General features: G+C 38.6%; 1 protein-coding gene across 1 annotated transcript; it reads left to right on the top strand.

Annotated features, from left to right (window-relative positions):
• Positions 1-27,534: 27,534 nt before the first annotated feature.
• RFX6 (regulatory factor X6) lies at positions 27,535-114,940 on the top strand. The gene is made up of 19 exons (XM_060190565.1): positions 27,535-27,789; positions 28,087-28,243; positions 30,988-31,111; positions 32,983-33,044; positions 47,473-47,550; positions 49,374-49,401; positions 77,755-77,862; positions 85,089-85,166; positions 85,273-85,386; positions 88,600-88,649; positions 95,917-96,076; positions 96,886-97,030; positions 99,015-99,124; positions 100,090-100,207; positions 101,639-101,761; positions 102,692-102,898; positions 105,252-105,764; positions 107,323-107,535; positions 113,542-114,940. The coding sequence occupies exons 1-19, from the start codon at positions 27,567-27,569 to the stop codon at positions 113,715-113,717; spliced, it is 2,787 nt and encodes a 928-aa protein (XP_060046548.1). The 5' UTR covers positions 27,535-27,566; the 3' UTR covers positions 113,718-114,940.
• The last annotated feature ends 29,239 nt before the right edge of the window (positions 114,941-144,179 follow it).

Raw genomic sequence — 144,179 nt, 5'->3', positions numbered from 1 at the left:
TTCACGGGCGGGTAACAGAGACGACCAGAGACATACGGCTGGGCAGAGAAGCTGTATTTCTTTATTTAGGAACAATGATTTATAAACTAAGACAAACTACTCACCAAACAGAACTCTGCTGCCTCTTTCCCCCACGGTGGCACCAAGCACTCTCTTACTCTGGAACTCTGGAACCCTCTCGGGGTTCCTTGGGGCGGGGCCAAGTGGGCCCGCGAAATTAGCAGGACTGATCCAATTTTCTTGGCAGGGGAGAGCTAGAACAACCCAATGTAAAGCATACAAGAATTCCCCCTTTTCTTTTTAACTAAATGACCACAGTATCAAGGGTGTGGGGTGAACAGAAACCTCTATCATACAGGCATTTTTAAAAAAGAAACTGGCACAAACATGGAGAAACATGTAAGCAAGTAACAAGAACCAGTGTGCTGTCAAGGGAAGACCTGAGGGGGCCATATTTTGCCTCTGTGGGCAAAACTTTATCAGCTTAAAAAAAACATTTCTTGCCTCTGGGGGGCGTACTTGCCTCGACGGGCATTTGCATGGGGGCGGGGAACGGCCTAGAGTCCCAAAGGCAGCTGGCTGCAATTTACTTACTATGAAACAAAACTTGTTATTAGCATAACCAAAGCACAATCTAACGTTTCTAATAGAGAAGGAATTTGAGACTTTTACATATCAACAACGTCTTTTAACCTTTTGTTACACCCATTCAAGATGGAGTCACACCCTAGTTGTGCACAGGAAAGGAAACCTCAGGCATGAGAATAATTAGCATAGCCATTGTGCGGTCTACCATTTCTAATAGAGAAGGTAATGAAGAGTTTTACATATAAACAAGTCTATTTAACCTTTTGTTTAGACCAACTTAGTTAAAATATATTGACTGTTAACTAATTTTTACCTCAGACTTTAAATGTAAGTTAATTTTATCTTTATGAGAATTACGTTGAAAACCTTTTTCATTTAACTTTGACTAGTAAGAATTTAGCCTTAAAGTTACTGTTTACCAAACTTTAAACATACACATAAACATGGTCATTAATACACAAGGAGAGAAACCTTTGTTACGAAGACATGTCATTTTAAACACGAATTTAAATCTGTACTGTCTTAGTTGTTGGGGGGGTGCATTGTCCAGTGGTGGTCTCTTGGGCAGCTTCACTTCTAGGAATTGCAGGTTGCGATCTCTGCACAAATCTCTGCGTACTCCAGCTTGTCTGCCTTCAGACCGGACCGGCAGCTGGAGATCTCATGTGCCCAGTTTCGGCAGGGAGCCTGGGGGTCTGGGAGGTCCGAGATAGTTCCAGAATTCATAGCACGAGGGCAGACGGGCCAGCCTTGTAGAAGGCATGGGCCTAGGTGCCCAGGGGTGGTGGCCATGATAGGCTGCCACGGCCCTGCCCCATGGCCCTGCCATGTCTGCTGCCCTGTTCGCAGTGGCCGAGCAGCGTGGAGGGATCACGCGTCCAGTGCCCTGTGCCACGCGGTGGAGAGCTGGCTCCTGTGGGCTGGCCTGCGTGCTGGCGTCGGGCTCCAGAGTGTTGACGTCAGGCTCCTGTGTGGTGGCATCGGGCTCCTGCATGCTGGCATCAGCCTCCTGCAGGCTGCGGGGCTGCGGGCGCGGTGCACGGGGTTGTCTGGGCGCAGCCCGCTGGCTGGCTGTTTAACCAGGTGGAAACAGCAGCTCCGCGCCTCGCCTCCCGCCCGCTGGCTATTCCCGCTGGCTGTTCTGAGTTCGCCCGAGCGAGTGGAAACCACAGAGTGGTCCAGAGATAAATGTTCCAGAAACAGCAAAACAGAGGCCTTTGGAGATCTCTTCACAAGCAGAAGAGAAGGCCATAGTGCATAGGTAGCCAAATTGTCTTCACTTATCTGAGAGATGCGCAGGTCAGGTCCACGTGGGCGCCATTTGTTGTTAAAATTCGGTGGCTCTAGCTGGCCAGGCTAGCTTCACGGACGGGTAACAGAGACGACCAGAGACATATGACTGGGCAGAGAAGCTGTATTTCTTTATTCAGGAACAACGATTCATAAACTAAACCAAACTAATCACCAAACAGAACTCTGCTGCCTCTTTTCCCCCACGGTGGCGCCAAGCACTCTCTAACTCTGGAACTCTGGAACCCTCTCGGGGTTCCTTGGGGTGGGGCCAAGTGGGCCCGCGAAATTAGCAGGACTGATCCAATTTTCTTGGCGGGGGAGAGCTAGAACAACCCAATGTAAAGCATACAACAATCGTTGTTGGATAGGACAGAGAGAAATGGAGAGAGGAGGCAAAGACAGAGAGGGGGAGAGAAAGATAGACACCTGCAGACCTGCTTCACCGCTTGTGAAGCGACTCTCCTGCAGGTGGGGAGCCAGGGCTGGAACCCGGATCTTTACTCCAGTCCTTGCGCTTTGTGCCACCTGCGCTTAACCCACTGTGCTACTGCCCAACTCTCTTAAAGGACTTTTAAAAATATTTTTATTTACTTATTATTGGGTAGAGAAATTGAGTGGAGGAGGTAAAGAGAGGGGGAGAGACAGACAGACACCTGCAACACAGCTTCACTACTCGTGAGGCTTTCCCCCTGCAGGTGGGGATCAGGGACTTGAACCTGGCTCCTTGCTCGCTGGAATGTGTGTGCTTAACCAGGTGCGCCACCACCTGGCGCCTACAGACCTGCTTTTTAAGAATATTTATTTTAAACCAGAACAATAAAAAAAAGCTTGTGACAACCTAGAAAAACATTGTTCAACATCCCCACCTACTGGCAACTCTAAACAAAGATATTATTCAGTTACTGAAAGAATTAAATCACTGATGTTAAGGACCACTGTGAACTGAACACTTAGTATTAGAGACCTTTCAAGAAGATTATAATAATGGTAATTGACAGACCAAGAAGCCTAGTTTGAAAATGAGGGAGACAATATAACCTCAGAAAGAAATATCTTTCTATATTGTCTTAGGGCAAGAGAAGAAACCCTTGATTTGATACAAAGCAAGATCTGAGGCTCACACTACCTGTTGTTGTAGCTGGGGCTTCACTGCTTCTAGCTGATGTACATGTAAATGTACATCTATATATGTAGAGAGACAATTATCTATGCATATATATAGGGAGAGACAGACAGAGAGAGACAGAGAGCCAGAGAAGAAAGATATCAGAGCTCCAAAACTCATGAAAGTAAGAGATACATTAAGGCGGTTGTTTTATAAAACTACACTTTGGGAGTAAATTATTTACCAGCTGTAGAACATTTCTCTCAGTCCATTGTTAAAGCATTCAGTAGACAGAGCATTGAAATGTAAGCCAAATCATATCCCTTTTCTGTCTGACATTCTGCAGTGGGTGATATTAAAGTTCTTAAGAGTGTATGATGTCCCCTCCCCCCCAATAATAGCTCTTCATTTCGCCTATGTTCCATAATCTTTTTTTATTGTTGTTATAGTTATTATTGTTGTTATTGATGCCATCATTGTTAGATAGGACAGAGAGAAATGGAGAAAGGAGGGGAAGACAGAGAGGGGGAGAGAAAGACAGACACCTGCAGACCTGCTTCATCGCTTGTGAAATGACTCCACTGCAGGTGGAGAGCTGGGGGCTCCAACCGGGATCCTTATGCTGGTCCTTGCACTTCGTGCCACCTGCGCTTAACCAGCTGCGCTACTGCCCGACTCTCATTCCATAATCTCTTGCCTTTTCCTACACCTCCTTTCGTTCTGAGAAAAGCACCCAGCCTGTTTTATTTATGATCTGCAGTTTCTTTTGCTGAGAATACTGCTCTTCCACACAGACACTTGGCTGATTCTATCATCTCCCTAAAATGTTTGTTTAAATGCCACATTTCCTATGAGGTTCTGCAATGAAGTCACCAGCTCACTAGCACTTCCATTACCTGGCCCCAGTACTCCTGATTACACTTATCCTGTACTGGGAAAACAAACAAACAAACAATTGCTTCCATATTGAAGTCCTTTAAAATTTGTTACATAATTTACTTATTCACAATTTCATTAAATCATCTATCTTCTTGACCAGAGGAAATCTTCTCAAGGATATTTTTTGTTTGTTTAGCTCACTGGTTAATCTCAAGAATGTACTAAGTTTGCTGATATTTGAATGAATGAGTTTAGCTAAATTAACATGGTTTCAATTTCTTTTTTTAAAAAATACTTAATTTTTTTTTTAAATTTATAAAAAGGAAACACTGACAAAACCATAGGATAAGAGGGGTACAACTCCACACAGTTCCCACCACCAGAACTCTGTATCCCACCCTCTCCTTTATAGCTTTCCTAGTCTTTAACTCTCTGGGAGTATGGACCCAAGGTCATTGTGGGATGCAGAAGGTGGAAGGTCTGGCTTCTGTAATTGTTTCCTTGATGAATATGGGCATTGACAGGTCGATCCATACTCCCAGCCTGTCTCTCTCTTTCCCTAGTGGGGCGGGGCTCTGGGGAATCAGGGCTCCAGGACACGTTGGTGGGGTTGTCTGTCCAGGGAAGTCTGGTTGGCATCATGCTAGCATCTGGAACCTGGTGGCTGTAGGAAGAGTTAACATATAAAGTCAAACAAGTTGTTGACTAATCATGAACCTAAAGGCTGGAGTAGTGCAGATGAATAGTTGGGGGTCTCTGTTTTGTAGATAGCTAGCAGGCCTATTTTCGTTGTATTCCAAAGGGGACATGACTATACTAGTTTTTTTTTTTCCCCTGAGCCTGAAATCTGATATGCAGGTGGACCCAAGTTATTGTCGACTGTAAACCCCATTGATTTGATGTGATCTGGAGCCCATATTCAGCTTAGGAGCCTATGTGACCTCTGCATCCCTCTAGATCTGAGCTTACATTCTGTGGTCATGAGTAGGAACGTCCCAAGCTGCCACAATTTCAGGACCCATCTTTCTCAGGTGTAGCATAGTGTATCTTGTCCAGCCTCCCTTCGAAGGATGGAACATTCTCTACCATTGTTGATCCAAGTTGAGGGCAAGGTCCTATGGGGGTCCACAAAGGGGTCTGTTCTGTTGTTCCTGATAAAGATGACCGGTAACAATGGAGAAAGGGGTTTATTTGAGGTCTAGGTCCATTACGTCTGTTTGGGAATCTCAGGACTCCCCGACTAGGGCCCCAGCTGATGGGGTGGTCTGATAGTGACCAAAGAGTCATTGTTAAAGTATGCCAGTCTCTTGCCCTTATTCAGCTTTTTCAGTCCTTGCTTTGATAAAGATAGCTTGGCAGTGAGTGAGGTTAGTATAATAGGAAGTAGGTGAGGAGGGTATCTGAGTCTAAGGAGACACTACTTCATGATGAACTTGATACTGACTCACTGTAGACTATTGTGTACTTTGGCTTTCAGGTATATATTTTGCCCAAATTTATGGATACATGTGAACATATGTTCTATCTTATGGGACTTGGTCTATATCCAGGTTTTGGGACTTTGATAGGAAGTGAACCTCCTGGAGTGGAATTAGAGAAAGCCCTATATACGTATATGTTCATAGCAGCCCAGATTATAGTAGCTCAAACATGGAAGCAGCCCAGATGCCAATGACAGATGAAACGATATGTGCAGTTTTCTAAGCAGCTTTTCTGAAATAGTTTTCATTCCCAATATCAGGATTCTGAGGAACTAGAAGAGTTTCAGCTAATACTCCTAAAATAGCTGGGCAATAGAAATCTCTGGAATAGAGATAAAACTCCCAGAATATGAATACATCCTTTGTGTCCTTTTTGACACAAGAGCCATACTTTTAGTACAGAATTTCATGGCTATAAAATAGCACCAACCTTAAAGTATTAAGAAAACTCGTCTAGTGTAGGATTCACAGTGAACTTAAACACACACACACACACACACACACACACACGACCTCTTAAAAGATATCTATTTGGACCTGGGACTGGGGCTGGGTCTGGGTCTGGGTGGTAGCACACCAAGTTGAGTGCACATATTACTATGTATACGGACCTGGGTTCAAGTCCCCAGTCCCCAACTGTGGGGTGGGGGGTGGGGTAGGGGGTGGGAGGGTGGGGAACTTCACTAGCGATGACATAGTGCTATAGATATCTCTCTTCCTCTTTCCCTATATGACCCCATTCAATTTCTTTCTTGTCAAATACAAATAAAAAATGAAAAAGCAGGTTAAGATTCACAACCCTTATATAAATATACACCTCCCTGTAATACCCTTCCTTGAAAAAAAAATCTACTCATTTCTCTTTACTTCCTCAGTTGCTGACCACTGTTGTGCTGAGACTTCTTAGAAAAATATGCTGGAATCTTATTTCCAAAATAAAAGAAGAAATAATTCTATAGGCTGACAATAACACTCTAGACAGTCAAACAAGTAAATTAAAGAACTTTGAACATCCCTTTATTTGCTCTTTTTCTCTTGAGAAGTGTAAACATTTATTCTGGAGATACTAATCCTTTGTTTCTATTCAAATAGAAACTATTCTTCTTATGGACAAATACTTCTACTAATCTTGGCAAAATTAGTGAAATACTTATAAAATTCAAAATTCAAATTGATACCTCTTAACCTTTCCTTAGAATAAGTCTGTATCCACTAAGAGAGACTTTAATGAATTTATTAATTAATTTTCTTATTTACTGTTTTCTTTTGTAGAGACAGGGAAGAAGGGGAGAGAAAGAGAGAGAAAGGGAGAATATAGCACCAAAATTCTTTTAATATGGTGAGGACCAGGCTTGAACGCAAGTCATGCACATGGGAAAGCAGCACACTATTCAAGTGAATTAGTTTGACAGCCTCTTCACGGATTTATTTATTTTTTCTGTCAGTTATTTTTATTTTAAAAAATATTTTATTTATTGATTGGATAGAAGCAGAAATTGAGAGGGAAGGAGGAGATAGAGAAAAAGATATCTGCAGCACTACTTCACCGTTCATAAAGCTTTCTCCTTGTAGGTGGGTGTTAGGGACTTAAACCTGGGTCCCAGGACACTGTAACATCTGTGCTGAATTGGGCATACCACAACATCCTCCCACTCCCCCTTCATACATTTAAAGGAGACTTTAATAAATGAAATTGCCATTGGGTATCTAAACCAGATTGCTTTTTCCTTTTGCATAGTAAAAGGATGAAGATCCGAGTAAAACTAACATTTAACAACAAACGGAAAATTATTAAAAGACATAGAATTTGGAAACTAAACAACATGCTCCTTAAGAACCACTGGGTCAGAGACTCACTCAAACAGGAAATTCAAATGTTCCTGGAAACTAATGAAAATGAAGACACAACCTATCAAAATATTTGGGACACAGCTAAAGCAGTACTGAGAGGGAAACTTATAGCCATACAATCACATATTAAACACCAAAAAGAAGCCCAAATGAACGACCTTACAGCACACCTCAAGGACTTAGAGGAAGAGGAACAAAGGAACCCTAAAGCAACCAGAAGGACAGAAATCACTAAAGTTAGAGCAGAAATAAACAACATCAAAAATAAAAGAACCATACAAAAGATCAATGAAGCCAAATGTTGGTTCTTCGAAAGATTAAACAAAATTGACAAACCCCTGGCCAGACTCACCAAACAAAAAAGAGAGAAGACTCAAATTAATAGAATTGTAAACGATGCAGGAGATATCACAACTGACACCACAGAAATCCAGAGAATCCTGCGAAACTTCTATAAAGAACTATATGCCACCAAGCTAGAGAATCTGGAAGAAATGGAACAATTCCTAGAAACCTATGCACTTCCAAAACTGAACCAAGAAGAACTACAAAATCTAAATGCACCAATCACAGACAAAGAAATTGAAACCATTATTAAGAATCTCACCAACAACAAAAGTCCTGGACCAGATGGTTTCACAAATGAATTCTACAAAACTTTCAGGAAACAGTTAATACCCATACTTCTTAAGCTATTCCATAAGATTGAAGAAACAGGAATACTCCCTTCCACCTTTTATGAAGCCAACATCACCCTGATACCAAAAGCTGATTGGGACAGAACAAAAAAGGAAAACTACAGACCAATATCTCTGATGAACATAGATGCCAAAATACTAAACAAGATCTTGGCCAACCGGATACAACAACACATCAAAAAGATTGCTCATCATGACCAAGTGGGATTCATCCCAGGAATGCAAGGCTGGTTCAACATCCGTAAGTCAATCAATGTCATTCACCACATCAATAAAAGCAAAGCCAAAAACCACATGATTATCTCAATAGATGCAGAGAAAGCCTTTGACAAAATCCAACACCCATTCATGCTCAAAACTCTACAAAAAATGTGAATAGACGGGAAATTCCTCAAGATAGTGGAGTCTATATATAGCAAACCTACAGCCAACATCATACTCAGTGGACAGAAGTTGAAAGCATTCCCCCTCAGATCGGGGACTAGACAGGGCTGTCCACTGTTACCGTTACTCTTCAACATAGTATTGGAAGTTCTTGCCATAGCAATCAGGCAAGAGAAAGAAATCAAAGGGATACAGATTGGAAGGGAAGAAGTCAAGCTCTCACTATTTGCAGATGATATGATAGTATACATAGAAAGACCCAAAGAATCCAGTAGAAAATTACTGGAAGTTATTAGGCAATATAGCAAGGTATCAGGCTACAAAATCAATGTACAAAAATCAGTGGCATTTCTTTATGCAAACACTAAATCTGAAGAGGAAGACATCCAGAAATCACTCCCATTCACTGTTGCAGCAAAATCAATCAAATACCTAGGAATAAAGTTGACCAAAGAAGTGAAAGACTTGTATACTGAAAACTATGAGTCGCTACTCAAGGAGATAGAAACTGATACCAAGAAATGGAAAGATATCCCATGCTCATGGATTGGAAGAATAAATATCATCAAAATGAATATTCTCCCCAGAGTCATATACAAATTTAATGCAATACCCATCAAAGTTCCACCAAGCTTCTTTAAGAGAATAGAACAAACACTACAATCATTTATCTGGAACTTGAAAACACCTAGAATTGCCAAAACCATCTTAAGGAAAAGAAACAGAAATGGAGGCATCACACTCCCAGACCTTAAACAATATTATAAAGCCATCATCATCAAAACAGCATGGTACTGGAACAAAAATAGGCACACAGACCAGTGGAACAGAATTGAAATCCCAGAAGTAAATCCCAACACCTATGGGCATCTAATCTTTGATAAGGGGGCCCAAAGGATTAAATGGAAAAAGGGAAAAAGGAGGCTCTCTTCAATAAATGATGCTGGGAAAACTGGGTTGAAACATGCAGAAGAATGAAATTGAACCACTTTATCTCACCAGAAACAAAACTCAACTCCAAATGGATCAAAGACCTAGATGTCGGACCAGAAACAATCAAATACTTAGAGGAAAACATTGGTAAAACACTTTCCCACATACACCTCAAGGACATCTTTGATGAATCAAACCCAATTGCAAGGAAGACTAAAGCAGAAACAAACCAATGGTACTACATCAAATTGAAAAGCTTCTGCACATCCAAAGAAACTATTAAACAAACAGAGAGACCCCTCACAGAATGGGAGAAGATCTTCACATGCCAGACATCAGACAAGAAACTAATCACCAAAATATATAAAGAGCTCAGCAAACTTAGCACCAAAAAAGCAAATGACCCCATCCAAAAATGGGCAGAGGAAATGAACAAAACATTCACCACAGAGGAGATCCAAAAGGCTAACAAATATATGAAAAACTGCTCTAGGTCACTGATTGTCAGAGAAATGAAAATTAAGACAACACTAAGATACCACCTCACTCCTGTAAGAATGGCATACATCAAAAAGGACAGCAGCAACAAATGCTGGAGAGGATGTGGGGACAGAGGAACTCTTTTACATTGCTGGTGGAAATGTAAATTGGTACAGCCTCTGTGGAGAGCAGTCTGGAAAACTCTCAGAAGGCTAGACATGGACCTTCCATATGACCCAGTAATTCCTCTCCTGGGCTTATACCCCAAGGACTCCATAACACCCAACTAAAAAGAGGTGTGTACTCCTATGTTCATAGCAGCACAATTCATAATGGCTAAAACCTGGAAGCAACCCAGGTGCCCAACAACAGATGAGTGGCTGAGAAAGCTGTGGTATATATACACAATGAAATACTATGCAACTATCAAGAACAATGAACCCACCTTCTCTGACCCATCTTGGACAGAGCTAGAAGGAATTATGTTAAGTGAACTAAGTCAGAAAGATAAAGATGAGTATGGGATGATCCCACTCATCAACAGAAGCTGACTAAGAAGATCTGAAAGGGAAACTAAAAGCAGGACCTGATCAAATTGTAAGTAGGGCACCAAAGTAAAAACCCAGTGGTGAGGGGTAGACATGTAGCTTCCTGGGCCAGTGGGGGGTGGGAGTGGGCGGGAGGGATGGGTCACAGTCCTTTGGTGGTGGGAATGGTGTTTATGTACACTCCTAGCAAAATGTAGACATATAAATCAGTAGTTAATTAATATGAGAGGGGGAAATCAATTGTATGTCTCAAAGTTTCTCAAAAGACAAACTGTATCTTTTTAATATATAGGCTATGTATTTGATATGCGGACTCTCTCAAAAGCCTAGACCAAGTAGATTAGAAGCATCCAATAGCACAGCTATATACAAGATACTGGATACTGTACAGCAAACCATAACAAAGGGACTTTTCAAAGTTAACCCAATTAACAAATAATGTGATGATAATATTAACTATCAATTGTCTTTTTGAACCCTAAGACAGCAGGAACCTCACATCTTCACTATAGAGCCCCTACTTCCCCCAGTCCTGGAACCCTTGGATAGGGCCCACTTTCCCGTATGCATCTCCCAATCCAAACCAAATAATATTGCATCCGCCACTGATCACAACCTAACCAAAGCAACGATTGCCACCTCAACATGCTTCACCTCAGACTGTATCCAGAGACTTCACGTGTGGAATGACAACCCTTCAACTTCATTACTCGGGTGAGACCTTTCCTTTTATAGTACACTCTAATTTCATCTCAGGTAGTTCACTTTCTAACAAAGTTCCATAATCTAGATATACACCAGTTTCTGTGAGAGAGAGCTTATGTGCACACGTATCCATAAACTACTGCAAAATATATACCTGAAAGCAGAAGTACACTAGAGTTTGCAGTTCCAGATGCCACCAGGATGCTGGCTAGGCTTCCCTGGATTGAAGACCCCACCAATGTGTCCTGGAGCTCAGCTTCCCCAGAGACACACCTTACTAGGGAAAGAGAGAGGCAGACTGGGAGTATGGACCGACCAGTCAACGCCCATGTTCAGCGGGGAAGCAATTACAGAAGCCAGACCTTCTACTTTCTGCAACCCTCAACGACCCTGGGTCATGCTCCCAGAGAGCTAGAGAATGGGAAAGCTACCATGGGAGGGGGTGGGTTATGGGGATTGGGTGGTGGGAATTGTGTGGAATTGTACCCCTCCTACCTTATGTTTTTGTTCACTAATCCTTTCTCAAATAAAAAATTAAAAAAAAGGATGAAGATCCTTTTAGGGTATTTGTCTAAAAGCATGGGGACCAAACATAATACATAAGATAGTATAGCCCTCTTTGCCTTAGAGGCATTGTTGCCACTGCTCTTGTTAAAAAGGTCAAAGAAGAAATGATTGTATATCACCTCTCAACCATTTCTGTACCTTATGTAATGGAAGTCCCTTTAGATTATCATTCATATTTCAATCATCTACTTTACCTTTTGTGAAAATTGCTTGGGTTGGTGACAGATGGTGACAGACGTGTTGTACCTACCTGTTATGGGTAGATAAAAACTATTCATGCTTCAGTAACTACCTTGCAAAGCATTATTTCCCCCAAGAAAATGATAAAATAGGAAAAACAAGACTTAAGTTAAATAACTATTAATATGACAATAATATAAATATCAGGCTTCAAACAAATAACTATTCAATACTACTGGTAATGCTAAAATTTCTACTCTTAACCATTGTACATATACCAAATCATTGTTCTGACTTATCTCACTTAACATGATTCCTTCAAACTCCATCCAGGATGAGGTGAAGAAGGTGAATTCACTATTTTTAATAGCAGTAATATTTTATTATGTATATATACCACAACTTACACAGCCACCTATCTTTTGTTGGACATTTGGGTTGTGTCCAGCTTTTAGCTATTACAAATTGTGCTGCTATGGACATAGGTATACACAAATCTTTTTGGATGGGTGTGTTTGGTTCCTTATAACAGTCTTTGTTTAAGTTGATGTTGGTTCACCAACAACTGATTGCATTGCTTTGTGCATTTTACCCTCCCCTTTTCTATGTCTGTTTTTCCCTGTTGTGTTCCTGGTTTTATTCTACTACTGATGATATCATTAAACTTTAGCATTCCTTTGCTTCTTCTACTTCTTTTCATGTGACATTCCTTTGAGTACTTTTTGCAAGGCAGAATTGGTAGTGGTGAATTCCTTCAGTTTTTGAAAGTGAAAAGATCTTTATTTCTTGTTAATACTTGAAGGATAGTTTAGCAGGATAGATTATTTATGGCTGGCAATTTTTATCTTTTACTACTTAAAATATGTCATTCTACTCCTTCCTTGCCTCTAGAGTTTATGATGAGAAATCTTATGAGAGCCTGATGATTCTACCTCTGTATGTCAGTTTCTTGCTTTTCCTAGCAGCCTACATCTTTTCCTTGTCCTTGGTTTTAGATAGTTTTAATATATATATATATGTATATATATATGTATATATATATATATATAATTTTGTGCTTGCTGTGTGCCATTTTGCATTGAGGAACTTGAGCTTCGTTCAGCTTCATGAAGGTCTATGTTTTAAATGTTGTCCAGGTGTGAAACATTCTCTGCTATGATTTCTTTTAGTATGTTCTCTGCTCCCCTGCCATCTTCTTCCTTAGGTATCCTAGTCACTATTGCATTCACTTTCTGATGAAGTCTGATGAACTCAAGGAGAAGTCCTTTATTTTTCCTACACCTTTTCTTTTGGACAGCTTAAATTCATAAAGTGTAGTAGTTGCATCTTGTAGCACTGATATTCTCTCCTTAGCTTTACTTGGTTTACTTTCTAGGCTTGTTACCTGAGCTGACTGCATTCAAAGTGTCCTTCATACCCTGTAGCTTTGTTTGGAATTTCTTTTTTTCTTTCTTTCTTCCTTTTTTCTTTGTTTTGTGATTCTTTGGTGAAATGATCTCTAAGTTCTTGAGTTTGTGTCTGCATGTTAAGTTTAGTTTCTTGAACTGCCTTCATAGTAAGTTTTCTGAATTCTATCACTGTTACTTTTTCTAGATCTGTGTCTGGTTGTTTCTGATTTCAGACATTCTTGAATTTCTAGATTGCACATTTAGTGTGGCTTCTCTTGTTGAGCCAGCAGGTGGCACTGTGTTATGGTGTTGGATTTCTCTGAATATTGTGGAGGAGGAGGGGAAAATGGAGATATTTCATGTGTCACCAGCTGGTTTAGTGACTATGATGTCAATATAGGGTCCTACTACTGAGTTTCCAGTCTCTGGGAAGTAATAGTATGGTAGAGTTACTTTCTCCTGAGTGCTCAAAAAACAAGCAGGTTTTATTTTCTTAGCTAGGTGGCAGGGGGTTTGATCAGTTCTTTCTCCCCTTTTCCATGCACTAACCAATGAACCTGCATGCACCTGTAGCTAAGTGAGAATCCTACTCATGACCACAGAATGTGAGCTCAGATCTACAGGGAAGCAGAAGTCACATAGGCTCCTAAACTTAATATGGGCCCCAGATCAGATCAAATCGATGGGGTTTACAGATCAGATCAAATCGATGGGGTTATCGATAGTATTTATGCACCCTTCCCAGATTTGAGAGCTACTCTCTTCCCTGATGCAGCTTCCTGGTCCTTTTTCCAACCATGACATCATCTCCCCAGACAATAAATTGGGTTCACCTGCATATCAGATGTCAGATTCAGAAAAATAAAAGAAAAAACAGACAAACAAAAACACTATTATAGTCATGGGCCCTTTGGAATATAACGAAAATAGGCCTACTAAATAAAAAATGGAGACTCTCATCTGCACTATTCCAGCCTTTAGATTCCTGATTAATCAACAATTTGTTTGGCTTTATGTGTTAACTCTTCTTTTAGCCACCAGGTTTCAGATACTAGCATGATGCCAACTAGACTTCCCTGGACAGACAACCCCACCAATGTGTCCTGGAGCTCCGATTCCCCAGTACCCTGCCCCACTAGGGAAAGAGAGAGGCAGACTGGGAGTATGGATCAACCTGTCAATGTCCATGTTCATCCGGGAAGCAATTACAGAAGCCAGACCTTCCACCTTCTGCATCCCATTATGTCCCTTGGTCCATGCTCATAGAGGGATAAAGAATAGGAAAGCTATAAGGGAGGGGATGGGATACAGAGTTCTGGTGGTGGGAATTGTGTGGAGTTGTAGCCCTCTTATCCTATGGTTTTTGTCAGTGTTTCCTTTTATAAATAAAAATTAAAAAATTCTAATTAACTGCAAAAAAAGAAAGAAAGATAGAAAGGAGAAAAGAAAGAAAGAAAGAGAGAGATAAGAAAGAAGGAAAAGAAATCCCAGGTGGTCCAGGAGGTGGTACAGTGGATAAAGCACTGAATTCTCAACCATGAGGTTCTGAGTTCGATCCCTGGCAACACATGTACCAGAGTGATGTCTGAGTTCTTTCCTCCTATCTTTCTCATAAATAAATAAATAAATAAATTCTTAAAAAAAAGAAATCCCAATTGAAATTTGGCAAGTTGCAGGTAATTTTTTTCATTGTTTTAAGTGGTTTGTCAGGGAGAGAAGTGTAGCAGCTGCTACTCACTGGTCATGCTACTGGAAGTTGGCTATAGTTTACTTTCCTAGCCCGTTACTGGATCCTGAACACACCACAAAGCTTAACTTCTCAGCAAGGTTTATCTTATTATTATATGTTATGTTATATAGATAAATATTCTATACAGTTATTATTCTACTTCTGAGGACTGTAATCTGAGTGTAGGCCAGAGAAGTCAGTGTGTAATTGGTCTCCACCATGTGAATCCCCCCCCAATCATGTCAAATTCTTCTCTTTTCAGTTTATCTTGGTTATTTCTTCTGGATCTTAAGCTTGTATACAAATATATTAGAACCTAGTTTTTATTATTCTTAATTTTTCTTTTTATTCAGTTCTATGTATTTTTGGTAATTCTTATTTTCCTACTGAAACTTAGGGGTACACACAGGTAAATATGAATTTTAGATCTCTGTATGCACCCATCTGTGGTACAGAGATCATTTTGGTGAGTGAGGCTGGGGGTACTTGCTTGCTTAACAGGTCTGGATATACCTTCTTACTGGAAGAATTAAAGTTCTCTAGCAGTGGAGTTTTATGTCCTCCAGGATTTTCTATAAAGCTACTCATATAAAGAGACTTTCATGGGGCCAGGTGATGGTTAAGTGTACATAGCAGTTTGGAAGGACCTGGGTTCAAGCCTTTTATCCCCACCTGCATGGGGAAAGTTTCATAAGTGGTGAAGCAGGGCTTCAGGTCTCTCTCTCTCCCCCAATCCTCTCAAATTCTCTCTGGTCTCTATCCAATAATAAATACATAAATAAATAAATAAATTTAAAAAGGGGTGGTGGCACATCTGGCTAAGCACACATTACAGTGCCCAAGGGCCTGTGTTTGAGCCCCTGATCCTCACCTGCAAGGGGAAAGATTTGTGAGTGGTGAAGCAGTGCTGCAGGTGTCTTTCTGTATCTCTTCCTCTCTATCACCCCTTCCCTCTCAATTCCTGGCTATCTCTACCCCAAAAACAAAGAGAGATAATAAAAAATATTTAAAAAAATAAAATAAAAGAGCCTTTCATGTTCTCTACTCATTAAGCAAGAGTAAAGACATCACATTCTTTCCTTATGTAAAGAATTTTAAGAAAACATTGGAAGGGCATATATTTGAAAAAAAGTCACTATAATCAATTTGCAAGCTCAACTCAGATTTCCATTATCTAATAATGGAAGTTTTTGTAAAACTTTATTAGTGTCAAAAATTTCACTTAAATAGGGTTGAATTCACTCCAAAGGTGAGAAAAAACCGGAAGTCAAACATATGTGTTAGTCACATTGAGGAATTACTGTTTCTCTCCATAAGTTAGTAATTATCGATACAACAGAACAGGGTCAGATCAAAAATCACTCTCACCGCAACTCTGACTCTACTAAACTTATTTTTTTTTTTTACCTTAGTCACTTCCTGTCTTAATTATTGGCAATTTCCTTTCTTTATGATCTTCCTCTACTCTTCTAAAGTCAGTTGGCAACTCATGGATTATTTAATGGAAACTAGTTGTAGAAGAATTTTCCATTAGCTTAATTATTCTTATGTGGTCTATCAGCAAGTCATGTATTGACCTTAATAATTTACCCATTTCTGGAGGGGCCAATTGACTTTTATGTCTCATATCACTTTCCAAATTAACTCCTAGGTAGAATAACCACATCTTTTATGTGATTTAAGTTAAAGATTAGTAGCTATAATAGCTGTGCTATTAGAATGAAGTGGCTTTTTATTTAGTTCATAAAACTAAAGCTTAGTTCACATTTACTATAAGTTTGTGAACTGGCTTAACAATGCACTTTGCTTTTGTATTTGATTTTATGGTGCCCTACTTGTCAATGGGTTAAGATGCTGGAGATGTGAACAAACAGAATTACAAACAGATAAACTCAAAATGTGTAATTATATGTAGTTATTTCCTTTTTCATGTTACTGTAAATGCAACTGCTTACTTTTAGTATGATGTGTTTTTTTTAAGCTGATAGTTTTCAAAGTCATATAATTTCCTAGCTTATTTTGATGCATCCAATTAATGTAGAAAGATGTAGTGCTAAATTTCAACAGTATGACTTGTGCATAGATGGAAACTTACATGTCAAGTATCAAAGAGTTTAAGGGCATGGTTAATACATACTTTTATTTGAAATATTAATCATTTGATATTTTTTGATGTTATAAAGATACAAGTCATTTTTGCCTACCATTGATTTTTTTTCTTGCCATGATTATTTATTCTTTTAGCATGGAATGTACAATTCAAAAAATTTAGTTAAACTTATTTTGTATAGAGATCAAAATTGAGAGGGACGGTGGATATAGTGAAGGACACCTGCAGCACTGCTTTGCCACTCATGAATCTTGCTTCGGCAGGTGGGGAGTATGGCTTGAACTTGGGTCCTTATGCATGATAAAAAGCATGTTCAACCAGGTACGTCACTGCAGGGCCCCTAAATGCATGATTTCTATTTAAAAAGATGCTAACACAGTTGGAAATGATGCCTGGAAGTGTGTCTGCTTTGCCATGTGTGCAACTATTTCCAGTCTGGGTACCATCTCACTAGAGAGAAGCTTCACTGTTGTGGTTTGTCTCTGTCTCTGTCTCTTTGCTCTCTCTTTCTCTCTCAACCTGAAAAAGTTTATCTGGAGTGGTTATGAATCCCTGACAATAATAAGAATATGAATATATATATATATATATGACACTACTATAATCAGTAAACAATTTCTAAGAATAAAATGGACTTTATCAATTTTCTTTATAGCTTACACTTCATTTTTCTGTTTATATTTTCTTATTCTATTTTAAATAGAAATTCATTCCAAATTTCACTTCACATCATTCATTAGAAATGATTAACTGAAAATACAGCATATAAAATTTTTTATGCTTCCTGACACAAAATTGTCAAGTTAGTTGTTCACACGTGAGTAACATAGTAGTCAGGAAAAAATTTCTATGTGTAATGTTATGCCCACTCAATATTTTTTTTTACTAATTATCTATGAAAAGAAATTCTCCTTTACCTAGTATTTTTACAAGGAGCCGGAGAATAATCTGGTGTTAGCCTCACTACTCTTCAAAGTCAGTGTTTACAGAGTCAATGCATGGAATTGCTAAGAGCAAGTAGTGACAAACTAACAGAGAGTGATGAATATTTTCTAGAGATGTTTCCTTTTTTTTTTTTTTAAGTTATTTATTCCCTTTTGTTGCCTTTGTTGTTTTATTGTTGTAGCTATTGTTGTTGTTGTCGTTATTGGATAGGACAGAGAGAAATGGAGAGAGGAGGGGAAGGCAGAGAGGGGAGAGAAAAATAGACACTTGCAGACCTGCTTCACCGCCTGTGAAGGGACTCCCCTGCAGGTGGGGAGCTGGGGGCTGGAACCTGGATCCTTACTCAGGTCTTTACGCTTTGAGCTACCTGTGCTTAATCCACTGCACTACCGCCCTTTAGAGATGTTTTCTAATAAATTGTTTCCAGTAGGATAGCTTCAACCTCTCTTGGGTGTGCAGAGAGTCTGGTTTGCTTAGGTCTTTGGGCAAATGTATTTTTTTTTTTTAGACCTTTTTTACTTAGTACTGGAAATAGCATTATCTTTTTTTTTTTTTTTTGTAACATGCCATGATATGTAAAACCACAAAATTACTACTGAGAATACCAAGAGATTGTTGTCACTATCTCATTCCTCATCCCGTCCTCCAAACTTTCTACTTCCCTTTTTTTTTTTTTTTTTTTTGCCTCCAGTCACTGGGGCTCAGTGCCTGGCACTAGGAATCCACTGCTTCTGGCTGTTTTGTTTTTCTATAGGACAGAGAGAAATTTAAAAGGGAGGGTAGATAGAGGGAGAGAAAGACACCTGCAGACTGGCTTCGGCAAACGCTAGAAGAAGAAGAACCGCTTGTGAAGGGAACCCCTACAGGTGGGGGGTGGGGGCTTGAACTGGGATCCTTGAGCTTTGTACTATGTGCACTTAACCAGTGTGCCATCGCCCCACCCCCTTCCTTCTTACTTTTATTGGGGGTGGTTAATGGTTTACAGTACAGCTGTTGATACATGGGTACAATTTTTCATCTCACCATGATAAGCGTCTGCAAAACACTCTCACCCCTAACGTTGGTCCTTTTCCACCATCATGCTCCAGGTTCTAAAATCCCTCAGTCCTCCCGCACCCACCTCTTTTCCCAGAATCCTTTGTCTTGATGCAGTACATCGAACCAGTCCAAGTTTTACTTGCTTTACTTTGTGTTCTCCCTTTCTGTTGTTGTTTCTTAAGTTCTGACCATGAGTGAGATCATCTCATATTTATCCTTCTCTTTTTGACTTATCTTACTTCAGCACTGTTCAGTCAATCTCTGTCCGAGACAGGGTGAAGAAGATGACTTCATTAACAGTAAACGTTGGAGAGGTTGTGGGGGTAAAGGAACCCTTCTTTTAACTCTCCTTCACACTGACTTTTAGAAATAAAAATCCAGATAAAATCATCCTTAGGCTATAACATAGACTGTGTAGAATCCATTCATTAACTACCCCCTCCCCACACATACACACACATTTCAAAAATTAATTTTCCTTCTTTTTTGTAAGTTTTTAAAAATGTTTATTGGATAGAGACAGCCAGAAATTGAGAAGGAAGGAGGTGATGGAGAGGGAGAGAGAGAGATACACCTGCAGCTCTGCTTCACTACTTGCATGTAAAGCTTTCTGCCTGCAGTTGGGGATGCGGGCTGGAATTTGGGTCCTTGTACACTGAAACATATGCGCTCAGCCAGGTGCACCACCACCTGGCTCCTGATTTTCCTTCTTTTAATGTGAAAAATTTATATATATATGATACTATACTGATTGATAAGAGTCTCAATTATGCACTCATTTCCTGGTTCTGAGGTGGGCTCCATATTCCACATGGATTCTGGATAATTCTGATGCAAACTGCCATCTTCAAATGGTCTTTAAAACTCTAACACATTCTGCTTTCATTGTATTTAGATATAACAAGTCATCTCTTTTCTTGACTTAATGTTTGCTTACTTCCTACATTATTGTAATTTTATTTATCCTCTACTGGCAGCCCAAAGTGATAGGTGACAGAAAGGATAGCATTTGCTCAGCTCCTTCAAGTGATAAATTGGTTGGCAAAGATAATGAGCTAGGCTCAAAAGCTTTCAAACAGAGTGAGGGGTTAGGAATAAGTTCATTATACATACACTCTTAGAACCACAACCTGAAGTTAGTAGGCATAGTTATCCATTCCACTTAGTGACAAGTTTCAGAAATGGTGATTTAATCAAACTTAATTATTTTAGTTTAAGGAAACCAAATACACCCTGAAATGTTATTGATTTTAATAGTATAGTTAAATACAGTGAAATTACTAAAAATTACTAATGATTATTCATGGAATTATTATTTGGCAAAATGATCATGGTATTACAATATAACATGATTAGTATATTATGTGAGGATATATTAATTTATTATGTATAAAATCAGAAGACTGAGAAAAATAAATTACAATCCTTAAAATTTTTAAAAATTTTTATTTATTTATATTTTATTATTTTAGTTATTTAAAATTTTTTTAACCAGATCATTGCTCCCCTCTGGCTTATGGTGGTGTAGGGGATTGAATTTGGGACTTTGGAGCCTCAGGCATGAGAATCTCTTTGCATAACTATTACGCTATCTACCCCCGCCCAATAAATTATGATTTTCTAATACTCATGGGGCAAGGACCCCAATGAACCATTTAAAGATATTAATAACTATGCTACGACATACAGAAGTACATTGAAAAGAAACTAGGACTGGAGCTGACTACTGGTTAAAGAATATTAATTGGATTCACAATATGCACATATACTACCCTAAAATTTAGGTAAACTCATTCTATGCTGTTCTAGACAGTAGCTGAAAAAATGATTAAAGATTCATACTTACAGATTCTTTTGATTTCAGTTATTCACCTTGTTAAAATAGTAATATAAGAACTAAAAAGCTTTCTCTTTGCCAATGTATCCAGAGGTACACTGACATGATATGAAAGAGCTTATTGTCTCATCTTTTTTATTGTCTCACCTTATAATATATATATATATTGTTTTGAAATAAAGTACTTTATAAAAAATAGTATATCATACCTCATAACATAACTTGTTGCTTGATAATAAGCATTTTAACCTCAAAGTCATCAATAAAACAAGTAGTAAATATAATATCGTAAGGACTGGCAAGACAAAGAAAACACTGACAGAACACTACATGATGTCTACCTTAGTAAATATGGAGTCTGGAACCTAAAAGCAAAGAAAACAAATAATAAAAAAAGCTACTGTAACTACATCAAACATAAAATCTTATACACAGCAAAAGGAACTGTCACCAAAACAAAACTCCTTTCAGAATGGGAAAAGATATTTACATACCACATATCAGACAAAGGGCTAATAACCAAGATATATCAAGAAACTCACAAAACTCAGTAACAAACAAACAAAAAAATCCTAAAACAAACAATCCCAATAAAAATTGGGGAAAGAACTGAATAAGAACTCCTATAAAAAAGATATTCAGGTGCAGAATTATACTCCTGTAATCTTATAATTTTGTAGATCAACATTAAGTCACTAGTGAAACAAAAAGATTCAAGTGGCCCTCAGGCTTATGAAAACATGTTGAAAATCACTTATTGTCAGAGAAATGCAAACCAAGACACTTATGAGATATCATCTTCCCCCTGTGAATGGCTTACATCAAGAAGCGCAGAAATTGCAGGTGCTGGTGAGGATGTGGAAGAAGGAAACACTTCTCCACTATTGGTGGGAATGCAAATTAGTGCAGCCCCTGTAGAAAACAGTTGGAGATTTCTGAATATATTAAAATTAAACCTACGATAGGATCCAGAAATTCTTCTCCTAGGCATCTACCCAAAGGACATAAAAACACCTATAGACAAGCTCTATGACCACCCATGTTCACAACAATGCTATTCACAATAGTGACCATTTGGCAACAGTGCAAGTGTCCAACAACAGATGGATGGTTAAAGAAGTCTCTGTTCAAGGGAGTATGGGCGGTAGAGCATCAAAAGCGCATGTGGCGCAAAGTGCAAGGACTAGCGTAAGGATTCCAGTTCCAGCTCTGGGTTCCCTACCTGCAGGGGCGTCACTTCACAGGCAGTGATTGAGGTCCCCAAGTGTCTCTCTTTCTCTCCCTTTCTCTGTCTTCCCCTCCTCTCTCCATTTCTCTCTGTCTTATCCAACAATGACGACATCAATAAAACAATAATAATAATAACTACAACAATGAAAAACAACAAGGGCAACAAAAGGGAAAAAAAACTAAAAAAAGAAAAAAGAAGTCCCTGTTCTAAGCTTAAGAAACACTTAATGAACTTACTTCATTACTTCATTCACTTCAGAACACTGATGGTAAAAATATGAATTGTCAGGTTTGCATAATTATAGTGCGTTTTAACACTGGGTGAAGTAATGGGATGAGCGAATAATACTTTTTTTTTGACAACAGTGTAGCTGTTGGAGTGAGCTAAGTGTAGCTTTGGAGTGAGCGAGAGAACTGTAATAGGAAGTAGGTGAGGAGGGTATCTAAGTCTAAGTAGACACTATTTCATTTTGAACTTGATACTGACTCACTGTAGACTATTGTGTATTTTTGCTTTCAGGTATATATTTTGCCCTAATTTATGAATACATGTGAACATATGCTCTATCTTATGGGACCAGGTCTATATCTAGGTTTTGGGACTTTGTTAGGAAGTGAACCTCCTGGAATAGAATTAGAGAATACTATGAAAGGAAAAGTCTCACCCGAGTTGTGAGGGTGAAGGGTTGGCAAAAGTCTGAAGTCTCTGGACACAGTCTGAAGTGAAGCATGCTGAGGTGGTACTTGTTGAGCTGATTAGGTTGGGATAGGCAGATGCAGTATCATTTGTTATGAATTGAGAGAAGCATGCGGGAAAGTGAGCCCCACCCTAGAGGATCCAGAACTGGGGGAAATATAGGCTCTATAGAGAAATATAGGCTCTATGGAGCCTATATGTTACTTCTAACTATACACTCCCATTTCCTGATTCTATTCTCAATCTGATGAAATCCAACTAGAGCTTCCTAATCAACCCCTTTCCTGATTTTTTTCCACTGATACACAATTTTGAAAAGAATGATATTGGACATTAGCTGAGTGGCTAAAAAACAACTGGTATATACAAGGTGGAATACTACTCAGCTGTTAAGAATGATGAAGTTATCTCCTTTATCATTTCTTGGACGCAGCTGGAGGGCATTGTGTTGAGTGAGCTAAGACAAAAAGAGAAAGACAATATCAAATAACTTCACTCATTAGTTGAACTTAATAAATAGGAATGGGTAGGGAGAACACAAAGTGAAACATGTACTGGACATGGTATATTGCACCAAAACAGGAGACTCTAGAAAGGGGAGGAAGAAAACTTTGGGGGCCTGGGACATAATAAAATTGTTTGCATGTGTCGATAATTGCAGTTATAAAGCATTAATCTTTGCCACAAACAAAAAAAGAAAGAAAGACAGCAAAAGAAGGAAAGAAATAAAAAGAAAAAAAATAAAGGAGAAGAACAATTCAGACCATGTGGAGAGTGGAGTAATCAGTCTTGTCTCCTAAATTCAACCAACTGGATATATTTTATTTTCTTTGTTTCATCAACTCCCTCAATCCTCTCTCTCTCTCTCTTTCTCTCTCTTTTTATGTAAGTTATCGTGTCCTTTTTTGTTTTGTTTTGTTTTGTTTTTTCTATGGTGATAACGGGGATTGAACCTGGAACTTCGGAGCCTTAGGCATGAGAGGACTGTTTGCATAACCATTATGCTACCTACCTTCACCTTCAATCCTCTCTCTTTATCAGTTTTCTGCAGAACACTCTAACCCCCAGCCTAGGTCCTCTTTCACCGTCTTGTAGCAGGACCTGAAAGCCCTCCTTTCTTCCCAGAGTCCTTTACTTTGGTGCCATACACCAAACCCAGTCCAAGTTCTGCTTTATGTTTCCCTTTTTGTTCTTATTTCTCAGCTTTTGTCCATGAGTGAGATCATCCCACACTCATCCTTCTATTTCTGGCTTATCTCACTTAACAAAATTCCTTTAAACTCCCTCCAAGATGAAGTGAAGAAGGTGAATTCATCCTTCTTAATAGCTGAGTAGTATTTCCATTGTGCATATAGGCCACAACTTTGCCAGCCACTCATCTGTTGTAGGACACCTAGGTTGTTTCCAGGTTTTGGCTATTACAAATCATGCTGTTATACATATCTTTTTGGGTGACTGTGATTGATTCCTTAGATTATATCCCAGGAGAGGAATTGTAGAGTGTTAGGGTCAGCCCATTTCTAACCTTCTGTGAGTCCTCCAGACTGTTCTCCACAGGGCTTGGACCAATTTCATTCCCACCAGCAGTTTAGGAGGGTTCCTTTACCCCTGCAACCTCTCCAACATTTGTTGTTACAGTTATTTATTTATTTACCAGTGCACTGCTCAGTTCTGGTTTATTATGATATGGGGGATTAAACCTGGGACCTTGGAGCCTCAAGCATGAGAGTCTCTTTGCATAACCACTATGCTATTTACCCCTGCCCATTACTATTATTTCTTTCTTGTTTTCTTTCTTTTTTTTTTTTTCTCTTTTTTTTGTCTTATTGGGGGGACTAATGATTTCCGGTCAGTAATAAATACAGTAGTTTGTACATGTGTAACATTTATCAATTTTCCACATAACAATTCAACCCCCATTAGGCCTTCCTCTGCCATCATGTTCCAGGACCTGAACTCTCTTCTCCACTCCAGAGTCTTTTACTTTGATGCAATGCTGTTACTATTATTTTTGATGTATGACATCCTCACAGGAGTGAAGTGGTATCTCATTGCTGTCTTTATTTGCACTTCTCTGAAAGTCAATGACTTGGGGCATTCTTTTTTTCCTGTCTGTTGACCTTTTGGATTTTGTCTTTGGTGAATTTTCTGTTCATATCCTCTCCCCACATTTGAATGAGGCTATTTGTTTTTTGTTGCTGATTTTGGTGAGCTCTTTATATATTTTGGTTATTAGACTTTTATCTGATGTATGGCATATGAAGATCTTCTCTTTTTCTATAAGGAGTCTTTTTGTTTGGGTGTTGATTTCTTTTGCTGTGCAGAAGTTTTTCAATTTGATGTAGTCCCACTGACTTATTTTTGTTTTTGTCTTTCATGCAGTTGGACTTGAGTCAGTGAAGATATCTCTTAAACTTAGATGGAAAAGATTTCTATGAATATTTTCCTCTAGGTATTTTAAAATACTGTTTTCTTGCACCACTAATATATCTTTCTTTCTCTCTTTCTCCCTTCCTTCCTTTCTTTCTTTCTTGACACTAAGGTTATATCTGGGGTTTGGCACATGCTGCTCTCAGAGGCCAGTTTTTCCTCCCATGCCCCATCTTTTTATTTCACATGTCAGATAGAAATTTAAAGGGGTGGAGAAGATAGATGGAGAGAAAGAAAGGAAGACATCTGCACCATTAATGAAGCTGTTCTCCCCTGTATGTGGGGACCTGGCATTAGAACCTGGGTCCTTGCAAATGATAATTTCTGTGTTCAACTGGGTGCACCACCTTATGACACCAACTGTTACATTTTTGAAGCATTGGTCTTCTACACTCAAATTAATTATAGTAACCGAAGGACAATTTAGAATGATTTTAGTACCCACACCTTCTTTGAGCACTGGTTTTATTACTTTCCAGGGGTGCATTGGATCGACCTTCTCGTGGTGCATCCCGTGAGTACCCATTCATTGGGGAAACTGACGATCCTTCCTAGCCGACTGAATCCACACGGATCCCAGTCACTTTCAAAGCCAGCAACAAGCAGCTCCTGACAGCTTTCGAGCTGTTGGTTCTGTTACGCTGGTAACTGGCTACGGAAGAAGGGCAAACGCTAGAAGAAGAATTACTTTCCATAAGGTTGAAGGTTGGCATTAATTCTTATACATTTGATATTAGTCCTTAGTAAAGACTCTCATCTTTTTATTTCTTGAAGATTTTGACTGATGATTTAATTTCCTTTACTTGCTATAGGTCTATTCCATCCTATTTCTATTGCTAACTAGAGATACAATGAACTTATATTATATATTATTATATTATTTTTCTATATAGATAGTTTCCTTAAATTTCAGAAAAAATTCATTTACAGTCTTAATCTGTGCTTTTATTGATCAATTCAACTGGATATTTGGCAGATATTCATACTTAGTGTCTATATGGCTTAAACACACACACAAAGAGAGAGAGAGATGGATATCAAAAGTCAGTATTAAAGAAATTACAGTATTTTTCTTGAATTTTTTCCCTTTGTGTATATAATACTAGTGGGCAGAGTCTTTTGGTGCATTCACAACTAACCACTATGACTTCTTCACAGAATAAATCTGGAGGCGTCTATAAAAGAGTAAAATTTTAAACATTAGTGCTGTATAACTTGAACCAAGAAAGTTCTGGTTTTTTTTTTTGAAAGTAAATAGAAGAGATTGATATAAAAAGTGGATAGCCTGAGGTCATTGAATACGTGGATGGTATTTAAGCCCTAGATTGGACTCTACTAGACTCGAACAGAGCTCAGGATATAATTTCCTAATATACATATATCTCTCTTGCTGGGGTAGGGGAATCACACTTTCACTTTTATATTTATTTATTTATTTATTTTCCCTTTTATTGCCTTTGTTTTTTATTGTTATTACTACTGATGCCGTCGTTGTTAGGACAGAGAGAAATCGAGAGTGGAGGGGAAGACAGAGGGGGGAGAGAAAGATAGACAGATCTACAGATTTACAGATCTGCAGATCTGCTTCGCCGCTTGTGAAGCGATCCCCCTGCAGGTGGGGAGCCGGGGGCTCGAACCGGATTCCTTATGCCGGTCCTTGCACTTCGCGTCATGAGTGCTTACTTAGCCCGCTGCACTACCGCCTGACTCCCACCTTGCCTTTTCTTAATTTCAATCAATATCTTCTAGGAAATGAGGAATGTTCAGGGATGCTTTACCTAAAAGGCTTAGTGGGCGCCACACTCACGGTCACAAAGAGCTTCTAGGGCATTGCAGCTGTGCATTTTGCGCCCTCCTGTGCCAATGAGAAAGTGTGATATTAGGCCCGTACCCAAGTCACTGTGGAGAGCCTTCAACAGCCCTTCAAATGACTCCGGAAGTAAACTCAACGGTTGTGGTACAAATGCTGCGAAAGGAACGCTCTGAGGTCTCCATCTCCCTGCCCGCAACCTCCTTCCCACCCTCCCCGCCACCTGCCCTTTGCAGGCAGGCAGAATCGAGGTTGCATCCTTCGTCAACAGGGGTGATGGGGACAGGTGCAGCTGCGAAGAGGAGAGGACAGAGCAGTCTTTCCGGGAACTTCTCAGAGAGCAAAGTTTCCTTTGCAAAGAGTCCAAAATCAGAAAGGAAGAGGGAAAGAAAAGTGGAGAGCGGTCGCTCGGGGCGAGATGAGTGAGTAGAGTTCCGAGTTGACTATTTGCAAAGACAGCAGGCAGGTGGAGAGAAACCTCTTCCCCAGGGTGGTGTGAATGCCCCGATCTGTCTGCGGGGCTCCGCAGTCCATCGCCTCACCCGCCCCCGCGGCCCCAGGTCTGCAGCCCCGCCTCTCCCCGCCCCGCCCCCAGGGGTCTCTGGCCTCCTCCTGGAGCTGGCCCAGAGGTGGGTGCAGAGGTCTGGGCCAGCCAGAAGCATGGCGAAAGTCTCGCAGCTGGAAGACGCCTTCCTAGAGGCTGAGCCTTCGCCCCAAATTTCCCCTGAAGTCCAGGAGGAATGTTGCGTGCAGTTGCTGGGCAAGGGCTTGCTGGGCTACCCGGAGGAGCAGGTGTACCTGGCTGCAAACGCGCAGTCCGGAGGCGCGCTGGGTGCTGGGGAGCGAGAAGACCACCTCCAGGTGCCGGTGGGCGTTAAATCAGGTGAGTGCTCAGCTTTTCCGAGGACGGGATGATATTAAGAAGGGCAAGCATTAATCAACAAACTGCAGTCACACAGGCATAATGATCTGTCCAGATATTTGTATTCACTGCCTCCCTCCCCCCCAGGAAAATGATGGTCAACTACAGATTATTATTAACTCTAAGGGATTTTGTATAGCTCTTCTCTCAGCTGCTACCTTCTCCCTGCCACCGCGTGAGACACAAAGGTACATTGTGAGGTTACTTAATTGTTTATTATGTTCTGATTTTCTTTCCCAACCTTCCATTTACAAATAGAAATGCGTTTAAGCAATGGTAACTTTTCCTCCGAAGAAGAGGATGCAGATAGTCACGACAGCAAGAGCAAAGCAACAGATCCACACCTCTCTCAGAAGAAAACCATCACGCAGATTATGAAGGATAAGAAGAAACAGACACAGCTCACGTTGCAGTGGTAAGTCCGGCCCACAGGTGTATGCTGAAGTACCTGACGAGTTTTAAAATCAGTCAGTGTTGCAAACCTTTTGCTTTTCTCAGTTTGCTTCTCCTTCAGAATTTTTTTTGGGAACTTCAGAAGGTCAGTACCTGATTTTTTTTTTTTTAATCCCCAAATGTTTGGCATATTTTGGCACTAATGAGAAAGTGATCTTCATACAGATAAAAATTGCATTACTTACTTCATTATTGACAAAACAACAATTTATTCATATGCAAACAATTATGATTATTTTTATGAAATTTGCCGAACATACACTTAATTTGGCCCTTATTTCTTTGGCATTTGGTGGTTTTTGTGTTTCCAGAAAGTGATTCTTAAAGACAATTTAAAAGGAGGAAAGATCTTAATATTGCTCTTATTGGAGGGCAAGTTAAAAATACCGTGTTAAACTAGAAGATATAGAAAAATCTATTAAGATATCACTATTAGCTTAAATAAATGTTGAACTATTTTAATAGCCCTTATCATATGTGATTTATTACAGTGGAGTATCACAAGTTGGGTTTTCCAGAAACTTTAAAAACAAGGAATTTATTAGTAGGCTTTCTACATGCAGAGGACTTTTTAAGAGTAAAAACTTTTAATTTTAGAATCCTTTTAGACTTACAGAGCTATTACAAAATATACTGCATAGTGCAGAGCTCCAGTCTATAGCTTTATCCTATTCAGTGTCTCCTTGTATTAACAACTTAATTAGTATTGAAACTTTCTCACAATTAGTGAGCAGAGAACATTTTGTGCTATTTGTATTCTATAGGGGAGTTCTAGAGTTAAAATACAACATTAAATTCCCCAGATAGTATGAGGAAATGTACAAATTTCTTAGCAAATTTCATATGTCAGCATATCTGCTTATTTGTAGATTAGTTACTACCTATTTAAAGTATGATCTAGACTTTTGAAGAATACAATATAATATCTAACAAACCAGGAAATTTGCTATTTATTTAACAAGGCTTTATAATTTGTACATATTAAGTTTTTTGAGATTATATCTTTTAAATATTTTTAAATATTTTAAATATAAACCAAGTATTATTCTCAAGTATGTGATGTTTACTGGAAGAAACACACTAGAGCAATAAAGTACTGAGTTAATTATCTGGAATAACCAGGATACAACTATTTTCATTGGGATAATTGGAACTAAACCACTATGATTTCACATATATTGTTAAGATCAACTTTTGAATGACTTTTTCCATTTTTTCAGACTAAATTGGGTAGTTGGAAATACAGCTGGACTTATGTTATACACATACACACATATGCACATATATTACAACTAAAGGCAAAATTCCCATACTCAAACTTATCACTGTACTATGTCTAATAGTAGTCAGTATTTCAAAAGTTGAAGATAATGTTTACTACAATTTCAAATGTGCCAGGCAAAAAGTGAGATTAACTCCATTTCATTACAATAAAATTTTAAAATAATTGAGTTTCTCAAAGTGGCCTTTACATTTTTCAAACACAATGTCATAATTTGTTGCAACTGTCCATAACTTCTCCAAAATCATTGCTACATTTTTCAAAGATCTTATTTTTGTTCTCTGAGAATTTTCACTTAAACATTGTAGATTATCTTGGAGATATTAAAATTAGAACTGAAGATCAAAGTGGAAAATTGAATACCTCCAATTTTGATTGTCAATTAGGTGTTCAATTACAAAAATTCACTAGGTTTTGGTCATTTTTCTTTCTTTCTGGGCAAATGGCTGATACTTTCTTTAACTCTCAAAGAGTTACAGTTTTTATTTCCTGCACCTTGAGAATATGTTAACTCAGATATCTTAAAGGGTTTTAATCACCTTTCACCAGAATGTATACTCTATGTCATTCTGTGTAATGTTAGTACTTTTAATTTTATTTTTGTTAAAAATAATGGCAGTGAAATTTAGCCCAACTCACTTGAAATGTTAGAAAAACTGGGAATAAAATCCTTAGGTCCTAATTTTTAGATATAAATACATTGTCATAAATCATTGAATTTATATAAATTTCATCTAATTGCAATTGCACGGATACAAATTAAATAAGATCATCAACAAAGTTTCAAGTTTTACATAATATTTATTACAGAGACGAAGTTATGTCATGTTTAGCATTGAAAGTAAAGAATGATGTCATATTCAACGTGTCCAGGTATTTTAGGTAATTACACATCTAAGAAATAAATCAGTATTATTTCAGACTAAAACATTTTGTATGTATTACAAATAAATTCATGCTTTTTCCCTAAGTATTCAAGGTTCAGAATTAGTTTGTGAATGGTGTAGGAGATTATGGGCATTATGCTAACTTGTACCCTAGAAGTCTTTTAGTATTGAGAATATTCTTTTAAAAAACATCATCTTCAATTTCACGATTAATATTATGTATCCCAAAGTAAACCATGTGCATCGTGAGGTTTTATAAGGAATTAAGGTCTGTCACTTGGTGTGTGAGCAAAGTAGTAGGTATTTTACATTAGCCATCATGCTTAAACTATACTAACAGATGTTCATCAGGGCTATGGTGCTTTGAACATTAATCTGTGTGGTTCAAGTTTTAATAAGATTCAGAATAAGGAAGTTTACTTATGAATTCATTTGTATATAGCCTATATTCAATACCAGCATCAATGTGAAAGAAACAGAAAGAAAAAAAAAAGGTTTGACTTAATTTTTTTTTTTTTTTTGCCTTTTTAAATTTAGGCTTGAAGAGAATTACATTGTTTGTGAAGGAGTTTGCTTACCACGGTGCATCCTTTATGCACACTATTTAGATTTCTGCAGGAAAGAGAAGTTAGAGCCAGCCTGTGCAGCCACCTTTGGGAAGGTAAATGACAATGGCTTATAGCAGGGACCACATCAGACACATGGCATGGGGACACATTTATCTGAACACATTTTCTTACAGACTATTTGCAGATTTGTTTTTCAAGAACCAGAGAAATTAATTGTTTAAGCATTGTATATGTCTTGCCCTGGTTCTGAAAATTAGAACTCTGGTTATCAAAAATTTAAACTTAACTTAAAGGAAGCTCTGTTTTAACAGCAATATTTCCCTTCAGAGAGACCTGTGTTTAGAAGCTAAATTAAATGGAAGTGATAAGTATCTGGTTATTGCGAATTGGTGGTTATGGTCACTGTTTCACTTGTCTAAGTATCTGAGTTTTTAATAGAGTTATTCTATTACACAAAGAGTTCTCCTAATTTTTCTGTGTTCTCCTAATTAAACTATGCATGTGATTAAACAGCAATATATAAGATTTCCTATTGGAATTAAATAAATTTCTCTCAGGTAAAAGCAGTACTTTCTATTCTGTCATGGTTAGGACATTATGTAACTGACATTAATGTAAGTGTATTCATTTTTATTTTACATTTTGAGAATCAGGAGCAATATCAATGTCTTAGGAAGCTTTTGTTTTTTGAGGGTTTTTGTCATGTTCCGCTGTCTAAGAACCTAGGATATTCTGGTAAGGCTGCATGCAGTAGGAAGCTTGAGTCTCAACTAATTTCATCTCATGATTGGTAAACTGAAATCTACATTTTAACCTGTAGAGGGACTCCTTGTTCAGAAAATAATGAACACTGTGGTTCAACTTCCTAATAAAAAAATAAAATGATTCATTCATTAATTTTGAACACATATCTGTCAGAGAGGACAGAGTTACATGATGAATGGTAACTCCGTGATTTATCTTCTTGTTTAAATAATGGCTAATTTGTGCTGACATGTTCTGAAAAGCATTTGACCTCTTGAAAACTCAGTCCACTCACTTCTAATGTCCATTTTTAGCAGTTGCTGTTTTCTAAGTCTATCTTGTGATAGCAATTTCTAACTGGTAGAGGAGTCATGAAACACTGTGAGAAACATAAAAGCTTTATGGAGAAAGTTCCTGAGATACTAAATTGTAAAGTTTTCCATGAATCCCTTAAGAGAGAATAAATGAAACGCCTGTGGTCCAAGTAGTCATTCCCTAGTTTGTAGTTTGTATGTAAAACTTTTTTTTTTTTTTTTGGTTTTTAGCAATTTTAAAGAATAGAACATATAAAGGTTTTAAAACACCACTGTGAAGATGAAGTAAGGCAGAGAATGCTTCATGTGTCCTTTCAGAGCTGAAAATACATAGTTAATTGTGGGTGATTCTCTGGGATATTACAAAGAAAACTAAATCTTATCAACAACTACATAAATAAAAAAAAATTTTTGATAGTAACATCAATAAAAAATACTGGTATGATTTGCTTTAGAAATTGAGACAAGGGGCTGGGTGGTGGAGTACCTGTTTAAGTTCACACCTTACAGTGTACAAGGATACGAGTTCAAGACCCAGTCCCCCGACTTGCAGGGGAAGGCTTCACAAGCCCAGAAGCAGATCTGGAGGTGTCTCTCTTTTTCTCATTTTCTCTCCTTTCCCCTCCTCTCTCAATTTCTCTCTGTTCTATCCAACAAAATAAATAAAATTAAATAAACTAATTTTTTTTAAAAAGAAATTGAGACAAGAATACTAGAATAATCAATTAAAAATACCTTGCTGTCTCTGCTTGTGATTGTTGCTTAACAATAAATGGATACTCTTACTATTTCTATACTATTTACTTGAATTTCAGCATTTATTTCCAAGAATTAGTTATTAGTGATTTGTAGTAGACTCACGTATGTCCGAAAACTAAAACAGTTATTTATTTATTTTTTTAAAGACAATTCGTCAGAAATTTCCCCTCTTAACAACACGGCGACTTGGGACAAGAGGCCATTCAAAGTAAGACACATTGATGTGCACACATTGTATCTACATGTGATACTTCTTGCTTGGGGACTGAATGTGTTATTAGTGACTAGAGACATAATCTTTTCCTGATGAAACAAGTTAGTTATCAACTTGAATAAATTCCAAAAGAAATATAAGGTTATTTAAAAAGACACACTTTATATAAAAAGTTCATAATGTTTATTTTTTTCATGGAACACTTTCCATCAGTTATTGTTTTATGATTATATTGTTTATACTAAAGGCAGTAGTGCCATGAAAGGGAAATACATATGATTAAATAAGTGAACAAAGAGGATCTAGAACAGTTCTAAAAAGAAAGACTAAAGATTGCAGGATAGTTCAGCTTCTGGGTTTTTTGTTTTTCTTTTTGTTTTTGTCCAGAAAATGATTTCTTAATGTACTCTTTCTCACCCCTAAGGAAAATATAACACAAAGTGGCTTCTTTGGTCATCTCTTAATGTAAATAGGCACATCCTTTCTCTTGCTAACTTTTTCTTTTATTTTAAAAAAAGTTTTGATACTAATAGTTTGCTATAAGATTATAATATATAGCTCCACACCACACCCACCACCAAAGTTCTGCATTTCTGTCCTCCCACCTCTCAAAGATAGCCGCCAGAGTTCTCATAAGTTACAGTTGGCTTGCTTCTGCTTTGTTTGGGTTTTTTTTTTTTTTTTTGAAAGTTAATGTAAATGAGATCTCTAGATATATGAGTGAAACCATCTGGTAGTTGACTTTCATTTCTTTATTTACTTCACCAAGCATCATCACCACCATTTAACTTTCTTTTTTAATGGCAATTTGTAGAACAGCTATAAGACTATGTTCATCAATTTCCTTGTTCTCTTTCAGTTTTTTCTTTTCAACTACTTGCCTTTAAATAAGTTTAGGTTTTAATTTTTTTTTGACTGAACTCATTTCATTTCTATTATACTGTTCATGACTATTCTATTACGTTTCTTCTCTCGACAGTTCTTTTCAAGAGTAGTCACTCTGCTCAGTAAGTGAAAAGCTATGTCTACCAGTATTCATCTTTCTTGGTACATTTGAGTCTGTTAACCATGCCATCGTGAAATAAAGGATAAAAATGAAAGCTTATCCAGTATTTTTCTCTTTCAGAACCTGCTCAGATCCTCTTCTGCCATTCCTTTTCTAGTTGGTCTAGTGTCTCTTTCTGCCCTAGCATGTGGTTCAGCACTAGTTGGTGAAATGTACTGTAGTGCATATTTAAGAAATGTTGGGGGAGGGTAGATAACATAATGGTTATGCAAAGAGATTCTTATGCCTGAGGCTCCAAAGTCTCAGGTTCAACCCCCCTCCCCTCCTTCACTATCCAAAGCAGAGCTGATCAGTGCTCTGGTAAAAAAACTTAAAAAAAAATGTTATAGTTGGCATTAAAAAGTGAGTAGAAACAAATGAAACTGAATTTAATATTTTATTTAACATAACATGTGAACACTATCGTTTTCGTGATCCAGGAGGTGGCATAGTGGATAAAGCAATGGACTCTCAGGCATGAGGTCCTAAATTCAATCCCTAGTAGCACATATACCAGAGTGATGTCTGGTTCTTTCACGCTCTCCTCCTATCTGTCTCACTAATATATAAATAAATAAATATTTAAAAATAAATGCATAAATATGATCATTTTACCTTGTAAACATTTATAAGAAATCTTAACCCCATTTTGCTTGTGAACAAATTCAACACACATATATTTTAATTTCATAGCACATTTTCCCTTATATATGACTAGAGTTTACCTTGTTGATTAGCTCAATTTTAGTCACTTAAAAAATGGCTTCTATTTTTTCTTTAGTTCTCTTAAATCTGCTTATCTCCATTCTTACCCTCATAACTTGATTCTTTCCCACACAAGACGTGAAGCTTTTTACTCCAAGTTCATATTCTAAAGCCAATTTCAATAAAGGGTGAATAAGTTATTTCAATTCAGTTGGAAGTCTTTTCATGTTCAGAAATCATCACCAATTTTTATATCCTGCAGCTGTTCTCACCTTGACATTCAGGGCTTATTGTCTGATTTAATTCTAACCCATTTTCCTTTCTTAGCATCTACTTCTCACTTCTTAGCCTGTAGCCTTTGTTCTTATCAAATTATTGCCTTGTACCCTTTACTTCACTCTTAACTATCTGCTATTAGTATTGTCTTCCTGCATGGAAAATGACTTTTCTCATATAGGTACACTGACATTTTGGCAGTTTAAAAGACTGTCTCATGACCTATTTTATTTTAATTTTATTATTATTATTATTCTTTATTGGGGGATAAATGTTTTACAGTTGACAGTAAAATATAGTAGTTTGCACATGTGTAACATTTCTCAGTTTTCCACATAACATTTCAACCCCCTCTGTGTCCACCTCTGCTAGCATGTTCCAGACCCAAACACTCTCTCCCACCCCAGAATCTTTTACTTTAGTGCAATACACCAACTCCAGTCCAAGTTCTGTTCTGTCTTTGCCCTTCTGTTCCTATTTTTCAACCTCTATGAGTGAGAGCATCCCCTATTCATCCTTCTTTTTCTGGCTTAACTCATTTAACATGATTCCTTCTAGCTGCATCCAAGATGAGATGAAGAAAGTGTATTCATCATTTTTGATTCATATATATATATATATATATATATATATATATATATATATATATATATCTCACAACTTACTCAGCCACTCACCTGTTATTGGACACCTGGGTTCCTTCCAGGTTTTGGCTCTTACAAATTGTTCTGCTATGAACATAAGTATACACAAGTCTTTCTGCATGGGTGTGTTTGGTTCTTAAGATATATCCTTGGGTGAAGAATTGCAGGGTCTTAGGGTAGGTCCATCTCTAGCTTTCTGAGAGTTTTCCAGACTGCTGTCCACAGAGATTGGACCAATTGACATTCCCACCAGCAGTGCATGAGGGTCCCTTTGTCCCCATAACATCTCCAGCATTTGTTGCTGCTACCTTTTCTGATGTATGACAATTATTATTACTATTGTTATTATTATTATTCCAAAACAGTGCTCAGTTCTTGCTTATGGTGGTGAGGATTGAACCTGGGACCTGAAAGAATCAGGCATGAATGTTTCTTCACGTAATCATTATATTATTTCCCTACCCTCTTTCATGAACTGCTTTCTTAGTTTCTTCATCTATTCTAGGCTTTTCACAATTTTATAGCACATTGCTGATCCCAATCTTAGTATGAAGTTAACTTCTCTACAAATGTTACTTTGAGGATAGAGACTTTGTCTTATTCACTTTGCTCATTTCTCTTTTCTGTTACATGGCCAGTTATCAATTAGTTTTTATTTAATTACATCTAATAAATGTTAGCAATATTGCCATCTAAGAGGTAAGATGTGAGCTGGAAAAAACCAAAACTTGTTCCCATTTTCCAAACATAGTCTTTTTTTTCTTTTTTGAAGTTGATTCAGTTTAACTGGTAGATTTCTACTGAATTCGATTCTAACTGAATTGCATAAGTAAAGGAAAGATTAGATAATGCTTGAAGCAAATAGATGTAGAAAAAGGTAAAGCAATGCAGAGAAATCCTCTTCACAGAATCTACATGAGAGCAGGCAGGCAGACAGCCCAGAAAGTCAATCCAAGAAGGAGCCTTTAGGATTAGAGATGAATCATTAACCCTGTCCTTTGTAACACAGTGAGACTCCAGTCTTTAGTTTTTTGTAACAATGTGTGGTGACTTTAGACAAGAACAGATGTGCCTAAGAGCAATGAATAATTTTGGATTTTCTATAATATTGCTATGGTATTTTAACCTGCTTTTGACATTCTCATTGTCTTAATCGCATATGAGAAAAAAATTTCCTTATGCAAGCCAAATATGTTAAAAATATGGTAACACATGGAGCTTACATGTCTTGTAATTGTTAATGCTTTGATATAATTACTTTTAGCCAGATAATTTCTCTGCTTTTATTTAATCCAAGAAATATTCTCAAGTTTTTATCTTGAAAGATAATTATAAAAAACTAGCATCGTTCAGTGATTGGGAACATAAGGCTTAAAGCTGGATGAATTTGGCCTTTCCTTTTATATTTTCACATATAACTCAGTAGATAAATTTTCCAGTTTTTCTTTTGTAAAGTGATGTGTGGCAACTGTTAGGTTTGTGTGAGAAATAAGATAAAATATAGAAGTAGAGAAATTAGTTTTCTTTCAGTTTCACTATTCTTAATAATAGAAAATATGAAATCACTCAAGACTTCTAGATATCACCAATACAGTTAAAAGTTATAGGGTGGGGGTAGTTAGCATAATGGTTATGCAGAGAGACTCTGGTGCCTGAGGCTTCAAAGTCCCAGGTTCAATCCCCAACCACCATAATCCAGAACTGATCAGTGTTTAGGTTTTTTAAAAAAGTTATTATTTACTGAGTTACACACATTCACACACTAATTTTATAAATGTGTTTTGTAAATTGGTGTTTTACAAATGACAAAACTAAAGTTGAAAGGTTATTCATTGGCCTATGGTCACACAGGCACTGAAGAATTACGGAGTTTTTATTTAAAGGGAAGGTTACTCTAAAATTTATATTTTGTCAACTACTAAAGTTTCCTTCTTTTTAATACTAGTGACATGAAAAAAAATGTTTAATTGATCTTGTTTTAGATACTCATTTTGTTTTTTTTATGATTTAATTTTTTAAAATATATTGAGTTCTTCTCTAAAGAATTAGCAACATCTCCAACCTCAGTTGTAAGATCTATTAAATCATCTTCATCTTTATTCAGAAATGTTTAAACCAAATTTTTAGTGTACTTTTGCATTCTGCTTTAAATTTTTGTCATAAATATTTCTCTTTGTTGGTATATTATCTTTGCATCATTTCTAATTGATTTAACATTAAAAAATTAACTTTGTGAAATATTGGGTTGTCAGAAGAGTCATGACAAATTTGTATATTTTTTCTGTGCGAAAATGTGTCATGATTTTTCCAACAACCCAGTATATTTCTTGCATGTAGAGATATGGTTTATTGATAAAACAGAAGTTCAAATGAAGAAGCAAATACAATTTGGAGGAACAAGAATTTGCATGTTCTCTCAATTTTGCTAAAATTTTTGTAAAACAAATAGTATTACAGCATTAGTGTCTATTTCTTTAAGTAAATTTTTATAACTTTTAAAATATATAATCAATTTGCTTATTTTGGATAGAGCCTGAAATTGAGAGGGGGTGGGGAGATAGAGATAAAAAGAAAGGGCAAGAGAAACACGTGGAGCAAAGCACCAAGTTTCAGAGCTTATGAAGCTTCCACAGGAGAATCGGGGACTTAACTCCCATCCTTTTGCACTGTGATGGGTGTGCTCTCTCCGGTGCCCCACTGCCCAGCCCCTGCAATAATGTTTAGTACAGTGACTTCAATATACTGTCACATATTTATTTCTAAATTATAAGTAAACAGTATTAGTGTAATTTCTGTAAAGTACAAGGTAGAATAAGTTAACATGCAATTATTTTGATAATGTTATGTAAAAATATAAGCTCTCCATTGTTGACTAACTCTTATAAATTCTAGAGTATTTATAATTCATTTCTGTCACTCCGACAAAATTTATAGTATATAGTAATTAACTCAAAATATTTTACTTCATTCTGGGCAAAAGAAAGCCATGTTGCTTTGAAAACAATCTTTAAGTGACATTGGGGGTTAATGATACAGTGTCCCTCTTTCTCAGATTTACTGGTTTATTTATTTGCTTATTATGACAGACTGATAGACAAATAGACAGTCAAAGAAGTCACATCACTGAAGCTTCTTCCTTCAGTGCACTGAGGGCTGGACTCAAACCTGTATTGTACACATGACAAAGAAGCAAAGTAAATACACTATTTTGCTGACCCTTTATGGGTTCATTTATATAATCCCAAGATTTGGGAAACAGTAGTGTATGTGACAAAAGATATGGTTAGTAAAGCCTAAAAAATACAAGCAATTTTGGTGTTGGCTTTCAAGTTCTGTTTCTTTAAATCCTTAAATAGCCAGTTATTAAAATGGTCCAATTTTTTTTAAAAAAGATTTAATTCCTTCTTGGTTTTTTTAATGTTTTATTTATTTGTTATTGGGTAGAGACAAAGAGAAATTGAGAGGGGGAGGTGGAGATAGAGAAAGAGACAGAGACAACTGAAGCCCTGCTTCATCCCTCATGAAGCTCTCCCTCTGCAGGTGGCTTTAACTGGGGTCTTAAACCAGGGTCCTTACACACTGTAATATGTGTGCTTAATCAGGAGTGCCACCTCCTGCCCCCCTTAACTGGTCAGTTTTTTTTTTAAATTTATTTAAGAAAGGATAAATTAACAAAACCATAGGGTAGAAGGGGTACAACTCCACACAATTCCCACCACCCAATCTCCATATCCCATCCCCTCCCCTGATAGCTTTCCCACTCTCTATCCCTCTGGGAGCATGGACCCAGGGTCATTGTGGGTTGTAGAAGGTGGAAGGTCTGGCTTCTGTAATTGCTTCCCCGCTGAACATGGGCGTTGACTGGTCGGTCCATACTCCCAGTCTGGCCCTCTCTTTCCCTAGTAGGGTGGGTCTCTGGGGAAGCGGAGCTCCAGGATACATTGATGGGGTCTTAAGTCCAGGGAAGCCTGGCCAGCATCCTGATGGCATCTGGAACCTGGTGACTGAAAAGAGAGTTAACATGCGAAGCCAAACAAATTGTTGAGCAATCATGGACCCAAAGCTTGGAATAGTGGAGAGGAAGTGTTGGGGGGGTACTCACTGCAGACTCTAGTGTACTTCTACTTTCAGGTATATATTTTGCACTAGTTTATGGATACGTGTGAATATATGCTCTCTCTCACAGAACCTGGTCTGTATCTAGGTTTTGGGACTTTGTTAGAAAGTGATCCACCTGGGATGGAACTAGAGAATACTATGAAAGGAAAGGTCTCACCTGAGTAATGAAGCTGAAGGGTTGTCATTCCACACGTGAAGTCTCTGGACACAATCTGAGCTGAAGCATGTTGAGGTGGCAATCGCTGTGTTGATTAGGTTGCGATCAGCTGATGCAATATTATTTTATATGGATTGGGAGAGGCATGTGGGAAAGTGGGCCCTATCCTAAGGTTCCAGGACTGGGGGAAGTAGAGGCTCTCTAGTGGAGATGTGAGGTTCCTGCTGTCTTAGGGTTCAAAAAGACAATGGATAGTTAATGTTATCATCACATTATTTGGTAATTGAGTTAACTTTGAAAAGTCCTTTTGTTAGGGTTTACAGTATAGTACCCAGTATCTTGTAAATAGCTGTGACACTGGTTGCTTCTGATCTACTTAGTCGAGGCTTTTGAGAGAGTCCGGCTATCAAATACACAGCCTATATATTAAAAAGACTCAGTCTGTGTTTTAAAAACTTCGAGACATACAATTAATTTTCCCCCTCATATTAATTAACTAGTGATTTATATGACTACACTTTACTAGGAGTGTACATAAACACCATTCCCATCACCAAAAGACTGTGTCCCATCCCACCCACCCACCCCCACCGACCCAGGAAGCCGCAAGTCCACCCTCCCCTTCACCACAGGGTTTTTACTTTGGTGCCCTACTAACTGGTCAGTTCTTATGGCTCATAATTATACAGGTGCTACTCCTTTTCTTCAGTAAAAAAAAAAAAAGTGGATAGGGTGGAGAGTAGATAGCATAATGGTTATGCAAAGAGGCTCTCATGCCTGAGGCTCCAACATCCCAGGTTCAATCCTCTGCACCACCATAAGCTAGAACTGAATTGCATCCTGGTAAAAAAAAAAAAAAAAGTGAATAATGAAAAAGCTTATTTACAATGATCCAAAATTTTATTCCACAAAGAGTTAAATTATTTAGAATGAACAGCAAATATGAAAAGAGAACAATAACTGTCTGAATGGCTGGAATTACTAATTACCATCCACTGTTAAAATGGCTACATCTTCCATCCAGGAAGTTGTTGCAGATAGTTATGGATAAACGTTCATAATGATTAATACTTGTGAGCAAAACTCCTCTGCCTAGAGTATCTAACTTACGTTGGGGACAAAAATCAACCAGTTGCAAGTGGAATTAGTAGCTCAACTCTCCATCTCTCCCTTCATTCTCATCAACCTCTCCTTGACAAAAGCAATGACACTGGTAGCAAACATGCACATTGTTAACACCCAGATGGAAACAGTCAACCAGTGTCCTTCATTCTTTGATCTACCAACACCGCAAACAATACACACTTGAAATGTTTTTCTGTGCACTATATTTAAATTTGAATTTTTCAAAAATGAATTAGGTTGAAGTGAAATTCTGTACAAAAGGTCTAGGGAGAATTAATTATTTCATAGTTTATGTAATCAATATATTACATCCTATTCATAGTTCCATTGTCATACAAAACAAAGAATGATAAGGCATGTGATGAAAAAGAATCTTTCATTCTTAGTATTTATTTATTGAATAAATATTTTACTGAATGCTCTGTCATTGGCTCAGCTCTTGGGGTGCAATGGTGGACTAAAAGAGCCCGTATCCCACCTTTGCTCTTAATAGTTTCCTTGAGCAAGGGAAAGCGCAGGTGAACCCAGTGAGTAGATTTCATGCACGTCGTAGACTGTTTGATTTGAAGTTACATTTTAATTTCTTGTAGACTTTGATCAGCTGAATCTTGGTTTTCAGACACGATGGACAAAAGCTATTATCTTATTTATTAGTGGTGATTTAGTGGGTTAATGAAACTGATAGGACAGCTGCTCTTATCATTGTAAGTTATTGCAAGTCCCAGAACAGCTTGATCCCATCATTTCCTTATCAGTTATCATTTGTTAGTGTAAACTAACATCAGGGCTACTAGCTCAGTGGGAACATATGTTTCAAGAATTATATGTAACTGAAATGGAAAAGAAGAAGTGTGTGTGTGTGTGTGTGTGTGTGTGTGTGTGTGTGTGTGTAAATTGACCAACAAATGAAGAAAAGTGTTAGATACAGTGTGAATATTTTAGTTAACAAAAACATTGGGGCTGTGGAGATAGTGCCATGAATAGAGCAATAGACTTTCATGCCTGAGATTTCAGTGTTACCAAGAACAATCTTTAGCACCATATTAGCCAGGGCTGAACAGTGTTCTGGTAAAATAAAATGAAATAAGACAACATAAAATAAAATAAAGTATACCAGCAATTCTATTTGTCATATTAAAAGTCTTGCAGTTTAAATATGTTCACTTTAAAATGTGGGCATGGGGGACTGGGTGGTGGCACAGTTGATTGAGGGCACATTGCCATGTACAGGGACCTGATCTCCTCTTACAGGGGAGACACCAGGTGTTGTGAAGCAGTGGTGGAGGTATCTCTTTTTCTCTCTCCCTCTCTATTTCCTCTTCTGTCTCACTTTCTCTGTCTCTATTCAATAAATAAATAAAGTATTTTTAAAAAATAAAATTAAATGGTGGGCATGGAAAATGAACACTTCATTTCTGAATTGTGAATGATTGTGTCACTTGTTGTAAGGCTAAGAACAGTTGATGCCTATATTATGCAAACATTTTCTTAGAAAGGTTACTAATAATACTAAGAATGCTTAAGCAGCTATAGCATTATAAGTAAAATATGAATAAGAATCAAAAAGGGGAAAAGAACTCTGAGTTGTTTGGGAATATTTATTTAGAGTAACTTACAAGGTAGGCACCAGGTAGTACATACATATCAGACATAAAAAATTAAGACAACCATTTATCCCACAGTGAGGTAAACATCACTTTTTATTTTACTTTACACTGACATGTTCTTGTTGTACTAGAGTATTTTGGAAACTATAATCTAACGATTTATTTTAGGGAAATATGCCAACAATAAAATAACACTGCAAATTGTTGCTGGTGAGGCAAAAAACATTCATACAGACATTGCACAAATTTACTATTCCCAGTTTATTATTATTTTTTATATTTATTTATTCCCTTTTGTTGCCCTTGTTTTATTGTTGTTGTAGTTATTATTGTTGTTGTTATTGATGTCATTGTTGTTGGATAGGACAGAGAGAAATGGAGAGAGGAAGGGAAGACAGAGAGGGGGAGAGAAAGAGAGACACCTGCAGACCTGCTTCACCGCTTGTGAAGCGACTCCCCTGCAGGTGGGAAGCCGGGTGCTCGAACCAGGATCCTTATGCAGGTCCTTTTGCTTTGTGCCACCTGCACTTAACCCACTGCGTTACCGCCCAACTCCCTACTATTCCCAGTTTTATGAGGTTTATTTTTAGCTGTAAGGATGAAAGAAGGTTGCTCATTTATTATCTATTCTCTGTTCTCAAATATAGTAAATCATCACTAAGCTGATAATGTGTACCTACATAGACTTAAAGGAGAAAGATGATTTTATTGGGTTCATAAGAAATTGGCTGTTAAATGAGCCAATGCATTGCATTAGTCACTGAAAAATACTGAAATTCCTAGCAGCATTGTTTAGGTAGACAACTTTTTGTTAAACTCAGGAATTAACTCATAACCTGGGGATGCATATTTGTATTGTAATCATACCTATGTTTTTTTTTTTTATTGGGAGGAGGTTTAGTAGTTTAAAGTATGATTGTTGACGTATGGGCACACCAATAAATAGCCCATGACCCATTCCACACTTGCCCATGACCCATTCCACACTTTCCCATGCCCTCCTTCCTTAGAGTCTTTTGCTTTGGCTTAGTATGTCCTGCCCAGTCCAAGGTTTGTTTTGTGATTTCATTTACTGGTTTGTTTCCCACTTAGAAGTCAGACCATCTACTGTTTGTCTTATCTCACTTAACATAATGGCTTCAAGTTCCATCCTGGATGAAGCAAAGGAGATGGTTTCTTCATTTTTGATAGCTGAGTAGTAAGTATCCCACTGTGTATACGTACCACAACTTTCTTAGCTACTCTTACCTGTTGTTTGACATCTGGGTTGTTTCCAAGATTGGGCTATTACCAATTGTGCTGCTATGAACACAGGCATATATAGATGTCTTCGGATGGGTTTATTTCTTTTGGATATATCACCAGGAGAGAAAGCGCTAGGCCATAGTGTAGGTCCAATCTCAGCCTTGTGAGAAGTCTCCAGACTGTTTTCCACATGGTTTGGATTAATTTGCATCCCCACAGCATTGTTTAAGGGCTTCTTTTTCTGCACATCCTCATGAGTATTTGTTGTTACTGTCATTTCTTATGTAGGACATTCTTACAGGCATGAACTACCTCATTATTGTCTTTATTTGAATTTCTCTGACGATCAATGACAAAGTTTTTTTCATGTCTGTTGACCTTTACAATCTCTTCTTTGGTGTTCTGTTCGTATATCCTGACCCATTTTGGATGGTGTTGTTTAATTTTTTTTAGTTTTTATTTATAAAATGAAAACACTGACAAGACCATATATAACAGGGGTACAGTTTCACACAATTCCCATCACTAGAACTCTGTATACCATCCCACCCCCTGATAGCTTTCCTATTCTTTAACCCTCTGGGAGTATGGACCCAGGATCATTATGGGGTGCAGAAGGTGGAAGGTCTGGCTTCTGTTATTGCTTCCCTGCTGAACATGGGCGTTGACAGGTCGATCCATACTCCCAGCCTGTCTCTCTCTTTCCCTAGTGGGGTAGAGTTCTAGGGAAGGGGGGAGCTTCATGATACACTGGTGAGCTCATCTGCCCAGGGAAGTCAGGTTGGCATCATGGTAGCATCTGGAACCTGGTGGCTGAAAAAAAGAGTTAAGATACAAAGCCAAACAAATGGTTGACTAATCATGAACCTAAAGGCTGGTATACAACAGATGAACATTTGGGGTCTCCGTTTTGGAAATAGCTAGTAGGTTTATTATTTTTTTATTGTTTAATTCTTTGTAGATTTTGATTATTAACTGTTTGATGTGTGGCATGTAAAGATGTTTTCCCACTCTGTGGGGAGTCTCTCTATTTCAGTTATGGTTCCCTTTGCTGTGGAGAAGCTTTTCAGCTTGATATTGTCCCATTGGCTTATTTTTGATTTTGTTTTCTTTGTGATTTTATCTGTAACATTGAAGATGTTTCTAAAGTTTACATCAAAAAGAGTTCTGCCTGTGGTTTCCTCTAAATATTTTATTGTTTCTTGTCTAATACAAAATCTTTGATCTACTTATAGTTTACTTCTGTGTGTGGTAAGGTGGTGAATTGATTGTTTCAATTAATTCTTCCACCTGTCTAAACCCAATTCTGTCTCCCCAACACCATTTGTTGAAGAGACTCTCCTAATTGCACTTAATGCTTTGATTACTTTTGTCAAAAATTAGACATCTTTAGGTGTAGGAACTTGTTTCTGGGCTCTTAATTCTATGTCACTGATCTGTGAGTCTGATTTTGTTCCATTACCAGGTAGTTTATATTACAATAGTCCTATAAAAGAGTTTAAGGTCAGGAAGTGTGAGGCCTCCATTCTTTTTTTTTTTTCAAGATTATTTCAGCAATCCTAGATAGTTTATGACTCCAGATAAAATTTTGTAGCTTTTGTTTTATTTGCTCAAAGAAATCTGGTGCGATTTTGATGGAGACAGCATTAAATCTGCTTATAATGTTAGGTATAATGGTTATTTTAACAATACAAATACTTCTAGTCCATGACCATGGTATGTCTTCCCATTTTGTTGTGTCTTTTTCTATTTCCTTGACTATGACTCATCATTTTTCACTCTGCAAGTCTTTCACTTTCTTTGTTAGGCTTATTCCTAGGTATATGATGGTTTTTCCTGCTGTAATGAATTCATTTCTGGATTCCTTCTGATTTAGTATTTGTGGAGAGAAATTCTATTTTTCTTTGTATATTGATTTTATTTTAACCTGCCACTTTACTATATTGCTTAGTAATTTCCAGGAGTGTCCTTCTGGATTCTTTATAGAGTTTTCTATGTATACTATCATATCACCAAAAAATAGTGACAATTTTTCCTTTTCACTTCCAGTATATATCTGTTTAATTCTTTTCTCTTGCCTAATTGCTATGGCTAAGACTTCCAAGACTATGTTGAATAGTAGTGTTGATAGTGGGTACCTCTGCCTTATACGTGATTGAAGAGGTAAAACTTTGTTTCTTGTGGTTAAGTACAATGTTGTCTGTAGTTCTGCTATACACAGACTCAACTAGTTTGAGGAATTTACCTCCTTTCCTCATTTTTTTTTATTATTGGGGGGATTAATGGCTTATAGTAAACAGTAAATACACTTGTTGGTACATGTATAAAATTTCTGTTTTCTGCAAAACATTCTCACCCACTCCCAGCCTGGGTCCTCCTCCACCATCGTGTACCTAGACCTGAAGGTTTCCCTTCGCCCCAGAGTTTTATTTTTCTGTTCTTATTTCTTAAATTATGTCTGTGAGTTAAATCATCCCATATTCACCCTTCTCTTTCTGGCTTATCTCACTTAACATGGTTTCTTTAAGCTCCATCAATGAGATGAAGAAAGTGAATTCATCATTCTTAATAGCTGCATAGTAATTATATACATATGTATATGTAACTGGATATATATATATATATATATATATATATATATAGCCACTTTCTTTTTTCTTTCTATCCATTTTTTCAAAGTTGTCATAGGATTATTTTCTGTAATATAAAAAATGGAATGATTATGAGGTTCCTCTATTTAAATTAGAGACTGCTATTGTCTTTGTACTAAAATTATAAATTTAAGAGCTTGTTTCCATTATGTCACAGTAATAAATATCTTCAATGACCTTGATTTGAAACTTAATATTTTAGAGGTTAGACGAGAGTTGACTTGACTGCAGTAGTCTCCCCCCCCCCTTTTTTTAAGGCCTAGAGACAGAAATCCAACGATTAGTAGGAATACAATTAAAGTAGGATTAGGAATTAAGATGTTACTTGAATAGCAATGGTAGGGACTACCTCATTTTCTGAAGGGAGGCTGGATCATCCTGCTTTGCCACTCTAGGAGAACTGGTCCTGAAAAGAGTGCAGCCCAGAATGTTCCCAGCTGTGATCATGGATGGAAGAGGAAAAAAGCAAAGAGATTGGGAAGTAGTAATAGGTGCAGGTGTGACTTAGAAAGGAAGAGAAGACAGGACCATAGGAAAAAAAAAGGGGGGGGGATATATATTTATCCATATCTGTGACCTTGGGAGAACTACTGCATTTTCCAGTGGAGTGAATGGGGACACATAACTCTGGTGGTAGGAACAGTGGAATTGTACCCCTATTATTTTGTAATTTTGTAAACTACTAATTAAAAAGAGAAAAAGTTGCTACTTGAAGAGAATCAGAAAAGAAAAGTGACCAAGAGGGTACTGTTCTCACCTGAAGTTTGCTTTAACTATACTTTAGTCTCTTTTTTCCTTTCAAAAAGTTCCTTCATTAATACATATCTGGTTTTCTGTTCTTGCTCTAGGTATCATTATTATGGGATTGGCATCAAAGAGAGCAGTGCATATTACCACTCCGTTTATTCTGGAAAGGGGCTAACAAGGTAGAGCTTCACTATCTTTAAAACAAGTTCTCTGCATTTCTTTAGATATGCATACCATCTGTAGAATAAAATGACTACTTTTGATTATTGAATATTTTTATTCTATTTATAAGGCCTTAGTTTCTGTTTTTTTTGTTTTCAGTGATATCTATTGATTATTTTATTGAGATATTAATGGCTTACAGTACAGTTGAAAAACATTCTTACCCCCACTGAGTTTCCAATATTATAGGGACATTTTTGAAGATGTGACCTAGACAGCATGCCAATCAATGGAGTTTCCAATCAGTTAGGAGAAATTAGTAGTGAGCTGGCTGTTCTTGAGAGATGAGAAAAAAAAATTAAGGAATCAGATTTTCTTTAAATTAATTTTTGTAAACTTGAATTCAATAAAATGAAGGCAGAAAGTGTTATCTTTATAAGATATCCTGGTTTAAAGATCTATGTGCTTGACCACTAACTTTATAATATGAAAAGCTGGGTGGGGAAGGTAGCATAATTGTTATGGAAACAGACTCTCTTGCTTTAGGCTCCCAGGCCCTAGCTTCAATCTCCCATAATACCATCGACCATTGCTGAGCAGTGCACTGGTAAAAAAAAAAAAAAAAAAAAAAAAAGCACCTGTTAAGCACATATATTACAGTATGCAAGGACCCAGGTTCAAGCCCCTGGTCCCCACTTGCAGGGCTGCAAGTGTGAAGCAGGGCTGCAAGTGTCTCTCTCTCTCTCTCTGTCTTTCCCTCTCTACTCCCCCCTCCTCTCAATTTCTCTCTTTCTCTCTATCCAGTAGTGAACAAATAAATAAATAATGATTAAAAAATAAAAAGCTTGGGGGCTAGGTGGTAGTGCAGTGGATTAGGTGCACATGGCACAAAATGCATAGACCAGAATAATTAAGGATCCCGGTTCGAGCCCCTAGCTCCCCACCTGCAAAGGGGTGGTCACAAGGAGTTAAGCAGGTCTGCAGGTGTCTTTCTCTCCCTTTCTCTTTTTCTCCCTTTCCCCTCCTCTCTCAATTTCTCTCTGTCCCATCCAACAACATCAATAACAATAGTAATAATAACAAGGGCAACAACAAAAAAAATGGCCTCCAGAAGCAATGGATTCATAGTGCAGGCACTGAACCCCAGCGATAAACCTGGAGGCAAAAATAAAATCAATAAATAGCTTATTATAATCATTCTTAATCACATTTACTTTAAATATCCACTTACCTTAATAAGATAAAACTAGTGGGTTGTTTGAGTGTCTGTGAAAAGAAAAATGTCAAAGAATATAAAGAACAGATGTATCTATTTAGCCAAAACTAATGGGATGAAATAATAATTCAGGTGACATCTGATGACACCAATGACGATTATTATTATTTTTTTTAATACTGTAACTCAGCACAATTAATCTGCAGCTGAAATTGTCTAACAGCATATTTACCAAGAAGGTATATTAGCTTTCACAAGAATGAATTATTTTTCAAAGTAAAGTGTTTTGTGGACAAAATGATTTTTGTCATCTAAATCATACAAAGATTAATTCATATATCACACAGAACTTAATGGCTAGTTTCTGACTGCTACACACAAGTGCTATTTGTCTCAATTTTACTAGACTGTTAAAAACTCTTCCCCATGCTGTATCAATAGGCCTTAATACTCATTCGAAAAAGAGGCTTGTATTTTTCCATAGAATCAAGTTTCTCCAGGTTGATTTCTCTAATAATAGGAAGAGGCAATTGCAATTCCAGGTCCTCTAGATTTTCTTGATTACTACAATTGTGTGTGCATATGAAATTATACTGACTAATGGAAAATGTGCTGGTTTTTAAGGTTTTCTGGAAGCAAGCTGAAGAATGAGGTAAGAATTATTTTCATCTCTATTTCACATTTACAATGAAATGTCTTACAAGCTGATGAATAAGTGCTTATCATCTTGTTGGGAAATACAGAAATTAATGTTATTTATTAAGAACTTCTTGAGTGATAACTTTAGACAAAGCTAAGTTACATGGGCCTGCTGATCAACTTCCAAATTATTTAGGGAAGGTATTTATAAATTCTCTTGACCTAATATCAGATACCTAAAAGACTGAAAAAAAAAGGACCAAAATTAGTTCAAGAAATTTCTATTTAAATATAAACAAAAACACTAAAACTGAAGAGGAAGAATTAGTATTAGGAAATACCCATTTAGATCACATCTTTTATATTGATTGGAAAGCTTAATTGCTATTCTTTTACTCGCTTTACCATTTTCTGTATTTGTACATAAATGGGTTCATTGCTAGAGTTGAGTGTTGTGGAGCAAGGGAGAAAGAATACACCACGCCTACACTCCCACATACACAGCTTTCTGCCTCCTTGTCAACCCTAACCAGGGAACTGATCAGCACACTGAGTATCTAAATGAGTTAGACTACCATTAGGGGTTGCATGGCCAATTAGGCACATGATAAAGCCTTCATTATCCTCAAGTTAACTAATCATTTAAAAGAGATCCCACAGAACCAAAGGGCACATGATATTTTTGTTGTGTGGTAAGTCGGGACCCAAGGTAAATTGCAACTCCATTAGTTTGGTGAAATGATGCAAGATTATTATCTTAAGAAATAATATAACCCACAACCCTCTTAAATGGCCAGTTTCTTTCCATAGCTGCCTTTCATGCAGCTAATGGCTAATTATACAATAAAATCCTTCAGATTGCTCTTTTTTATCAATGAAATAACTCTTTATTAGATAAACAATTGTGAGTGCAAAAATATTGACTTAGAAATACTCTTCAGTTGACTGAAGTTTATGTCAATAGAGAATTTAAGTAATTCCTCTCAGGTGTGCTTTCTACCACTTTCATAAAGCTGGTGGTGCTAGCTAGCCATACATGCTTGTACAGCAGGTGTATGGCAAGTGTCACTTTATAGAATAAAAGAAAAAAATGTATCTCAAAGTCTACTGTTTGTCCTTAGAAGAGTACACAAAAGGTTTTATTGGTGTAGATTTTAATACTGTAAAATCAAATATTTAAAGAAGGATATACATACATTTGTTTGTTTGTTTGCCATCAGGGCTGTTACTGGGTTTGATGCCTGCGCAGCTTCACTGTTCCCAGTGGCCACTTTTTCTTCCTTCCTTCCTTCCTTCCTTCCTTCCTTCCTTCCTTCCTTCCTCCCTCCCTCCCTCCCTCCCTCCTTTCTTTCCTTCGTTCCTCCCTCCCTCCTTCCTTCCTTCATTTCTTCCTCCCTCTCTCCCTCCTCCTCTTCCTTCCTTCCTTCGTTCCTCCCTCTCTCCTTACTTTCTTTCCTTCCTTCTTTCTTTTCTTCCTTCCTTCCTTCCTCCTTCTCTCCCTCCCTTCCTCCTCTTCTTCTTTCTTTCTTTCTTTCTTTCTTTCTTTCTTTCTTTCTTTCTCTCATAGAAGGTGAGAAACAGAGAGAGTTAGAGAAGGAGAGAGAAAGGAAGACAGAGAAAACAAGAGACACCTGTAGCATTGTTCTACCAATTCTGTGGTTTCCCTCCTGCAGGTGAGAACTAAGGGTTGAACTTGGGGCCTTGAGAATGGTAATGTGTTTGTTCTGCTGAGTGCACCACGTGACCTCTATGATCTATTTTTCTAAAGATACCTAAAGCAGTGACTGAGTACTACTATTATGATGATTATATGAGCTAAATACAAGTGCTTCTGATGTTTTGGGACTACTTTAAGTACTTTTATAAATGATAATAAAATATATATTTTTGACAAACTTAAAGAATTAGTTTGTACTTGGGTTGACCATTTATCATAGTTTATCAGGGATGTGAGGGCTTTCAGTGTGAATCTACAAGCAGGTCAATTAAATATGGAGGTAAGGAAAGAAGCTATTCATGTTGCTAAGAAAAATGAGATTTAAGGATGAACTTATTTCTATCTTAATTCAGAATGAAGTTGGATTTTTTTTAACCTCACAGTCAAGATATATGGTGTCACAGGTACTAGGTAATTGAATGGGTGGATAGATTTGATGCTGTTTAGTACTGAGGAGCTGGATCTTCGCTAAGCAATTTTTAGTAATAAACAATGTCATGGAGGGTGTTCACTTGACTTTAATATTTAAAGACATTTCTAGAGAAAACCAAATCTACAGAAAAAAAGACTTAAAAGAATTTGGAGGAATGGATTAGGGGAAGAGAGAGAGAGTGATGTAGACAGATGGAAAAGTTAGGTTAGGGTTTCTCAGCCTTATCTATTGTGTCAGGTCATACCATATAGTGTGGTATATTTTGCTATAGGATGTTTAGGAAAACTGAGTCGTGTGAGTAACCCTTCCTCTTGTCAAAAGCAAAATAAAATAAAAACTCTGACACTGTCAAATTCCAGCCATTGACAAACAAGAGGAATATCATGTGTAGGTGATGGATAGTTAAATAACTGAGCTTGGATGAGTTGTCATGAGAGAAATGACTGGTTTTAGCCCTAAGATGAGATGTAGGTAGAAAGAGTAGAAAAATATAGGGTTCTATTTGGAATCTGCTGGATTTGATATACTTATGATATATGCTGTGTTTAAGTGGACAGCTGGATATGTGACTGGAAAAAAAAGTGAATTAATTCGATATTTACTTTGGTAGTAACTGAAACTGTTACATTGGATAAAAATGTCTAGAAAAAGTGAATGAGACAAAAGAGGTTAAGAGAAAAAAGTTATGAAAAGTAGTAAAGAAAATGATTCACAGAGTGGGAGGGTGTCGGTCGGTAGCACGGCGGGTTAAGTGCACATGGCTCGAAGCACAAGGACCGGCATAAGGACCCTGGTTAGAGCCCCGGCTTCCCAACTGCAAGGGGTCACTTCACAGGCAGTGAAGCAGGTCTGCAGGTGTCTATCTTTTTTTTTCCCCTCTGTCTTCCCTTCCTCTCTCCATTTCTCTGTCCTATCCAACAACAACAACAATAATAATAACCACAACAACGTTAAAAAAACAAGGGCAACAAAAAGGGGAAAAAAAAAATAGTCTCCAGGAGCAGTGGATTTGTGGTGCAGGAACTGAGCCCCAGCAATAACCCTGGAGGCAAATAAATAAATAAATAAAATAAAAATAAAAGATTTCTTTGAAAAAAAGAAAATGATTCACAGGAGATTACAGAGAGGTAAAAAGGGAAAGAAGATGCCACAGGCTAGCAGGAGAGAACGGTTATTACTATAAAATGGTGCTAAAGGGCCATCGAGATAGGGACTGGAAGACATCTATGTAGTCAATTAAGTGGAGATAACAAATGTTTTCAGGGATACCATTTCCAGTGAACAACTGGGATTTGGTTGATTTGTGAAATGAATGGGAAGTGACATTGAATGTAAGTAAGGGGCATAGTTGGAGGAACATTTGATTTTACCAGAGCACTCACTGCTCAGCTCTGACTTATGGTGGTGCTGGGTATTGAACCTAGGACCTCCAGTCCTACCATACTGCGCTATCATGGTGCTATCTTCTCCACTCTGGAGAAAGACTTAAAATTTAGTTTTGCATGATTCGACTATCTGATTTTACTATAACAGTTACGTAACTGTGGAAGATAGGAGAGGAAAAGAAAAAAACAAACAGTGCAAAGTCAGTGAAGAGTTGGGTGGTCCGGAAAGTGGCACAGTGGATAAACCATCGAACTCTCAAGCATTAGGTCCTGAGTTCAATTCCCGGCAGCATATGTACCAGAGTGATGTCTGGCTCTCCTATGTTTCCCATAAATAAAAAATAAATAAATAAATAAATAAATAAATAAAAGAGTTGGGAAAGGTTGAGTTTCAGAGTGAAGAAATTAGCCCCAGAGAAAAGAAAACATTTGTTTTATTAAAGCTATAAAGAGGATAGGGTTAAGTTCAAAGGCAAGAAGATGTGTGATAGGAAGTTGAGGGCGGTTTCAGGCTTCTTTGAGTTATTAGCCAGTTGTCACTTAGGCTGTCTGCTCTGAGTACAGATCGTAGAGGGGAAATGAGAGTTTGAAGAAAATGAAAATTTTTAAGAAGTTTCAGCTTTTCTTATTTAGGAATTCCAGAAAGAATATAACACTAATGCATTAAATGTAAGCCATGGACTCCCTTCTGCATCTGGAAAGGTTCTAGTTAAGTGTCACTACTGGAAAAATTGAGAAAATATTCACAGTTTAATGCCCTGTCTGTCTAGTGAAAAGAGGAGAGTCTCTAGCAAGACGAGACAGCATTTAAATGGCAGGAGTTGACAGGAATGCAAAATGCTTGGTGTGCTATAGAAGTAATAGAAACTAACTACTTGTTTGAAAAAGAAATGTAGTTATAACTGTTTTAGGTGAAATTCATACCACATAACTGGATATGCCTTTTAGGTATCATAACCACCAATTATTCCTAAATCAGTTTAATTATTTTTAGCCTGATTGACATTTGAGTAGCAGTTTTTGGAAATGGTTAAAATGATTATAACTAGATCTAGAAAAATGTGCAGGGAATAACATTGAAGAAAAAATTTAAAGTAGCCAGGTAGTGGCCCATGCGATTCAGCACACATAATACAAAGTGCAAGGGCCTACACAAGGATACAGGTTTGAGCTTCCGCTCCCCGCCTGCAGGGGGAACACTTCATAATCAGCGAAGCAGGTCTGCAGGTATCTATTTTTTTTTTTTTTTTTTTTTTTTTTAATTTTTTATTTAAGAAAGGATTAGTGAACAAAAGCATAAGGTAGGAGGGGTACAACTCCACACAATTCCCAACACCCAATCCCCATAACCCACCCCCTCCCCTGATAGCTTTCCCATTCTCTATCCCTCTGGGAGCATGGACTCAGGGTCGTTGAGGGATGCAGAAGGTAGAAGGTCTGGCTTCTGTAATTGCTTCCCCGCTGAACATGGGCGTTGACTGGTCGGTCCATACCCCCAGTCTGCCTCTCTCTTTCCCTAGTAGGGTGTGACTCTGGGGAAGCTGAGCTCCAGGACACATTGGTGGGGTCTTCAATCCAGGGAAGCCTAGCCAGCATCCTGGTGGCATCTGGAACCTGGTGATTGAAAAGAGAGTTAACATATGAAGCCAAACAATTTGTTGAGCAATCATGGATCCCAAGCTTGGAATAGTGGAGAGGAAGTGTTAGGGAGGTACTCACTGCAAACTCTAGTGTAGTCCTGCTTTCAGGTATATATTTTGCAGTAGTTTATGGATACGTGTGCACATAAGCTCTCTCTCACAGAAACTGGTGTATATCTAGGTTATGGGACTTTGTTGGAAAGTGAACTACCTGAGATGAAATTAGAGTGTACTATTAAAGGAAAGGTCTCACCCGAGTAATGAAGCTGAAGGGTTGTCATTCCACACGTGAAGTCTCTGGATACATTCTGGGGTGAAGCATGTTGAGGTAGCAATCGTTGCTTTGGTTAGTTTGTGATCGGCAGATGCAATGTTGTTTGGTTTGGATTGGGAGATGCATACGGGAAAGTGGGCCCTATCCAAGGGTTCCAGGACTGGGGGAAGTAGGGGCTCTATAGTGAAGATGTGAGGTTCCTGCTGTCTTAGGGTTCAAAAAGACAATCGATAGTTAATATTATCATCACATTATTTGTTAATTGGGTTAACTTTGAAAAGTCCCTTTGTCATCAAAAAGGACAGCAGCAACAAATGCTGGAGAGGATGTGGGGACAGAGGAACCCTTTTACATTGCTGGTGGGAATGTAAATTGGTACAGCCTCTGTGGAGAGCAGTCTGGAAAACTCTCAGAAGGCTAGACATGGACCTTCCATATGACCCAATAATTCCTCTCCTGGGGTTATACCCCAAGGACTCCATAACACCCAACCAAAAAGAGGTGTGTACTCCTATGTTCATAGCAGCACAATTCATAATAGCTAAAACCTGGAAGCAACCCAGGTGCCCAACAACAGATGAGTGGCTGAGAAAGCTGTGGTATATATACACAATGGAATACTATGCAGCTATCAAGAACAATGAACCCACCTTCTCTGACCCATCTTGGACAGAGCTAGAAGGAATTATGTTAAGTGAATTAAGTCAGAAAGATAAAGATGAGTATGGGATGATCCCACTCATCAACAGAAGCTGACTAAGAAGATCTGAAAGGGAAACTAAAAGCAGGACCTGATCAAATTGTAAGTAGGGCACCAAAGTAAAAACCCAGTGGTGAGGGGTAGGCATGTAGCTTCCTGGGCCAGTGGGGGGTGGAAGTGGGCGGGAGGGATGGGTCACAGTCCTTTGGTGGTGGGAATGGTGTTTATGTACACTCCTAGCAAAATGTAGACATATAAATCAGTAGTTAATTAATATGAGAGGGGGAAATCAATTGTATGTCTCAAAGTTTCTCAAAAGACAAACTGAATCTTTTTAATATATAGGCTATGTATTTGATATGCGGACTCTCTCAAAAGCCTAGACCAAGTAGATTAGAAGCTTCCAATAGCACAGCTATATACAAGATACTGGGTACTGTGCAGGTATCTATTTATCTCTCCTTCTCTAGCATCCTCTCCCTCTCAATTTCTCTCTGTCCTATGAAATAAAATGAAAACAAACAAGCAAACAACCAAATAGCCACCAGGAGCCGTGGCTTCATAGTGCTAGCAGCGAGCTCCAGCAATAACCCTGGAAGTAAACAACAAAACAAAACAAACAAATGAACAAACAAAAAACTAATGATAATGAAAAGGAGCAGCTGGGGAAGTGGTTTAGTGGTAAAGCACAGGATTTGTATATGTAATGTCCTAAATTTGATTCTTGAGATCACACATGACAGAATGATGCTGTGGTGTGTGTCCTCTCTCCTTTCTCCCTCTTCTCTCTCTCTCTCCTTCCTCCCCTCCTTCCCTCCCTCTCATTAATAGAAACACACACACACAAATTTAAAATATACACTAGTGATGCCGGGTGTAGTGGCACCCTGTTGATTGCACATGTTACCCAGAGGGATCAAGAGTAGGAAAGCTATCAAGGCAGGGAATGAAATGCGGAGTTCTGGTGGTGGGAATTGTGTGGAGTTGTACCCCTCTTATCCTATGGTTTTGTTAGTGTTTCCTTTTTATAAATAAAATTTTTTTAATAAGGCAAAAAAAAATGACACAGTCACTTGGTACCTTCTTTGTGGCTGGGTGGTGGCACACCTGGCTGAGCACACATATTATATAGTGAGCAAGGACCCAGGTTCGAGCCTCCAGTCCCCACCTGCAGGGGGAAAGCTTTGCAAGTGGTGAAGCAGTGCTGCAGGTATCCTTCTGTCTCTCTCCCTCTCTGTCATCCCCTTGTCTCTTGATTTCTGGCTGGCTCTCTTCAATAAAAAAAAGATAATACAAAACTTATTTTTAAAAAATTCTCCAGTGCATAATGTTAGAAAAAAGGGCTATTTAAGTAAAGTAGTCTCTATCTCACACATTTACATTCTTTTAAAAAGTATTTTATTTATTTACCAGGTAAAGACAGAAACTGAGAAGGAAGGGGGAAATAAAGAGGAAATAGAAAAAGAGACGCCTGCAGCACTGTTAAGTGCTCATGAAGCTTTACCCCTGAAGGCGGGGACTAGGGCCTCGAACCTGTGTCCTTGCACTTTGTAAACATATATGCCATAACCCCTCCACATACCTTTCAATTCTAAGCATGAAAACAACTTTTAAGGTTTCAAAGGAGAAAAAAACAGCAACCAAAGAAATGGAGAATTTCCTATTAAAAACATCAGATGGAAAATATAAGGTTGAAGGAAAAACTGGGGAAATTATTGTTATCAAATATGCTGATGGGATTCTAGCTCAATTACATGAAGACATTATCAAAATTTATAAGACAAAATATGAGACAACTAGTAAGTAGTAAATGATAGGCATAGGTAATATAGAAAATGAAAAGGGTAATAAATGAGTGAAAAATGAACTATCAGGTAAATAAAATAATGGAAACTTATTCAGTGTGAGGAAACACGTAGCTGAGGAAAGTATGGTGATGTGCTTTCCTTCACATCGTGCTAGGAGAAAGCAAAACATTTTGTGGAAAACATTGGGAAGGTATGTGTCAAGTCTTTAAAATGTTCATATTATTTCTACCACTAATTCTGTTTTCTATAGATTTCACATAAATAGTAAAAAATGCAGATTAAAATATGTATAGTTACTGGCTAGAATGAAATATGAAGGTAAATTACTATTGATAAAGGAATGACTGTATAACTTACAGGACATTTTTCAGGATTAAATACTACTTAATTAATTAAAGTTTCTTTTAATGACATGGAGAATTTTTACTTAGGAAAGAAGCAGGCGAAAAGTATATATATTACCTGGTAGAGTTCTAAGACTCCTCAGTCCCTCAACAGAAGCATTATGGGACCAGGCAAAAAGCTCCATGAATGGTGGATCCCTGTCTTTCTCTTTGAATCTCTTGCTCCCTTTCTCTATGTCTCTCTTTCACTATAAAAATAAGTAAAATAAAAAGAATGGAAAAGAAAAAAAAATGCCTGGAAGTGGTACAGTTGTATAAGCATGAGGACCCATCTGCAGGAAAAAAAAAAACACACACTATAGAAATTTCTTCTGGGGAGCATATATAAATTATTCAATTCAGTAACAAAAAGGTAATCTGGTAAAATATAGGAAATTAGGGCCAGTAAGAAAGCTCACCTGTATAGCTTACTTGCTTTATTATGCAAGAAACCCAGGTTCAAGATCAGCCTCTACCATATTGGAGGAAGCCTCAGTGCCAAGTTATCTTTCCCTCTCTCCCTCCATGTTTCTTTTTCAAGTCAGCTTAGAGCAGTGAAATCCTGGTGACTACACACACACACACACACACACACACACACACACTCACACACGTGTGTGTATGCATATAGTCAATTCATCAATTCATCATGGTGTGTGTGTCTGTGTGTATGCTTATAAGTCTAGTCAATTTACCAAAGATGGTAAAGAATGATTAGCACTAGTGCTTATGGTGCTCATTCTGGTGGGCGTAGTTCTGTTATTTAAGGTAAAAAAAAAAAAAGAGATTTATGAATATTACTCCTGCCAATAAACGTGAAAATCCTCAGTCTAAATTTTAATCTGAGGCATGTACATTAAAACCATAATGAAAGGTAATTGTTTCATTTTTATTGGAACAACAATTAAAAAGGATAGTGTTATAAAATCCACAAGTTTATTGTCATGCAGAACAAAATAGCTATCATAAAATGTGGACAATAGCTAGTGGAGCTGAAAATGTGCAAACCCTGTTCCTTTACACTGTGCACAAGGGGTCAGATATGTGTGCTTATTGCATTGTTGCTTCACTGAATTTCAGAATACTGGAAAATAAATATTCATTATGGTGTGTTAGTGAAATAAGCTTTTTGTGTATGTCTACAAGGAACTATGATATTGCTTTGGAAATGAATGAACTATAGCTCTAAAAGTCAATTTAGATTCATCTCACCTGGAGTTGAGTGAAAAGATCATTGGAAAAATTGTATGTGTTGATAAACACTGCACATCCCCACTTTTTAAGCAGTGGTATAAATTGTTTAAGCATTTTAAACGTTTTAAAAAGAATGATGTAAATAAGGATATTAATTCTCCCTTATGAGACAGGAATAGAATGAGATTTAAAAAAGTTACAGATGCAACTTTAGTATTCAAAGTTCTAATGTCTTGGTTTAAATGGTAATAAATATATGCATATTTATTTTTTTACCTTTATATTTTTAGAGTTCAAATAACCCATATGAAGAAATAAAGGGCAACAATAACATAGGAAAACAAAAAGTCAGATGAGGGTGGCAGACACGATCAGTGTGTGATATAAATTTTAAATGTTTTCTTTCTGTCTTCATTTTTTCATAAATGTAGTAGCTCAAATTTCAAGAATGGCTTGGAAATGTATCCAAAAAACTTTAATCCTTAGGAATAAGACAAATAGCAAACAAAACCGCGTTATAATCTTTGTCTTGATCAAAGAAAACCTTTCTTTCTCGTGAATATTTTAGTGAGAATCAAATTCTATTTTGAATAGTTAAAGAGTCATGAAGGTGCCATTATTTCCAAGGGAAGAAATCCCTTGATTTCAGACATTTCAAGCAGGAAGTCTTCCTGATAGCCTGAGTTTCCTCTCCTTAAAATAAACCATTCATTGCCAGTTTAACAACTTTGTCCCAAGGTAAATAACAAGTTCTCCCTCCTTGGTATATGCTTTTCAAATATTTGTAGACTGTTATCATGCTCTCTTTTAGTCATCACTTAGCCAAACTGTGCAACTACACTCCTTTAATCTTTCCTCATAAATCAGACCCTCTTGCTGTCTAATCATATTGGTTCTTTTTCTGAGAGTTCCGTTTTTTTTTTTTTTGAAAGATTCTTAATAGTTCATCCAAGAGTACTAAATGCATCAGTAGTTATGAAAAATAAAGCCAGACTTCTGTAACTCATTTCTGTTCTGGCATTTCTTTAATACAACTAAAATAATGAACATACTAGTGAAGTTGAAATGATGACATTTTAATTTTCTTCCAGAGTTTAACAATCACTGCTTTCTTTTTAAGTTTTTTTATTTATCTTTATTTATTTATTATTGGATAGAAACAGCCAAAAATTGAGAAGAAGAGGGAGAGAGACAGAGAGACACCTGCAGCCCTGCTTCAGCAGTTGCAAATGTTCCCACTTGCAGGTGGGGACTGGGGACTTGAACCTGTGTTCTTGCACATTGTAACGTGTGTGCTCAACCAGGTGTACCACCATACGGCCTCCCCTGCTTTCTTTTTGTATCACACACAGATGACATCTTGTGATTTGAATTATGTAATTTACACCAGTGTTGTATACAAATATTGACTTGTCCATACAATTTTAATTATATTTTTTCCTTAAGATTGATTGCTCTTAATGTTTTCCACTTTTTGCTAGCTTCTAATCATAAAACTATCAATTTTCAACATGAGAATTTTAAAAAAGAATCTAAATAAAGAATATGCTTTGTTCCTTAGTATGTATTTCCTCAGTATGCTAACATTTTTCTTACTGGGGAATGTATTATTAATAACAAACACAGCCAGAAGGGGAGAAATGTTTGGGGAAGGTGACTAGAGGATTCTGAAATCCAATTGTATTAGGACCTCCAGAGAGAAGGGGAAAAAAGGAAAGACATTCAGAAGTAGTAGTAGGAGTAGGTGTGAGTTAAAATGGAAGAAAAGGCAGGACCACACACACAAAAACCATATATATAGTTATAGTAATATTAGTCAGTACATATCTGTGACCTTTGGTGAATCACTGCATTTCACAGTAGAGGGAATGGGGACACAGGACTCTGGTGGTGAGAATGGTGTGTATTTGTACCCTTGTTATTTTGTAATTTTGGAAATCACTGATACAAATAAAATAAAATGAAAAATATCAAAGAAAGAATAAAAATAACGAACACAACACATACATAGTTTCATATTTATATTTTTCTTTCTTTTAATTGCCTCCAAGTTTATAGTTAGGGCTCAGGGCCTGCATGATGAATCTACGGCTCCCAAAAGGCACTTTTCCCCATTTTATTTTATTTTTTTATTTGATAGGACAGAGAGACATTGGAGAGGAGAGGGCAAGGAAGATAAGGAGGGAGAGAGGAGGAGAGGCCTCTATAGCCCTGCTTCATTGCTTATGAAGCTTTTCCCTTATAGGTGGGGACCAGGGTCCTTGCCCATGGCAATAGCTGCACTGTATCAAGTGTGCCGCCAAGTCATTACTTAGTTTTTTTTTTTAATTTTTATAATTTTTATTTATAAAATGGAAACACTGACAAGACCATAAGATAAGAGGGGTACAACTCCACACAATTCTCACCACCAGAACTCCGTATCCCATCCCCTCCCCTGATAGCTTTCCTATTCTTTATGCCTCTGGGAGCATAGACCCAGGATCATTATGGGCTGTAAAAGGGGGAGGTCTGGCTTCTGTAATTCCTTCTTTGCTGAACATGGGCATTGGCAGGTGGATCCATACTCCCAGCCTACCTCTCTTTCTCTAGTGGGGTGGGCATCATGGTAGCATCAGGAACCTGGTGGCTGAAAGAAGAGTTAACATAGAAAGCAGAACAACAAATTGTTGACTAATCATGAACCTAAAGGCTGGAATTTTGCAGATGAAGATTTGGGGGTCTCTGTTTTGAAAATAGCTAGGAGGTCTATTTTAGGTATATTCCAAAGAGCCCATGACTTTACTAGTTTTTGCCTGAGCCTGACCTCTGATATGCAGGTGGACTCAGGTTCTTGTCTGGGGAGATGATGTCATGGCTGGAAAAAGGGCTAGAAAACTGGATCAGGGAAGAGAGTAGCTCCCAGGTATGGGAAAATTGCATAAATATTGATGACTGTAAACTCCATCGATTTGATCTGGTGCCTATATTCAGCACAGGAGCCTATGTAACCTCTGCATCCCTGTACGTCTGAGCTCATATTCTGTGGTCATTTTTAAAATAAATATTTATGTATTTATTTATTTATTTTTGCATAAAAAATAATTGCTCTCAGATGCAGAGCAATTGAGAAGGAAGTGGGGGTTGGGGGAGAGAGTCCTGCAGCAGTATTTCAGTACCAGTGAAACTTCCTCCCCTACAGGTGGGGACTAGGGGCTTGAACCAGGCCCTTGAGCATTGTTACATCTATATGTACAGATGCAGAGATGCCTGATTCCTTGTCCACAGAGGGTTTTTAAAATAAATATTTTTATTTATTTTGGATAGAGGTGCAAAGAATTTGAGAGAGGAGGTAGAGATAGGGATGAGAGAGTGAGCAAGAGAGACAGACCTGCAGTCTGTTTCACAACTCATGAAGTTGCCCCCCTGCAAGTGGAGGCCAGGGACTTGAACCCGAGTCCTTCCACATTATAATGTGTGTGCTGAAACAGGTGTGCCACTGCCCAGCAACTCACACATACAGTTTTAAAAGCAGCTTTAAGATTCTTGTTGGTGAAGGGGAGGAAAGCTGTTATAGGGACACAGTACTCTGCTGTCAAGAGAGACTGGCACTTTGGTAGAGGACGAGGTGCACTAACACATATTTTGGGGAGGTATGAAATTGTAGTCCAGAGACTACGTAAAGCAACAACCACTCAACAAAAGGAAATGAAAATAAGAATTAAAATTAGAGCCAATGAAATAGCTCACTTGGGTAGTGAGCTGCTTTTCCATTTTCATGACCCAGGTTCGAATCTGTCTGCCCCATCACTGAAGGGGGCATTGGGGCTGTGGTCTCCTTCACTCTTTCTGCCTCTTTGCCTGTCTGTATCGATAAAAAAAATGTCTACAAGGCAAATTAGTGTTAGTAGATAATATAAATAGTATTAACAGATAATATTTACTATGTCTTGTAGACTGTATTTTGGTATTTGATTCAAGACAGTTATTTATTTATTTTAAACTTTATTTATTTTACTTGATAGAAAGAGAGAAATTGAGAGGGAGGGGGGAGATAGACACCTGCTTCACTGCTTATGAAGCTTTCCTCCCACTGGTGGGAACCTGGGCCTTGAACCTGGGTCCTTGTGCATGGTAGTACTTAAACAAGTACACCACCTACTTGGCCCCTCAGGTCAGTTTCTCCATGAGGTATTAGTTAAAGGCCATCTTCTTTCTTTTGAAGGCAAATATCTAAAATCATTTGATCATTTATACAAGGGTTTATTTCAGAACTTCCTATTCTGTTCCATTGATCTATATATGTCTGCCTTTTTGTCAACACTATACCATTTTGATTAGTATAGCTTTGTAATAAGTTTTGAAATTTGTAAGTATGAATCTTTCAGTTTTCTTTTTAAATATTATTTAAAATATTAAAGTAAATAGTTTTAAATATTGTCCTCATTACTTATATGTTAACATACATTCATTGACTTCTTTAATTTCCTTTGCCAATTGTTCATTGTTATACTGTAGAAATGCAAACTGATTTTTGTTTTTTTGTGCATTATCTTACTAGTCAAGCTAGATGAGGGTTTGTCAATACTGATGATCTGTTTGAAGAACCAAATTTTGGTTTTGCTGACTTTATTGTTTTTCTGTGCTCTATTTTATTTATCCCTACCCTAATCTTTGTTTTCCCTTTCCTTTTCCTATCTTTGGGTTTAGTATTCTTTTCATTGCTTCTTCAACTGGAAATTTAGGTTGTTGAATTAAAATGTCTCTATTATTTATTTCTTTATTGAGAGAGACTTAGCATTCTTTCATATGTTATAGCAGGAATCAAGCTTCCTCATGCATACAAATCTGTGTTCTACCAAAGAATCACCTGGGGACTCATCTCTTTTTCTTAACATGGTGTTTAACATCAGTATTTCTACTTACACATTTTCTCCTCAGCACTGTTTGCTGTATCCCATAAGTTTTGATGTCTCATGATTCCATTTCCTCCTTCCCTTTCTGCTTCTCTCCTTCCCTCAGCAGAGAAGGAGAATTTTCTTCCTTCTATCCATCCATGTCTCCCCTCCTCCTTCCTAATCTTTGCCTTCCTCCTTCCCTCCTTCTTTTTCTTCCATTAAAGCACAGCACTACTCAGCTGTGACTTTAGTGGAGACTAATCTGTACTCAAACCTCAGCACTGAAAGTTTGTTGTGTAAGCCACTGTGCTATTTCCCTGCCTCCATGCTGCTATTCTTATTCCTCTTTAAGAAGTTTCTAATTTCCTTTATAGTTTATTCTTTAGCTTGTTGGTCATTTTAGAGTATTTTATTTATGTTCCATGAAGTCATTCTTTTTTCCATTTTTCCTTCTGCCACTGATTTAATCCCACTGTGCCCACATTGGATGCCCCTGCCTTCCATTTTTGTATTTAATGCTGTTTCCTTATTGCTGTTAGTGTTCCCCACTTCCTTGGGGAAATGTTTTACAAGACAGTTTTGATTTGAAGGTACAATTTCACATCTCTCCAAAATGTGTCAGCACAACTCATCTACTACTAAAACATTATCTCCTTCACGTGAGCTAGAACACAGATGCTTTACATTTTACCTTTTTTCTTTAAATCTATGAGATTTAGCTTATGGTCTAACAAACAGTCTATCCTAGAAACTATGTCAAGTGCACTTGTGAAGGATGCATATTCTATTGTTGGGTGGTGTACTCAGTGTGTATCTGTTAGCTCTAATTGCTTTATTGTGCTGTTCACATTCTCATTTGTTTAGTTATCTTCCGCCTGGCTGCTGTATCCATTATGAGAATTAGGCATTCACATCTCCAGTTGTGCTTGTATCTATTTTTTATCAGATAATTTAATTTATTTTCATTTAGAGCAGTTACCGACAAAAAGTGACTTCCTTCTGTCATTTTGGTCTATGTTCCACGGATGTCTTACAGCATTTTGTTCCTTATTTCCTGCACTACTCTTTTATTAAATCGTGTTTTGTGTGTGTGTGTGTAGTGAATATTGAAATTCCCTTCTCATTTGTTTTGTGGCAAAACTTAAAGTTCTACCACTCTAATTTGATTTCATTCTTCAATGGTATATAAAAATACTCCTTTACAGATCTTTCCACACTCAATTCAGTTATTGACATCTCAAATGTATATTGTTATGAGTTGTGTATTCAAAAATACGCACAAATATTTATTTTTCCTATTATGAGTAGCCTGGTAAGTTATGTAGAAAAGAAAACACGGATTTCAAGCTGAAGTTACAGTAATGCTAGTAGACAGACTGACTGCTTTTTAAAAAATGTCTACTAATCTGCATGTTTCAACCCAGTTTTCCCAGCACCATTTACTGAGGAGAGCCTCCTTCTTCCATTTAATACTTTGGGCCCCCTTATCAAAGATTAGATGTCCATAGGTATACGGGTTTAGTTCTGGGCTTTCAGTTCCGTTCCACTGGTCTGTGTGACTATTTATGTTCCAGTACCATGCTGTTTTGATGATGTTGGATTTATAATAAAGTTTGAGGTCTGGGAGTGTGATGCCTCCATTTCTGTTTCTTTTCCTCAAGATGGTTTTGGCAATTCTAGGTGTTTTCTGGCTCCAGATAAATGATTGTAGTGTTTGTTTTATTCTCTTAAAGAAGCTTGGTGGAACTTTGATGGGTATTGCATTAAATTTGTATATGGCTCTGGGGAGAATATTCATTTTGATGCTATTTATTCTTCCGATCCATGAGCATGGGATGTCTTTCCATTTCTTGGTATCAGTTTCAATTTCCTTGAATAGTGACTCATAGTTTTCAATATACAAGTCTTTCACTTCTTTGGTCAGCTTTACTCTAAGCTATTTTATTGATTTTGCTGCAACAGTGAATGGGAGTGATTTCTGGTTGTTTTTGCTGATTGTCAGAGAAATGCAAATAAAGACAACATTGAGATACCACCTCACTCCTGTAAGAATGGCATACATCAAAAAGGACAACAGCAACAAATGCTGGAGAGGCTATGGGGACAGAGGAACCCTTTTGCACTGCTGGTTGGAATGTAAATTGGTACAGCCTCTGTGGAGAGCAGTTTGGAGAACTCTCACAAGGCTAGACATGGACCTTCCATATGATCTAGTAATTCCTCTCCTGGGGTTATACCCCAAGGACTCCATAACGCCCAACCAAAAAGAGGTGTGTACTCCTATGTTCATAGCAGCACAATTCATAATAGCTAAAACCTGGAAGCAACCCAGGTGCCCAACAACAGATGAGTGGCTGAGAAAGCTGTGGTATATGTACACAATGGAATACTATGCAGCTATCAAGAACAATGAACCCACCTTCTCTGACCCATCTTGGACAGAGCTAGAAGGAATTATGTTAAGTGAGCTAAGTCAGAAAGATAAAGATGAGTATGGGATGATCCCACTCATCAACAGAAGTTTAAATCACTTAGAAAACAGAGTGAATTCACAACTGTTATTTCAGTAATATGAGCTTTCACAGTTTGTCATGTAGTAACTTTTCCTGAGATCTTAATTTCTTCACATGGCTTCTAATGTCCTGTCTAGTGCTCTTCCACTTTAGTCTACAGGCCTCTCCTTAGTATTCCTTCCAGGACAGGCCAAGTCGTAGTTAACTTGCTCAGTTTTTAAAAATCTTTGCCTATCTTCCTTTCTTCTACACTTTGAAAGCTGTCTTTTTTTTTCTTTTGTTGCCCTTGTTGTTTATCGTCATTGTTATTATTGTTATTACTGTCGTTGTTGTTGGATAGGACAGAGAGAAATTGAGAAAAGAGGGGAAGATGGAGAGGGGCAGAGAAAGATAGACACCTGCAGACCTGCTTCACCGCCTGTGACATGAAGCCCCTGCAGGTGGGGAGCCGGGGGCTCGAACTGAGATCCTTAAGCCGGCCCTTGTGCTTCGCGCCACGTGCGCTTAACCTGCTGCACCACCACCTGGCCCCCGTGAAAGATGTCTTTACTGGGTACATAGTTTTTGGTTGTTAATGGGTTTCTTTTATCACTGGGAATGTATCAGCCAGATCTCCAAACTTTTGGCTGATCTTCTTGTGATTTTTTTGTCGGTGACAAGGTGCTTTTCCTTTGCTTCTTTCAACATTTCCTTTCTCTTTTGAAAATTGGGTTATAACGTGTATAGTATACCATCTGGCCTTTCTTGTTGATAATTCCTCTCAGTTAATAGTTTTTCTTTGACATGCCTATATTTTCCTATTTCTTGGTATGTCTTGTGATTCTTTAGTGAAAACAAAATTTGAATCTGATAATGTGGCGTCATGTGGTGACATTTCCTTTTGGGTTGTATTAGTTTTGCTTTTAATGTTTGTAGGTCGTCTCCTTGACAATATCAATCTGAGGTGTAAGCTTATACCCCTTCACTGTTCCCAGTGGCCACTTTTTCTTCCTTCCTTCCTTCCTTCCTTCCTTCGTTCCTCCCTTCCTCCCTCCTTCCTTTCTTCCTCCCTCCCTCCCTCCTTTCCTTCCTTCGTTCCTTCCTTTTTTCCTTCCTTCCTTTCTTTTAGGGTTATCACTGGGATCAGTGCCTGTGCTATGAATCCACTGTGCCTGGTGGCCATTTTTTCCTATTTATTGAATAAGACAGAGAAATTGAGAGGAGGAGAAAAGAGAGGAAGAGAGAAAGATAGACACCTACAGACCTGCTTTGCCACTTGTGACGTGACCCCCCCCCCCCCACTGCAGGCTGGAACCTGGATCCTTGCCCTCAGTACTTTATACACTTAACCAGGTGTGCCACTGCCCAGCTCCCAGTTTATAAATTTCCTTGAATTATTTTCTGAACCTGTACTTTCACCTACATATGCCTGGTGAATCTTTATTTTTTTTCTGTACATACAGCTTTTTTTTTTTTTTTACTGGAGTTTTTACTGGAGTTCAGTACCTGCACAATCCCAGTGGCCAATTTTTTCCCCCTTTTCTTATAGAGAGGGAGATAAATAAAGAAGAGAGGAAGAAAGCAGGCTAGAGAAGGTGCGACACCTGCAGTATGGAGACACTGCTGCAGATGGAGGTTGGGGGACTGTACCCAGAACCATTTACAAGGTAACAGGCACTGTACAAGGTCTGCTGCCACCCAGCCCTAATGCAGCTGTTTTTGTCTGTTCTAATTTGTAAAGTTTGATTCTCAAAAGAAGGAAAAAAGAAAACTAAATGGCTGGGCAGATAGAGTAATGACTGTGCGATTACTTTAATGGCTGAGGCTATGGGGTCCCAGCATTACCACAAACCAGAGATGAGCAGTGCTCTTATCTCTGTCTCTATTTCTGTGTCTCTCTCTCATTAAAAGAATGAATAAAATATTAAAAAAGAAAACTAAGTAGAAGAAAAAAGTTCTGGCTCTTAAATGTCTTAGAAGTTACTTCAGCCAAGATGGAGAGGTTTGTAATTTCTGGAAGGTATAAAAATGACTATCTGGTTTTTAAGAATAATTTTTAAAAATTTTAATTATCTTTATTTATTTATTGGATAGAGACAGTCAGACATCGAGAGGGAAGGGAGGGATAGAGAGGGTGAGAGACAGAGAGACACCTGCACTGCAGCCCTGCTTCACCATTTGTGAAGCTTTCCCCCTGCAAGTGGGGGCTGGGGGCTCGAACTTGGGTCCTTGTGCATTGTAACATGTGCGCTCAACCAGGTGCGCCACCACCTGGCCCCTTTTAAAAATAGTTTTTACTAGTGATTTAATAATGATTGGTAAGACTATAAGATAACAGGGATACAATTCCATACAGTCCCCCACCCCCCCACAGAGTTAAATATCCCATCCTTTCCATTGGAAGCTTCCTTATTCTTTATCTCTCTGGGTGTATAGACCAAAATTCTCTCTCTCTTTTAAAAACATTCCTGTTTTAAAAATATATTTATTATTGGATAGAGACAGAGAGAAATTGAGAAGGGAGAGGGAGCTAGAAAGGGAAAGAGGCAGAGAGACACCTGTAGCCTTACTTCACCACCAGTGAAACTTTTTCCCTGCAGATGGGGACCAGGGGCTTAAACCCAGGTGCTTGCACAGTGTAATGTGTGTGCTTAAGCAGCTGCACCACTGCCTGGCCCCTGGGCCAAAATTCTTTTTAAAAAAATTTTTAATTATTATTATTATTTAAAATTTTAATTATTTTTAATTATTTTTTCTATTTATAAAATGGAAATATTGACAAGGCCATAAGATAAGAGGGTTGGGGTTTGGGTTGCAGAAGGTGAAAGGTCTGGCTTCTTGTAATTGCGTCTATGCTTGACATGGGATTTGGTAGGTTGAATACCCCAGCGTGTTTCTACCTTTCCCTAGTGGGGTATGACTCAGGAAAGGTGAAACTTCAGGACACACTGGTGAGGCTGTCTGCCTGGGAAGTCAGGATGACATCATAGTAGCATCTGCAACTTGGTGGCCGAAAGGTGGACTACCTGTTTTTGTGTCTCTGCCTCCAGCATTGAAAACAGAAATCAGAACTCAGATTATCAGTCCCCAGCCATTGCAGTACCAAGTCCATATGGTATACCTTATTTCACGCCAACTGTGAACAGTCCTTCCAGAAACTTATGCATTGCCTGTGATGCGACTGGGGATGGAGTGAGAGAAGGAGGCGCGTAGCTGCCCCACAGCTAAAAGCTAAAACTGAGCAAAATTAACTGCAGTCTGTAGCCCAGACTTTCCCTCAGAAATCTTCAATAGACTCCAGAGCTGGAGCCCAGTTACATCAGACAAGTCATGCTACTAGTGAGACTGCTGTCTTAGCAAGGAGACAGATTTCTTCTTTTACCCCATTTTTATTTGTCTTTCCTTCCTTATTCTTCCTCTTCCCCCCACCCCCTCTTAAAAGTGTACAATAGAAAAATTGAACCAGGTGACTCAATGATAAAGCCTAGATTTTTTTTTTCACCAGCCCTGTCCCTCCTAACCCCATCCCCTCCATAAAAAGGAAGAATAAATAACTTTTATTAATCAAGGCAACTTTCGTTTATAACATTACACAGGTTTCAAGTTTGCACATTATAATTAACATTTGCTACATTAGCTTTTCCACAAGAAGTCTAATTCACTATATTTAACTTCTATCTGACTTATTCATCCCCTCTCTTTTTTTCATTCTAGTAACCACTATTTTGTACTTAGAATCTTAGTTTTTATTTTGGTCTGTTTACTCATTCATTTTATTCTTTTCCCTCCACGTAAGTTCTCTCCTATAGTTTATCTAAAAATTAACTCTTGCTTCAATGAGCTATTTTCTCAGTCCCCATAGAAAGACCACTCTTGTTAATTTTAATCATCTTTGTGCAGTGTCAGTTTTTCAATGTAATCTACTGCATGTGTTGCAGATAATGCTAGTGTTGCTTCTTCCTTTTCAATATTTAATCTTTCAGTACTTTTTTTTTTGGGTCTTACTGTTCTCATTATTAAAGCCTAGAGCTGTGGTGAGTTAAAGAAGCTGATATTGTTACTTTTTAAGTTATTTACTTATTTTAATGAGATAGGTATAGATTAAAAGATAGGGAGGAGAGAGGGAGAGAAAGATAGAGAAAAAGAGGGAGAGGGAGAGAGAGAATGAAAGAGAGAGAGGGAGAGAGAAGGAGAGAGAGAGAAAAAGAGAGATGAAGAAAGAGAGAGATGGCGAGAAAAAGAGAGAGAGAGAGACAGAGACCAGAGCACAGCTCAGTTCTACTTCTAGTGGAGACCGCAGTGTTTCAGGCATGAAGGTGTCTTAGCCTAACTGTTACGCTATCACCCCAACCTGTCATTGTTATTTCCCCCCTTTATTGGGGGAATAAATGGTTTATAGTAAACTTTTTGTTATTTTTAAGAAAATGTTTGTATTTTTTCTCTGGGTTTGGTGTATTTACCACAGCATGAGACTCTGGTAAATGAGGGCAAAGAAAGTGTGTGTGTGTGTGTGTGTGTGTGTGTGTGTGTGAGGGTGGGTGGGGTGTTTGGGGGTTCTGGTACATGGTGGTGGAAAATAACCCCGGTTTGGGGTGTGGGTGCTTTGCAAACACTTATCACAGGGGTAAAGCCGCCTGAGAACCCAGTCCACCTCTCATGCTGTGCTATGCCAGTTAGAAAACTTTGGAATAATGAACATCTTTAATATTTCAGTAATGAAAAAAAAACACAAAATTAGAAATGTTTATGAGAAAATTATAGGAAAAGATAATTTGGTCCCTGCCAGGAACACTTATTATACATCTTTTTTAAATTTTTTAAATTTTTTATTTTTTTAAATTTTTTATTTAAGAAAGGATTAGTGAACAAAAGCATAAGGTAGGAGGGGTACAACTCCACACAATTCCCACCACCCAATCCCCATAACCCACCCCCTCCTATGGTAGCTTTCCCATTCTCTATCCCTCTGGGAGCATGGACCCAGGGTCGTTGAGGGTTGCAGAAGGTAGAAGGTCTGGCTTCTGTAATTGCTTCCCCGCTGAACATGGGCGTTGACTGGTCGGTCCATACCCCCAGTCTGCCTCTCTCTTTCCCTAGTAGGGTGTGTCTCTGGGGAAGCTGAGCTCCAGGACACATTGGTGGGGTCTTCAATCCAGGGAAGCCTAGCCAGCATCCTGGTGGCATCTGGAACCTGGTGATTGAAAAGAGAGTTAACATATGAAGCCAAACAATTTGTTGAGCAATCATGGATCCCAAGCTTGGAATAGTGGAGAGGAAGTGTTAGGGAGGTACTCACTGCAAACTCTAGTGTAATCCTGCTTTCAGGTATATATTTTGCATATTATACATCTTTTACTGTATTCACAAATTATTTGCCCAAGCTTTTGACTCCAATCAAATTTATTAAAGTTTTGTTTATGTAACAGAAACTGTCAGTTATGACCTGGGAGGTGCCAAGGTACTTGTTCTGTCATGAATGTTCTCTCTCTCTCTCTGGCTTCTTACAGACATGCCATCACTACAGGATTCCATATTCTCTTTCTCTCTCTCTCTGGCTTCTTACAGACATGCCATCACTACAGGATTCCATATTCTCTCTCTCTCTCTCTCTCTGGCTTCTTACAGACATGCCATCACTACAGGATTCCATATTCTCTCTCTCTCTCTCTGGCTTCTTACAGACATGCCATCACTACAGGATTCCATATTATTGGTCTGTCTGAGAGAAGGAGATCACAACACCAGTGCTCTCTTCCATGCAGTGGGGGCCAGGCTTGAACTTGTGTTGTGTATGTGGCAAAGCAGTACACTGCCCAAGTTATCCACTTTAATCTTTTTTCCCTGCAAACTACTATAGCTATGTTTTCTGGGATGCAATCTAGCCTCTTGCAGTATTATGTATGGAGCTTGAGGGGTTTGTAATAAATGAAATAAGCCAAAAGGGAAAAGTTAAAAAAAAAATTAGATGATCTCATTCTTATGTTGGATATAAAATAACAAAGCAAAGGAACAGATAAATCAGATGAGAACAAACCCTAAGAATCTGGAACAGAATTCAAGTTACCAAAAGAACAAAGGAGGATGATCAAGAATAGAAGGGATTGAAACAGATAAAACTGCCCAGAGACTAGCCCTCTTGCTCAATCCCTAGAAGAGAGCAAGGCAATGTCTTTTACCTTCATTCATCTTCTTCTAACTTAGTGTTTGCATAGAGGAATGCCACTGACTTTTGAAAGTTAATTTTGTAGCCTGACACCTTACTGTATTGCCTGATGATTTCCAAAGTTTCTTGATGGATTCCTTAGGTTTTTCTATGTATTAGTATGTCATCTGCAAATAGGGAGAGTTTGACTTCTTCTCTTCCAATCTGTATCCCTTTAATTCCTTGCTCCTGCCTGATTGCGATGGCAAGAACTTTCAACACTATGTTGAATAGTAATGGTGATAGTGGGCAGCCCTGTCTAGTACCTGATCTAAGGGGAAGTGCTTCCAGTTTTTCACCATTGAGTATGATGTTGGCTGTAGGTTTGTTATATACAGACTCGACTATCTTGAAGAATTTGTTATATACAGAATCAACTATCTTGAAGAATTTTCCATTTATTCCCATTTTATTTTTTATTTATAAAAAGGAAACATTGACTAAACCATAGGATAAGAAGAGTACAACTTCACACAATTTCCATCACCAAAATTCTGTATCCCTTCCCCTCCCCTGATAGCTTTCCTATTCTTTAACCCTCTGGGAGTATGGACCCAAGGTCATTGTGGGATGCAGAAGGTGGAAGGTCTGGCTTCTGTAATTGCTTCCCTGATAAACATGGGCGTTAACATATCCCCAGCCTATCTCTCTCTTTCCCTAGTGGGGAAAGGGTTGGGGAAGCAAAGCTCCAGGACACATTGGTGGGGTTGTCTGTCCAGGGAAGTCTGGTTGGCATTATGCTAGCATCTGGAACCTGGTAGTTGAAAAAGGAGTTCACATACAAAGCCAAACAAATTGTTGATCAATCATGGACCTAAAGGCTGGAATAGTGCAGATGAAGAGTTGGGGGGTCCTCCATTTTATAGATAGCTAGTAGGCATATTTTAATTATATTCCAAAAGGCCTGTGGCTATACTAGTGGTTCTCTTTCTTTCTTTCTTTCTTTCTTTCTTTCTTTCTTTCTTTCTTTCTTCCTTCCTTTCTCTCTCTCTCTCTCTCTCTCTCTCTCTCTTTCTTTCTTTCTTTTTGCCTGAGCTTGAAATCTGATATGCAGGTGGATCCTAATTATTGTCTGGGGAGATGATGTCATGGCTGGAAAAAGGACCAGAAAACTGGATCAGGGATGAGATTAGCTCCCAAATATGGGAAATGTGTATAAATATTGTTGACTGTAAACCCCATTGATTTGATGTGATCTGGGGCCCGTATTCAGCTTAGGAGCCTATGTGACCTCTGCATCCCTGTAGATCTGAGCTCACATTCTGTGGTCATGAGTAGGAATGTTCCAAGCTGCCCCAGTATCAGGACCCATCTTCCTCAGGTGTAGCATAGAGTATATTGTCCAGACTCCCCTCAGAGCATGGAACATTCTCTACCATTTTTTATCCAAGTTGAGGGCAAGGTCCTATGGGGGCCCACAAAGGGGTCTATTGTGTTTTTCCTGATAGAGATGACAAGTAACAATGGAGAGAGGAATTTATTCGAGGTCTAGGCCTATCATGTCTATTTGTATTGCCATTTTTTTGTAGTACTTTGATTATAAAGGGATGTTGGATTTTGTTGAAGGCTTTCTCTGCATCTATTGATATAACCATGTGGTTTTGGTCTTGCTTTTATTGATGTGGTGGCTCAAGTTGATTGATTCACATATATTAAACCAACCATGCATCCCTGGGGTAATGATTAACATTTTATCATCTCATTTACTTAATCCATAAATGAAGAGATTATGTTGGGCAGTTTCGAGTCTGGTTCTAGTTGAAATCATGGCAATAGTCTCCAAATAAGATCTTTTAGAATTTAGGTCAATAACAGTTGTGGGTGAACCATAGTTCTTTCTTTTTTTTATTTATAAAAAGGAAACACTGACAAAACCATAGGATAGGAGGGGTATAGCACCACTTAATTCCCATCACCAGAACTCCGTATCCCATCCCCTCCATTGATAGCTTTCCTATTCTTTAACTCTCTGGGAGTATGGACCCAAGGTCATTATGGGATGCAGAATGTGGAAGGGTCTGGCTTTTGTCACTGCTTCTCCGCTGAACATGGGTGTTGACAGGTCAATCCATACTCCCAGCCTGCCTCTCTCTTTCCCTAGTGGGGTGGGATTCTGGGGAATCAGAGCTCCAGGACACATTGATGGGGTTGTCTGTCCAGGGAAATCTGGTTGGCATCATGCAAGCATCTGTAACCTGGTGGCTGAAAAGAGAGTTAACATATAAAGCCAAGCAAGTTGTTGACTAATCATGAACCTAAAGGCTGGAATAGTGCAGATGAAGAGTTAGGGGAGTCTCTGTTCTGTAGATAGCTAGTAGGCCTATTTTAGTTATATTCCAAAGGGCCGGTGGCTATACTAGTGTTTTGTTTTGGTTTTTTTTTTTTCCCTGAGCCTGAAATCTGGTATGCAGGTGGATCTTAGTTACTGCCTGGGGAGATGATGTCATGGCTGGAAAAAGGACCAGGAAGCTGCATCAGGGAAGAGAGTAGCTCCCAAATATGAGAAAGGTGTATAAATATTGTTGACTGTAAACCCCATCAATTTGATGTGATCTGGGGCCCATATTCAGCTTAGGAGCCTATGTGACCTCTGCATCCCTGTAGATCTGAGCTCACTTCTGTGGTCATAAATTGGAACATTCGAAGCTGCCCCAATATCAGGACCCATCTTCCTCAGGTGTAGCATAAAGTATGTTGTCCAGCCTCCCTACCATTTTGATCCAAATTGAGGGCCAGGTCCTATTAGGGGGACCCACACAGGTGTCTGTTTTGTTGTTCCTGATATAGATGACCAGTAACAATGGAGAGAAGGATTTATTCGAGGTCTAGGCCCACGAAGCCTATTTGGGAATCTCAGGACTCCCAGACTAGGGCCCCAGCTGGGGTGGCCTGATAGTGACTAAAGAGTCATTGTTAAAGTATGCCAGTCTTTTGCCCTTATTCAGCTTTTTCAGTCCTTGCTTTGATAAGGATAGCTTGGGAGTGAATGAGGGAAGCATAATAGGAAACAGACAAGGAGGGTATCTAAGTCTAATTAGACACTATTTCATTATGAACTTCATACTGACTCACTTTAGCCTATTGTGTACTTCTGCTTTCAGGTATATATTTTGCCCTAATTTATGGATACATGTAAACATATGCCCTATCTCATGGGACCTGGTCTATATCTAGGTTTTGAGACTTTGTTGGGAAGTGAACCACCTGGAATGGAATTAGAGAATCCTATGAAAGGAGAGGTCTCACCTGAGTAATGAGGCTGAAGGGTTGACATTCCATGCCTGATGTCTCTGGACACAGTCTGAAGTGAAGCATCCTGAGGTGGTACTCGTTGCATTGATTAGGCTGGGATTGGTGGATGCAATATCATTTGGTATGAATTGAGAGAAGCATGCAGGAAAGTGAGCCCCACTCTAGAGGTTCCAGGACTGGGGAAATATAGGCTCTAAAGAGGAAGCGGGAGGATCCTGCTGTCTTAGGGTGTTAGAAGGCAATAGATAGTTTTTACTATAATATTATTTGGTAATTGGGTTAACTTAAAAAAATTTCTTTGTTAGTATTTACTGTATCATACCCAACATCACCATAATTTACATCCTTTGATATTATTTGTATATAGCTATGCCACCAGTTGCTTCTGTTCTCCCTGGTCTAAGCTTTTAAGAGAGTCATCATATCAAAGACTCAGCCTATGGTTTGTGCATTAAAAAGTTTGAGACATTCAATCAATTTTGCCCCTCTTATATCAATTAAATAGTCATATATATGACTACAGATTAATAGGAGTGTACATAAACATCATTCCCACAACCAAAAGCCTGTGTCCCCTCCCATGCCCTCACCCCCTGCCCCCCACAACCACCCCATGAAGCAGAACATCCACCCTCATCCTTAACCCAGTGTTTTTAGTTTGGTGCCCTACTCCAAATTCAGTTAAATCCTGCTTTGAGTTTCCCTCTCTGTCCTTCTTTCTCAACTTCTGTTTATTTTGAGATCATCCCATACTTGTCTTTATCTTTCTGACTTAGCTTACTTAACATCATTCCTTCTAGCTCCATCCAAGATGGGTCAGAGAAGGTGGGTTTATTGTTCTTGATAGTTTTATAGTATTCCATTGTGTATATATACCACAGCTTTCTCAGTCACTCATCTGTTGTTGCGCACCTGGGTTGCTTCCAGGTTTTAGCTATTACGTATTGTGCTGCTATGAACATAGGCATACACATATCTTTTTGGTTGCATATTATGGAGTCCTTGGGGTATATCTGCAGGAGAGGAATTACTGGGTCATATGGAAGGTCCATGTCTAGCCTTGTGAGAGTTCTCCAGACTGCTCTCCACAGAGGCTGCACCAATTTACATTCCCACTAGCAGTGTAGAAGTATTTCTCTGTCTCCACGGCCTTTCCAGCATTTGTTGCTGCTGTCCCTTTTGAAGTATTCCATTCTCACAGGGATGAGGTGGTATCTCAATGTTGTCTTTATTTGTATTTCTCTGACAGTCAGCAACCTGGAGCAATTTTTCATGTGTTTGTTAGCCTTTTGGATCTCTTCTGTAGTGAATGTTTTGTTCATATCCTCTGCCCATTTTTGGATGGAATCATTTGCTTTTTTTGTTGCTAAGTTTGCTGAGCTCTTTGTATATTTTGGTGATTAGTCTCTTGTCTGATGTATGGCATGTGAAGACCTCCCATTCTGTGAGGGGTCTCCTTGTTTGTGTGATAGTTTCTTTGGTTGGGCAGAAGCTTTTCAATTTAATGTAGTCCCATTGATTTTTTTCTGCTTTAATCTTCCTTGCAATTGGGTTTGTATCATCAATGCTGTCCTTGAGGTTTAGGTGGCAAGGTGTTCCACCAATGTTTTCCTCTAAGTATTTGTTAGTTTCTATTCTAATGTCCAAGTCCTTGATCCATTTGGAGTTCATTTTTGTTTCTAGTGAGATATAATGGTTCAGTTTCATTTTTCTGCATGTTTCAACCCAGGGTGAACCATATGTCTTTAAAAGCTGTGGAAACTTAAAATGTTCAAAATTACAATCTAATGCATTAAAAGTGTCCTATGAAATACTTTATGATTTGTAAACAAGAATCCAGCTGACAGGCCCAATTTAGTCACTTCTATGATAACAAACAGTTGCCTCAACTCTCCTAATTTGTCATGGTTTGCAGCATGAAATCTTATAAGCTTCTATTTTAATAGAATTCTACTTTGGAGTCAAATAGTTGATAATAATTTAATCCTTTTTATTTTTCTAAATTATAGGGTGGCTTCACTCGTAAATATTCACTTAGCTCAAAAACTGGAACACTTCTTCCAGAATTTCCCAGTGCTCAACACTTTGTGTACCAAGGATGCATTTCTAAAGACAAGGTATCAATTAAAGATACTTCTATATTGATTTTATGATATGCTGGTTCCATATCTCAATTTGCTGGAATCTCATGACACTTGCAGGAAGCACTCAGAAATCTGCATAATCAAACAATTGCTTGATTTATAGAAGGGAGGGACATTTACTATCATTGATTAAACATCTTCCAATTAATTATTTACCATCTCCATGGTAAATATGTAATCAGAAGGTGGTAAAATATATTTCAAAAGACTAATGATTTTCTTTTAAATTAAAAGTCCAGGGAGAAAAATGTGTCTATCACAAGAAGTTTATGCTTTCAATGAACTCCATTTAATTTCATTAAATATCATAGCTGTCAAACACTTCTTGAAGACAGAATCTGTTCTTAGTTCTGAGATCACTACATGAATGCAAGAACTTTAATGGGTGATACAAAGTTTCCTTCATTTCTACAGCTCTGTGCTTTCTTAGATGTACAATGTTTTGAAAGTGAAGGGAGAATCGGTTGCATAGGAGAATCAGTTTATAAATAATTTTGACATGACTTTTCAATACTGTTGTAGTAAGTCTAAAGGTAAATCTTCTGTGCCTGAGCAACTAAAGTAATTTCGGGATATCTACACACTTACTAGAAGCAGTGTCCATCACTGGATTTGGCTATAATAATCTGCACATTCTTTTTTCAACTCAAGTTCATTTGTTACTACTATTTGAGGAAAACATCTTTCATAGTCTAAGTTAGTTTATCTATTTGAGGTGCAAAGTTAAAAGAATATGACTAGCTAATCCAGCTGTTTTACTTTAGTTATGGATTTTATGTAGAAATGGAAAATAAACTTTGATACTGATAAAAATGCCTCTTGATATATAAGTAGTGGTCCACAGCAACTTGTAGGGTTTGTTCTGATGACAGACTCTTCAGTTAAGAGTCGACCAAGTACTGAAGATAATCTTCAGATATAATGCTAAGCAAGTATCCTGAGTTATGTTCATTTCCTACTTTTCTACTTCCTGTCTTATTTCTCAAGGTTTTTACACACACACACACACACACACACACACACACACACACACACACACACACACACACACACACACAGTGCTAATATGACTTCAGATTTGAGAAATCTCTGGTAAATGATAACTGGTGCCAATTTGTAAGGGAACCTGCAGAAATCAGTAGGGTTTCAGTGAAGCTCACTTCTCTGGGTATTATAGGGTGACCTTTATGGAAGGATTACTTGCATGTAAACAGATCATTAAGCTGTTTACTATGTAAATATACCTTCTGAGAGAGGTGAGATGGGAGAACAAAAAAAAAAAAAGCAGAGAAATATGTGCCAATAGTTTATTTCAGTTTCTCTGCTAGACACCAAGTAGTTCCTTATCTGTCAACTTGAAAAACTGGTCTGTAGATCATTTCTCACTCAGCTATCAAGATTCTAAAATAACTTCTAGTTTCAAAGTTCATTGCCGGTGATTGCCATCACCAGAGACTAGCCCTCTTGCTTGGTCCCTAGAAGACAGCAAGGCATTGTCTTTTACCTTCTTACTAAGTAGACAAATTCCACTTGAAAATTCTTAGAAGGGATAGTGAAACTGAAGATTTATGCTTTGGGCAAAAAGGATAGAGTCTGCCTATAGAGAAGACCCCTCACCCCACCCCGCAGGCTGGGGAGACAGAATAATGGTTATGCAAAAGATTTTCATGCCTGAGGCTTCATGGTCTTAGGTTCAATCCCCAGTACCACCATAAGCCAGAGCTGAGTAGTGCTCTGTTTAAAACGAAGAAGAAGAAGAAGGAGAAGGAGAAGGAGAAGGAGAAGGAGAAGGAGAAGGAGAAGGAGAAGGAGAAGGGGAAGAAGGAGAGGGAGAGGGAGAGGGAGAGGGAGAGGGAGAGGGAGAGGGAGAAGTAGAAGAAGGAGAAGGAGAAGGAGAAGGAGAAGGAGAAGGAGAAGGTTAAGGAGAAGGAGAAGGAGAAGAAGAAGAGGAGGAAGAAGAAGAAGGAGGTCTCCCTGGCTGTGGCCTGGAATGGACAGCCTGCATTTTCCTCATCACAATGTCACTAAAGGTAGTTCCCTTTCCAAACTCAGTGACTAGTGCAGATAAATCTTGTCTCTAGTCCTCTCTGATGTGACATATATTCTCTGAAAATGGAGTCAGATTATATTTATAAAAAATGCAAAGTGTTCTATAATTAAATTTTATTGTAGTAAAATTTATATTAAGCAGACCAATGAATACCAATAGTAAGATTAATTTATGGTTTATGTACAAAAGCATAAGTGCTGACACAAATAACTAGGAATAATTGTGAAGATAAAAGCTTACTTCAATAGGTTCTAAGTATAAAAGATTAATTTTTGATTATACTTATAAATTTCTTTCTGTCTTTCATGCTGTCCTTATTTTCATCTGAAGATAGAATATCATGGTCTAGGGGGCCGGGCAGTAGCGCAGTGGGTTAAGCACATATGACATGAAGCACAAGGACCAGCTCAAGGATCCTGGTTCAAGCCCACACCTCTCCATCTGTAGGGGCATCACCTCACAAGCAGTGAAGCAGGTCTGCAGCCCTCTCTCTCTCTGTCTGTCTGTCTTCTCCTCCTCTCTCGATTTCTCTCTGTCCTATACAACAATAGCAACAACAACAACAACAACAACAACAAACCAGAAGGGCAACAAAATGGAGAAAATGGCCTCCAGGAGCAGTGGATTCGTAGTGCAGGCACCAAGCCCCTAACGATTACCTTGGAGGCAATAAAAAAAAAAAAGAATATCATGGTCTAAAATGTTAACTAAAGTCCCATATGTGTTAATGGAGATATGCCCTACTAAAATTGTCCTGTAGTCAGCATATCTTGATGGAGATAGATTGATAATTTTTGTGTCATAATTATACACTTTGAATTAGATCACAAATACGTGTGCTGTCAGTGGAATGTGGGGCTAAGGATCAGAGAACAAGGAGTTAGGTTAGGGCAGCCCTCATAACCAGCAACACCCTAGCGACTACTGAGGTAAAAACTAGCTAAGATTTGTCACTTACTTAAGATGCACTTAAAATCACTGCAACCACTTGACATCATTCACTAAGTTTTTATAGCATTTCTGGTACATATTTTCTCATATTATCCCCATTTTGCAGATGAGGAAATTATAACACAAATATTTTTTTAATTTCTTCATTGGAAGAGTAATGGTTTCCTGTTGATAGTAAAATACAATGTAGCTTGTACATGTGTAACATTTCCCAGTTTTTCACATAACAGTTCAACCCCTTACTAGGTTCTCCTCAGCCATCATGATCTAGGATCTGAACCCTCACCCCCCACCCCAGAGCCTTTTACTCTGGTGCAGTACACCAACTCCAGTCCAAGTTCTGCTTAGTGTTATCCCTTCTGATCTTGTTTTTCAACTTCTGTCTATGAGTGAGATTGTCCCATATTCATGCTTTTGTTTCTGACTTACCTCACTTAACATGATTTCTTCAAGTCCCACCCAAGATGAGGTGAAAAAGGTGAATTCACCTTTTTAATAGCTGAGTAGTATTCCATTGTGTGTATAGATCACAACTTACTCAGTCACTCATCTATTGCTGGACGTCTGGGTTGCTTCCAGGTTTTGGCTATTACAAATAGTGCTGCTATGAACATAGGTATACACAAATCTTTTTGGATGGGTATGTTTGGATATATCCCCAGGAGAGGAACTGAAGGGTCATAGGTAGGTCCATTTCTTAACACAGAAGTATCAAGTAGCTTTCCAATGTCACATAACTAGTGACATTCATATCTAGGTAATCTGAGAGCAAGGCTCATGCTTTCATGCTATTGTCCTTTTCACATAGAATACACAATTAGTCATACCTAAGGGACACTCGTAGCTTATAAATAGTTCTGAACAGGGCTTGGCAGTGGCACACCTGGGTAAGTGCACATAGCACTAAGAACAAGGACCTGGGTTTTAGCCCCTCTCCCCATGTATCAAGGATACTTCACGAGCAGTGAAGCAGGTCTGCAGGTGTTGATCTTTCTCTTTCCCTATTTCCCACTCTCCTCTCAATTTCTCTCTGTCCTGTTGAATAAAAAAATTAGTTTTGAAGTTAAAAATTGTAAAATTGTTCTGCCTAGTTCTAATTAATTTTGGAATATATTTACTCAGTATTTTTTTTAACTATGCAGTCTACGCAGGGGTGTTAAAATGGAGATAGTCATAGTAGAAAAACAATATTCAAATGTTTTGGGGTAGATGTTTCATTTTGTATGATTATTGTTATTTATAATGCTTTTTTCTATGTGACCTTGGTTATATCACTGTCTGCACAACTGTGTGGTTGCTTCCAGCAGCCAGTCTTTCTCCTTCCTTCCTTCCTTCCTTCCTTCCTTCCTTCCTTCCTTCCTTCGTTACTTTCCTCTTTTTTTCCTACCCTCCTTCCCTTTTTTCCCCTCCCTCTCTTCCTTCCTTTTTTCTCTCTCTCTTCATCTCACCCCCCCATCCCTTATTGCTTCCAGGGTTATGGCTGGGGCTTGATGCCTGCACTATAAATACACAGCTCCCTGCAGCCATTCCTGTTCCCCCCCCCTTTTTTTTTTCTTTCCCTATTTTATGTGATAGGACACAGAAGATAACAGAGAGAACAGAGGAATAGAGAGGGATAGAGAAAAGTAGTCAACTGCAGATCTGCTTCACAGCTTGGGCGTTGGCCCTGCAGGTGGAAAATGGGGGCTTGAACTTGGGTCATTACCTCCGGTCTTCGTGCTCAGTACTGTGTGTGCTTAACAGAGGCCACCACCATCCAGCCCTCCATTCAGCTCTTTCTTTCTCTTTTTTTCCATCTTTCATATTTTTCCACTTCCTTCATTGCTTTCTCTCTCTTTCTTTTTTTTTTTTTCTGATAGAGGGTGAGACAGAAAGAGGTAGAGAGGGGGAAAAGTGAGGGAGAGAAGGAGAGACACTTGCAGCACTGCTCTCCTGCTCCTGAAGCTTCCCCACTGCAGGCGGGGATCGGCCCCCTGCCCTGCAATAATGTGTGCACTCCATGGCTTCGCTATCACCTGGACCCCGTACGTAATATTTACTGGATAGCTGGCAAAAAAATTTTCATGTGAATTACACAGTACTGAATTAAAAAAATCATGGCCACCAAGGCTAACATTGGGGCCTGAGTGCATGCATAACAAATCCACTGCTCCTGATACTCATTTTTCCCTTTTTTTTATTTGTTAGTACAGAGAGAGACTGAGAGAGGGTGGGGAGACATAGGAGAGAGAGACAGTCCTGCAGCACCACTTTACCATTTGTGAGGTTTCCCTCCACAGATAGGGATCGGGCTTGAGCCCAGGTCTTTGCACATGATGATGTGTGTGGTTAACCAAGTGTGCTACCTCCTGGGCCCTCTCTCTTAAAGAATTTATGTATCCACTAACACACAGCGAGGACCCGAGCATTACCCTGGCATATATCACTCTGGAGATCAAGCTGAGCGCCTCATGCGTTTAGGGTCAATGTTCCTGCCATTGTACCACCTCCTGGGCTGCGGATTATTGATTGTAACAGCACATGACTCGGCCTCAGAGACAAACCTGGTCGGTCGTTCCTTAAGTGGAGCTGGTGTGAAGCATAATTGTATCATTTTCTACATACTTCTTCAGTCAACAGTACTTTTTTCCTATTGATAATCATGACTTTTACATTTAACTGTGCCTGGGAGACCACTGGCCAAGTCATATATAGGACATTAGAACATTTCTTTTCCTTTTTAGCCTCCGGGGTTATCACTTAGGGCTCAGTGCTGGCACTATGAATCCATTGCTCCTGTGGCCATTTTATTGATTTTTTTTTTGATAGGACAGAGAGAAATTGAGAGGGGAAGGGGAAGATAGAGAGGGGAGAGAAAGATAGACACCTGTGGACCTGACCCTCCTGCAGGTGGGAACCTGGGGGCTCGGATCAAGATCCTTGTGCAGGTTCTTATGCTTCTACTAAGTGCACTTAACCCGGTGTGCCACCACCTGACCCCAAACATTTCTTCATAATAATTATTTTGTCTGTTCCCAATGTCTCCAGAGACATGACAGTCATGACTTTTATAATCATAGATTAATTTTGTTTATTTGTGAGCTTAAATATAAACGGAATCATACTGAAGCTATATTCATGTTTTTCCCCCACTGAGTATAACATTTGTCATGTTTATGTGTTTTTGTACATAGTAGTAATCCACTTTTTATTTCTGTATAATATTTCATCATCTAGAACTGCATCCAGTTTTAGTTAGTTTTAATGTAGCTACTCAGAACATTTTTAAAACAAAGTACTTTTCCTAATAGGCTGAAATTACAATGTTGCTTTGGGCCATAGTTCCTTGTACAATCACCATTTGCTTATTCTTATCAAACTATATTGTAATTGTCCATTTTCCTACTTTTCTCCCTTCATGAGGAAGTAAGTTCTTTGAAGGATTGGGCAGTAGCACACCAGGTTGAGTGCACATATTACCATCCTCAAGACCTAGGTTCAAGCCTCTGGTGCCTACCTACAGGGGGGAAGCTTCATGAGTAGTGAAACAGTGTTACAGGTGTCTCTCTTTCTCTTCTTCTTCTTCCACTTCTCCTCCTCCTCCTCCTCCTCCTCCTCCTTCTTCTTCTTCTTCTTCTTCTTCTTCTTCTTCTTCTTCTTCTTCTTTTTTTAACATTTTTTAAATCTTTATTTATTTGCTGGGTAGAGACAGTCAGAAATTGAGAGGAAAGGGAGTGATAGAGAGGGAGATAGAGACACCTGCAGCACTGCTTCACCACTTGTGAAGCTTTCCCCCTACAGGTGGGGGCCAGGGGCTTGAACCTGCGTCCTTGCGCACTGTAACATGTGCTCAACCAGGTGCATCACCACTCGGCCCCTTCTCTTCTTCTTCTTTCCTATATCATTTTCATCTTAATTTCTTTCCTATCAAATAAAAACAAAACAAAACAAAATAATAAAACGGGAAAAAATGACCACTGGGAGAAATGGATCTGTCATGTAGGCGCTAGCCCCAGCAATAACCCTTGTGACAACAGAAAAAATTAAAAAGATCCTTGAGAGTAACACTATGTCTTTATTTTTGAGTACACAACATTTAGCATAGTATTTGTTGCCTAATAAGAGTGAAAAAATGTACATTGAGTGACAAGGCCAAATAAATGCAGTGTTCAAAAGATGCTTTAGTTAAGCTTTATTATTATTATTTTCCCTGGAACAGGTCGATACCCTCATAATGATGTACAAAACTCACTGTCAGTGCATCCTGGATAATGCAATCAATGGGAACTTTGAAGAGGTAAGTGTGGCAATGGATGCTGATCATACATTTTCTTGTCCTAGTCTTTATGTGAGTTTCTATTAAGGAAAAATGGTAACACACACACTCCTTTTCCCGCTACTAGATCCAGCATTTCTTACTACACTTTTGGCAAGGAATGCCTGATCATCTTCTTCCCCTGCTTGAAAACCCTGTTATTATTGACATTTTCTGTGTTTGTGATTCAATTCTTTATAAGGTAAGTTTTTGGGAATGTATTAAGTATGAACCAGTTATTTTATAAAGAACAATCTATGTAAATTATTATAAACTATTTTCAATAACTTTATCATTTTAATGTCTTACCATTCATATTTGTTATAAGAAATCAAACAACTTAACAGTGTGTGTGTTTTAATGTGAATTTGACTTCTACCTTGGAGCTCCATGTATCAGGCATGAAAGTCTGCTTTGTTCTTCCTGAGCTGAAAGTCAATTTCTAACGACAGTTAAAATGATTCTATGATATTAAAAAGTTGTTTAATTTTATTGAATTATTGAGGTGCTTTCATTTTAAGTAAAAGAATGACCCTTTCACAGTTATGAGTGTTTTGGAGAAAATGTAGGAAAAACACTGTCACAGTATTAACAACTTGAATTTAATTTTTGTTTGTTTGTTTGTTTGTCTTTTGGATAGAGAAAAATAATTAAGAGGGAAAGAGATAGGAAGAAACAAAAAGAGATTCTTACAGTGCAATTTCACCATTCATGAAGACTCCCCCCTACAGGTGGCAACTGGAGACTTGAACCTGGTTTTTTTTACATATGATTAACATGTGTTCCTTACTGCTTGTGGTGCTGCCGGGTCCCTATCATGCAGTCTTTAAAGAGAGTTTGTCTGTATTTACTTGTTAAGTTGCTATGAGGAAAATAAAAAAAAAAATCTCTTTAAAAATGGTGACTCCATGATAGGTATAAGAAAAGGCATTACAGAAGGACTAGCAAAATAACCCACTTGTGTAGTGTGCTGCATCACCGTGTGCGAGAGACAGGTTCCAAGCCTGGTCCCACACCACACTTATGAGCCTTTCAGTGCTGGAGTTTCTCTCCATACCTCTCCTCCACCTACTGTCTTTGCCTCTCTGCCTCTCGATGAAAAGTCAGTCTAGAGCAGTGAAGTCCTGGAGATGATGAAAAACTGAAAAAAGGCACCCATAATACACATTTACCAACATACAAGCTGTCAGTGCCTTCAAGAAACAATCTTTGAACACTTTTTTTCCCCCACCAGGGTTATCGCTGGAGTTTGGTGCCAGTACTATGTGCCCACTGCTCCCAGCAGCTTTTCCCCCTTCCCCCCTATTTTGTTTTATAGGACAGAGAAATTGAGAGTGGAGGGAGAGATAGAGAAGGAGAGAGACAAGTAGACACCTGCAGACCGGCTTTACCACTCGTGAAGCATTCTCTGCTCCAGATGGGGAGTGGGGGCTCGGACTTGGGGGTCCTTCCACAGGTCCTTGTGTTTGGTACTTATTTTTATTTATTTTATTTTTGCCTCCAGGGTAATCCACTACTCCTGGAAGCCATTTTTTTCCCATTTTGTTGCCCTTGCTGTTGTCATTATTGATGGTGTTGGATAGGACAGAGAGAAATCCAGAGAGGAGGGGAAGACAGAGAGGGGGAGAGAAAGACAGACACTTGCAGACCTGCTTCACCACTTGTGATCCCCCTGCAGGTGGGGAGCCGGAGGCTCAAACCGGGATCCTTATGTCGGTCCTCGCACTTCATGCCATGTGTGCTTAACTTGCTGCGCTACCGCCCGACCCCCTATTTTTTAAAGTTTTTAACACCATTCCGCCATCGAAGGCCTGTTAATGTTAAATCACAAATTTATTTATTTTTAAAATTTATTTATTATTGAATAGAGACAGAGAAATTGGGAGGGATGGAGGACATAGAGCAAGGGAAAGAGAGAGAGAAAGAGGGAGAGAGGGAGAGAGGGAGAGAGGGAGAGCGGGAGAGAGGGAGAGCAGGAGAGAGGGAGAGCAGGAGAGAGGGAGAGAGGGAGAGCGGGAGAGAGGGAGAGCAGGAGAGAGGGAGAGCGGGAGAGAGGGAGAGGGAGAGGGAGAGGGAGAGGGAGAGGGAGAGAGAGAGAGAGAAAGAGATCCGAAGACCTGCTTCACCATTTGTGAAGCTTTTCCCCTGCAAGTGGCGACCCAGGGACTTGAACCTGGGTCCTTGTGCACTGTAATATGCACACTTAACTTTTTTTCTTCTTGTGTTTGGTACTATTGCACTTACCTGGGCACGGCACTGCCTAGCCCCTACATTTATTTTTATTAGTGTGTTTAATGTTATATTTACTAAGTAGTGCCAGCATAATGGGCTTAGTACCTGCACTGGATAGTGTCAGGTCCTTCTTGTGCACTGTCTACAATAATTAAGTCCAGATGGATTAAAAACTTAATGTGACAAAGAAGACTTTTTTATTTGCTTAATTTTTTTTCTCCTCCTGAGGTTGACTCAGGAACACACAGGGAAGACTGTAAATACAATAGGGAAAAATGAGCTCATGCCAGATCTGACGACTGGAGAGTGTGCAGCATTTAGTCCATTAGTCAGCTTGAATTTCTTTTTTCTATTAGCTAGGTCAAAAGGGCTACCTACTATTTCAACCAAATTTAGAATTTGACCTTGTATTTCCTTTCCCTTCCCTTCCCTTCCCTTCCCTTCCCTTCCCTTCCCTTCCCTTCCCTTCCCTTCCCTTCCCTTCCCTTCCCTTCCCTTCCCTTCCCTTCTCTTCTCTTCTCTTCTCTTCTCTTCTCTTCTCCCTCCAGGGTTATTGCTGGGGCTTGGTGTCTTCACCACGAATCTACTGCTCCTGGGGGCTATTTTTTTCCCTTTTCTTGCCTTTGTTGTCATTGCTGTAGTTGTTGTTGGATAGGACAGAGAGAAATTGAGAGAGGACAGGAAGACAGAGAGGGTAAGAGAAAGATAAACACCTGCAGACTTGCTTCACTATCTGTGAAACGACCCCCCCCCCCCCGCAAGTTGGGAGCTGGGGTCTCAAACTAGGATCTTTACGTCAGTCCTTGCACTTTGCCCATGTGCTCTTAACCTGCTGTGCTACCTACCGCCTGGCCCCCGCCTTGTATTTTTTTTTAGTATTCTTTTGGTTCTGATCACAAACTCTCTGTACTTAGTTACACTGGTCTCAACTCTTTAACTTAGTATTGCAGGGTCTCTAGATATTTTCTATCCACCTGCCTAGCGTTCCGCCCACCTCTCTCTCTCTCTCTCTCTCTCTCTCTCTCTCTCTCACACACACACACATACATACACACACACACATTGAAGCAATGTGGTGGAAATTATTCTCTGGAAAGCAAAGAATCAAACATAGTTGAAAACAAGTGTCTTTCTGGGTTGAAATACTCAGTGTTTATATTAACTCTAGTTTTCCTTGATTAAGGTTCTCACAGATGTACTCATTCCTGCAACCATGCAAGAAATGCCTGAAAGGTAGGTCTAGTCACTAAAAAATTATAATCTTTTAAGATAGGTTTTGATGAGGGGCCTGGCTGTGGCACACCTGGTTGAGCCTACGTGATACAGAGGACAAAGGCCCAGGTTCAAACCCGGTCTCCACCTGCAGGGAGGAAGCCCTACAAGTCATGAAATAGTGCTGCAGATATCACTCTCTTGCTCGCGATCTCTCCCTCCCCTTTCAACTTCTCTCTGTCTCTACCCAAAATACATAAATATAGGGGCCAGGTGGTGGCATAGCCAATTAAACGTACATACTATCAAGCATAAAGACCCGGGTTCAAGCCACCGCTTTTCACTTGAAGGGGGTGCACTTCATGAATGATGAAGCAGGTCTTCAGGTGTGTGTCTTTCTCACCCTCACACTATCTCCCCATCCTTTCTCAATTTTTCTCTGCCCTGTCTAATATAAAAAGAAAATGGAAAGAAAATAAAAGGAAAAATGGCCACCAGGAGCCATGGATTTCTAGTACAATAACTGTGGTGGAAAATAAAATAAATATATAATTAATTAATTAAAAAAGAGAGGCTTTGATCTTAATCATTACATTTAAGTAAGGCATTGAATAGTAACTTAGTCATTTACAAAGATCATTTTCCTGTTTCTGTCCCATTGTACTAACTGGGAAAGCTCTTCCGAGTCCTTGTATTTTAACAGCAATAATCACAATTGATGGGAAACTATATAAATTCTTATAAGTGCTGTCTGAGGGAAAGCTGAGCATGTTTGACTTTCAAAATGTCAAAAAATGGAGGTAATTAATGAATAGTGACTATAACAATTAAAAGTTACAAGTAAAATTTTTTATTAATGAGACTTTGACTGCTAAATCAGAAAGCAGGGAGTTGAGTGGTAGCGCAGCAGGTTAAGTGCAGGTGGCGCAAAGTGCAAAGATCCACCTAAGAATCATCCTGGTTTGATCCCTGTCTCCCCACCTTCAGGGGAGTCGCTTCACAAGCGGTGAAGCAGGTCTGCAGGTGTCTATCTTTCTCTCTCTCTCTCTGTCTTCCTCTCCTTTTTTCATTTCTTTCTGCCCTATCCAAGAACAATGACAACAATAAAACAACAAGGGCAACAAAAGAGAATAAATAAATATTTTAAAAAATCAGAAAGCAACCCAATGAAATGGCCACTTTGTTTTTCTTTATTTTTTAATTTGTATGTTATTGGATAGAGACAGAGAAATTGAGAGTAGAGGGGGATATATATATAGACAGAGGCAGAGAGACACCTGTAGCCTTGCTTCACCACTTGAGAAGCTTTCCCCCTGGGTCCTTGCTTACTGTAATGTGTTCATTAACCAGGTGAGCCACCGCCTGCCTGTCTTACCACTTCGGTTTTCAAAATTAATTTCATTGCATTGACATTCAGTCCATAATGTTATATAGGTTTTGGGCCAGGTGGCAGCTCACCTAGAAGAATGTACATTGCCATGCTCAAGGATCCAGGTCCAAACTCCTGCTGTTTGCGTATGAAGCTTTATGAGCAGTGAAATAGTACTCAGGTGTCTCTCCTCCTCTCTGTCTCACTCTCCTTCTTTTCCCTTCTCTTTCTGTCTGTTACCATCTATCAAAAAAAAAAAAAAAAACTGCCTCTGAGCTTAGTGGAGCCATGTAGATACCAAGTCTCAGGGACAACCCTGGTGGCAGAAAACAACATTACATGGGATTCAGGTGTACACCATTCTAGATTAGCATCTGCGTACACTACAGTATAATCATCGCTTGTGAAGCGATATCCTTGCAGGTGGGGAGCCGGGGGCTCAAACCGGGATCCTTATGCTGGTCCTTGCGTTTCGCACCACGTGTGTTTAACCTGCTGCACTACTGCCCCACTCCCTGAACATTTTTTTTCAAAAAGCCTCTTTTTTTTTTTTGATATCAGAACAATAGGAACTTGGAAAGTCTCGTTTAAAAAATAATATTCATTTATTTGTATATGAACCTTATACAGGTATGATTCTACTGTTCCTAGAATGATTTTTTTTCCATTTTAGAGAGAGAAATAGACAGAGACAGAGACATGGATGGGGAATACCACAACTTTGAAGCTTTCCATGTTTTTTTTTTAATTTTTAAAATTTATTTATTTATTCCCTTTGTTGCCCTTGTTGTTTTAATTGTTGTAGTTATTATTGTTGTTGTCGTTGTTGGATAGGACAGAGAGAAACGGAGAGAGGAGGGGAAGACAGAGAGGAGGAGAGAAAGATAGACACCTGCAGACCTGCTTCACCGCCTGTGAAGCGACTCCCCTGCAGGTGGGGAGCCGGAGTTCGAACCGGGATCCTTATGCCGGTCCTTGTGCTTTGCGCCACCTGCGCTTAACCCGCTGTGCTACAGCCCGACTCCCCGCTTTCCATGGTTTTATGGAATCCTGTGTGGGATGAGGGTTTGAGCAAACCATGTCTTACATATGACAAGTTTTACATCCTTCTGGATGAGCTGTTTTTCCAGGCCAAATACAATTCTCATGTATATCTTTTTTTTTTTTTTTTGGACTTCCTCATTTCTTAAATATTTATTTACTTATTCCCTTTTGTTGTCCTTGTTTTTTATTGTTGTAGCTATCATTGATGTCATTGCTGGATAGGACAGAGAGAAATGGAAAGAGGAGGGAAAGACAGAGAAGGGGAGAAAAAGACAGACACCTGCAGACCTGCTTCACTACTTGTGAAGCGACTCCCCTGCAGGTGGGGAGCTGGGGGCTCGAACCGGGATCCTTGCGCTGGTCCTTGTGCTTTGCACCACATGTGCTTAACCTGCTGTGCTACTGCCCAACTCCAACAATTCTCATTTCTTTTTTTTTTTTTAATTTTTTTTAATTTAAGAAAGGATTAATTAACAAAACCATAGGGTAGGAGGGGTACAATTCCCACCACCCAATCTCCATATCCCACCCCCTCCCCTGATAGCTTTCCAATTCTCTATCCCTCTGGGAGCATGGACCCAGGGTCATTGTGGGTTGCAGAAGGTAGAAGGTCTGGCTTCTGTAATTGCTTCCCTGCTGAACATGGGCGTTGACTGGTCGGTCCATACTCCCAGTCTGCCTCTCTCTTTCCCTATTAGGGTGGGTCTCTGGGGAAGCGGAGCTCCGGGACACATTGGTGGGGTCTTCAGTCCAGGGAAGCCTGGCCGGCATCCTGATGACATCTGGAACCTGGTGACTGAAAAGAGAGTTAACATGCGAAGCCAAACAAATTGTTGAGCAATCATGGACCCAAAGCTTGGAATAGTGGAGAGGAAGTGTTAGGGGGGTACTCACTGCAAACTCTAGTGTACTTCTGCTTTCAGGTATATATTTTGCAGTAGTTTACGGATACGTGTGAACATATGCTCTTTCTCACAGAAACTGGTGCATATCTAGGTTTTGGGACTTTGTTAGAAAGTGAACCACCTGAGATGGAATTAGAGTATACTATGAAAGGAAAGGTCTCACCCGAGTAATGAAGCTGAAGGGTTGTCATTCCACACGTGAAGCCTCTGGACACAGTCTGAAGTGAAGCATGTTGAGGTGGCAATCATTGTGTTGTTTAGGATGTGATCGGCAGATGCAATATTATTTGATATGGATTGGGAGAGGCATACGGAAAGTGGGCCCTATCCAATGGTTCCAGGACTGGGGGAAGTAGAGGCTCTGTAGTGGAGATGTGAGGTTCCTACTGTCTTAGGGTTCAAAAAGACAATCGATAGTTAATGTTATCATCACATTATTTTGTAATTGGGTTAACTTTGAAAAGCCCTTTTGTTAGGGTTTGCTGTATAGTACCCAGTATCTTGTATATAGCTGTGCTATTGGTTGCTTCTGATCTACTTGGTCTAGGCTTTTGAGAGAGTCCGCATATCAATTACACAGCCTATATAATGAAAAGATTCAGTTTGTGTTTTGAAAAACTTCGAGACATACAATTAATTTTCTCCTCTCGTATTAATTAACTACTGATTTATATGTCTACATTTTACTAGGAGTGTACATAAACACCATTCCCACCACCAAAAGACTGTGACCCATCCCTCCCACCCACTCCCACCCCCCACTGGCCCAGGAAGCTGCATGTCTACCCCTCACCACAGGGTTTTTACTTTGTTGCCCTACTTACAATTTGGTCAGGTCCTGCTTTTAGTTTCCCTTTCAGATCTTCTTAGTCAACTTCTGTTGATGAGTGGGATCATCCCATACTCATCTTTATCTTTCTGACTTAGCTCACTTAACATAATTCCTTCTAGCTCTTTCCAAGATGGGTCAGAGACGGTGAATTCATTGTTCTTGATAGCTGCATAGTATTCCATTGTGTACATATACCACAGCTTTCTCAGCCACTCATCTGTTGTTGGGCACCTGGGTTGCTTCCAGGTTTTAGCTATTATGAATTGTGCTGCTATGAACATAGGAGTACACACCTCTTTTTGGTTGGGTGTTATGGAGTCCTTGGGGTATAACCCCAGGAGAGGAATTATTGGGTCATATGGAAGGTCCATGTCTAGCCTTCTGAGAGTTTTCCAGACTGCTCTCCACAGAGGCTGTACCAATTTACATTCCCACCAGCAATGTAAAAGGGTTCCTCTGTCCCCACAACCTCTCCAGCATTTGTTGCTGCTGTCCTTTTTGATGTATGCCATCCTTACAGGAGTGAGGTGGTATCTTAGTGTTGTCTTAATTTGCATTTCTCTGACAATCAGTGACCTAGAGCAGTTTTTCATATGTTTGTTAGCCTTTTGGATCTCATTTCCCACAATTCTCATTTCTAAAAGCAAGTTCAAGTGAAATGATTTAAAAGTTTAGCGGGTTATACATAACCCCCTTTGGACTGCACAGAGTTTGTGCTTAATAAATATGTACTGTTTGATAAAACGTTTTACTTCTTTTTACTTTTTCCTTTAGATATTTTATTCAGTTAATCAATAACACTGGGTATTGACCTGATCAATAGTTTCCTTTAATTATCAGCTTACTCTTTGTACTAGAGGCTGTGTTCTTAATTATTTTTAACACTTCCATATTCCACTATGCTTACTAATAGTGATTAGTAGCTGATATTTATCAAACTCAATATAGTCTTTGAGAAGTTACATAAATTATTTCACTTAATTTCTACAAAAAGCCTGAATAAGAATATTTATATATCTATCTGTTCTTAAGTAATTCATGTTTTTGCAAAAAATATGCATGTGTGCATTTTTTAAAATCACTCATAATCTCACTATATCTTTAACATTTTAAGGTCACAGAATTTTTTCATTTTCAAAATGCTGCCACTAAGTTAGACTAGTTATAGTCCATTCCAGAATACTGAAGGAATCTAACTGGCAGAGGCAGAAAGGGACTGAAAGTGACTGAGGATCTAGTACATATGGTTGAGGAAGATGTCAGTTTGCGGTGGGTGTGGTGTGCAGACATCTATCACGGGGAGATAAGAAACTGTACAGATGAGACAGCTGTCTACTAAATCATAATTTCTCCCAGTAAAATGAATTAAAAATTGCACCCCTACAAATGGAACTCAAGTATATATACTATGACAGCATATTGTGACCGTCTTTTATCAGCAGCTATAGACTAATATTTCTTTTTGTCACCTATATTTGTGATATATATATACATACTACAATCTATAATTAAAACAGGAAAATAAAAACCTATTAAAATTTAACATATGTGCTCAACTAGGTGTGCCATCATGTTGCCTCTAAAACCTGTTGAAATTTAAATCAAAGCTTTCTTTTCTTTCTTTTTCTTCCTCCCGCCCTCCTTCCCTCCTCCCTCCCTCCCTCTTTTCTTTCTTTCTTTCTCTCTCTCTCTCTCTTTCCTTCCTTCCTTCCTTCCGTTCCTCCCTCCCTCCCCCTTCCCTTTCTCTTTCTTTTTATTGCCAACAGAATTATTACCTGGACTCAGTGCCTGTACAACATATTGACCACACCCATGACCACATTTTTCTACCCCCCTTTTTTCTTTTTGATAGAGACAGGAATTGAGAGTTCAGGGAGAGTTACAAAGGGAAAGAGAAAGAGACACCTGCAGCACTGCCTCACTGTTGGTGAAGGTTCCCCGCAACAGATGGAGACCAGGAGGTTTAACCTAGATCCTTGTATATGGTTTCTTGTATATGTGGTTTATTGAGTTCTCATCCGTTCTTGGACATTTGTTTTCACATTTTGGCTATTGCATATAGTGACCTAGGTCTGCATACGTCTCTTTGTATATATGTTATTTGGATTAAGCCCTGGGAGAGGAATTATATTGTGTGGTAGGTTTATTCCCCATATTCTGAGCAATCTTAAGAGTTTGTTCACAAGGGCTGGACCAATTTACATTCCTCCCAGTAGTGTGATGGGGTTCCTTTCCCACTACATCCTCAACAGCTATTGTTCTCTCTCTCTCTTTTTTATTCAGTCTATTGGGGAGAAATAATGATTTATAAGATAGTTGTTGTCACAATCTAGTTTCTTATCTCACTATGATGTCAAACTATGTGGACTGCACTCTATACACACCACCAACTGATAAACCTACAGCCTTAGCTGTTAGCTTCTGAAAAAAAAAACTTTATAAAGCCAGTTTCTCATCATCGAACACAATTTATAAAACTATAAAAGTACCTCTTATGATTGCAGATTCACATGTAAAGAAACTTGGAGCAAAGGAAGTTTGTTTGTTTGGCTTACCATCATCTGATTCATAAAAGCAGCCTTGATTTTAAGGCAGGCCCATTAACTTCAAACTCTTTCTCTTCTACTGTGTCACTCGCATCAACATATGTACTACCTTACATACACTTATATAGAGAACGTGCGGATTGTTCATTGATTTCTACTTTTTAAAACAAAAATATTTATTTCTCTAACCCCTGGCTCTTTTTTCAGAGCACTGCTCAGTCCTGGCTTAAGGTGGTACTGGGAGGACTGAATCTGGCATCTTTGGTGCCTCAGGGCATGACAATCTTTTTGCATGACCATTATACTATACTATCTCCCTAGCCCTGTTGGCTGGTTTCTAAATTAAAAATGCAACCTACTTAATGTTCATAATAATTCAGTGATGCAGGTACTCTTCATTTGCCAAATGTAGAAACTGGAGCTTGAGAAGAAGGAACATTTTAACAAAGACAATAAGTGGCATATCTAAGCTGAGTCTACTTAACTTTAACAATCATGTTCTTGGACTAACAGACTAATACTATAATGGCATTTATTTAATGCATTGTGAGCAACTTAATTTAACGCATAGGATTTTTTTTTTCTTTTGTAGCTTATTAACAGACATAAGAAATTTTGCTAAAAATTGGGAACAGTGGGTGGTTTCATCCCTGGAAAACTTGCCAGAAGCTTTGACTGACAAGAAAATTCCTATTGTGCGAAGATTTGTGTCTTCTCTGAAAAGACAAACATCTTTTTTACATCTTGCTCAGGTATGTTGGAAAGCTGAGGTCCATTGGTTTTGGACTATGTCCAAGGGAACTAGTTATCTGGTCCCAAGTCACACAAAGTCTCTGAGGTTTTACCTGTAAGAATCTAGAAAATTATTAGAAAATCCATGAATTTCTAATTATGTGTATAGTTTATGTAATAGTATTGTACCATCATTTATTTTCCAATTGTGTAGTACATTTGTTATATAAAATAATAGCTTTAGAAAAAGTTGCGTAGAGTGTAGATAGATATACTCTTTACTCCCTTTGCAAATCTCTGATGAAGTTAAAATTAATTCAAAACAAAAAGCAAATAATTCAACATGGAGTATAAAAAGTCTGACTTCCCACATGTATAAGGGATCAATGTCCTATTTGATATGATAAAACACCTGCTAATTTGACTTCCTTAAGTATGGAAAGAAACTAATTTTTTAATTAGGAAAGCATATTTAAATTGTGAAAATGTATTTTCCTTTATCTCAAATTATTACTTGCTCCTTGAAAGTTTCTAGTTCTCTGAATTTTCAAATGCTCACTTGAGATAGCTCCAGATAAGAAATGCAACATTGTAAAATGTTTCCGACCATGAGAAATTTTTAGAAGTAATATTTAAGTCCAAAATAGTATATAATTTTCTAAAAAAGTAATAATTCTCAGCTATTGCTTTTAGGTTTTTTAAAAAATATATATAATTATTGATGTTATTTGCCTTTCAAAGAACCATTTCTCTAGAAACTCAACATTTTCCTTTAGATAACAGAACAGTGATGCACTTCAGTATATTTTTTCTTATTTTCTTGATGCAGATTGCCAGACCAGCTCTCTTTGACCAGCATGTTGTGAATTCAATGGTATCTGATATTGAAAAAGTTGACTTGAATAGCATTGGCTCTCAGGCCCTTCTTACTATTTCGGGCAGTACAGACACTGAATCTGATATCTACACTGAAAGTAAGTCCTCTCTATTTGGAGCAGGGCTTCCCAGTTTAGGCAAAATTGACATTTGGATTTAAGTCAGTCTTTGAGCAGGTTTGCCTGGCTTCTACCCACTAGGCACTTGTAGTTGACTCTTCCCAACCCTCCCCACCCCCTCATGTCTTTAGACATTTTTAAATGTTCCCCTGGACTACAAAATCATATATAAGAAAACTGTGGCTTATAATTTTAAAAAATGTTATCCAGTTAAAAGTATTTGTACTTACTGATTGTGGGAAATATGATAAATGCAGAAAATACTATCAAGGAAATAAATGCCATCCATATTCTCATTGCCTAAAAATAAATGAAGTAGAAGCAACTTGGAAACATTGGAGTAGTTTTGCATTCTGTGAGGTATTTTTTTTTTCTGTTTCACATTCCATGTGTATGTATGTTTCACACCCTGTGATCATGTAGCATCCAATTTATAAAAATATGGCATACTGTTTTTCACAGCTGAGACCCCATGCACAGATGTGGATCCTTTGATAAAGTTTACTGAGTTCACATGTGTGACTAGACTAGTAGGCTTAATTTGCAGGTGATGACAATCCACTATTTTCTCTATCTTCATTTCGCAAGAGAAAGAAGTGCAGCCTTGGATAGACCATAGCACAATTGATTGCTTTCTGGGGTCTACCAGTATCAACAGTGCTCTCTAAACTAAAATTATATTAGCTGTTATATTATTTATTTTATTATATTATTTAATTATATTATTTAGTAAACCACACACTTTACTAAAATGTTATCTGCCGTGCAGATGTCTCCCCAAGGTCCTGCCACCCTACACAGAGTATTATGGTACTTTCAGGGCTTTCCCCTGCGGCTCCAGACAGACTATGACCCACATAGTCAACGACTGCCACCTCTCCAGATTTAAAGGAGGTCTTTACATCAGGCTCAACCTGACGCTGTTGACTGGCTACGGAAGAAGGGCAAACGCTAGAAGAAGAAGGGCTTTCCCTAACCAATCCTGTCCCAACACCTCCCTCCAGGGTGTTGCCCTAAAAAGTCCGCCTACTCCCCCTCCCCTCTCTTGCCAGGTGGAGAGGTAGCAGGGACCGGCCATTTTTGGCTGGCTCCACATGGCCTGAACCACCCGTCTCACCCAACAAGATTTGTGTTCCCTCTGCGTTTGGATTCTCTCTTCTTTGCATCCCGCTGCCGCGTCAAGCGACAGTTATCTTACATACATGCCTCCCTCTTTAAGTTTTACATGATAAAAGCATGTAAGCAGCTAAATTCTGCAGTGTACAATTCACTTCTCCTTCCCCTCCTGCTCTTCCTCCTCCCCTCCCCTCCCCTCGCCTTTTCTTCTTTCACTTCTCCTTCTCCTCCTCCTCCTTCTTTCTTCTTCTCCTCCTCCTCCTTCTTTCTTCTCCTTCTCCTGCTCCGTCTTCTTACAAATGGCGGTGGGGCCCAGACAGCGGCACACTTGTTGAGAGCACACATTACCATGCACAAGGACCCAGTTTTGAGCCTTCATTCCCTCCCACCTACAGGAGTGAAACTTCAGGAGCAATGAAGCAGGTCTGCAGACACCTCTCTTTTTCTCTCCTTCTCTATCATCCCCCCTCTCAATTTCTCTCTGTCTTAATAAAAAAGAAAAATTATCATCCAGAAAACAGGAACTCAACAAAGCTTAATTTATTCTATAGCTTTCAATTAATCTGTTGCATTTAATGGAAGCCTTAGATTCAAAATGAGCAATCAGCTATATTGGCAACTTACCCTTCACATATATATCTATATCTACATTTCCATATACCTATGAGAAAACTTTTGGAGATTTCAGGATTTAAAATTATTTTCCTGATATGAAATTAATTCCCTTGATTCATTCGATGTACTCTCTTTGCTATGTAATTCTTTTTATCTGGTTTTAGGCTTTGTCTTGAATTCAAAATAAAGTGTAATGTCCTTCTTTCCCCTCCCTCTCCTGCCCTCATGACAGATGACTCTATTACAGTATTTCAAGAACTGAAAGATCTCCTGAAGAAGAATGCCACTGTGGAAGCATTTATTGAGTGGTTGGACACTGTGGTAGAACAGAGAGTTATTAAGGTACTTGTTAACACCAGAATCGGATTTTTTTGTGTGTGTGTGAAGAAGAAATGATAAACTACCTGTAATTTTTAAACATACAGATAAGGGGTAGTAGGCTGTGTGCAAAATTGTCCTTTTTGGGGCTGGGTGGTGGTGCATCTGGTTGAGCGCACATGTTACAAGGCACAGGTTTGAGTTGCCAGTCGCTATCTGAAGGCGAAAGCTTTGCGAGTGGTGAAGCAGTGCTTCACGTGTTTGTCTCTCTTCCTCTCTGTTCACCCCTCCCCTTTTGATTTCTGTCTGCCTCTATCCAATAAATAAATAAAGACAATAATTTTTTAAATTGCCCTTTTCTAAAAAAAAAAAGACTAGTTTTCACATATTGACAAAAGTGTGATTTTAATAGTTACTTGTTAATTACAGAAGTGGAGTATTTTTTGATTTCCATGTGGCTGGCTCTTTCAGTGAACCTTCAAGTCATGCATCATGAAACAAGCAATAAGAGCAAATATATCCATCACTACTTGGTGTTAGCCATCCCCTATCAAAGAAACTAGTTATAGGGTAGGCCCACTTTTTTTTTTTTATTCTCAAAGGAAAACAGGTTATCATCCAGGACTAGGGAAGTCAGAGTTAATCATTCCCAGAAATATATAACCCTTCCTTCACACTTCATCGTCTGTTGCTGTTAGAGTCTGCCAAAGGAGAATTAAAAGTGAAAATATTTTATACGTTATTTCATTCTTGTCTAATTGTACTAGGTAACAAATTATATAGAATAAAGATTCAGTAACCTTAAATATGACAGCAATGATAGACCAAAGATGAAATCTCATGACAGATCATTTTTTAAAATAAAATAAATACCATGATTTGCCATCTGTCCATTTGTCAGTTTATCTATTTCTTGATCTAAGGCAGGATGTATGACATATAGACATGATAGTTTTATAGTTTGATGTTTTTTTTTATTTTACTTTTAGACCAGCAAACAAAATGGAAGGTCATTAAAGAAGAGGGCCCAAGACTTTCTGCTGAAATGGAGCTTTTTCGGTGCTCGAGTAATGCATAATCTCACCTTGAACAATGCATCGAGTTTCGGTATCCTATGTACTTTATAAAATGTCTCTGAAAAGAATTATACATTAATTTTCTAGTCTTATTTTGCATGCATGTTTAAGCATGTGCCATTTTAGATTTTCAACTTATATCTAAATCTCAAGTCAGTATAAAAGCATAGCTGTGATCCTGGGTTTGAGACTAAAATCACAGAGTTATAACCCTGTTTTGCTCTGCAGAACTTTTATCAAATTTACCTGTTCCTTGTAGAAGGAGGTATAAAATTATTTTCCTAAGGTTATGTCAGTGCTTTAGTGAGTTAATGTAGGGATGCACTAAAAAAAAATTTTAATGAACAGAAGCTATTAGCAATACATTCCTTCAGTGCTTAGATATATTTTTTGCTGAATAAACAAATAACTGATAATCAATAAAATATATCCCAAAGGCAGTATGTACTGCAGTATGGAAATCTTTTACATTTTTTTTCTCCTGGAAACCCTCATAATTGCACTCTAGGAATTAAATAGCAGCTCAGAAGTTATACTCTCATATATTTCTGAATAATGTTTCCTGACCTATAGGTAAAGCAGACTGATTTGAGGGTTTTTTTTTTTTCCCCAAAATTTAACACTTTATTTTTCTTTACTCTCAAGGCTCTTACTATGTAGTCATGGTAAACCTTTGGGTAATAGCCCTGATTTTTGTAGTTGCATTTTGGAAAACATCCACATGTGAAATAGATCACAATTAACTAGACCACATTGTTGTTTATTTTTCAAGGCCATTGACAAAGGCACTAAGCTTATATTAAAGAATGAACAAAATGTAGAGTTGTTTTTTAGATATCTTGCTAATATTCAAGGTTTCTTAAGTTCATTTCACGAAACTAACTTTCTTACAAAAAAAAAAAAAGGCTTGTTAACAGTAGATAAAAGAAGCTTAAGTTTTTCCCAGAACATCGTTCACACGAGACACGTGGTTTTTCAAGTGAAACAGTATTTTGTGTCAGGCTAGAAGGACAGTCTACTTAATCCTTTTTTTTTTTCAGACAATAATGGTCATAGTCTAGTTATTTAGTACAAAGTAAACAGAAATAGAGCAAAGTATAGCTCATTCTCTCCAGGTTAAAGCTTATCACACTCCTGTGTGTGCCCTCTTAAGACATAAAGCATGTCTCACTTTCATCCGTATTTTCCTTTGATGTAATTAGAGGCTAAAGAGCTGGCAGGACAGTACACACAGTGAGCTGGGTAGGAGGTACACAGAAAGATTAGAGACTCAAGTTAAGCGTGTTGGTCTTAGCAGGTCACTTAAAGTCCAACAAGTATTTGTTAATTTCAGTTGCTCCTTGTAGAGTGTTGTGAGATGGTCACAAAGATAACCTGACTTCTCTCTCTCTTTCTCTCTCTCCTTCTCATTCTCTTACTCCACCCTAAAATGGTTTCTTCCCATTCCCCATTCATGAACAAGGTTCTTTCCATTTGATCCGAATGCTTCTTGATGAATACATTCTCTTAGCCATGGAGACCCAGTTTAATAATGACAAAGAGCAGGAGTTACAAAATTTATTGGACAAATATATGAAGAATTCAGGTAATTAAAAGATGTCTCTTGTCTTGCATATTTCTTTAACACTAACTTCAAGAATTTGTAAGCACATGTGAAATAGGTTTCTGGTAGTCCCAGAATTCTCTCCCAAACATTCCACTACTATTAATATACCAACAGTACAAAAGTACAATTCCCTTCGCCCCCTTTATTTGTAGTCAAAGTACTTTTTTTTTATTAACTCTGAGGATGCAAAATCACTGTTCTTATGAGAATTTAGCTAGTGCTAGAGAAGTGAGCGTGATTAAAAGAAATAACTGTAAGTGTTGTAGAAGAAATACAGAATTAAGTTCTACAGGAAATTAAAGAAGAAAGGACAAAACGTCAATTTGGGGTATGATAACTTGCATTTTAAAGACTATTCACTTAAAAGAGGACTATGCAGTGCCTTTCAGAGCATACTTACAGCCATAAAGAAATAAACAAACTCGGCACTTTTGCCAAGACCAAAAATTTGCCTGCATAACTTTCCCATGAAAAAACACTTCTCAGGACTTTCCAGGTTTATGACACCACTTAAAAACATTGTCCTGGAGCTCCGTTTCCCCCAGAGACCCACCCTACTAGGGAAAGAGAGAGGCAGGCTGGGAGTATGGATCGACCAGTCAACGCCCATGTTCAGTGGGGAAGCAATTACAGAAGCCAGACCTTCCACCTTCTGCATCCCACAATGACCCTGGGTCCATACTCCCAGAGGGATAGAGAATAGGAAAGCTATCAGGGGAGGGGATGGGATACAGAGATCTGGTGGTGGGAACTGTGTGGAGTTGTACCCCTCCTAACCTATGGTTTTGTTAATGTCTCCTTTTTAAAATAATAATAAAAAAATTGTCAGTTTCTTGTGCTTGAGCTTATCTATTAGGAATTTGGAGATAATTTTATGTTTTACAATTTAAAAAAAAATCATCTTTCTAGATGCAAGTAAAGCTGCCTTCACAGCTTCTCCAAGTTCATGCTTTCTGGCCAACCGTAATAAAGGGAGCACTGCTTCCGGTGACACTGTGAAGAATGAAAGCCATGTGGAAGCAGCCTATCTTCCTTTGCCATCCAGCCAACCTGGAGACTTGACCTCTGCTCTGCACTCTTTCCCTGCAGGGAGTACAGACCGAATGCCTCTTCCAGGTACTCTGTAAACCACAGAAACCACGTGGGCTTCATATGTCTCTCTCAGAAGCCTGTTGCCCTGGGTTTTCTTAAGTCTGGTAACTTGAAGGTATCATAAAAGTAAAACAAAAGACCAAAAAAAAAAAAAAGGATATTACTAGACTGACTTATAACACAACTTTATAGTATTTTCATGATCTTCAGCAATTGTCATTTCCATATTTACAAATATCATATTGACATAGGTGTCCAGAAAGTTCTTGGGCTCTGGAAAGTGACTCAGCAGTAAAGCATACAGTTTCCATGCATGAGGTCCTGGGTTTGATGCTCACTGCTTGAAAAAACCATAGACAACACCAAGGGTAACACTAGTGGAACTTCAAGGCTCGTAGAGCTAAGTTTTATTGTCTTTCCTTCCCTTAAAAAAAAAAGAAGAAGTATAAAAATTGCAATCAGTAGTGACTCAGGAATACCTTGCAGGGCCAGGTGGTAGCACACTGGGCTATGTGCACATCTTTCTAAGCACAAGGACAAGTGCCAGAATCTTGTTATCTCGATTTGAGCCCCCAGCTCCCCACCTACAGGGAGGTCGCTTCACAAGCAGTGAAGCAGGTCTGCAGGTGTCTGTCTTTCTTTCCTCCTCGTCGTCTTCCTCTGCTATCTCAATTTCTGTCTGTCCTATCCAACAACAACAGTAGCAACAACAATAACAATAACAACAATGGAAAGAAGATGGTCACCAGGAGCAGTGGGTTTGTAGTGCAGGCACTGAGCCCCAGCGATAACCCTGGAGGCAAAAAAAAAAAAATACCTTGCATGTGTAAGACCCTGAGTTCCTTTCTTGGCACTGCTAAAGACAACACAACACAACAACACAATACAGTCTTTAGGATTCCTTGAAGATAATGAATGATCTGTATGATTTATTTAGCTTTGGCTTTTAAGAGATCTCGATGGCTCTCATTTCTTAAGAAGACTTTTGGGAGTCGGGCTGTAGCGCAGCGGGTTAAGTGCAGGTGGCGCAAAGCACAAGGACCGGCATAAGGATCCCGGTTCGAACCCCGGCTCCCCACCTGCAGGGGAGTTACTTCACAGGCGGTGAAGCAGGTCTGCAGGTGTCTATCTTTCTCTCCTCCTCTCTGTCTTCCCCTCCTCTCTCCATTTCTCTCTGTCCTATCCAACGACGACAACAACAATAATAACTACAACAATAAAACAACAAGGGCAACAAAAGGGAATAAATAAATAAAATAAAATATTTTAAAAAAGAAGACTTTCTTTTACATTAATTGAAATTTTAGTTGTGATTTTTTGTTTGTTTGCTTGTCCTTTGGCCAGAGCACTTCTCACTGGTAGTGTGATGATTAAACAAGGGACCTTTCAAATTCAAGTCTTTATACACTCACATTGTTATCTCTCTGCTTTAGTTGTGGTCTTAATATAATATATAAAAACATTGAATTTTAATGAAATACATCTAAAAGTTATACTAAAATGCTACTTTAAAGAACAAGAATGAATTATGTTATTTTAAAATAATCACAACAGTGATTTTTTTTCTTTGATTTGGAGGCTTTTTGTATCAAACTTGATGTTTCAGAAGCTTTAACTACTGCATAATACTTTATTTAAAAAATAATTTAATTCTTTAATTTCATCATTGTTTATTTTAATTTTTTATTACTTATTTTATATTTATTTACAAAATTATAAGATAACAAGGTATAATTCTACACCTTTCCCACCACCAGAGTCCTGTGTCATTCCCTCCATTGGAAACTTCATTCGTTCTCCCAGGATCACAGATAGGGGTTGACTGTTTATAACTATATATCTGTATTTATATATACTTTCCCATTTTTTCTTTTTAAAATTTTATTAGTGATTTAATATTGATTTACAAAATTACATGACAATAGGAGTTCCATACTGTTCCCACCTCCAGAGTTCTGAATCCCCAATCCGTCCATTGTAAGCCACAGCAGTTCTAAGGTTGCAGACATGAGTTAACTATTATCTCTGCAACTATCTGTCTACATTTATACAGAACTGCCTACTTTTTCTTCCAGGTCCCAGTCTCTCTTTCTCTCCAAGCCAGATATAACTCTTTTACTACATCCAAATGTCCTTCCGTTTTCCCTCCTCTCTCTCCAAGCTTTCTTATCCTCTTCCTCCTATCACTGGGAGTATGCATCAAACTGTTCTCAGGGCGTAGTTTGCCCATTTTTTCTGTGGTCCTGCCTTCTCTAAGTCATACCCACAAGAGTGAGTTGAAAAGGTATTAATAAATGTTTTAAATAACTTTTAAAGATGTAAGCCCATAACTTAACTTGCCACTAATAAATACACCGGTGATCCCCCCCAAACCCAGGTCAAATGGAGCTTTCCCAGAGCACAGGTCCTCTGATGACACCACCTATTTCTCCAGCCATGGCCAGCCGAGGAAGCGTCATTAACCAGGGACCAATGGCAGGGAGACCCCCAAGTGTGGGCTCAGTAATGTCTGCTCCAACACACTGCTCAACATACTCAGAACCCATTTATCCTACTCTTCCTCAAACCAACCATGACTTTTTTGGGACCAACTCTAATTATCAAACTGTGTTTAAGGCCCAGTCCCACCCTCCATCAGGACTCTATCCTCATCGTTCAGACTATGGACGATACATGACCTGGAGTGAACATCAACTTTCTAGAGACTTCTTCAGTGGCAACTGTGCTGGGTCTACATACAATTCTCGGCCACCTTCCAACTATGGACCATCCCCACATGGCCAAGATTCACACACTGTGCAGTTTTTCAATACAGGAAGCTTCAATTTCCTGAGCAACACAGGGGCTGCCAACTGCCAAGGAGCAATACTGCCTCCTGATTCACCTAACGGTAGTGATATTTTTCTTTTCTTTTCTTTTTTTATTAGTGATCAGTAGTGATTAACAAAATTGTAAGATAATAGGGGTACAATTCCTTACAGTTCACACAACAGAGTTCTGTGTCCCATCCCCTTCACTGGAAACTTCCCTATTCTTTATCCTTCAAGGAGTATGGACTAAAATTCTTTATGGGGTGTAGAAGGTGGAAGGTCTGGCTTCTGTACTTGCTTCTCCACTGGACATGGGCATTGGCAGGTAGATTATGCCCCCAGTCTATTTCTGTCTTTCCCTAGTAGGGCAGGGCTCTGGGAAGGTGAGGTTCGAGGACATATTGGTGAGGTCGTCTGCCCAGGGAATTCAGGATGGCATCATAGTAGTGTCTGCCACTTGAAGGCTGGAAGGTGGTAAGATATAAAACAGGAAAAATTGTTTCATAAACAGGAATCCAAAAGACAGAGGAAATTATGGGTCTTTTAGTGGGAAGAAGCTAGGTAGTTTATTTCAAGTATGTTCCCAGGGGCACATGACTTCAGCAATTTTTGCCTGACCCTGATAGTTAACATGTAGGTGGACTAAAAATACTGTCTAGGAAGACGGGGTCAGAGTTGAGAATAAGGCTAGAAATCTGGATTAGGGTAGAGAATAGCTCCTAAACACTAGGAAAGTGTTTACCCCTTTGATCTGAGCTAGGGCCCATATGTATTTACAGTGGCACAATAGCCTGTAGTGACCTCTTAGCTTTTAAGGTGTCAATAAGACAAAATTAGACACTGAGCTTTGGCTTTGCTGAGTAGCACATCATCTCGTAAAGTTTCTAGAGATCATGAAATTTTAGACATTTGGAGTTACTTTCTGTCACATAAAAACACGTCTTCAATTTATATACTTATGTTAAATCTGCCCTTCAAAATGCTACATGTGATGAAAAATAATATGTAAAATCATGTTTTCAGACAATCTGAACAGCCCCAAAGAAGAACATTCTATCCTTTCTTTGAAAACATTTTTTTTTAGTAAATACTGTTTTTTTTTCCCCTAGAAAGATAGAGGTAGATTTTTAAGGGTTAAGATCCAAACTATGCTCAGTGTTAGGCTGAGAGGACACTTGAAATTATGGGAGTTTGAAAGATATTGGAACTTTTTCACTTACCAAAACCAGCCCTTTACCTATGCAGCACTTATGCCTCTTTTTTAAGCATATGCTAGTCCTTCTCCCAGAAACATGAATCTCTAAATATTACTTTACAAGTAATATAATCAGAGGGAATGGCTAGGTTACTATTTTCACTTCATAGATTGATCTTATTGTAGGTAAAGGTAACATATGTATCTCAACTTAATAGTATGATAACCGCTATGTTTTAAAACAAAACAAAACAAAAAAGAGCTTAGTGTACCACCATATTCACCTATAAACATGAACCTAAGTTCTGTAGTTGTAGATTTGAATGTAATATTTGAAGTACGATATGCTTAAGGTTCTTCCCTATTACCTTGTCTCTTTTTTCCCATCCTAGAATAGTCTTCACAATAAATTAATAGTAAATTCTTGGTGTTTTCTTTTATAGGGTATTATGGAAACAGTGTAAACTACCCAGAGTCTCATAGACTTGGAGCCATGGTGAATCAACATGTTTCCGTCATTAGTAGTGTCCGATCCTTACCTCCCTACAACGACATCCATGATCCTCTTAATATTTTAGATGACAGTAATAGGAAACAGACTGGTTCGTTTTATGCAGACTCATCGCCTTCTGTTGCATGCCGAACTCCAGTACTAGGTAAATTATTTTAGTGTTCTTGAAAATACTCAAAATATTTCTCAACCTCAGGAAATTGAAGCTTCCTATATTTAAAATCTGCAGCTTTGCTTTGGATGAGCTAGGTTCTCATGTTCTCACTATTGCCTTACCACTTTAAATCTGAAATTATAGTCTTTTTATTATTGCTATTATTATTAGCAATAGCCTTACCATTGATCTGTATGTGCACATATTGTTGGAATTTTTTTTTCTTTCTCCAGAGCATTCCCAGTTCTGTCTTATGGTTGCGTAGGGAATTGAACCTGGGACTTTAGAGGCTCAGACATGAGAGTTTCTTTGCATAACCATTACACTATCACATTGTACAATCTACTGTTAGAATTGTTATTGATAGGGAGTCGGGCTGTAGCGCAGCGGGTTAAGCGCAGGTGGCGCAAAGCACAAGGACCGGCATAAGGATCCCGGTTCGAACCCCGGCTCCCCACCTGCAGGGGAGTCGCTTCACAGGCGGTGAAGCAGGTCTGCAGGTGTCTATCTTTCTCTCCTCCTCTCTGTCTTCCCCTCCTCTCTCCATTTCTCTCTGTCCTATCCAACAATGACAACAACAATAATAACTACAACAATAAAACAACAAGGGCAACAAAAGGGAATAAATAAATAAAATAAAATAAAAAAAGAATTGTTATTGATTCTAAAACTAATAGCTGGCACCTATTATGTGTGGAAAATTTAATATAACTGTCAAATATAGTCTAGAAGACTATGAGAGTTTTGAGGGTAGTAACAATATTTTCTAACTTTCTTTTTATCACCTAATGCCTTTGTGGGACCCAGAGATAGTTAGTGTCCAGGGTTGTGTTTGGACCTAATAATCTCCATCAATACTTTAAAGAGATTGTGTGGGACTGTGCCCTAAACAGCTAGATAATGATAATCTAGAAAGGAAATGAGCATCTTCTCAGTTTCGAGTAAAGTATAGCTGTATATATATATCTTCAGAAAATGGGGTGTGTGTGTGTAGATAGCATAATGATTATGCAAAAAGACTCTCATGCCTGAGGCTCCAAAGTCCCAGGTTCAATCTCCGTCACCACTATTAGCCAGAGCTAAGCAATACGCTGGTAAAAAAAAGAAATTTAAGTGAAAATGAATAAAACAGCATGCTTTCCATGAAGCCCTCAGCATCATCTTTTAACCAGTTTGCTCTCCATAAGAAAATTCTATAATTTATGCTATATCTTTCACTGGTTCACTGGCACCCAACAAAGTGAAACCGGGAGTAGAGACTCAGTAAATCAGTGAGTTGAAAAGGGTACAAAAACGTAGATATAAATTTAGTTTGTAAGATTACTAATAAGCTATCACAGGATACATATATACTCATTTAAAGATCAAGGCTTAGAATCCATGGTACACATGTAACACTTCTCAGTTTTCCGAGTAACTAACCCACCAACCTAGGTCCTGCCCCGCCATCATGTTCCAGGAACTGAACACTTCCCCCCTCCACCCCAGAGTCCCTTACTTAGCTGCAACACACCAAATGCAGTCCAAGTTTTGCTTTGTGCTTTCCAGTCTCCATATTTACATGAGATGGACGAATTCCTCCACTGAAAGGGATTTCAGAGTAGCATACACAAAGGGTACTGACACTCAACCAAGGCATAATGCAAAATGAGATCAATTCCATCTCTCCTCACTCAGCGTGCTGCTTTCCCAATAATTCAGTAGGAAGCACTTCTTCCTTCCTGTGCCCATCACAGATGCTCCCTGAACAGAGTCTAGCAGCTCATCTCCTGCTATCTGCAGATGGTCATTGCTTCTAGGTTACTCTAATGAAGCAGAAAATTCCACTTCAGGATGTTTCCTCTCCACGAGACGAAAATGTATGATGTTGTTAGTGGCACTATTAGTTCTGTTTACTTGTGGAGATAGTGGAGGATTTGATGGAACATAGCTTGGGTGAAGGGTAGATTCTTGGCTTTATTGTCAGACCAGGCTTGTAAGTCAATTGCGAAGAGGGCTTCAGGGTGAAAGCAGCAGGGGATAAAGTAAATTTACAAGGGGCGTTAGCATCTTTAGTATCCTGAGTTAGGAGTCTATATGTTTTAGCAGAGAAGGTGATAGTTAAAAAAAAAGAAATGAGAAAAATCTCTCACCTTGTCCTTATCCCAAATCTTTGCTACAGCAGACCATGACTAGTCCAAGATTCACCCTGTGTCTTTCCTTTCCTTCCTTTCTTTCTTTCTTTCTTTCTTTCTTTCTTTCTTTCTTTCTTTCTTTCTTTTTTTATTTATAAAAAGGAAACACTGAAAAAAACCATAGGATAAGAGGGGTACAACTCCACACAATTCCCACCACCAGAACTCTGTATCCCATCCCTTCCCCTGATAGTTTCCCTGTTCTTTATCCCTTTGGGAGTATGGACCCAAGGTCATTATGGGGTGCAGAAGGTGGAAGGTCTGGCTTCTTTAATTGCTTCCCCGCTGAACATGGGTGTTGACAGGTTGATCCATACTCCCAGCCTGTCTCTCTCTTTCCCTGGTGGGATGGGGCTCTGGGGAATCGGGCTCTGGGGCACATTGGTGGGGTTGTCTATCCAGGGAAGTCTGTTTGGCATCATGTTAGCATCTGGAACTTGGTGGCTGAAAAGAGAGTTAACATATGAGAGAAAGATAGACACCTGCAGATCTGCTTCACCGCCTGTGAAGTGACCCCCACCCCTGCAGGTGGGGAGCCGGGGGCTCGAACCAGGATCCTTATGCTGGTTGATGCACTTTGCACCACGTGTGTGCTTAACCCGCTGTGCTACCACCCAGCCCCCCTTTACTTTAAGCATCAAGATATGGTGAGAATTAGGACGGCGTTCCCACTGTAGGGAAGTTTACATTCTAGAAGGGGCAAAAGGGGATGAATACTCAAGCAGCTATATTAGAAAGGTAATTTAAGCTACTTGAAGGTCAACTGACTTGGGTAAAATGATAGTAATGGAGGAACTGCGTTTAGTAAGGTATTTGAGAAAAGAATCCTGAGGCAGAAACATTTGACTTGAAAACTGAATGAGTAAGAATAAGGGGACAATGGCATGAGCACCTGATGGCAGAAGAAACAAGTGTATTGTCTCTGAAATAAGAAAATGTAGGGTGTTAGCCTGTGGCATATCTGATTAAGTATACATACTACTGTGTACAAGGACCCGGGTTGCAGCCAGCTCCCCACCTGCAGGTGGGGTGGGGGGGAGCTTCATGACCAGTGAAGCAAGTACTGCAAGTGTTTTCACGTCTCTCTCCTTCTCTATCTCTCCTTCTGCTCTCAAATAAATAAATAAATAAATGGCCGCTGGGACCCAGCAATAAAAGGGACTCATTTGGGTGGCTCAGTGCACAGGAAGAAGTGTAATATGTTTTGAGTATAGTTAAGGAGAAAGAGAGGAAGGGAAATAAACTAGAAGACACAGATCAATGAACATGGATCTTCTAGCGTTTGCCCTTCTTCCGTAGCCAGTCAACAGCGTCAGGTTGAGCCTGATGTAAAGTTTTGAGACCTCCTTTGAATCTGGAGAGGTGGCAGTTGTTGACTATGTGGGTCATAGTCTGTCTGTAGCTGAAGGGGCAGTTCGGGTCATCTCTGGCTCCCCAGCGATGGAACATAGCGATGCACCGGCCATGGCCTGTTTGATAGCGATTGAGGATGGCCCAATCATAATGTGCTAGGTCAAGCCGGGTTGACGCTTGCAGGGGTCTGTGATGAGGTGTTTGTTCTTGACCTCAGCTGACTGCCAACTCTGTTTCCAAGAGTCTGGAACAGAGAAGTTCAGTGTAGGCGTAGGGGACCAGATTGGGTGACGAGACGTCAAGTGTTGGACAGGGTGGGCGAAGATATCTGCGTATATTGGCAGGTCTGGTCGAGCGTAGACGTGGGAAATGAACTTAGATGATGCCGCATCCCGACGAATATCTGGCGGGGCGATGTTGCTAAGAACTGGCAGCCATGGAACCGGGGTGGAACGGATGGTTCCAGAAATGATCCTCGTGGAGGAATATAATTTGGAATCGACCAAGTGGACATGGGGGCTACGGAACCATCCTGGGGCACAGTATTCTGCAGTGGAATAGCATAATGCCAGAGATGATGATCGTAGTGTGGAAGCACTTGCGCCCCATGAGGAGCTGGCCAGTCTTGCAATGATGTTATTCCTCGCGCCCACCTTTGCTGCAGTTTTTATGAGATGTTCATGAAATGACAGAGTGCGATCGAGAGTAACGCCAAGATAGACTGGCTGGGCTTCATGCTGGATTCTCGTATCACCAAGCCTCACATTAAGCTCATGCGAGGCCGAGGCATGGTGTAGGTGGAAAACAGATGATACTGTTTTTGCAGTGCTAGGGATTAGTCGCCATTTTTTACAGTAATCAGATATCAGAGACATGTCTTTCGTGAGTGTTTCCTCGATGATGTCGAACTTGGATGCCTGAGTTGCACAGCAGATGTCATCGGCGTAGATGAACTTCCTTCAAGAGGTTTCTGGAAGGTCATTGATGTAAATATTAAATAGCGTAGGAGCCAGAACAGAGCCCTGGGGGAGGCCACTTGAGACAAGTCTCCATCTGCTAGACTTGTCACCCAGATGCACCCGGAATCTTCTGTTTTGGAGAAGAAACGATATAGTGTTGGCCACCCATGGAAGCAGGCATCTTGACATCTTGACTAGGAGACCACGGTGCCAGACCGTGTCATAGGCTGCTGTGAGATCAACAAAGACAGCACCCGTCTTTAAATTCTTCTGGGATCCATTTTCAATGTAAGTTGAGAGGGCCAGGACTTGTTCGCAGGTAGATCTTCCTGGACAGAAACCAGCTTGGGCGGGTGATAGGAATTTCTCTGTAAGAGGAGAAATACGTGACAGAAGCAGCCTCTCAAGGAGTTTGTAACACACGGAGAGGAGAGAAATTGGTCTATAGCTGGCGGCCAGTGTTGGGTCTTTCTTTGGTTTCAAAACTGCTATTATCTTCGCATGACGCCAAATTTTGGGCATAGATTTGGATTCCAAGATGTGGGACAGGAATGTAGTGAACCACTTCTTTGCCGCGGGGCCCAAGTTAAGAATGAGTTCTGGGGTGATGTTATCATAGCCAGCAGCCGTTCCCGGTTTAACCCTCTTCAAACCAAGGCAAGATGTCTGGATTTTGTTCTCAAAGTAATGAGAAATCATTGTAGCATCTGACAAGTTTACAGTACAACAAGATTATTCTGTCTGATCTCTATAGCATGAGAGGTTGGGGAAAAATGAGGGTCCTTCAAGTAGTTAGGAGGAGAGATAGCTGTGTTAACCGAGAAATGAGAAGATGGTTACTCAGATGGTGACAGAGATTACAGTTGTGGAGATGCAGATATATATATGGGGAAGTCAAGCGGCAGCACAGCAGGTTAAGCACAGGTGGCGCAAAGCTCGCAACAACCCGTACCAGGATCCCGGTTTGAGCCCCCGGCTCCCCACCTGCAGGGGAGTCACATCACAAGCAGTGAAGCAGGTCTGCAGGTGTCTTTCTCTCCCCCTCTCTGTCTTTCCCTCATCTCTCCATTTCTTTCTGTCCTATCCAACAACAACGATATCACTAACAACAACAATAACTACAACAGTAAAGCAAAAAGGGCAACAAAAGGGAATATATATATATATATATATATATATTTGCCCTTATATATATATATGCCTCCATATATATATGGAGGCATAATCAGTTTGGTGTTGTCCAAATTTAAATCTGAAATTGAGTATTCTTAATTTCAGTGAGCATTTCAATCCTCAATTTTATATCTCAACAAAATATGTAGAAGAAACAACAATTTCTGGGGACTAGCAAGGAAAGAGAAGATAAAGATTGCTCTGAGACAACACACACACACTCAAAGTCAGTCCAGATATGTATGTTATTTTTCATTTGCATAATAACAGTGAGTGGAATTTCCAGAAAAAAGAAAATTTTAATTTTAAAATTTTAATGTTTTTCTTCTCCTTGATAGCATCCAGTTTGCAAACCCCGATTCCTTCTTCCTCATCTCAGTGCATGTATGGAACCTCCAGTCAGTATCCGGCTCAAGAAAGTCTGGACCCCCATGGAGCAAATGGTAGAGAAATGGGATCTTCCTTACCGCCCATCAACACCGTGTTCATGGGGACAGCAGCTGGAGGGACTTAAACGAGCAATGTGTGTGGGGGGGGGTGACAATTCAAAAATCTCTCCTACTCAAACATTACTTATTCAGACTGCCATCTGAGTAAAAGAATAGATAGCAGTGACATAACACTGTTTTTCTCTTCACTGATTTAAAATTGTGGGCAACGCCATAGTGAATGGAGGTATTGTCAATTTATCCTGCACACAAGTTGTTAAAAATATGATCATAGTTAATCATAGTTTCAAACATTAAGAAAGTGAATCAGTAGCACTCTGAAGATGCAGACACTTCAACATAAAGATTTAATATTTCATGCCTTAATTTATTAAGTATGTGTGCTGTCTCAATTTTGGTTGCTGAAAAAGGGGAAAAAAAGTTTATTTTATGCCTTTAAAATACCTTTAATTTATTAGGATCTCAGAATCATTGTTTACTATCTCTTATTTGACAAAATGTCAAATGTGTATGCTCTACCTCCTATGGAAATGTTTACAAAGTTAAAACAAGTCAATTCAGCCTAGACCAAAGTTGCTTGACTTTCAGTGCCTGTGCATTAATTAGTGTGATCATTTTTGTCACATAGCAGTATTCTAATTCTGTGTAACTAACTGAAGACTATAGATATTCCCCCATTTATTTAATGAAGATAAGAAGTAAAAAAAAAAAAAAGAAAATGTATGAAAAAAATTTTAAAAGACTTGGTTGTTTTCGATGTTGGTCCGATTTCTGAAAAATGGTAGGAATTGTCAGACAATAACTACTCCGGATATTGAGTTAGAGATTAAAATTGGTTGGTCAGAGAACATTCTCATATCAGTTCCATGAAGATAAATATAAAGAAATTGTATCTTGCAGATGGTCTGAAGTTTTACAGATTTGGAAGTATTCTTCACTCAAGGACTTTGTTTATAAATTGCTAGTAAATGTTTATTCAGGGATCATGTGAATGTAAAGACTAATTCAGAAATGAAAGATTGGCTACGTATAAATTAATGCAATTCTGTATTGTTTTCCTTTTCAGTTATCTTAGCTGAAGTGTTGGTTGTAAGACTCACTCGCTTTATAATGGGAAACTTCTGTTAACAGTATAGGTTTTTCCTATAGTCTTACAAGTGCCTCATATTATTTGTATTAATGATTAAGTTACATATAAGCCTTGGTTATGTTATAACATTTGTAAGCCCTAAATACTCATTATGCATCATGATATAATTTGGTAATGACAAAATGTCAAATTGTTTTCAGCAAGCAATAAACAATTATTTGTGGACTTATTGGTGTGTTGCTACCATTTTCTCAACAATGTGTTCAATACAATGTAGCCTATGAATTAATTAATTGAGCAGAAAAATTTGATCTGGAACAGATCACAAGAAGTAACAAAATAAATTATTTGTTATTTGCTATAATAATATTATAAAAAGACCAAGGAGAGTGAAATGAATAAGATGTCAGAGTTAAGTAGTAATAAACAAAAAGGTAATCAAAAGTGTATGGACCTAAGTCTTGAAAGAACCAAATTTACACTGCATAGAAGTTAAATATATATTTAGCAGGGCCGGGTGGTGGTGCACCTGGTTGAGCACATGTTACAGTGCGCAAGGATCTGAGTTCAATCCCCTGGTCCCTACCTGTAGGGGGAAAGCATGAGAGTGGTGAAGCAGGGATGCAGATGTCTCTCTGTCTCTCTCCCTCTCTGTCTCCTTACTCCTCATGGCTTCTGGCTGTCTTTATCCAATGAATAAAAATTATATATATAAATATATACTTACTATGTAATATAGATATATAATTATGTATTTATTATATATATGGAGAGTTATTATGTGTCAGACACATTGGGAAATACAAAAAAGGAGTCATTGCCTATATATTTAATATTAAAAGTTTTACTGCAGTAATGAAGGGGTGGTGTGATAGGAGAAACACATTAAAGATTAAGTACAAAATAATCTGAGGAAAGTGTTTAGGAATCATTAGCAGCAGTCCCAAGCAAGAAATGAATCGGATAAAAATAAAATTAGACTGAGAAAAGCTATTTGGGAGATTGTTTCATCAAGACATCTAGCAGATTAGCAGAGAGACTATGTGAAAGAGGGAATGAGAAGGGGCAGAATTTAAGAATATACATTGAAGGATTAGTGACAACTAGATATGAAAAGTAAAGAAGTATGTCAATAATTGCTCTAAGGTTTTCCTTAAACCTTGTTTGCAAAGCATTTCATGGTTAATAGTTGACCCTATATTGATCCTTCCTTTGCAGAAGAGAGGAGTAATCTGAAGCAGAGAGAAGCTCAGAAGACATGTGGGCAGTTATCCCTGGGTTTCTTGTACATCTGCTTCAGAACAATGTACTAATTTAAAAAAAAATATTATATTTATTCCCTTTTGTTGCCCTTGTTTTATAGTTGTAGTTATTCTTATTGCTGTCGTTGTTCGATAGGACAGAGAGTAATGGAGAGAAGAGGGGAAGACAGAGCGGGGGGAAAGAAAGATAGACAGACACCGGCAGACCTGCTTCACGGCTTGTGAAGCTACTCCCCTACGGGTGGGGAGCCGGAGGCTTGAACTGGGATCCTTAGGGCGGTCCTTGCTCTTTGTGCCACATGCGCTTAACCCGCTGCACCGCCCACAACGATGTACTAATTTTTAAAAGTAACTTGTACTCTTCTTCTCCTTTCTCATTGCCTCACCTCCCAGAAATAGAACTAGTTTGTCTCTGTTAAATATATAGCAGTTAGTGTTTATGCAAAAGACTTTTATGCCTGAGGCTCCTTAGGCCCCAGGTTCAATCCCTAGCACTACCATAAATCAGAGCTGACTAGTGCTCTGGTCTTTCTCTCTGTGTCTCTCATAGGGAAGCTATTAAGGGAGAGGATTGGATATGGAGCACTGGGGGTGGGCATTGTGTGGAAATGTACCCCTCTTATCCTATAATCTTGTCAATATTTCCATTTTATAAATAAAAATTAAGAAAAAAAGTGTATGTAATTTCTTCAGTGTTAGCTTTCAGGAAGAACAAATTTTTGTTTGTGGTATTTTTCTACTTATTGTATGAGATTTAGTATGCTTGGCCCTCCAAATTATTTCTCCCTGTCCTCCATATATGAATCATGTGAAATTAAAAGTATGTCCCATCTTTCCAAATGTCTCTGTAAAAGAAATGTCACCCTTCCTTGAACTACATTTCATCCAGAAGGAGCATGGAACATTTCATTTCTCTCAGCCACTCAGATACACTTATTTCAGAATGGTTTCCTTTATGAATCTAAAACTTGTATGCTCAAGACAGTTTTTGCTATTTTTAGGTCAATTTTAATGTAAAATGTTTTTCTAGTTTTTTAGTGTTTCTGATTTTAAAAGTAAACTAAATTCCCTCAGTAGCTTTTAGAAGTTGAAGAGTATTAATAATAAAGAAGTGGCTTGTTCAAGCTAAAGCTTATGTGAAATGAAAAAAAACCAAGGGTAAACTTTTTGAAAGGTAGTTTTATAACTCAAGTTTTAGGATACCGTCTTCAGATTTGATTTATGGTGGCTACTACAAATACAATAATGAAAATGTTTCAGTGTATACAGTGAATTCTGAATACAATTCAGAGACCAAGGCCCTACTTTGTAAAGACTGGAAGAGTAAAATGGAACTCAACTACATCATGAACACAGGATTACAGGTCAAAAATAATTTGGTTTATTTTCTCTCCATATACTTTTGTGAAAAACAAACAAAAAAAAACAAAACAAACCAGATCTTATCAGTTATGTTCTCAAGTGTTTCTTAATATCTCTCTACCCCATGATAGAAAGTATTATTTTTTCAATTCTGTTATTTTATTTTAAAATATTTATAACTCCAACTCCTGTATTTTTAAATTTTTTATATTTATTTATTTATGTTCCCTTTTGTTGCCCTTGTTGCTTTAGTTATTATTGTTATCATTGTTAGATAGGACAGAGAGAAATGGAGAGGGGAGAGAAAGACAGACACCTGCAGACCTGCTTCACTGCTTGTGAAGTGACCACCCTACAGGTGGGTTCAAACTGGGATCCTTACTCCACTCCTTAGCTTCAAGCCATGTGTGCTTAACCCACTGCACTATGGCCCTGACTCCCTATTTTTCTTGTCTTTTTTTTTCTTTTTTCTTTAAGAAAGGATTAATTAACAAAACCATAGGGTAGGAGGGGTACAATCCCACACAATTCCCACCACCCAATCTCCATATCCCACCCCCTCCCCTGATAGCTTTCCCATTCTCTATCCCTCTGGGAGCATGGACCCAGGGTCATTGTGGGTCGGTCCATACTCCCAGTCTGCCTCTCTTTCCCTAGTAGGGTGGGTCTCTGGTGAAGCGGAGCACCAAAAAAGCAAATGACCCCATCCAAAAATGGGCAGAGGATATGAACAAAACATTCACTACAGAGGAGATCCAAAAGGCTAACAAACATATGAAAAACTGCTCTAGGTCACTGATTGTCAGAGAAATGCAAATTAAGACAACACTAAGATACCACCTCACTCCTGTAAGGATGGCATACATCAAAAAGGACAGCAGCAACAAATGCTGGAGAGGTTGTGGGGACAGAGGAACCCTTTTACATTGCTGGTGGGAATGTAAATTGGTACAGCCTCTGTGGAGAGCAGTCTGGAAAACTCTCAGAAGGCTAGACATGGACCTTCCATATGACCCAATAATTCCTCTCCTGGGGTTATACCCCAAGGACTCCATAACACCCAACCAAAAAGAGGTGTGTACTCCTATGTTCATAGCAGCACAATTCATAATAGCTAAAACCTGGAAGCAACCCAGGTGCCCAATACCAGATGAGTGACTGAGAAAGCTGTGGTATATATACACAATGGAATACTATGCAGCTATCAAGAACAATGAACCCACCTTCTCTGACCCATCTTGGAAAGAGCTAGAAGGAATTATGTTAAGTGAGCTAAATCAGAAAGATAAAGATGAGTATGGAATGATCCCACTCATCAACAGAAGTTGACTAAGAAGATCTGAAAGGGAAACTAAAAGCAGGACCTGACCAAATTGTAAGTAGGGTACCAAAGTAAAAGCCCTGTGGTGAGGGGTAGACATGCAGCTTCCTGGGCCAGTGGGGGGTGGGAGTGGGTGGGAGGGATGGGTCACAGTCTTTTGGTGGTGGGAATGGTGTTTATGTACACTCGTAGCAAAATGTAGTCATATAAATCACTAGTTAATTAATACGAGAGGGGGAAAATTAATTTTCTTGTCTTTTAACCAGAGCACTGCTCAACTCTAGTTTAAGGTTGTATTGGGGACTAAATCTGGGACTTTGGAGCCTCAGGCCTGCAAGTCATTTTGCATAGCTATTATGCTATCTCCCCAGGCCTAGAAAGTACTTAAGCCAAACATTTTGTACAGTTGTGATGTAAAATTTTTTCTTTGTTTATGCTTTTAGAGAAAAGTTTCAGAGCCTCTTAAGGTCCCACTTGTCAAGAAAGTACTTTCAGAATGAGAAGGCGGGTATTTTCCATTGTCACCTGTTTAAATTAGATACATGCATTGGCACTGAGGTCAGAGCATGTGGTACTGATTTGTGGCAACAATGAATTACCTTACTCAGGTGAGGGCAGATAGCATAATGGTTCTTCTTCTTCTAGCGTTTGCCCTTCTTCCGTAGTCAGTCAACAGCGTCAGGTTGAGCCTGATGTAAAGTTTCGAGACCTCCTTTGAATCTGAAGAGGTGGCAGTCGTTGACTATGTGGGTCATAGTCTGTCTGTAGCTGCAGGGGCAGTTCGGGTCGTCTCTGGCTCCCCAGCGATGGAACATAGCTGTGCACCGGCCATGGCCTGTTCGATAGCGATTGAGGAGGGCCCGATCATAACGTGCTAGGTCAAAGCCGGGTTGACGCTTGCAGGGGTCTGTGATGAGGTGTTTGTTCTTTACCTCAGCTGACTGCCAGCTCTGTTTCCAAGAGTCTGGAACAGAGAAGTTCAGTGTAGGCGTAGGGGACCAGATTGGGTGACGAGACGTCAAGTGTTGGACAGGGTGGGCACAGATATCCGCGTATATTGGCAGGTCCGGTCGAGCGTAGACGTGGGAAATGAGCTTAGATGATGCCGCATCCCGACGAATATCTGGCGGGGCGATGTTGCTAAGAACTGGCAGCCATGGAACCGGGGTGGAATGGATGGTTCCAGAAATGATCCTCATGGAGGAATATAATTTGGAATCGACCAAGTGGACATGGGGGCTACGGAACCATCCTGGGGCACAGTATTCTGCAGTGGAATAGCATAATGCCAGAGATGATGATCGTAGTGTGGAAGCGCTCGCGCCCCATGAGGAGCTGGCCAGTCTTGCAATGATGTTATTCCTCGCGCCCACCTTTGCTGCGGTTTTTATGAGATGTTCGTGAAATGACAGGGTGCGATCGAGAGTAACGCCAAGATAGACTGGCTGGGCTTCATGCCGGATTCTCGTATCGCCAAGCTGCACATTAAGCTCACGCGAGGCCGAGGCATGGTGTAGATGGAAAACAGATGATACCGTTTTTGCAGTGCTAGGGATTAGTCGCCATTTTTTATAATGGTTATGCAAAGAGACTCTCATGCCTGAGGCTCCAAAGCCGCACACCACTGTAAACCAGAGCTGAGCAGTGCTCTGGTTAAAAAAATACAAATAGTCTTACTTCAAAAGTTAATATAGTTTCTGTGGAAATTGAAGTACAGTATGATATATTCATCTCCCAGAATCACCAGTTGTGGCACTATTTAATACATTATATCTAGCAAATTCAATTAGATAATATCTTCAAAAACTGGCTTTAAAGTATACATAGTCACCTGCATGTGGGCGGGGTTAGCTTCATGAATGGTGAAACATTGCTGTAGCAATGTCAATTGCTCTCTGTCTCCTGCTTTGTTCTCAACTTCTTTCTGTCTCTATCCAAAGGGAATAAATTAAAATAAATAGTAAAATATTTAAATACACACACATACACACACTAAAGAATAAAACAGATGAGTAGGGATAGAAACAAACAAAGGGAGGCCAGGCAGGGGAGCAACAGGTTGAGAGTGCACGGACCAGGTTCAAGTTCCTGGTTCTCACTTGTAGAGCGGAAACTTGAGCAGTGAAACAGGTCTGGAGGTGCCTCTCTCCCACCCCCTCTCCCTTCCCCTCTTCTAATTTTCTTTCTGTCCTATCAAGTAAAAGAAAGGAAAAAGGGAGGAAGGGAAAAAATGACCACCAGGATCTATGGATTCATCACACAGGCACTGAGCCCCACCAATTACCCTGGAGGTGATAAAAAAAAATAAACAAACAGAGCAGAAGGAAGACAATGGAGAAACGGAATAGTCAGTAATGATGGTTGGACTCTCTAAAAAGACACTAGTATGTTCCCAGACTTGATGAGTGCTTGCTTGCATCAGGGTTGTAACTGTGTCATCCTGACCAGTGAAAGAAAATGCTAAAATTTCCTTGAATATTTATTACTTTGAATTTACTCTAGGAACTAAATAGATAGAATCTCCACTTAGAGGAAGACTTCTTTGATTAGACCAAGCCTACAGTAGCAAGCTTTTTTATTTTTGGCTTCAGAATAACATTATGAACAATAAGTACATTATAGACTAACTATATTTTTGACTCGGAATCTAATCTCATAAGATGCAATATATATATATATAAAAGAAGGACAAGAGATAATTATCAGTTCTCAACAGCTGTCTATCTTAAGAGAAGGAAATCAAATTTCTTGAGAAAAAAATGAATTCTTGCTTTAGTTAGGAAGGAAATGAGATTGATATTCCAAATGATCTAGAAAGTGGTGTTGTAGATACTCAGACACCATTGCCAGAGGGAGTGAAGTTGATTGTCATTCAAGTCTTTTAACAGCAGTCACGAGCTCTTTTAAGGTTAGAATAGTAAGCTGTGCATGCTATATTTTGAAAGGAAGATTATAATCATTGGTGAGTTATAGAAATTTAAACAAAAACCTTCCAGAAAAGTAAATAACAGTGATTATAATATACAGAACATATTGTGCTTTGTGAAAGATAAGAAATGATGAATTTATATAAAAGGTCATTGTACTATCTCATTCAAGTTTTGAATTCTAAATTAAATACTTGATTTTGTAAATGGCAGCTAATATAACTGTATTTTTAAAAAATGCTTTGATTAAATGAAAAGAAAATAAATTTCATTTATTTCTTGATTATAGACATTAGCAATAGTTATAAAAAGTCATAGTTGCACTCCAATGAATGATCTATTCACTAATTTTGATATATTTGACTTAAAAATTGGATCTTAGTTCTGCCTTTAAAAGGGTTTTATGATTTATTGTCTAGTGCCAGAATCGTATAAATATTGCTTACTGCTATCCATGTGGGCAATGTATATAATCCTATGGCAAAAATGTTTATATCAAGGGATGGGATGGGATATGGAACTCTAGTGGTGAGAATTGAGTGAAACTGTACCTCTCTTATCCTATAGTCTTGTTGATTTTTTTTATTTTATAAATAAATTAGAAAGTGTGTATATTACAAAATAGCCTTTTTTCAGAGTTACCAAAACTATTTATTATTATTATTTTTAATCTAGAGTATAAGCAGATGGAGAGATTTCTGATCATTAAGTATTCAGACTATCAAAGATCTGAATAGGGTGTAGCCAAGACTACATTTCTTCCCAAATTTCTCTTAGAGTTTCTATAATTTAACTCCTGCTTATAGAGATGTTTATGAGGATAAAGTTGAACAGTGGTTAGTTTGAATATATTTTTAAAAAAATTTTATTAGAGGATTTATGGTTTATAGTAAACAGTAAAATATAATAGTTGGTACATGTGTGACATTTCTCAGCTTCCATGTAACAATTCAACCCTTACTAGGCCCTCCTCGAACATCATGTTCCAGTTTGAACCTTTTATTGCCTGAGGAGTCTAATAAAAGCTTTTCTACCCACTTAATAACATGGACATCCTTGGGAGTATAAGTAAATGTAGAACACCTTTAGATTCAGGTTTCTAGCAAAGCTTCTTTCTTCTTCTTTTTTTTTTTTAATTTTTAAAAAATTTTTTATTTAAGAAAGGATTAACAAAACCATAGGGTAGGAGGGGTACAATTCCACACAATTCCCACCACCCAATCTCCATAACCCACCCCCTCCCCTGATAGCTTTCCCATTCTCTATCCTTCTGGGAGCATGGACCCAGGGTCATTGTGGGTTGCAGAAGGTAGAAGGTCTGGCTTCTGTAATTGCTTCCCCGCTGAACATGGGCGTTGACTGGTTGGTCCATACTCCCAGTCTGCCTCTCTCTTTCCCTAGTAGGGTGGGTCTCTGGGGAAGCTGAGCTCCAGGACACATTGGTGGGGTCTTCAGTCTAGGGAAGCCTGGCTAGCATCCTGATGACGTCTGGAACCTGGTGACTGAAAAGAGAGTTAACATGCGAAGCCAAACAAATTGTTGAGCAATCATGGACCCAAAGCTTGGAATAGTGGAGAGGAAGTGTTAGGGGGGTACTCACTGCAAACTCTAGTGTACTTCTACTTTCAGGTATATATTTTGCAGTAGTTTATGGATACGTGTGAACATATGCTCTCTCTCATAGAAACTGGTGTATATCTAGGTTTTGGGACTTTGTTAGAAAGTGAACCACCTGAGATGGAATTAGAGTATACTATGAAAGGAAAGGTCTCACCCGAGTAATGAAGCTGAAGGGTTGTCATTCCACACGTGAAGTCTCTGGACACAGTCTGAAGTGAAGCATGTTGAAGTGGCAATCGTTGTGTTGTTTAGGTTGTGATCGGCAGATGCAATATTATTTGATATGGATTGTTTTCTTATTATTGACTAATAGTATTTAATTTAGTCTCAAGATGTAAATGTATTTATTGTTTGGCTAGTCTTAATGAAGTATCTTCATAGTGTACTTAGGCTTAAGGGGGTTTCATTCTTAAGGAGTTAAAGTGTTGAAGATTTCAAGATCTAGCCCCCTTTTCAGTATACTTTAAAGTATATGTCTTTCACATGCTGATCACAAGACAGAGAGCTTAGAGTTTGTGAAGATGAGAAGGCACTGAATTTAAACATTTACACAACTGGTTCTAGTTAAATACTTAATAGAATTGTGAAAAGGCTAAGGCTTAGAGAAATTAGAAGAGCTGAGCTTTTCAAGAGACAAATAGGATTGGGATGGGGTAGGGATAGTTCAGTAGGGAAACTTCTTGGAAAAGGTGATAGACAAGAAGAATTAATGGGAAGTTAAGGTGATACTGGGGAAAGATTTAGTTGCATGTATGTATTTACTTGGGTCGGGGGGTGTTAACCAAGTAGGGTCTGTGTTCAGGAATAAATAGCATGTGAGAAATCTGTGACTGCAAGTAAAAAAATATGGCAGGGGATGGCAAAGACTAGTAAAGTTATAAGCCCTATCTAAAACAGACTTACTAACTTTTTCCAAAACAGAGACCCCAAATCTTCATCTGCAATATTCCAGCCTTTAGGTTCATGATTAGTCAACAATTTGTTCTGCATGATATCTTAACTCCTTTTCAGCCACCAGGTTCCAGATGCTACCATGATGCCAACCTGACTTCCCTGGGCAGAGGACCCAGCCAAGTATCTTGGAGCCCCACCTCCCCAGAACCCCGCCCCACTAGGGAAAGAGAGAGACAAGCTGGGAGTATGGATTGATCTGCCAACACCCATGATCAGCAGGGAAGCAATTACAGAAGGCAGATCTTCCACCTTCTGCACCCCACAGTGATCCTGGGTCCATACTCCCAGAAGGGTAAAGAATAGGGAAGCTATCAAGGGAGGGGACTGGGTATGGACCTCTGGGGGGTGGGCATTGTGTGGAAATGTACCCTTCTTGTCCTATAGTCAACATTTCCATTTTATAAATTTAAAAAATAGGGCATAGCACAAAGAGCTTGAAAAAGCTGCTACAGTAACTCTAGAAAAATACTCCTGAGATCTCAAACTTCAGTTATACTTGTGATAATTTGGAGACATGTAGAAATGTGAACATTCAGTAAAGGTGTTAGCCTTTAGTAAGAGGCTAGAAAGAATGTCAAGTTGAAATTTGTATAAACTATGAAATACTGAAATAGTTTTATGAATATAGGACTGATTTTTTAGAAACTGCTATAAAAATAGTTTTTGAGTGCCTTTATGTGCTCTATAACAACGCAAAGTTAAGGAAAGTAAAATTGAGGCTTACTTCACAGCAATCTCAATTTGAGTTTAAAAAACTGCGTTATTCTGGGGGTAGACAGCATAATGGTTATGCAAAGAGGCTCTCATGCTTGAGGCTCCAAAGCCCCAAGTTCAATCCACCATTAGCCAGAACTTATCAGTGCTCTGGTAAATAATAATAATTATTATATAAAACTAAATAATAAAATTAAAAAGGGGTGGGGCAGGCGGTACGGCAGCAGATTAAACACACCTGGTGCGAAGAACAAGGAAAGGCTGAGGATCACTACCGGAGACACCTGCGGTGTGGGGGTCACTTCACAAGTGGTGAAGCAGGTCTACAGGTATCTACCTTTCTCCCTCTTTTTCTTTCCCTCCTCTCTCGATTTCTCTCTGTCCTATCCAACGACAACAGCTTTAACAACAAAAGCAAACAAGGGCAACAAAATGGAAAAAATGGCCTCTAGGAGCAGTGGTTTTGTAGTGCAGGCACGAAGCCCCAGTGATAACTCTGGAGATGGAGAGGGAGAGGCAGAGGCAGAGGCAGAGGCAGAGAGGCAGAGGCAGAGAGGCAGAGGCAGAGAGGCAGAGGCGGAGGCAGAGAGGCAGAGAAGCAGAGGCAGAGGCAGAGGCAGAGAGGCAGAGGCAGAGGCAGAGAGGCAGAGGCAGAGAGGCAGAGGCGGAGGCAGAGAGGCAGAGAGGCAGAGACGCAGAGACGCAGAGACGCAGAGGCAGAGAGGCAGAGAGGCAGAGAGGCAGAGGCAGAGGCAGAGGCAGAGAAGCAGAGGCAGAGGCAGAGGCAGAGGCAGAGAGGAAGAAAAACAAACAAAACTGTGTTATTAAATAGAGCAACTTTAGGATCATCTATTTCCTCTACTAACCCAATATCAGGCCTCTTCTCCATGAAATAGGCATACATATAAAGGAAAGGGAATGTATATTAACAATTTTAAGTGGATTTTTTTTTCATAATGGTGATGTGAATATCTTTAGCCTAACATTGAAGGTAAATGAAAGGTAAAGAGAAGGCCAAAACCAAGATTTTTTTTTTTTAGCCTGATAGGCTAATTTTGAGTCTTTTCTTAAAGTAGGTGTGTCAGAGTCTGCAAGTAGAAGTGGGTGAGAAAGGAAAAATTTAACCTCAATATCTGCTACTTATTCTAAAGTAAAGAGAACCCATTGTTTTTATTAGTTAAAAACGAGTATTTTTTTTTTAGTAATCAATAGTCAGAATAAGGGTCAGAGATTTACAACCTTCAAGCATCTTTAAACACACTGAGGCAAATACAGGCTTTATGAGCAGTTTGTTCATCAAGATCTGCCATTTGTCTTTGTGTACTCTAGCTTATTAATTATTTACAAGTGATTTATATGGAAAATAAAACTGTTATACTTTATATTAAAATGTGGTAAGAATTCTTGAATGGGGGTAATGTATGTATAGCATTTGCCATCCCCTTTCTCTCTCTCTCTCTCTCTCTTTCTCTCCCTCTCTCTCTCTATATATATATACATATATATATATTTATTTACCACAAATTGCTCATTATCTAGATATTTCTACCACTTACAGTACTACAAAGAAACTTAATAAACATGCCTAAAGGTGATACCTTATATGTTTTCACCGAAATCTGAGTGAATGCTAAGATTTTAGACACTGTATAAGCAAAAATAAAATGAAATACTCTCCGAGGGTAATGACCTTTCAATACAAAGTAACACCTTCGTGTATTGAATGAGAAAATGAGATGGGGGCGGGCGGTAATGCAACGAGTTAAGCACATGGACCAGTGGCGTAAGGATCCTGGTTCAAGCCCCCAGCTCCCCACCTGCAGAGAGGGGTCGCTTCACAAGCAGTGAAGCAGGTCTGCAGGTGTCTATCTTTCCCCCTCTGTCTTCTCCTCCTCTCTTGACTTCTCTCTGTCCTATCCAACAACAGTGACAACAACAACAATAATAGTAATAACGATAAGGGCAACAAAAGGGGGAAAAATAACCTCCAGGAGCAGTAGATTTGTAGTGCAGGCACTGAGCCCCAGCAATAACCCCGGCGGCAAAAAAAAAAAGAAAGAAAAAGAAAATGAGATCAAGTGGCAAAATAGCTCACCTAGATAGTGTGCTTGCTTTTCCATGTGGGTGACCCAGATTGCATCTGTATCTCCACACCATTCTGTGCTGTGGTATCTTTCCTTCTCTCTCTGTCTCTGTCTCTCCTGTTATCTGAAAATAGTTGACTAAGAGCAGTGAAGTCCCAGCAGTGATAAAAAAAAAGAAAGAGATGAGAAAAGAAAGAATAGTAGAGGAAATATGGTTAAGATCTGATTATGTAACCCCTAAAAATAAAAAAAAAATTGCTTATCTTTTGCTTATGCTTCAGTGTTTAATCTCTTGCCCTAGACAACTTTTGTGTATAACACTTCCTAAGCTCCATGCATTTGAAAACACAGGCCATTAAAGATCTACACAGGGCAGCAGAGACTAAAAGTATGTGGATAATGTTGGCTGATGTTCAGTCCTCTTAGGGAAGACTGCATGCCGAGGGTCTCAGGCTTACCTTTATATCACAGTATTGAAGTAGTGGTTTATCTTTCTATTAAAGTAAAATGACAGTGTGGAGATAAATGTGATATCAAAGCAGAGGACAAAATACTGACCAATTTAAAATGTTTACTTCAGAGTCAGATGAATCTGCAGTTGAAGCCATCCTATCTGTGTAACTAAATACTTTTTCTGAAACTTATCTTTTATATGTATGTATGTGTAAATGTATGTATGTATGTATGTCATCATTAGGGCTTTACCATTCTGAAATGGCTTTTCTTTTCAGATAGAAAAAGAGAGGAGTCAGGTGATAGTGCACCATATTAAGCACACATTTTAGGAAGCTCAAGGATCCCGGTCCAACCCCTCCCCCCCCACCCCACCACTCCCCCACCCCACCAACCCAGCACCCCGTGGATGGGTCGCTTCACAAGCTGAGAAGCAGGTCTGTGAGTGTTTCTATTTCTCTCCCTCTGTCTTCCCCTCCCCCTCTCAATTTCTTTCTGTTCTATCCAAAAGAATGACTGCTAGGAGCAGTGGATTGATGGTGCAGGCACAGAACCACAGCAATAACCCTGGAGGCAAAAAAAAAAAAAAAAAAAAAAAGAAAGAAAGAAAGAAAGTGAGGCAGAGAAACAGAAGCAGAGAGGTAAAGATACCACAACCCTGAAGCTTCCCCTTGTGCAGTGGGGACTAGGTTCAAATCTGCATCTTGTGCATAGCAGAGTATGAATACCACTCAGGTAAGCTATCTTGTTGACCCTCATCTTTCTTCTCTTTAAAATGGGATTAAGAAGGCTGCCACAGAAGAATCCTGTGAGCATAAACGGGGCTAATTACAGTAGAACCGTGACTCCTGATACAGTGCGCAGACTCATCTGAAGTTATCAGCATTATTCAATCCCACAGCTCAGTGGTAGTGAAAACAATGTGAAGGGTTCTAAAAGAACCTTTACGTGTATTGTAGACTGCTCTATTGCTAGAGTTGTCTAACAAGATAACATGGACTGGTCCTAATTAAATAAAAATTCATTATGTAAAAGTAAAGGGAACATGTAGTAAACCATTAACCACCTCCATATGATTTCATAAAGGTGATGTTTGTAGCACAGAATATGGCCTGATTGTTATAAATGAAAACATGATTACAGGTGATATTTAAAAATAATCTGCTTTGTGTTTAAGGAGTGTGCACAATGATGAATATTCTTCCTCTATTAATGAACAATTCCCCAGGGGACAGCTGTCTATTTCTGTCTGATTATCTTTGTTTTCACAATCCAGTAATAATCAGTCATAAAAATCTGAGATTTTTATGTGAAAATTTCTACTAGGAAGAAAAATACTTTTTGTTGATTTATTTTATTGGTCTTTAAAAGTAAAAATTTAAAAAAATTCCATATGGTCAGATTTAAAATGAAAAATTGTTGATATGTTAGACACTTCTAATACTATTGCAATGGCGAGCGAGATAAGGAACAGGGTACTTTCTATTCTCTTCATAATTACTAAACAGAAATACCCTTTCCCTATCCTAAAGCACTCTCCCAAGCTAGTACCTTGAACATCCAGCTGTTGATGATTGAACATCTCCTCAAAGATGTTCTATAGACATCTGAATCTAAGATTATACAGACCTCATTGTTTCATTTTCAGATTGCTGCTCTCTATTTTTCCTCTCATCTTGATACTGCTGGAACCTAAAAGTCATACAAAACTCTCCCACATGTCCCCTCCTTTGGTGCCTCTATTCCACTTCATTGTCTTTCTGGGCTATTATCTCTTGCTTCTCACCTTGTGGTACAATGCTCCAGTGTAAACACACAGCTTTTGTCACATTGTGGAACTGGCCCACTTGTTCCTCACTTCTAGAGGAATCGTCCTAAACACAGTCTATCTTCACAAAATCCTCTCCTTTGACATGAAGATAAAGTTCACATTCATCTGGATGTCATTTTCAATTTTCCTTTCTTGTCCTAAAACTAATCAGAAACAGCATATTATTTGGGATTTCATCTTTAATTCAGTAATTTGTGGGATTTTTACATGGCAGAAATCATTATCACATGTATGCCAGAATTTCCTTAATGTTTTTGTGTTCAGAGTAGGAAGTATATAAATGTGAGTGATAAATAGTCAATAGAGATGAAATGTTTGTATAAAATCAATAGTCTTAATGACTAGAAAATATTTCAGGACATTGGCATTGACACAAACACTGAAGGACAGCTTATTTAATGAATTCTTTTTGCTCACTTTTCAATCTTTTAATATGTATGCTAAAATAATATTGAGAGACTCAGGGAATGAATCTTGAGATAAGGTGAGGAACAAATATTTCAAAATGCTACCTGTTTATTATAGTATAACTATCAGCACGGATGTCTATTATATTTTTGTGTACTTTTTTGTAAGTTTAAACATTTTATAATTATTTTTTTCAGATGATTTTATTAGGGAAATAATGGTTTATAATACAACCATTGACACGTGAGTATAGCTTTTCATTTTGTCATGGTATGTGTCTGCACAGGACTCCCATCACCCACCCATATCTTTCTCTCTCTCCCATCATTCTAAAGTCTTTGCTCTTTCCCAGAGTCTTTTAGTTTCCTATAACACACCATACCCAGCCCAGGTTTCACTTTGTGCTTCTTTCTTTTATTTTTTTTTTGTTTCTACCTTAGTACTGTATCTAGTATTTGGTATTCTCTGATGGACTTATCTCACTTAACATCATTTCATCAAGTTCTATCTAAAGTGAGACCAAAAAGAAGATTTCATCATTTTTTATATGATGGTATTCTGCATAGTATTCATTGTGTATCTAGATCACAAACTTCTTTTTAAAATTTTTATTGTCTTTATTTATCAGACAGAGATAGTTAAAAGTTGAGAGGGAATGGGGTGATAGAGAAGGAGAGAGAAAGAGAGACACCTGCAACATTGCTTCACCACTCACAAAGCTTTCCCCTGAAATTGGGGATGGGGGTTTGAACCAGGTGCTTGTACATCGTAACATGTGCACTTAACTAGGTGTGCCACCACCCAGCCCCATAGTCTACAACTTTTCTAAAAAATTTTCTTAGTGATTTAATAGGGACTTACAGAATTACATTTCAACAAGGGGTGTAATTCAATACTGTTCCACTACCAGAGTTCTGAATCCCTCCAATGCAAGCCACCACACTTCTCCCAAGGTAGCAGACATAGGTTAATTATCATTTCTACAATTGTCTGTCTAGATTTTTGCATAATTATCCCCTTTTTCTTCCAGGTTCAGGCCTCTCTTCCCCTCCAAACCACTACACCTAAATGTTCCTTCCTTTTTCCTCTTCTCTGTCTAGGTTCTGATGGAGCTGGAGTTCAGAGACCTCTTATCTTCTTCCTCCTATCACTTCTCTCTCACTGGATCAAAATTGATTTTTGGTTGCAGAAAGTAGGAGTTTTGACTTCTGTAATTGCTTCTCCACTAGTCGTGGGTGCTGGCAGGTTGATCCATATTCCCAGCCTGTTTCTATCTTTCCTTAGTGGGGTTGGGCTCTGAGAAAGTGGGGTTCCAGGACACATTGATGAGGTCGTCTGCCCAGAGAATAGACCACAACTATTTTAGCCACTTGTCTGCTATTGGGAATTTGTGTTATTTCACCAAAGAAGGTATCTGAATGGCCAAGAGACACATGAAAATATGCTCAAAATCACTGATTATCAGAGAATTGCAAATAAAGATAATAGTGAGACATCACTTTATACCAATGAGAGTGCTATATGTTAGAATGGACAGTAATAACAAGTGCTAAAGCGAATGTGGAGAGAAAATAACTTTTTTTTGGGGGGTGGGGGAGACCATTTCTGTACTGCTGGAAGGAATATAAACAGTTTCAATCCTTGTGGAAGACAATTTAGAGATTCCTCAGGAAACTGAAAATGGTGCTACCCTATGTATGACCTGGCAATCCTCTGCTAAAGATCCACACAAAGGACACAGAAACACTTGCTGAAGAGATCTGTGTACACCCATGTTCATAGCAGCACACCTTGTAGTAGCACAAATTATAATTATTTCTTGAGTTACAATGAAGAAAAATAAATGATAAGAAGAGAGAACCTATTAGCTTTAGAATTGAAACTCTTGGGGCTAAAAAGATAGTGATAAAGAGCAGTGAAATTATGCATGTGTGAGATATGTGAAATCTCAGTCACACACACACACACACACTCAGGTTTCAGGTCCTGGAACATGGTACTATGTTCTACCTTGAGGACAAATATCCTTCTTAGGAGCTACAGTTATTACAAATTTACTGGAGGAGGACCTAGGTTAGGGGCTAGAGTGTTCTGCAGAAAACTGAGAAAATTTGCACGTATGCCAACAATTGTATTTATTGTTGACTGTAAACCATTAATCACCCCAATTAAAAAAAAAGAAAGAAAAGAGAGAATTTTGCTTTCCTGGAAAAAAATGTAAATATTTTCCTAATAGTAATGCAAAAGATTCTGAAATAAAAAAAACTATGGGGGAAATCTATGTATAATATTACCTCTTATAAATAAAACATGTAATATCCTTTACATGTATTCAATCGCATGCATATATATGATTTTGGGGCACTTTTCTGTACTTGCTGATTAGCACTTAATATCACATGAGAGAATTTTCTATGCTATTTTGTTTCCTTCAGTAAATGAATTTTTATTAGTACCACCAAATTGTGTATATTCTATATCTTATTTAACCATTTTCCTAATGCTAAATATTTTACATTAAAAACATAGTAGTTTCCTGGTTCATTATAAGTAATATAATAGAGTATATATTTAATCCAACATCATTTTGATTGAAACTTCTCATGCAAACAATTATACTTGGAGTTGTTTTTTCTTTTCCAAGATTTATTTATTTTTATCAGAGAGAGAGAGAGAGAGAAAAAGAGAGAGAGAGAAAGAGAGAAAGAAAAGAAAGAGGGAGAGAAACAGGCAGACAGACCATTAAATGGTCCATTATATGCAATGTATTTAATGCATTAAAAACTCTATTTAGTGCAATGCTGAGGACTGAACATAGGGTCTTATGCATTCAACATATGTGCTCTAACTTCTAAGGACTTCCCGGTTTCCATTCTTGATTTTTTTTTAAACTTACTGAATTATGCAGCTGATATAATGTCTTACATACTTTCAGCATGTTAGATGCCCAGGAGAGAAAAAACACTATAATATCCCGGTCAGCTACTGGCGTTTCTGGAAACTGACACATCTAGGATATGACTGTACCCCCAGAATGAATTTGTTTTTCCATTTCAACATAGATAACTTTTAACTAAATGACCATTTTCAAGATAGTAAACTATCACATTCTTCAATGTATTTTTATAAATTTTCTTAATGGAAAACATAGCCTCGTTGAACAGAAGATTTAAAAGAAGACAGCTGTAATACTCTGGTGAGGGTGGGAAGCGTGTGCAATTTTACCCCTCTTATAGTTTTGTCGATATTTTCTTTTTTTTATTCTATAAATAAATTAAATTTTTTAAAAAGCAGTTGTATTTTATGTTGGTGAGAAAAAAAAGATTGCTACACTGAAAAATGCTCAAATTTATATTCTTAGAAATGGGAAAAATGCTTAAATTCTTATGATTATTGCTGGGACTCAGTGCGTGCAGGACTATTTCTGGAGGCCATTTTCTCCTCCTTTTTGATAGTGGTTGAGAAACAGAAAGAGACAGAGAAGGAGAAACACCTGGGGCACGGTTCCGCTACTTATGAAACTTTCACCCTGCATTGTTTCACCGATGCTTGTTTCTCATGATTGGTTATGCTTGTGTACTACCAGCTGAGCCAATACCCTGTTAAATAGTCATAAATGGGAATTACTGCACATGTTAGTACTATTCATGACTGACTTTTGTTTGAATCTTCACAACAACCCTTTGTAATATATTAGAACTGGTGCTGAATTGTGGCAGGAGCTGTTTTATGAATCTGTCTAGATGAACATTAGATGACCTTGTTCTAAATGCCGAAAGAGACCTTCTCAAGTGTTACCATCCATGTTTTTATACCCATGAAGATATTACAACAATGTAGGCAAATGCTGATGGGGTAAAGCTTAAAGGAGACTGCAGTCAGGTAGAATTAAAATGAATCATGTTTAGTGAAATTCAAACACCGCACTGGTCATGACTGGAGCCACGTTCAACGACAATGTCACAACTCAGTCTGTAAACTTCAGTTAATATTGATGAGATTATAAACACATGGCTTCCTCCCTTGAAATTCTTTCTCCATGCAAACACACCTCTCAATAACCTAGCAACTCATCTGCCTTTTGCTTTCAAGCCTAGATATAGTACACATTCCCTTAGTTAAAAGGAATGGTCCAGACACATCTTCAACCTGTCCCTGTGAAGAAACAAAAGTCAAATTTCCATCTTTGGTCAGTACAACCCAAAATGCTCAGTATGGAAGAGTTTTTCTAAGTTGCATTAAAGAGCTGATCTCTGGCTTACATTGATTTTTTTCCCCTAAGGCAATTCTGTGTATTCTACTTCTGTTAGAGTTTAAATAACTCACTGGAGTCATAGCTATGTGTCATATACAAACTATGCCTGGAGTCTTCAATAGGTATAACTAATAAGGAAGACACTGCAGAGTTCCAGCTGAGTAGCAGATGAGGTGTCATGGTTTAGCATACATTTATAGGTTAAACATTAGAAAAGGTAAGGCTTGATCAATAGATATGAGGGATGGAGAGAAAAGAAAAAAATAACTAATCAGGGAGATTTCACATGCTGTGATACTAATAACTGATTGATAAATAAAGGTGAAGGCTGGGGATATAATGTGATGATTAAATAAAAACACTTTTGTTTTTGAGGCTAAATTGTCTATAATCCCCAGTACACCGTAAACCAGAAATGAGCAATCTCAGTAATGATGGAGGAAGAAATGGAGGAAAGAGGTAGAGGTAGTGTTGGTGGAGGAAGAGGAGAAGGAGAAGAGGGGATATAGGTGACAGTGCTTTTTAAAATTTTTATTAGTGATTTAATATGTTTACAAGATTATAAGATAATAGGGGTATAATTCCATACAGTTCCTATCACCAGAGTTCTGTGTCTTATCTCTTCCAGTGGAAACTTCCCTATTTTTTTTTTTTGCCTCCAGGGTTATTGCTAGGGCTCGGTGCCTGCACGACGAATCCACTGCTCCTGGAGGTTATTTTTTCCCCTTTTGTTGCCTTTTTTAAAAAACATTGTTGTGGTTATTATTATTGTTGTCGTTGTTGTTGGATAGGATAGAAATCGAGAGAGGCAGGGAAGACAGAGAGGGGGAGAAAAAGAAAGACACCTGCAGATCAGCTTCACTGCTTGTGAACGTACTCCCCCACTGGGGTCCGGGGGCTCGAACCAGATCCTTGAGGTTTTTTTTTTTTTTGTCTCCGGGCCAATCGCTGGGGCTCGGTGCCGGCACTAAGAATCCACTGCTTCTAGAGGCCATTTTTCCTATTCTGTTGCCCTTGTTGTAATTGTTATTGTTATAGCTGTTGTTGTTGGATAGGACAGAGAGAAATCAAGAGAGGAGGGGAAGACAGAAGGAGAGAAAGATAAGACACCTGCAGACCTGCTTCACCGCTTGCGAAGCGACCACCACCCCGCCACCCACCCCACCCGCAGGTGGGGAGCGGGGGCTTGAACGGGACCCTTATGCCGGTCCTTGTGCTTTGTGCCATGTCCGCGTAACCCGCTGCGCTACTGCCCAACTACCCTGTCCTTGAGTTTTATGCCATGTGCACTTAACCCCCTGCGCTACCGCCTGACTCCCGGCAACTTCCCTATTGTTTACGTCTCTAAGAATATGAACCAAAATTCTCTGTGGCATGCAGAAGGTGGGAGTTCTGACTTCTGTAATTGCTTCTCCACTGGACATGGATATTAGCAGATTGATCCATACCTCTGGCCTATAGGTGACAGTATTTCTGTGAGTGCTGTATAAGTGAAGGGTGACAAGAAACACTAATTTATGATAATTAATTTTGAGGGTCGTTTTGGGGTATGTCTGGATTGGCTTATTTCTGATCTTAAAGCTTAGGGAATCTTAAAGACTGAAAAAAACCTGAAGATGCAGGAACTGGAGAGACAGCACAGAGACTGTATATTCACATTTCTGATACGCAAAAGGCCAAGGTTCAATCTCCTTGACACTCCTATCAGCCAGACCTGAGAAATATTCTTGTCTGTCTCGTCTCAATAAATCTAGGTCTAGCTACCAAAAATAAATGAAAAGACATGATAAAGTCTTCACCAAGGTGTTTGATAATGAGATATGGGAACAAAAACAGATGAAATTGTCAATTCATGTCAAGAAGTTGGAAGTAGATGGAGATTTTCAAAAATGCATGATAGTCAGTGGAGGCAAACGTTGTTAGATCCGTAGTGGTAAAATATTTGGAAATATCAGGGCAGGGTGGTGGTGCACCTGGTTGAGCATGTTACAAGTGTGTAAGGACTCAGGTTCGAACCCCAGGTCCCCACCTGCTGAGGGAAAGCTTTGCAAGTGGTGAAGCAATATTGCAGGTATCTCTCTCCCCCTATCAACCTCTTTCCTTTAATTTCTGGCTGTCGCTATCCAGTAAAATAAAGATAATGATAAAAAATTTAAATAAAAATATTTGGAAATATTTACTGGATTTCACAAGGTGGGAGAAAGGAAAGCAAGTGTGAGGGAGTGAAGTGTTGAGATCAAAACCAGCTACTATGTATGGGCTTAGACTGAGTTGTAAGTAGGAAGTAAGAAAAGAAACACAGTGATTCTCTATAAAAGCTTTCCTGGACTTCCTGCATTTGAGAATATAGGACTACTGGGTTAGAAAAGGCTTGTTTTTCTTGTATTTATTTATTGATTGATTGATTGAATTGGAAAAGTGTTAGCATTCTAACTTGGGGCAAGAGTGCTCTGCAGACACCAACCATGGGGAATGAAGAGTTATGCCCACATTTTAACAACTACACTGGAAACCATTTATTCCTCCTCTCTCCCCCAGTAAAGTGGGGGGGGGGCAAGGTGTCCAGAACCAGCTGTGATTGTCATATATACCTTATTTTATTTCCTGGGACTTGATCACGCAGAGAGCACCATTAATAATGAAAATCTAAGTCCTAAAGTTCAAAAATGGCACAAAAATCATCTATGTATGGAAAAGCAAAGTGCTTTCTGTTGCATAACATCCCACAAGTACAGTGGCATTTGATATCATGCTATTCAGAAACTTAGAAATTTAGATGTAATTATTGTTTCAATTTGTCTCAAAAGAAATAAAAAACTTGTCAGGAATCGTAGAAACCATCTAAGTTTTTCTGAAATAAACAGAAACATGCTCTTGTAGCAAATATCATAGGGAGCTCTCAAGTGATTACTATCCTTTATAATTCTCCACAAATGAAAAACATTTGTTCTGGAAACTATAGTCAGCAAATATATATTAAAAAGTACAGATGCATGTCTTGATATCTCTTGGCATCATGTTAAGCACCTTGCTTTCGGTTTAAAACCTAAAAGATAATAAATGTATACAAAGACAAAAGTAGTGAAGTAAGAGAAAAATAAAAATAAACAGCAAAAGCAATCAGGGCACTGATTCACAGAGCTGAGCTGAGCTGAGGACACATTTTATTCACAGAGTGGCTGTTCTCACATATGCATATTCAGATCAGTTTTAAATATTCAGTTCTTTTTGTGTTCAACTTTTTTATTTCTGTAGGTGGTGGCACAGATGGACTCACAACTGGAAAGCAAGTAAAAAGATTCTATTAACAGGTGAACTAGGATAGCTGACCTACCTTTCTCTAGGCTGGGTTGATCATTACCCACGATCAAATAAAAGACCACATGTTCCCGTTGCCCTTATGCCCTGGTTAACACAGTGAGAGAAAGAGAAAGAAACAGAAAGAAGACATAAGACAAGATAGATATGCTTATATAAATTTGCACATTGTATGAATATAAGCATGTCCCACGCATGAAAATTATTCTTTTATTTATAATTTTTATTGATGAGTAAACTAAATATGCTGTTACATTTTTAGGTGTACCACCCAATTATTTTATATTTGTGTATAGTTAAAAAGTGATCATTGGAATAAGACCAGTTATCACCTATCCTTATATATAAAGATGATTTTTTTCTCTCTTTGGATGAGAATTTTTAAGTTAGTCCCTGCAACTTTCAAATATGTAATACAGTGCTATTAACTATAGCAAACTCATCATTTTTATTGATTTAATAATGATGAACAACATTGTAGGACAAGAGGGGTACAATTCCACACATTTCCCACCACTGGAGCTCTAGAGACCCCAAATCTCATAATTTTTAAAAGAGAATATTTAAGTGGGATAAAACTGACTCACTATAAAGTACTTACTCTTTTTTATTTATTATTTTAAATTATATTTATTTATTCATCATCTTTAAAAATTTTTTATTATCTTTATTTATTGGATAGAGACAGTCAGAAATCAAGAAGGAAGGGGTAATAGAGGGAGAGAGACAGAGAGACACCTGCAGCCTTGCTTCACCACTTGCAAAGCTTTCCCCCTGCAGGTGGGTATTAGGGACTTGAACCTGGGTCCTTATGCATTGTAACATGTGCACTTAACCAGGTGCGCCACTACCTGGCCACGGTAATCCTTTTTTTTTTTTTTTTTAAATATTTACTTATTACCTTTTGTTGCCCTTGTTTTATTGTTGTAGTTATTACTGTTGTTATTGATGTCATTGTTGTTGGATAGGACAGAGAGAAATGGAGAGAGGAGGGGAAGACAGAGAGGGGGAGAGAAAGACAGACACCTGCAGACCTGCTTCATCACTTGTGAAGCCACTACCCTGCAGGTGGGGAGCCAGGAGCTGGAACCCGGATCCTTACTCTGGTCCTTGTGCTTTGCGCCATGTGCACTTAACCCACTGTGCTACCACCTGACTCCTTATTTATTTATTTATTTATTTATTTATCTATTTACTTTTGCCACCAGGGTTAGCTCTGGGGTTTGGTGCCTGGCAGTACTGCTCCCAGCGGCCTTTTTTTTTTTTTTTCCTTTTCCTCATTTTATTTAATAGGACAAAGAGAAATTGAGTGGTGAGGAGGAAGGGGGGGCTGGAGACCTGCTGTGAAGATTCCTTGCTACAGGTGGGGAGAGCGGAGAACTTGAACCTGGATCCAAGTGTGGGTCTTTGCACTTAGTACTATGTGCACTTAACCAGGTACACCACCGCCTCGACCCCAGTCATTTCTTAACAGTTGCCTAGAGACTGTTAAGAAATAGGAAAGAGGGGTCGGTCGGTCTCTGAGTGGGTTAAGCGCACATGGCGCCAAGCGCAAGGACCCGTGGAGCCCCCGGCTCCCCACCTGCAGGGGAGTCGCTTCACAGGCGGTGAAGCAGGTCTGCAGGTGTCTGTCTTTCTCTCCCCTTCTCTGTCTTCCCCTCCTCTCTCCATTTCTCTCTGTCCTATCCAACAATGACAACATGAATACCAACAACAATAAAACAACAAGGGTAACAAAAAAGGGAAAAAAGAAATAGGAAAGAATTTTGGTTTTCGTTTTTCTCTCTCTACATTCTGCCAGTTTGTAAAGGATGTAAATGCACGGGTCCCTAGCAAGAAACCCACGTCTATGGCCCTTCTGACCCCAGGGGTGGCAGGACCCAGCCCCGCCGGTGGGACCAGGCCTCAGACTCACCAAATTGCTCTTAGTTTTTAAAACTGATGGGGGAGGGGAGTTTGTTGGGGGTACCGGGGCAAAACAAGAAAGTCCTGTTTTTCTAAAAAAAAAAAAGATGAGAGAATTATAGTTTTCTTGATAGTCTTTGAGATTTTAGAAATACTATTATTTAAGGAATATCCTTTTTCCCACTTAAGCTTGTCACATTTAATTTTTTATTTTCACTTACATTACATATTTCTCAAAACAAACACTGTAAGGTAAGTTTCTGCCCCAAATTAGTTTTAGACTCTAGTTTTCTTAGAAGCCCAGTGGCTGTGGGCCTGCATATTACTATACACAAGAATCTGGCTTATGAGTCCCCATTGGCAAGGGGTGTGGGGGGCTCAGGAGTGACATAATACTGCAGGTATCCATCTCTCCCACTTCCCTCTTGATTTCTTTCTGTCTCTATCCAATAAATAAGTAAAATATTTTAAATCTGGTTATCTTGATGTGGCAGAGGTTGTAGAAGTAAATTATAAATTAGTAAACACGTTTTCACATTTTTCTTGAAAACAAATATTTTTGTATATTTACATAAATAATAAAATATTGAGGAGAAGAACAGACCTCAAATTATTGATATTGATTTTCCAAAATGAGGAAAATTACCAGGAATTTTCACTTTAATGATACCTAAAATAACTATGATTTTTTGATCGCTATTATGTTTACGAAACATTTAACACCTTGTAATCTAATTCAAACAGTATAAAAATGTAAAAGTTAGCAGTTAAAGCATCAACTATCTTCTTAGTAACTTATGGGTGATGTGTTTTTTCTTGACAACTCTGATATATAGTAGACCTTGATTGAAATTAATGAACCACATTTGTGGGCATGTGTGACCTTGAATACTTTCCTTGTCTTTAAGGAACTCCTCTGGATTATCCCATTTTATTGTTCACTAGTCACATGGAAATGGTAAAGACTCTAGTAGTAAATGGAAAATATTTAGAGTAAACTTAGAGGTACTCCAGTACATGAGGAAAATTGAAATAAAATGCACCGTTTGTATTTTTCCAACTAAAACCAAAATTAACTTGATAACTGGTTTACTTTGAGCAAGAAAAAGCCTTGACTCGGTCTGAGTAGAGAAAGTAAATATATTTTAGAATGCGGAAAGTTCTCAAATTCAAATGATAAGAGGGATGGATGGAATGATGAGTGTGAGAAGCACTGAGACAGTGTTGTTACTTTGTAAGATTGTGTGTCATGAAAATAAATATATCTCCTTTCAGTTTTTAAAGGAAAAAGAAGCTGAGGAAAGGACTCAGTTTTATTCATTAGCTTTAAAATCTTTAAAAAAAGCAAGAGTTTCAATATTAAAATGAAAGAAATATGATTGGAAAACTGTGCTTTTTTACTTGATATTTCCAGAGATGTTGGGGGGGGCTGTGAAATATAGCAACTTAAATATGAAGACAAAACTCAAAGCCTATTCCTTTGTCATTAGCAAAGTCATTTGATCATTTTTATTCCAGTGGTATGATTTCAAAGTACAAAGAAAAGAGCTTTGTATTTTATGTCAGCATGAAGCTACATGTATCCTATAGTAAGAATTACTGAGCAATATTGTCAGGATGGCTTTTTTCCTTCCATAGTGGTGGCCAAACTGAAATCAGAATCTCCATGTCATGGTCATAGCAACAGCCAAAAATGGGTTTTTATGATATATAGTACATATCTATAACATAATTTTCCCTTTTCCATCATTTGCTTCTATTATTATTACTCAGTTTCAATAATTGAAGGTTGATATACTCTCCAAAAAAAAGCAGAGCCATATTTAGTTTTCTGAGTGTGTCATCCATGCTTGGAGTTATTCCTTAAAGATGAATCTATATGATTTTATTTTATATGCCATTGTTGCTTGGCTGTTGATGCTAAAGTTAGGGAGATTTTGTGACTCAGATAAGTAGATGCCTTCCATTCCAAAGTTGCTCCATTTCCTGGACTTCTTGGAACAAGCATATCCCAAGATAAAGAGATAGCTTTCAGTGTATCCATAGTTAGAAGATAGCCTTTCTTTAGCATGGTATTGTCTGTAATCTGCTGTCTCCATGAAGAGCATCTGCAACTGGCTTTGTCAAATAGAGTCAGATCGAGATCAAAGCTGAGGTCTCTGTGACTGGCTGACTGGCAGGACAAGCACAGCCACAGAACAATCAGGAGGCTGAGGCACAGCTGATGAGTTCCCGTGCTTTCCCTCACATCTGTTTTACTTCATTTTATCTCTACTGATAAGAGCAAAAAAGGACCTGGACTGGGCAAAACCTAATGATAGCATATTTTAATTTATTCATATAAAAGTCTCAAGGAATATTTGCAACTTCATAGGCAGTAACAAATTTATTGTTTAATTGTGATTTAAGTTGGTTACCCAGTTTTTCTCCTCAGCCTTTTCCATTGTACTTCTGATTCACGTGTTCTGCAGGGTAAGGAGGTACCACTGATCTGTTAATAATCCATGTTAGAAGGATAAATGGTTCTCATACAAGAATAGTTTCCTATCCTATGCACATGGTAGAACTAAGTTTTAAGAAATACATTTTGCTATGCTATTTGAGCTTTTAGAAAGTTCTGCTTTCTGAACTGGTGAGGGTACTATATATATAGTAGGCTACTCAAGCAGTAGTAGATCCCTATAGATGCTAAAATAATTTCAATTTATTAGAGATTCTGTTCTTTTGTTAGATTTGGCTCTTTTTCAAGCTCATGTTCTTTTAGATTTTCTATAAATTTTCTTCAAATTAGAATGACTCTGATGTGTCCCTGAATTATGAGTTTATATAATATTTTATAGTAGCAATTTTTTGAATTATAATAAAAGCTTATAAGATCACCATAGCAAAGTAGTATGTATATGTTGTTTTCTCAACCATAAAAGGATAAAATTTTATAAAAATTTCCTTGCTTTTTTATATAATTTTACTCAGATGCACTGTATAAATGTTCTGTCACATTTGTGGTTTCAGGGATCAGCTACAGAACTGATACAACAGAATATGCACTCCTAAAGTAATTTTATGTGTCTAGCATAGCCTTTAGCTCAGTAGCTAAAGATAATTTATTCTATATTTCATTTCAGGTAAAAATTAATTATTTACTTATTGATTATACAGAATAAACATAATGTTAATAACTGTTCATTAGTATTGTCACATAGCCTCATAAAAGAAAATAATAATTCCTGAGTTGACTGTAGGTGAGTACATTTGCAAGAGAAAATGGATGCCCATAGCTGTTTCTGAATCTTCATTACATCAGTGGAAACTGTCTTACCTTAAATTCCAGAGTTCAATAAGCCTTTCCCACCTATTAATTATATAATTTTTATAACAATAAATAAATCTCCTAACATTGAAATACCACTTCACTCCTGTGAGAATGTCATACATCAGAAAAGATAGCAACAACAAATGCTTGAGAGGTTGTGGGGGCAAAAAAACCCCTCTCCTACCATGTTGGTGGGAATGTAAATTAGTCCAGCCCCTGTGGAGAGCAGTCTGGAGAATTCTCAGAAGGCTAGAAGTGGATCTACCCTGTGACCCTGCAATTCCTGTCCTGGGGATATAGTCTAAGGAACCATACATACCCATCCAAAAAGATTTGTGTATATCTATGTTCATAGCAGCACAATTTATAATAGCCGAAACTTGGAATCAACCTAGGTGTCCAATAACAGATGAGTAGCAGAGAAAGTTGTGGTATATATACATAATGAGATACTACTCAGCTATTAATAATGATGAATTCAGCTTCACCTTTTCTTGGATGGAGCTTGAAGTAATCATGTCAAGTGAGGTAAGCCAGAAAGAGAAGGATGAATATAGGATGATACTATTCATGGACAGAAGTTGAGAAATAAGAACAGAAGGGGAAACAGAAATCAGATCTTGGACTGGAGTTGGTGTATTGCACCAGAGTAAAATACTCTGGTGTGGGGTTGGGGGTTCAGGTCCTGGAAAATCATGGCAGGAGAGGACCCAAAGGGGTTTGGATTGTTATGTGGAAAACTGGGAAATGTTACACATGAACAAACTACTGCAATTTACTGTTTACTATAAACCAGTATCCCTTCAAAAAAGAAAGAAAAAAAAAGAAATATGTTATGTATCTGCTATCATTGTTATATTCTTTTAAAGAAATTTTTATTATTATCTATATTTATTGGATAAAGACAATCAGAAATTGAGAAGGTAGTGGGAGGGAGTGAGAAAGTGAGAGGGGAGGAGAGAGACAGAGAGAGAGAGATGCAGCGTTACTTCACCACTTGAAAAGCATTCCCCCTGCAGGTGGAGACCAGGTACTTGAACCTGGATCCTTGTGCATTGTAACATGTGCACTCAACCAGGTGCACCACCACCCAACCCCAGGTTATATTCTTTTTTTTAAAAAAAAAATCTTTATTGGGGAATCAATGGCTTACAGTCAACAGTAAAATACAGTAGTTTATACAAGCATAACATTTCCACATTACAATACAATTCCCACGAGGTCCTCCTCTGCCATCATGTTCCAGGGCCTGAACTCTTCCCCTTCCCTCAGAGTCTTTTACTTTGGTGCAATACATCAACTCCAGTTCAAGTTCTAGTTCTGCTTAGAATTCTTCCTTCTGATATTGTCTTTCAACTTCTACTTGAGTGAGATCATCCCATATTCATCCTTTTGTTTCTGATTTATCTCACTTAACATGATGTTTTCAAGCTCCATTCAAGATAGGGTAAAGAAGGCAAATTCACCCCACAGAACGTGAGCTCAGATCTAGAGGGATGCAGAGGTCACATATGCTCCTAAGCTAAATATGGACCCCAGGTCACATCAAATCGATGGGGTTTACAGTCAACAATATTTACACACCTTTTCCATATTAGGGAGCTACTCTCTTCCCTGATCCAGCTTTCTGATCCTTTTTCCAGCCATGACATCATCTCCCCAGACAATAACTTGGATCCACTTGCATATCAGATTTCAAGCTCAGGGGGA

This window comes from Erinaceus europaeus, chromosome 4, assembly GCF_950295315.1.
Source record: "Erinaceus europaeus chromosome 4, mEriEur2.1, whole genome shotgun sequence".
Lineage (NCBI taxonomy): Eukaryota > Metazoa > Chordata > Mammalia > Eulipotyphla > Erinaceidae > Erinaceus > Erinaceus europaeus.
This window is presented reverse-complemented; position numbering and strand designations above follow the sequence as displayed.

Excerpts from the sequence above, each read along its gene's own strand:
- RFX6 (XM_060190565.1), top strand. The coding sequence starts at position 27,567 with ATGGCGAAAGTCTCGCAGCTGGAAGACGCCTTCCTAGAGGCTGAGCCT. Across the intron at positions 47,551-49,373 it reads TCTGGAAAGGGGCTAACAAG|GTTTTCTGGAAGCAAGCTGA; the intron begins GTAGAGCTTCAC and ends CTGGTTTTTAAG. Across the intron at positions 97,031-99,014 it reads ATCTGATATCTACACTGAAA|ATGACTCTATTACAGTATTT; the intron begins GTAAGTCCTCTC and ends CCCTCATGACAG.